A 122,802-nucleotide genomic window follows, 5' to 3' on the forward strand; every position below is an offset into this window, starting at 1 on the left:
ACCCCAATTGATTTAATCATAAAAGAATAACAGGAAAACTACATTGATTTCCAAATCCCTAATGTGAACATCAGAATATATTGACTAAGTAGCATGTAAAAAGGTTTTATCCATTTGTATGAACTGAAGAAATATCAATATTTGATCATTACTCTAACAAAAAATTACGACAATTTGCAGCCATCTCAAAATGGACTGAAGTTGCATTATGCAGTGCTATGGTTCAGTCTGCAGGGTGAAAGTGATAATGCACCATTGTATTCACGGGCCAAGAAGAGACAAATCCATATTTCAGGCAAATGCACCTCCTATTTATTGTTATAGGCTACTTACATAAACCTATAGAGCCGGTAAATAATATAGAATTGTTTTTATTAAAGAAACCAGCTGGCAATAGAAGATATTAGTTCTATAACTGTGCTCACCACAACAAATGATCAGTGCTACTCAAACCACCCTATGTCAAACCAGCAAAATAAGAATGTAAGAGTTTTTTAAAAAAATACATTGCTTTCCTTGTGGAGATGCCAAAAATATTTTGGCTCATGTAATAACCTTAAATTGATCTTAATTTGCAGTGGAAGACTGAGGACCAAAATTTGCTTAAAATTTCTAATGAAGTGATACTACCTTGACAAAGCTAACCAGTCCACTTAATTTGTTCTGTTGGCTTTTTTAGGTTTTGGTTTTACATTTAGGGTGGATGTCAGGGTTGTAGTGGTCTTTAGTGCAGGTGGTCACATGGAAGGGAGAGCAGAAAGAGCTCTTTGGCCAGTCAGTTCTTTGCAAACAACTGCTGGGGAAAGAAAAATCCTAAACTGCACGAACAGTGGCATCCTACCCCATTGAAATTTTCTTCATGCTGTCAAAGACAAGTTTCACATGGACTGAAAATCCTACAATTTAACATCGGCTTTTTTTCTGGAAGATCGGATGGGCACAGCTACCCCAGTGACACAGTGAGCTGGTGGAGGATCTCTTCGGCGGAAATTTACTTTGTATCTCCAGGAATCTGGTGACACATGTTTGAACGTGCCACTGATGCTTTTCCCCTTGGTGGAAGTGGGGTTGAAGTCCCACGCATGGGCACCATGCAGAGGAACCTCCCTGAGCGGCAGAGCCAGCCTCCTCCAGCAGCAAGCACTCTAGGCAGGCACAGGGCACACCTGGGACCAGTGGCCAAAGCAAACTTCATTGCCTGTAAAACCATGAGCATCACAAGATCCTAGAATCAAAGTGGCTTGTAGCAAATCAAGCTCCTTCCCTCTGTGCACTTCACCATTTAGTAGTTTAGGCATTCCTACATCCCATCCTCATGATCAATTACAGCATCGCCAGGGAATTTTGAAGATCACTTAAGAGCCCAAGAAGATTCAGGAATATTCAGGTGTAGCTAGAACAAGCGAAAAGCACATCTGAGAACACAAAATACCCAGTAGAGATTATTCCAAACTCAAAAATTTATATCCTTTAGGAACCATCAGAGAATGTGTTCCTCTACTACCAGAATGACCAGCTTGATCTGAAAACAGACAAATTTCAGGAGCAGGTTGACAATACAGCTAATCTAAGATGAAAACCTCTTGGAAGGAGCTTGTGATATAGGAAAAAAAAATGGAGAAAATAGTAATCAACCTATTTGGCACATCAAAACAAAGGCAGGAGAGGTAAGAGAAACTGAGAAATTAGGCGAGTAAAGTCCTGTGAAGTGGCTGAATATGTACATGAGTTGACACATCAGAAAAATTACAAGTTCAGTTAGAACTCAGATTTGAAGCCCTTGAAGTCATAGGAAAGGTTATAATTCTTTTCATTTACTTTGAATTAAATTTTAAAGTCACTGCTCAAGAGAAAAAACATTGCAGCATTAATTAGGAACTTCAGGATGTTTGGTACTTTTTAGCTGGACCATTGAAAGTACCTATCATATTCTCAATCATTTTTAGAACAGTTGAGATGCATGGTATTTCACAGAGATGTGCAAAATGTCAGGACTTTATAAATTTTTTCAAGTATAAGGCTATAGGTCTATTCAGAAACAAGAGACAGGTTTTTATTATGGCTCTGTTAGGAGAAAAAAATGAGCATTACTTCAGTCAGCAATATCAAACTGCAGTTTTATTTGTGATGTGGGTGCATGTGCAATGTCTAGAGAAAGGTAAACTGATTACACTTTAATTGTCAGCAACTTTTAATGCAGTAGACACTTGAGGAGCTGAAAAAACAAGAAATCTCTGTTATTCTGTGTAGGTAAGAAAAAAAATCTTGTTTTGGTGCTGCTTAATAATCTAAATGTAGTTAATCTAGACCAATACATAATTATTATATTAATATTTGATGGCAAAATAGTAGCTTGAAAGAAACACTGTATATGCTAACCTGTCATCTTTGGATATAGTAACTAAATGGAGTATATAATTGATGGTTGATAAGTATTGAAAGTTAAATAATAATAGCCTTAATAATTCTTTGTCGTATGGCTATACAGACTTTAACAAGCCAAAGTCTTTGCTGTTTTAGCTAATTCCTTGAGAGGAACCATTCATCCAGTTTTGGTCCTTCATCTGTGAAATTAATTTCAGTTTGGAGTGAGTCTTATGATGGGCAAGTCATGACAATTCTCCATTGATCATTGAGAAGTAACAGCTTTCTGTGTTACTTTCTCTGTGACTTCAAATATAGCTTTGTTTATTGTGGGTTGAGATGGTTACATGCTCAATTGCATGTAGGAAGCAAAGATTACAGAATTTAATTGCTACAGACTGTAGAAATTTCAGCTCTCATTTAAATATTTCCTTTTAAAAGGATAATAAAGCCAGATTTCTGAAAAGTATGGAATGAAGAAAACTTTTCAATCTCTAATAGTGAAAGTGAAAACTCATATATTGGAGCTACTTTCTGAGTTCTTTGTGGTGAATCAAGTGGCAGAGATGGAGAATTTAGAATGAAAAAGACCCACTGACTAATTATTTCTTGTCCTGAAAGTAGGACTCTCCAGAAGAGCAGCAAAATGCTTTGTCCAGCTGGGATCCAAGCTGGGATGAAGCGCAAAAATTACAGATTAAGGTGATGCAGTTAACAGCTCTGCCATATTTTTGAGAACCACAGTAGCTATAGCATGACCCTTAACGTGATTGTGCAGTTGAACTATTTGGAGATGGTTGTGCAGTTACTTACTCTCCATATTTCCTAGTGTACTTCTGCCTGGAAATACATTATCTTCTCTGCATGCATCACTGCAAAAGAACACCAGTCCAGCTGAAATCACTTAGGGTGATTTCAGAGTGAGTCAGAGCTGATGGTTTTCACAGCCAGCATAAGGACTGAACAAGGGCCCACATTGGGCCCACAAGAACAAATCATGGGTGTTTCCATGGTCAATGCCATGGTGAAAAAGGATGCCATTTCAGATGCCCAGTTACAAGAACCATGAAGTCACACTGTAAATTAATTATCCACTGAAGGGGCAAATGCTCTCTATTGAAGCAGATTTTTTTTTCTTTTTTAATCCCTTGCAAAGAAACCCAGAATAAGTAAATAAAATTCTGATGTCATCTCTGACCACTACCACGGGACCACCACTGATTTAATGTTCAAATCTTCTTTGAAAAAAATGAAGCATTGTGAAAGAATTTATCACAGCCCTATTTTAACTTGTCCATCATACAGTGTATCAATTGGTATATTATTACATATGAACTTTTGGAAGTTGTGTTTTTGTAGCTCAGTTTCTAATCTGTTGAATATTAGGTAACAGGTACTCTGTAATTCTTTGAGATTTCTATATTAAAAATCCTTGGCAATGAGGTTTCATTGATCCATCACCAGATCCAAATAAAAATTCTTACTAAAAAAGTCTCTACTTAGGTACATCTAGGTGATACAAAGCTATTATACTTTTTGCTAAATAAGAGTAATAAAGCATGCTAAAAGATTCTTACACTAATTTCCATGTTTGCTACACTTAGTACTGTCATAAAGCTGTTAGAGCTTTAACAGAAATACAATCTGCTGCAGCATATTTTATTCCCAGTGTTAAAATAGAAAAGGCAAAATAGGAAGAACAGGGTAAGTCTTCAGTTTTTTTCTCATTAGCTATTCTGAAATATCAGATCATTAATGCATTTCACATTTTCCTTTTTTTTTTACAGAAACTGTTTTGGCAGCTGGAACACCTCACATTTATTCTTGGACTCTGGGTATGGGAGCTAGAGCAGCAGACTGCCGACAGGACTCATTGCTGTGTCTGAGCCAGTCTTTCCCACATCCTGATGTTCGGCTTTATCCAAATGAGAATTTGCTTTTTAATTAACAGGCAAACAAACAAAGAAGGAGGCTGTTTGTTCTAGGACAAGAAGCACCTGTTTGTCAGCATCCTAGGACAGCTGGTGGAGGGTGGAGAAGAAGGAATTTAATATGGAATTGAGTTGGTTTGCAGATACTGATCTCATGGTGAGACCCTCGGCAGAGCCTGCGGTCTGGCCTCAGGGAGCCCTTGCACTGTCTCAGGCTTTGAGCATTTCCCACAGTGACACGGAAGCTGCAAGGTGTCCAGTGATCTCTGCTCTGCCGGGCAGGACATTTTCCTTCTGCCCTGCTACAGAGTGCCATCTTCCCTGCTGAAGCGACCCCAGCAGGCTCTGCGTCAGCACAATCTAGAGCAGCTATTTGCAATCCAGCCTGAGAGCAGCAGAACTCCTTGGAAGACCGTCAGCAGATGTAATTCTGCAGGTGGTTATTGATCTACACGAGACCTGCAGCACTGAAGCAATGTGGAGCCCCCCACCCAGGAACTGCAATATGCAAAAATGAACAAAACAGTGGAGTTAAACTACCTCTCCCATCAGCTGATTATAAAAATCCTCTAGAGATGTGCCAAAAGCAGAAATCTTCCCAGGATAATTACACTGCCTTATATTGTGCCAGCAGAAAATTGTGGTTTTCATCCTATTCAGAATTTCAGTATTCTGGGCTCTATCAGCAAAAAAATTCACTCTAGGACCTCCACCTTCACTTTAGGATTTTTCCTCTGAAGCATTTAGGTGTGGCTCAAGCTCTCTCTTGGAAGTGGTCATTTATGTGGAGTAAAATACCAGTTTACCTGAAGAATCACCACATATTTTAATTACGTTTGAACATGACTCACTATGCACAAGTTTAAAACAGTTAAACTGACTAATAGTTATCCTAAGTATTTATTCCTAAATGCAATCTTGTGCTTCTGTTGCCTCTCTGAGAACATTATATTGCCCAGAAAACAGAGGTGTAATTTTCACCAGATCTGTTTAATAGCTACTCTAGTTACCACACAGGTGATAAATGGGCCATGTGTCCTACAGTAGCACGTCAACTATGAAGCAGCACATCACCAACCTGATGCAGTGACAAAACACCCACAAAGAATGCACCATTTCAGACTGGAAAGGACTACAGAGGGTTTTTCTCAGCTCTGACCCCCTCTTACCTCCATCACAGCCATGTCAATGTAATGTGATGTCAATGTAACCTCGAGGTTTAAAAGTTTAAGCACAGTGTCACACTTATAGTGTTACATATTAAGTGCTAAAGCTAAAGCACTTACATTGCCATAAAAAACTGTTAGTCTGGAATAAATACTCCCAAGTGTCAAATAAACCAAACCAATACAAAATATCTTGCCTCTAGCATAACTGCATTTGTTATAAAATTTAAAAAAAAATTGTTTATGTTGGCACAATGTCCCACACCTTATTTTTCTTGAATTCATGACTTTGAGGGCAAGATACTCTTTGAAAAACTGCAATGCACTGATAAAAAAGCAAGTTCAAAACAGGAGAGTGGAGACAAATAAACAAAAAATGTGTATGTTTCTTCCATAAGCGGTAGCAGTCTGCAGAGCCAATCTTTAGCAGACTTATTATTAGCTGGTACACTGTTGAATAGCATCCCCTTATGCAAGCCATTTCAATGACACTTTAAGTGAAAAACCTAAAAAAGAGTGAAGAAACCCGCATTTCACAAGGCTTCTAAGGGCAGATTTTCATTTTACTAGTCATAATCACATGTAACTGTAAATTCAAGAAAATTCATACAGATAACCTTTCTTTGGGAAAAAAGTGCTGGTCTGAGTAAATGCAATTTGAAAATGTTTTCCCTCACTTTGCTTCTAGCCTGCATTCTATCCTGCTATAGGCAACACAACATAAAATCTTGTCTAGTAGCACTATTTATTTTAAAATAACTCAGATCAAATAGGATCTCTCTAATTTGAGAGACAAGTGACAGGATCCCTTGTTGTTTACTTGATGTGTGCTGCTTTTCATCCTACCTGCTGTTTTCACTCGTTGTAAAAATTCATTCACAGCAGGGAAGCCATTGGCCTTACCTGTCTTTAATTTTTGCGCCATTTCAAATTGTGCCATCATTGCAGGTGTGGTCAGGCTTTGTTGAGGCTTCTTTTAAAAAAAAGAAAAAAAATTAAAAATTCTGAGCTACCTGCTTGAGTCTGTCAAGACCCCATTTGTATGCATGCAGCTAATGTGCTAGAAATAAAAGCCACAACCTGTCAAACAAACTCCTGCACCTGTATGAAGCAGTTAAATTGTTCCATCTACCATTATTCTCGGAGATCAAAGGGCCCTCACTGTGAGGGGCTCTGAAGAAATAAAGAAAATGATAGACCTACTTGTCCTTGAGCTAAAAAAGAAGGGGTGGGGGAAAGAAAGAAAAGTGGACCAGTTCAACTACCTGAAGGAGCTTTTGTTTGGCATGGGCACAACATGAACGCATTCTTTCACATTAAGACCCAAGAGGAAGAAATTCATTCACCCTTATTATAGTGACGTAGCTCTGGCATTGATGTGTTTTTAACCTTGAATAATTGTTGTCTCTAAAGCTCCAAACAAGTTTTATCCTGTCCACAGGTCAGTTTTGTTACAAAGGCCAATTAGTGGTGCTACCTTAGCCTGCAGCAAAAAGCCAAGTAATGGTGGGGCATGCCCCATCCAGAGGTGATGAATAGCCTGTAGAGCTATAATTTGAGAAGGGAGGGGGGGGCTTTGAAGCATTTACCTTACATGGAACTCCATTGTCACTGCAGGCTGTTTGATCTTTAAATAATTTACTTAATGATCTCACCATGGGAGCAATTGGCAGAGCAAGATTAGGTTGTAAGGGCCTAATGGACATGGGAAAACTTAAAATTACTAGAAGAGAGGTATGTACAGAATAGATTTTTTTTTTTCCCTGTGTGGATTCATGATTCATAAGGGGGGTAAGCTATAAATTATAGTATTTGCTTGGTGTGTTCTGGCAGAGGAAACAAGAAGAAATTCTGTGTTTGGTGAATGTTTCGGGGACTTTTAATCCTTATTCTTTTAATCTTTGTGGTTTTATTTTGCTTCTCCTTAAAAAAAAAAAAAGGCTACCCAGGGAAATTATTGTTTTATAATAGGTTAATAGGTCAGCAATAAAAACCTTTGGCCACTGTGAATAGGCTGTTGTTAAAAGGTCATGGTTAGCATAATATTTCATTTTTGATAAATAAAGGGTTGGAAAGTCTGGGTCCAGAGCTTGTGAATGGGAAAAGTGTAGCATGACCCCTTTTATGCAGTAAATATTGTAAAATATGAATTATTAACTCACTTTGTGATCCCACTTTAAAAGTATGCACCATTTTGTGGATACAGGATTTGGGATATCCTACAGTATCCTGAAAATAAAGCATTAGCCACTGAAGCCCCCTTTAATTACTTGCAGATAACAATTGTTGCATTCCCGTGATATTGCACTCATTTACACATAGAATACTAAAAATACAAAAGGAAAGTTAATTATACCTATGGAAGAATAGTAGAAATTGTTATAGAGATCACTGTTCAATCATTTAATATCTGCCTTTGTAGATGGATAGCTTCATGTGAAACTAAAAATAGCCTTATGACGTGTTTGAGACATACTTGCCTATTATATGCAATTTCTAGGCCTCTCTATTTTAGGTAATCAAGAGTAAGCATCTAAAATGTCTGTATAAATACAACTTAAATATCAATAGAAATGTAAATAAAAAGGGCAACATTCTTATTTGAATTGTACATATTAGAATCTTTTTGAAAACTTCTTACAAGATGAGCAGCTCCTGACCCTGAGTCAGGAAGCAAATGACAGTGTCTCTCATTGGCTAGGATTTATGTGTGACTTTATAACTCAAGCTGATCCCACATCCTCTGACAAATTTTGAATCTTCATTTCATCAAAGTTCCTGCACTTTCAAGTGTTCTTTCTCATTTTATTTATTTTTTTTTTTTTATTTTTTAGTCCTCTCTTTCCCCTTCCAAGCCATACACTGAAAACAGAGACGATTATGGCTCAGTAAATTTCACTGAACTACATGGAAAAAAGGTAACCTGTGAGGAGGGCTGAAAATAGAAAAACCCTCACCATCCTCCAGTTTTACAAAAATACTTCAAAGAAGCAGCATTGTCTGCAATAAGTTCTGCAGTAGAAGAGTTCTACTGGGACAGAGTTGAAGTAATTAAAGCTGTTCCCTTATGCAGTTTGCTGACAAGTGCCTTCGCTGAAGATCTAAGCTCTGCTCTTACCAGTGGTTGATTAAAAGTGGGGTCTTTGTGGAAGTAACTCTTGAAGCATGTTATTGAAAAAATGTTAAAAGCTCAAAGCGTCAGATGCCAACGACAACCATGAAAGTCCCTTTCCATCTGCTACTAACATGAGAGCTTTGACCTTATGGACTTGTTGTAGGTTGTGTTATAGGTTGACCCTTCGTTTTTCTTGAATTTTTGATGAACAGCAGTCTGACAAAGAGTTTGATGTTTGTTGGGAACACCTTGACAACTGTAAAAGTATAGGAGCTAGAAGAGGTCCTGAAACAGCTCTGTCAGTATAGTCCTCCCCCAAATTTGACACATTCCAAGAGGATTTGAAAGAAAAGAAACATCAGAACTGGTGCCACAGCTGTGTAAGTGAAAAAACTACTCCTGGTTACTTAAAAAACCTGAAATTACAGCATTGGTGGAAATGCAGTGTAGAATGTTGATTTCATTCATTAACATTTGAAAACAATTGATATTTAGGTTTGAAAGGTTTACTTTTTTTTTCATTGCAGACACAGTTGTTAATATAAACATGTCAGTTTTACAGTCCCCTCTTCTATTTAATTCATTGCCTATTTGATAAATGATACACATCCCAACCTAGAGGCAGAACCTCAGGGAAGATTTAGTTTGGTGATCGGAAAAATGTTCATCACCCAGAGGGAGGCTGAGCACTGGAACAGGTTCCCCAGGGAGGTGGTCACAGCACCAACCTGACAGAGCTCAAGAAGTGTTTGGACAACACTTTTAGGCACATGGTGTGATTCTTGGCATGTCCTGTGCAGGGCCAGGAGCTGGTCTTCCATGACTTGTTCGTCCCTTTCAAGTCAGGTTATGCTATAATTCCATAAAAAAATAAATCCATAATTGAAAAATATTTTAAAGTAATATTAGTAATATTTAATGGTTAGTATTAATTAATTGTTCTAAAACTGGAATTATGTGTTTAGCAAGTACAATCATGCATTTTTAGATTTTTTAATATACATTTCTAACATATTTCAATTATGTATGGTGTTATGTCCTACTCTCCCTAGTACACCACTAAACCTTTTCCTGTCAAATGGGCTAAATAAACTTGAAATAATTATGAAATTTTTTGAGCGGTAATGGGTAGGTCTACTGAGTTGAAATCAATACTGAGGGAGAAAAAAGAATCTGTAACTTAAAAAAAAGTAGTGGTTAAAGAAGCAATTCCTGCCCCATAAGAGGGCAGGAGAAAAGTTATAATTTGTATTGGCAAAAATGATAGAGATGTTACCATTTAGCGCTTTATACATAAAGTCATGAATACAAACCAAATATCTTCTTGCATTACCAGAAATAAAAGCAGAAGGAGAATAAAAGGGAGAGAGCACATGGGTAAAGTGCCCAAAGCACAGTCAAACACTGAGAAAGAATGAGTGGAGGGAGTAGAGGAGGATGGAGGCCGACTGCTGTGGTTGTAAGAGGGAGAAGGTTCCACAAAGCAAAGCAAATATAATACCCAGCCTTCAAAGCTGGCACAGTTCACCTGCAGATTTCTATTTTGGAAATAGCTGGAGCAAACAGAAATCTGCTCCAAACAGAATCTTGTTTTGCTGCCTGACTCATAAAACATAAAAGCTGCTTGGGAAGAACAGGTACCTTGCAGCAGAGTGCACCACAGAATTGTCCATGGAGTATCCCAACTTGGGGGAGATATCCAAAAGCAGGATACATCAGACAACATGTGCATCTAAAGCTCTCTGTGCTTCACTGGCAACATGACTGATTTCTGGTGGTAAATCTCTTCCTGAAATCTTCCCTGGAAAAGGCAGAAGAGGCTGGTAGGCATGGCTTAAACAGCACCTCTGATGTCTCTCTTCCATGTTAGTCTGGCATCTTTCCCTCTGGTTGTTTCAGTTACTTTGTGATATTAATGGAGGAAAAAAAAAGTTTAAAAGGATCATCAAAAATCAAAAAGATTATTTTAAAAAATATGCTTTTTAGCTGTTCATTCACTGACATACCAAGAATTTCCAATTAATATGTGCAGAGACAGACTTTTGTTTTTTTCCTCCAAGAAGTATTGAATGTACTGATATTACATACCTATATATATATAAAATACAAAATATGTACACATATCCTGGAATGTACAAATGAAAGGCTGAAGGATTACAATATAAGAGAACTTTGGGTAAATACAAACACTTGTTGATACAAGAATGGGACATAAACTTAGACATTCATAAACTGATAAACTCTCTTTGAAGCAAGTAGGAGTTTTGCAAACTTATGTAGCTGCCAAGCTTTGTATAGCAGTAGGTGACATTTTATTCAGTTGAGCTAATGAAATGTTTGCCTATGTGCAAAAAATGTATTCACGGCAACTTTAAATAGTTGTGTGGTTTTAGTAATAATGAGAGACCTCACCAGACATCCTTCATGACGGATATCCTCTGGATTTGGTAAAAAGGCAGTCTGGTAAGCTTAACAAACACTAACAAACCATGACAGCATACCTGAGGTGGAAGATTTCCTCCAGGGGCAAAAAGGGTAGATCAGACTCAATAGATCAGCCAACATTTGGCCTCTTCACTGAATCTGCCAATTAGTGCAGAGCATTATGGCATGTTTGTGTTGTGGCAGCTAGAGAAAGAGACCTGCCAAACTCATTCTATACAGAACCCCAAACATCCATTAGATGCAAGATGCTTTTCATCCTGATGAGTTGGCTTCAGTTCAAGCTAATGGCCAACTGATGAGAAAGTTCATTAACTCTGAAGCATTCAGTCCCTCAGGAGGTGTAAACTAAAAAGTGGGGTCCTACAGATATACACAACATAACAAAAATTATGTTAAAATATTGAAATTACAAAGCCAAACACTTTAATGGTTGGGAATGGGAGAATTCAATTCACTCCTCAAATTTTCATGTTGTCTGCTTTTTCACATGCACTAAAGCAGTCTTTAATTACAGTCTGTCATTTCTATTTTCCCATGTGTATTGGAAGGCCACAAATCCTCCGTAACAACCTCTTCCATCGAAGGTGATAAGTGAGATGTTGCTCTTTCAAGACCCATGTTCTTTCATTGCTGCACATCTGGTTTATTATATCAGTCCAATAGACACTGTAAGAAAGCTGAAGATGTGAAGATATTCAGGTAACAGTGTGACTCCACTAAAACTAACAACATTTACTGAAGGCATTCACACAGAGAAAGACTATGATGTTTTTCTCCTTCCCTTCACATCTAGCCGTGTGTTTTCAGATACTGAGGAGCACTTGATTAATTCCACTTGCTTTTCAGCTGTGTTTCTCCAGAGCTGTATGCCCACTTATTTTGCAGGATAGCTGTTAGATGGGCTCAAGAAAAGATAGGGAAACCATAATCCTAAAAGCAACCATGTCTTTTGGAAATCCTTTTCTTTAACTGCTATGTGTCATAAGGTAGTACTAGTCCAAAGTCTAAAACCCTGGGATGTTGCTGTCTTGCACATGGAGTCTAGAGATGATTAAAAGATCTCTGAAATTGCTTCCATAGCCAATGGAGTTAAAGCACTAAGGGTGGGAACTTGTGGAAATTAATTCCTTGGGAGACACAGAGGTATAGAAATAAACATTTGGCTAATCTAGGAAAAAAAAAAAAAAGGTGGTGCAACAATTCCTCATTTTTATTTACATTTTTTCTTCACCTTAGAAGTGCATTTGTGTGATCAAAGGTATGTATATATAAGGATGTGCAGATGTGTAGAGCTAGACAGCACTATGTAGAGGTAACAAAACTCTTGGATTTTACCAAGAGTGAAATACAGTGGTTTTAAATTCAGGCTTATTTATTTTTTCCAATTGTCTACCAAGTAATTAGTAATCCTGGAGTTAAGTTCCCAAAATTAATTTTTATATTTAAAAATAAATTCTAAAGATATTTTCACTAGATTACATAATTAAGGCAAATACTCAGTGATATATGTGCTTGTGGATGGACACCAGTAGGCATAATAGGGTCCTGACCTGTAAAAAGTATGATGATGATGATGTTCTGTTTTATTCTCTTCATTCTGATCCAATTTTAGTCTATATGAGTTTAATTTTGTTGAGTTCAGTGGTTTTTATATCTTCCTGTCTTTTCTTGTCTCTAGAAACTCCACACAATGATTTTTTTCCTTTTATCTAGTTCAGTGTAAGAGGAAGCACCTAAAGTGTGACCAGTTTTGCACCACATTTATTGACCTTTTAAACTGAATTTTTATCCTGACCTAAAATTGTCACAGTATGGGATGCACCCTCTTGTGGGCAAAGAGAATTTTATAGTCATCCCTGTCTTGTGCAGACAGTGCTTGGTTTCATTTGGCCTCTCTTCATGATAAAAGCATCACGTCAATATTCAGGGCTTAAGACAGCATTTTCAAGCTTTGGTTTCTAAAACTGTTCCCATTGAGCAACACTGAAGGAATCCATACAAGATCTTAAGAGTGATAACACACCTCAGTGCAAGAGCTTATGGATCTACCAGGTTACTGGCCAAAAGCTTTTAGAGAGCTCTTTTCTGGGACAGCATAGTGGGTACATTATATGTGTAACTGCGTAGTATAGTAGGGGGTGTTTTACTGGGCGTTAGCCAGAGAGATGAAGCTGCTGAGGAACCTTCAGCTTCCCTGATAGTCCTGTCCTCCAACTGCAATGCCCAGCTGGGACTCTAGCTCCACAGCCCATCATGGGAACAGAGTTCCAGTCTCAGTGTGTAGAGCCCGCAGCCCCTTTCATGGAGCCCCAATCCCAGCAGGAAACACTGAGCAGGAAGGTGCTTTTTGTTCTGTGCTCCAGCGCTGTGAGATGCTCCTCTGCCCCTCAGTGGGTGGGAGGTGGTGCAGCTCCCATGTGGGTCCTACGGGATCTCTGCCATCACCTGGACAGGGAGAGGATAGGCAAGTCCTTCTGTGCCCTACCTGTTCATTCAGATGTCTGCCTCGAACTACAGAACCTTCAATTCTTGTGCATTATGCTCCAATGTATACTTACTGTAAGATATATTGTATTATAAGTAGTTTGCATTTTTCACTCTCCTATGTTACAAAAAGAAGTAATTTGAACATAGATAGTTAGGTTTTCCAAATTCTAATAACCTGCTTCCCTAGATTAAAGCGTGCAATTCATGCTGTTTCCATAAATCATCTTTAATTTGCGCTGCAACTGATTATAATTTTATTTTTAAGCTGCTAAATTTCATGATCTTAAATGAGTCATCTCTCCTTCATTGAAGGTACCTTTTAAAATATGAAAATATTTAGATTCATATCACAACATTTGTACTAAATCTAAGAAAAATAGATATGGACTGTTAATCAAGTTTGATTAAACACGTCTATATATTTTTTCATTAATTTAAATTTATGCTGACATTATCTTGATTGAACTGAAACATCAGACTAAATGAAAACAACTCCAGTGTAAGATTTTCATGAATTTGAGATAAGCATAAATATGATCTGTATTTTCTATCTCCTTTCTTATAAATGTTTTCAGCTGACCTAAATAAAATCTCACAGAAGCCCAAAATCACAGAGTAGATGAGGCTGGACAGCAGCTCTGGGGATTGTCTAGTCCAATCCCCTGCTCCGAGTAGGGTCAGCCAAAGAACATTACCCAGGATCTTGATAATTTGGGTTTTGGATATCACATTTGGAGGATTAAAAATGCAAAACCTCTTTGGGAAACCTGTTTCAGTGTTCAACCATACTAGCAGTGAAAAATTTTTGTCTTGTGGTTAAGTGTAATACTAATTAGTTTTATTTGTAAACAGTGGGAATAGGACTTTAACATCAATTTCAGAAAGTGTTGGCAATACCCAAATATTGATGTGTTAGGAAATACATGCACTTAAATAATGCAGACTTTTCCAAAATTATAAAGACAACATTTGTGAAAAATCAGAACTATGGGGATCTTAGTTTGGGCTCAGTATCAGAGCCTTATCCTGCATAAGTACCTATTTCTCATTTGTAACACAGAAAAAAGTTAATTTGCCTCACAGGAGCTCTGAGATAAATTCAATATTGCTTGTGATGCGGTCAAATATTGCAGTGAGGAGTACAACAAAGGGAGAAAAACAAGAGAGTATTAACAGTTTGGCATTCAGAACAAGGAATACAATAAACATGTCATAAGGCCACATGCTGAATAGAGATGAAATTTAATGCTGAATAGAGATGAAATGTAGTGCTGAATAGTGTTTTGTTAAGTGAGCATTGTCCAGCCTGAGTCTTGAAAGAGGCAGAAGGTTGGTGACAGATACAGTGTATGATCATGTAAATAATGATTGGGTTTTTTAACAGAGATATTAAAATTATCCAAAAAAAGGATTCCATGGGAACTGTCTAACTTTTAAGCTTATGGTCTTAACATATAGATCATTATTTATCCTGTATACATTAGCATATTTAAGCATAACATCATTCTCAAAAAGACTACCATTAATAAAAAACCCCCACAACAGGATCCTGTTAATAAATCCTAATCTCTCTGTGTGTCTGTGATTTTTAGGAAATGTTAGGTTTAGAGGCGTTTTATTTTCTGCTCTACATTGTGAGTCTGATGTCATTTAAATACATAAGAGCCCTATTGTTCTGTCATTTATGCCCTGTGCACTTCTGCTTTTAGCATGATTAAACAAAAGAGACGCATACCAAAGCTTTCTCTTTTGAATAATGCAACATCAATATTTTACATCTTGGGCTGCATTTCAATTTTTTCCTCAGCAAGGTGAACACTTGAAAAGGAAGCAACCATTGCTTGCAAAAGTGTCAATTAAGTTGCATTCTCTTCTTTTCCAAAAGAGATTTGCATCTCAAAAAATACACGGTATTGAGTAGTTGTCATTCTGTTGTAAACCAGTTCCCCAACTGATGGGGTTTTATTCTCCAGTAGCATAAGAAAAGCAATAATGTATTTACATAGCAATTCTATTTTTCATATTTCCAGTATCTTTTTTCAATTTTTCTTTCACCTCTATCAGTTTCTCGCGGAAGGCCCTTGAGACAGTATTTCATGTTCAGACTCAGGTGTTTATTATTTCTTATCAGTGAAACAGCCTCACAACTATGAGTTCAGCAGCCTTTCATTAGCAAGACACAAAATGGCTAACTATCTCTTGTTACAAGGTCTTTTAAGACTAAACTATCCAATTAAAAAAGGACACCTAGATTATTTTCCCTTTTAAACCAATATCTGATCCCTCAAAGCCCACAATGTGGACTTTTCTGTCCAATTACAAAACATCACACAAACCCATGAAGAAGAAGGAAGAAGGTAAGGAAGAACAACCTGCCTCTGCCATAAACCCTCCATTTCGTTTCATATTTATGTCTATATTCAAGAATCCTAAACTTTAAGTTTTCCACCCTGGGATATTACACACTTCTAACCAACTACACACCCATAACCTCAATACTATCAATTAATTTTGGAAGCCTGGTCCACAGCCTCAGGTCAAATGCAGTGTTCTCTTGTGGGTCTGTGCCTTTAAGCACAGAAAGTTTAAAATTCTTAGCATCCAGGAGTCCAACAACCTGCAGTAAGGAGAAGCAACACTTATGATAGATGCACCTGAGTGCACTGCACAACATAGGGAGTAGAAAGGCTCAGATCCGTCTTGTGCAAATCACAGATGTTCATGTTCGGGTTGGATTCAGCTGAGGAGATTTTCAGTTTTGGTTCTTCAGTCTAGAGGAGTTAACACACTTTGGATCTTCAATTACAGCAGCATTTGGGATTGGCTCCTCTGTATGTATAAAAGCGTTGTTATTGCAAAGATACATTCTACAGTCATTTCACTAAGTGACCAAGCCTTGCTCTTCAGCAGGAGATATCTACTGAGGTGCACACAGCCCCACTGTTACTAGCCTTTGGAGGAGATGATTCCATGAATTTGTCTGGCTTTCCCCAAAGAAAGCACCTCCAGCTGGGTCTGCAGCTGCAACTTCACCACTTCCATGAGGTGCACCCTTCCATAACGCCTTCTCTGCCCCCAGGCATAGTGTTGAGAGCTGCATATTTATTTCTCTTTTGCATTGCAATTAACGGATTGTTATATTCAAGCTCATGGGTTTGTGGATATTTACCAATAAGCCAAAAGGCAGAAAAACCTGCTGAGATATACTTCCCAAATACTGGGCCAATCTCAAGCATGCAATGAGACACAATTGGTTTCCTTTTGAGAAATTCCATTAATTCCCATCACATACATAATTTTATGCACACATAACAGTACCTGACAAGATAAGCCCTATAATATAACAACATTCTGCCACTGTTTTGCCTCAAAAGCCTGCAAACCCACAGATTAAGGTGCTCACACATTAGGTGACTTCTCACATTTTTGCAGTTTGACTTGAAAATAAGTATTTGCTTTGTTAAGTTTCCCCTCCATCAGCATAATTTTTTACATGACAATGTCATAGTTCTTTTTCAGAATAATGAAATAATGCTTGTTATAGATGTTCATTTCTTCAAATCATTTTTTCAAGTTACTTTAGTACTTTTCACAGAAAGTTCATTGTGTTTTCTAATACTGTCTGAAAAGTGCAGGCTATGACAAGCCACCTGAGTGATAAGTTGGTGCTTGTTTGTCAAAGCTGAGAAATAATAAAACAAAAGCTGCAGAATTCCAATATGGTTTATAGGGACAAAAACTGGATATGATCTAACTTTGTAATAGGCAATTTAGTCCATTTCATTAATAACATGGTATTTGCAATGACTCATTCTTGCCTCTGTCATAAAGCAGCTAAAATGTTGGAACTGAGCAGGCTCATTATGCAGTATCTAATATTTCATACTTAGAATCCAATCTTTACTATTTAATTTTGGGTTCGTTATTCATGCGCACTTGTTCTTTGTGCTGAAGAGGATAAAACTGATTTCTGAAATATATACATATAAAATAACTCTCATTTACCTCAGCAGAGTTTGCTTTTACAAGAATTCATGGGCATAATTTAGTGAAAGTTACAAAGGATCCAAAAGAAAAAGAAATTACACTACAGACTTTTTACACATTCAAAGCATTTCAGTTTATCTCAGGACCATTCAGTGGCTTTATTGAATACATATGATGACCTCTTAGGTTCATGGAATACCATCAAGTCCCATGAAATTTCCTTTCATTGTCCAGGGTCTGAGCTTTTTTTCTTTTCTCCCCTTCACCTCTTTCTTTCTGTGTGCAGTTACAGTAAAACAGAAACAAATGCAGAGTATATATGTAACTACAACTTGTCAAATATGGCTGTCCCTTACTGCCTAGCTGTCACGAGGCATTATGTATATATACTAGAGACTATACTTTATTTTGGTTGGTTCTATTGTCAGTCTTTCACATTACACAGCCAGAAATCCTTGAAGTTAAATGTCCAGTCTTTTGAAACATAGAATAAAAGATGTTTAAATACTTTTCCTTTTATTGAAGTGCTTTAACACCTCTCATATTACTCAGAGAAATTAATTGCTTGGGAATGAGGTTAATGCTCCACAAAACCTGCTTTTAAAAACCCTATAAGAGGGGTCAAAGACCAGGAAATGCTCTCACTATAATTCTCATTTTCAGCTGAATTGGCCATGGCAACTGCACTAAGAATGCAAGTTTGAATTTCATTATGTTCCAGAAACCTGTAACTTTGCATTAGAATGATTCATGCAATAACAGAAGGGAATTGCAAGCATTTTTGATGCAGCATACATTAATTTATAATTTAATAAATTAGTACTTTAAGTTAAGTAGCTACTTTCAAGTACAACAAAAAAATGTTCATTTGATAGCTACTAAATGCATCCCTTTGCATTTTACCTATAAAATTCTCTGTGTTTGGTGACAGGTTAAATGTATATTATACACTACACACAGGGAGCCAACATGTGTCTTTGTAATACCACAGCAGCCGTAGCAATTTTAGCAGCTTTCTTATTATTTTAAGCCATTCCCATTGTCTTCTAAAAAACAGAAGTAGAAGCTGAAAACTTAAGGCAACAAAACTCAATAAACTCTCATTATAAACAAAATATTGCATTGTTGCTTAAACAAGTGACCATGTCACCCAACATTATAATGCCTTTGTTCCTTAATTATGTCTTTGGAGATCCAATATTAAGTCATTTCTCAAACAAAACTTTCATTAATTGCAATGGAAGTTTATGATGTTACAGCACTTGCCTTTTAGGTATTTCCTTTTGTTTAGCCATAACAATTCTCTAAATCAGTAAGTAATTTTTTATTATGAGAACTTTTGAGAATACACTTGATTTTTTGAGGAATGTCAAGGGTTCACCTCTTTTCTTAACATTGTTGCATTACAAGCAGCTTAAGGAACACACCGCTGAGCAGTAAGGCAATGCTCAGGAGTGGGAAGATGAGAAGATACCTTACAATTTTGGGAAACAAAATTTCATGGTTCTGCAGTGCTTGAGGTGCTGATACTTCTCAAGCATATCCATACTATTGCTAGTATTATGGGTGGACCCATGTGCGCTGCTACTTTTAGCAAAATTGTGGTTTAAGATACCCAACAAGTTTCTAAGTACACTGCAGGGAATTTCAAAGCCTGAGAAAGCTGTGAAATCATTGCCATGCAGCTGCTCCTCTGCCTGCAAGCTTGGAGGAGCCTTCTGCTTTATCCAGCTCAGTGTGATGTTCAGAAGACTTCCTCCTGCTGGAATACACCCAGGTTTTTGAGGCTGGTCTTCAGCAACCTATTGTCTCAGCCAGACAAATGACAGTGAGAGAAGCAGAACATATCACCTTGAAATTCTGCAAACAAGTGATGTGTTTACTAAGGTTAACTGGGGTTTGTAGGAGTCGTATTGTGCAAGCACTAGAAAGCAGCTTAGGTTGGATCTGCAGCAGGCAGATGGGATGCAGAGATATGCCAAACTATGATATCCATCCCACATACCCAGGAGTGCTTTTAGTTTCCAGCCACACCACCACCAGTCACAAGTTTTGCTGAGAATATATATCTTATTATATCCTATTATCCCTCTAGTATTCTGTTTCCAGCCTAATGTTATACCAACTGTCTGAATGGCCAGGGCTGGAGGCAAATGTGGTTGATTTCCCTGTGGAAGGTGGCCTCTATCTGGGACACACCAGCTAGAAGTGACAAATTCGGCTCCGTCTAATACTCCTGGCCAAATGCTCTCTGTTAGGTACCCACTATTCCCTCTTGGAAATGTGGGCTCAGAAAAGTTCCAGATGCTAAGTAGCAAAAATGGCCCATTTAAATAGGACATGTGCAGCCTGTTCTACTGGTGAGAGCCAGTGAGATTTGTAAGCAGAAGACAGACCAGACATGCAGTATCCTCAGTTTCCTAGGTACAAATCACATACACTACCTGATAATAATAAAGAGCCAACTTAGCTGCGCCATTTTGAAGTTGTTAAAATAGCCTGGAGTACATTATTAGACCCACTGAACTGCCTCTGGAAGCAGACATAGATAAAGAGAAGTAAGGATTGTGTTGGAAATGTTTTCTTTTGGGGAGTCTAGTTTATACAATTTATGGCTGTTTAGCAGAAATTATATCTAGGGAATCAAGTGGTCTGAAACCAACCTTCTCTCTCCCCAAGGGGCATTTATGCAGTCCAAGAGATGTTTTCTTGGGAGAGATGATTACATGCTAGATGCTCTTCAGAAGAGCCTCACATCACTGGAATAGGCTTCTGCTGTGGCACAGCACTTTCTCTCCTGTGTTCAATGTACACTGGCAGCAGCATTTATTTGTTAAACTCTGAGGCCATTAGCCTAATGGCCAATGCAGGGAAAAACTTATTTGTATAAAGAATAGTGTCTGGCATGGAGAATTAGCTAAACTTTATATGTGGTCTGGTAACACTGAAAATGAGTTAGTGCTTCAGAGATTTTGAATGGTATTTCTATTAGGATAAATTAAGGATATAAATATCAATATTACTTAAAATTATATTAACACAGCATACCAATTCTCAGAGATTTGTAGAAAAAGAAGGCAATTTGAGCCAATCTAGGACAATCTGGTTCTCATTTATGGAAACACATTCAACTCCTGTGCTTTCAATTTCTCATTGTGATGATTTTGCACAAGATCAAAGAATATCTTCCTTTCAATTTTCCTTTCAGACTACTTTAGTCCTTAGAAATAGAACAGAAAGAGAAGTAGCAAACACTGATGTTAGTGTTTTTCTCTTTTACCTGATCTCTGCAAAAGTCAGAAAGACGATAAGGAATTATGAATGCACGTGGAACATTGAGAGGCCTCAAGCACAGTGTCTTAGCATTTTCCATGGAAATTCTAAGCAGATGTATCTAGTGGATTTCTGATTTGCAGCCATCCCCTGCTCTTTTTGTGTTTGATAAGTGGTGGGGGAAAAAATTGCTGAAAAATCAAAGGCAGAAAGATATTCTGTAAAGTGGCAATATCTAAAAGCCTGACGTTGTAAATGTTCCGTTTGGAGTGGCCTTTGAAGTGGCATGGAATGCACAGGATACCTGCCTATTCATTTAGCCACTGATAAGGTCCTAATTAGCACAGCACTCAGAACCTCCCATATAGTGAAGTATAGAAATAACTATGGCTTTTACTTCCTTCCTTTGCAGCTGTAAGTGAAACAGCTTTTAAGGGTTTTGCTTTTTACCAATGTGTGCATGTGGTGTACTTGTAAATACCTCACTAAGTGGGAAAAAAAAAAAAAGATCAACAATCACAGAAGGAAAACCTGTTTTTATTGCTGGGAAATAGTGGATTCAGCACTCATCTGAGTCATGCGAGAGAATTTCTGTGGGTTTAGGTCAAGCTTCACTTACAAACTCTGGCCTGCAGGCTAACACTCTCTTCAGCTCAGTGCAACACAGCTGGCAGAGTGGGTAGTGGTTGCTTCTCTGTCCAGGACTGGGCCATCAGACCCTTAAATCCGAAAGTTTATTCTGGTGGAAATGTTCCAGTGCACTGAAGTGCCTCCTGAAAGAAAAACTGCAGGATCAGGCCTTTCAATTTAAAAAAATGACATTTAATATGGACAGACAAAGGCACTGGAGAAGAACACAGTGACTCTCTGTATACCTGGAGGAGGGATAGTAGTACAAAACAAGCTTTTCTTTAACCACAACCGCAATCTTCTAACAGCAGCACCCACTCAAAAGCATAGAACTCAGAGGCTGATAATCATCTTTCAGTTCAGGTTATTGCATGCAATTTTTCACATTCATTCAGTTTTCTTCATACAGCTCTTAGTAAAGTAACTCCTTTAACAATAAAAGCTTTTATGGCAGCCCATTACACAGGAGAACTAACCACTCCTAGTTTTTTTTATTGGCTTCTTGGAATATTTATAGCAGTCTTTGTTCTCTTTGCAAGCTTATGCATTTGGGTGTGTATGAAGATTTTTCTATTTTTTTTTTACTTTGCCAATTGGTTTTGACGGCAAAATACATATATTTTTACATCTGTAAGGTTTTAAAGCTTTATATTTGTTTTCCTTTATATATTATTATTGGCATCAAAGCCAACATTCAGTCTGCTCCTCATTGTTTAACATTTGAACATTCACTGCTGTAAAATTTCAAGCTGCCATCATGCTACCTCTTCTTGATAAACTGGTTACACTCTGCACACAAAGAAATTATGAATTTGACTCCATACTAACAAATCAAAGAATTTACTTGGTGTCTAAAGGAACAGATTCAATTTCTACTTCAATAATTTGAGAGAAAAACCTCCCATTAAAACAAAAGATTTGTGTTCTTGAAGGAATCACCTCAGTAACTGAAGCTGCCACATGACTTATTTCTGCATGGCATTTTGGACTCAGGATGAGTACAAAACTTTCAATAATGCTTACATAGAACTAAAAATGGTCCCAAATAGAATTTGGCTTTAAATACCTCTATCCGGTTTTCAAAGATTCTTAAATTTAATTTTATATTCTTTTTTGTAAACAACAATATTTTATTGTTTACACCACTTCATGAAAATCACATTGAATATTGTAGTCAATGGAGGAAATATATATATGTATGTGTGTGTGTGTATATATATATATATATATATATATATGGCTTTTCTTTATTTTCCAATATAAGGAAAGAAGAAATTGTACTAACAAAACTGATGGGACTGTTGAAATTAGAAGGAGAATTATTTTCTCATTTGTCATTTCCAGTTCAGAAAATAATAATTGTACCAAAAGCTAAAGCAATGCAAGTAATAAATAGTAGTCTTAATCATCTAGTAAACACCTTCTTGAATTTATTATACACATACTTATTGAATAAATAATAAATAATCAAAATACCTTTCTTTTGGATCATATTTTTTTAAAGAAATTATTATAAAGAGAAATAAAGGTTCAAATCACTGATATTAAGTGAGGTTTTTGTATTGTTCTTAATAAATGCAAAAATATTGTAATAAACATATTTTCCACAGTATCTTTCATAGAGACTTATTTCCCTGGAGCTTTGTTGCAGCTGGAATGCTACTAGGTAGGTGGAGTCTTAATTTTCTTCTTATTATTTATTAGCTCATTATTAGCTTATTATCTAATAATACCAAGCAAGTTTTTTGGATCTTGATAATGTATAAACAATGTTTTACTGTGTTGACTTAGGGAAATGGCTTTATTAGGTGGGTATATCCCCCCACTCTGGAGCTATAAAAATACCACATTGCACTGTAGAGACTGGTGGGGTTTTTATGGGGGAATAGCGATTGTGCTGTTGTCCCTAAATTCAGATTTGGGAAGGCCTCACAGGCTCACTCAGTGCAGTCCTCATCCTTTGTACAGATGAAGGTTTCAGGTCTTGAACTTCTTGAGCTCCTCCCCTTCCTCTCATTTGCTATTCCCTGGGGAGGCACATCAGGCTTTGAAGCGACAATCTTCATCTCCTACCACCCCAGAGAGAGCCCTGGCTCTGCAGGCTCGTGGGTCAGGTCCAGCAGCTGCTCCCTGCCGTAGGGCTGAGCCTGGGAAAGACCTCAAGTGACCCCTGAGCTAGTCCCACTACTTGCAAAGGGATGGAGTCCAAAGAAGAGTCAGCAAGGACTACCCATCTTCATGAGCCTGTTTCACCTCCCAGAAGGTCACAGCTCCTGTGGAATGCTTTTTGTCTGTGTTTTGAGACACATCTCTCAGTCTTCAACCGAACCTGGTCATCACAAGACAGCGGCTGCCCCTCAGGTATAGGAAAGAGTGGAAGTAACTTTGGTGATGTAAGTGACTTCTGTGGTGGCCTACCTCATCACCTCAGGCTTTGCTTGCAAACGACCATTGGCTTCTGTCTTCAAGGCCATTGGAGTACCTGACACACCACATCTGTTTCACCACATCTAAATGGAGAGAAAAAGTACAATGTGTGAAAAAAAAACCCTGAAAACCCCACGGGAACCTCTTCTGTAGGTGTGAATCTTGTCCCTGCCCTGCTCCACTGAACGTGGGAGACCAACCACCGTAGTACAGAGAGGTGACAGACCTCACTACAGCAATCTGCCACCTGGGTGTGAAAGGATCCTCGTAATGAGACACGTTGTGTATGAGGAGCCAGCACCCTTGTGAGCAAATAGGAAATGCGACAAATCAGCAAAACTGTCGCATTCCTAGCTGATCCTGGGGAAAACAGAGTTTGTCAAGTTGTTTCTTCTCTGCATAGAATACCATGCTAGGTCCTTCACCCTATGGTTTAAGGTCTTTAACTAGTCAGGCTCCAGCTGTATTTGTCCAGGACAATGCAGTTCAGAGCTCACAGATGAAGCCCTTTTGCAACACTACAGGACAAAATGTTGCAAGTTACAGTGTGACTTTTGGTGAAAATGAAACAGTGGAGACTTATTGCCACAAGTGAAATGGGGAGTGATAGTGAAAAACAAAATGAAAAATAAAGCAATGTCTTACTCGGGTTTTCCTATTAGCAGAACTCCGTGATAATGACCTTTGTGAAGGACTCACAGGGACTCTATGAATTGCCTCAGCATCACTCATTTTATGATGCAGTTTATGCAAAAAGTATCTGTATCCTATGATAATAATAGTTGTAAAGAATAGCTGTGATACCCATGCCAGACAGCAGATCAGACAAATTGGCTTTGGAGGGAATAATCAGCATCCCTTAACTCAACATATCTTTCAGCAGTCTGAAAGAAGGATATAAACAAAACCTTAGCTTGGATATCAGTATACTGATTAACCACAGGCATTTTCATTCTCCCATTACACTATGCTTTATGAATTCAGCCAAACATTTCTAAAAGGATTGTAACTCCTCCTTGTCTAAATTCAAATTCTTAGAAATTCAAACTGGTAATGCAAGGTAAAATTCAATAAGCTTTGCAAACTGCTTAACATTATACTATAAATATTATTTAGACATATTTGTGGGCTTATGCATGATAAGTCTGTGAAAACAATAGCAAAACACTATTTTTATTCCTTCAAACATTTTTAATTTTCATCATACCATTACATTATTTCACTTGAAGTGAAACATAAAGACATTAGAAGAAAGCATAATTGGGCTTGTTTGAAATTATTTCTGTGAGACTTGAAAGAAAGAAAAGTCAAAAAATGCATTAGAAGCCAGAGTTAGAAAGAAGTCAGGGAATTTATTACCTTTCAAGGTTTTTAAAATGTAAGGCATAAATAATGTTTGTTTCTCGGTAAATAGCAATCATACGCAAAAAATGGGAATGAGCTGTAGAAAGAAATAAATCAGAGAAAGTCTATTCAACTGAAATCCTAGGAACTTTAATGTTGTGGAACACTGTTGGACTGCTACAGTTTTGCAAGCGCTTTATCTCAGCTGAAAGGTGAAATTAGCAGCTTTCTCAAAACCCTGGGAAGCTATTGTGTCAATGCTACACACTGGAGACCACTGTTTGATGCCAGTGCCACTAGTTTAGATGAGCACTGCAATCAGGAGTATTAGAAGTGAGTTGGTGAATTGTGTTGCATGAAGCAATGGAGCTGCTTACAGACAAAAGAGCTGAATGGGTTTTATATATGTCCAAAGGAATATAATGAAGTCAAACCTACAAAACACGCAGCTGAATTCAGCAATGTTAAAGTAACCAACCTAGAAAAGAAGTTGGGGAGAGAGGTGAGATGAGGAGAAAACATCTGAATAAAAGAGCTAGTTAATAAATTAATTGTAAATTCAGACACAGCTGGACCACTCCCTTAAATATTAATACTGTGAGGAATGTAATATTGAATATGTCTCTCAGAAGCTATTGCTCATAGTTTTCTGAACTTAAAGAGGTCACATAATCTGTGCATTTAGTTTGAGGAGGACATTACCTCACTTCACCAGCAATTTACCCAATTTCCTTCCTTCCTTCTTTCTTCTTCTTTCTTTCTTTCTTTCTTTCTTTCTTTCTTTCTTTCTTTCTTTCTTTCTTTCTTTCTTTCTTTCTTTCTTTCTTTCTTTCTTTCTTTCTTTCTTTTCTTTCTTTCTTTCTTTCTTTCTTTCTTTCTTTCTTTCTTTCTTTCTTTCTTTCTTTCTTTCTTTTCTTTCTTTCTTTCTTTCTTTCTTTCTTTTCTTTCTTTCTTTCTTTCTTTCTTTCTTTCTTTCTTTCTTTCTTTCTTTCTTTCTTTCTTTCTTTCTTTCTTTCTTTCTTTCTTTCTTTCTTTCTTTCTTTCTTTCTTCTCTCTCTTTCTCTCTTTCTCTCTCTTTCTCTCTTTCTCTCTTTCTCTCTTTCTCTCTTTCTCTCTTTCTTTCTCTCTCTCTTTCTCTCTCTCTTTCTCTCTCTCTTTCTCTCTCTCTTTCTCCCTCTCTTTCTCCCTCCCTCCCTTCCTTCCTTCCGCCACTTCCGCCACTTCCGCCACTTCCTTCCGCCACTTCCGCCACTTCCTTCCGCCACTTCCTTCCTTCCTTCCTTCCTTCCTTCCTTCCTTCCTTCCGCCACTTCCGCCACTTCCGCCACTTCCGCCACTTCGCCACTTCCGCCACTTCCTTCCGCCACTTCCTTCCGCCACTTCCTTCCGCCACTTCCTTCCTTCCGCCACTTCCTTCCTTCCGCCACTTCCTTCCTTCCGCCACTTCCTTCCTTCCGCCACTTCCTTCTTCCGCCACTTCCTTCCGCCACTTCCTTCCGCCACTTCCTTCCGCCCTTCCTTCCGCCACTTCCTTCCTTCCGCCACTTCCTTCCTTCCGCCACTTCCTTCCTTCCGCCACTTCCTTCCGCCACTTCCTTCCGCCACTTCCTTCCTTCCTTCCTTCCTTCCTTCCGCCACTTCCTTCCGCCACTTCCTTCCGCCACTTCCTTCCGCCACTTCCTTCCGCCACTTCCTTCCGCCACTTCCTTCCTTCCTTCCGCCACTTCCTTCCTTCCGCCACTTCCTTCCTTCCGCCACTTCCTTCCTTCCGCCACTTCCTTCCGCCACTTCCTTCCGCCACTTCCTTCCTTCCTTCCTTCCGCCACTTCCTTCCTTCCACCACTTCCTTCCGCCACTTCCTTCCGCCACTTCCTTCCTTCCTTCTGCCACTTCATTCCTTCCTTCTGTCACTTCCTTCCTTCCTTCCTGGTTTTGTTTTTTGCCTTAGTTTGTTTTGTCTTGTTTTCTTTTTTTCATGTATGTACAACAAACATTCTGTGAAAAAAGCTGAAAAACCTGTGTATATTTACTCATGTATGAAAGCATAGAGGTATTGTATTCTAAAGATCATTATCAGAAATTATGAGAAATAAAACAATCTTTCTGTTATGTGATGAGGTTTATGAGAATCTCCCTAGACAATTAATTAGTTTTAAACTGACATGGAAATCAATTAATTTTAATAGGGAATAACAGATTATGTGTTTAATAATTCATCTAATTTCATGAGGCAAAGTGAATTAGACAATGCAATGTAAATCTAATAGCAGTTGTAACCACATAATTTGACTGTTTGTCAAGAGCAAAGCATAGTGAAATGATCAAGAATTACACAGAGTGAAAAACATTAATTGTGTGTAAACTGAGTGACAGTTTCTTGTAACCCTGAAAGCCTTTGAGTTCAGTGTAATTATTTCTATTAGATCTTTCCCTAAAATCATTCTGTATCATTAATTATGTATTCATATTAAGCAGGCAAATTAATAAATAATACGAAATAACTTTTCCATGAATTTTTTCAATTCAGAAACGCTATGCAATTGATGGAGATTTTATAGACTGAAACTACATGAAAATTGTTTTATAGTCTGCATTAATTAATCAATAATGGCCCTGAGAGCTGGCATTTCTGCCTGTTAATGACCAGCTGAAAGAGTTGAGGACCCAGTGTCAAGCAGGGGGCCCTTAACCCATGCGGTCATTCATGCTAGAGAAATGCCCGACCCCCAGGTCACTGCTGCTGTTAATCGAAGCCATAATGATTGTTATGGTTATCTCTCCATGCACACAGAGCAGTCATGTGCTTTCCATCTGAGTGGTATTTATTTCACGTTAAGGAGAAAAACAAAACAGGAAAGAACAAACGCGAGGCCTTGACAAGCAAAATGGCCGCTTCGGGGGGCTGTGTGCGACAGATGGAGCGTGGAGCACCAGCAGGGAGATCACGGCCATCTCAGCTGATGTGTCACAGGACACACGACTATGTTGAAGCAAATATTATATAAAGGGGCTTCCTTTCATATGTTTGAAAATATACATGTTGAAATGCATGTTGCCATGGATACGGGTCTGCCTTTAGAGTAATAGTCTCCTTCACTTGGTAGTGACACTGTAGTAACCTATAGAATCAAGGAACATCACACCTCCTTGTGTTAACATGAGAAAAAAAAAAAAAAAAACACTTCAGAAACACTCAAAGTGCTTTTCTCTTTATAACAAAATACAAAGGAATCAAGGCCAGGTTGAATGGGCTTTGAGCAACCTGGTCTAGTGGAAGGTGCCCTTTCCTATGGCAGGAGGGTTGGAAATAGATGGTCCTTAAGGTCCCCCAATCCAAACTATTCTATGATCCTATGAATCACAACTTTGTGGGTGAATTTTCTTGTTTATAGTCTGAAAAAAATTCTTGCTAGTGTAATTGAAGCCAGAAAGTATGGTCTGGCCTATAGCACATGGGTTCCTGTTCCTCTCTTCTTTACCAGCAGTTGGGGTTTGAGGCACACAGGCCAGCACAGGAGATGAAGAAGCTGACAGGGCAAGATGTGAAAATCCACCAGCCTTCTATGCCAAAAGGATAGAAGATAGTGATTCTCCACACATTCCACCAAAAGCAGGAAAAAAACCTCATCTCCCCTTTGAAGAGCAAACAGGAGTTTTGGCACATGGACCACTAAGATGGAAGAAGCAGATTCTGGAAATCACTTGGAATTACAGATCTGTACAGGAGAGAGCAGTATTCACTTTCTGGGCTGAAAAGACTTCCTAGCAGTCCTAGTCTCCATCTTTTGTGAATCCTTTCCTCTACACCCGCATTTGTCATCCAAGCAGCACTGTCTACTGCATGTGAAGGAAAGAGAGACATTTACACTGTAGTTGGCTCTTGGAGACACTCAGTCAGAAACCCTTATTTTTATACCTTGAATTAAGGTGAGGAAAGAAAACCTTAAGTTCCCAGCCTTCTGTTTATTCCTTCAGATTTGGAGAAAGGAGAGGAGCAGAAACAAAAAGAGGAGCCTCCTTGGCTGCACATGCCTCACAATACACTGTTTTTAGGGTCTCAGCTCTATCAATTCTACAGGAGGAAGCACAACAGAAAAGCCAAAATAGGAAAGAGATACATACATAGGCTGAATAAAGAAGAGAAAAACAGATATCCCAAAAAGAAAACAGATCATCATCAAAACAGATAATGCATTGGTCTTCTCTAGCACATCTGTCTGTTTTCCATACATCTGCCAAAGAGCCTAAAAGAATTGAGTGCTTCAGAACTTCAATCAAGGCTCATCAACATGTGTGTGCAGCTTATGTGTAGTTCCTTGTATGCTGCTGCTTAAAATGGTGCATGTAGATGTAGTAACCTAAGGCTGGTCAGAGAATTTCTATGAGAGTTGTAATGAAATCTAAGTTTCACAATAACTTTCATATCCAGTTGTTAAAAAGTAGCTTGATATTCCTGGCACACCTATTACCTCTCATATGCTTACCAACCAATTGATGGTTTTCGTTCAAGAAATCCCTTCAAAACCGTGAAGACTTTCAGATTTTGTAGGACCTTCAGCATAAAAACCTGTTTAGGCTGATCACACTTCTGTCAGCTTCTAGTCCTGATGCACTCCATGCCAGGAATAAAGCATCCTGGCTGATAGAAAGAACAAATTTTTTATTTCTATAGCTATGAATTCTGGGAGATTTCAATAAAAATCAACATTGGCAAAAAAACCGCAGGAGTGCATGTTATTAAAAAAGTTTCACTGTCTAATCACTCCTACTGTTTTTGAAAATAAATGCTATTTACTGATCTATCTTTTAATGCAGTGAGCTAACCAAAAATACAGACTATGCCTGGCACTGTCTCAGAAACAATTTTTCTTAGCTAACTGAATGCACCTAAGCAACTTATTTGTTAAATGCTAGGCATTTGCATGCTTAAAGTATGCTTTCCCATGTCTGTTAGTAAAACACAAATTTGCTAAAAAGAAAATTGTTAATATTTAGACTGACAGTGATAAAAGCAGACGTAGGAAATATGAAAAATAGAAATACTTTCCATTTCAAGAAGCCATAAATTCAAGCACAAATATTTTCACAAAAACTTGGTAATTAGTGTTATGATTCAGTCCTTGTAGTTCTTACGCCTTTAATCATTCTAAAACTTGGCACTAGGATACACACAGAAAATCTGAGCAAACTGTCTGAAAGTCCTTAAGGAATTTAAAATAAATGCTTAAATGAATCTCTCACTACTGGCATGCAACAAATGCCCAGATGTATTCATAGTGATGCGCCCAATTAAGTTTAGAAGAATTGCATGAGTTCAGTTTCAGCAGATCCCTATTGATTCCCCTAGTTAATAAACAGTTAAAGGATGAAGTGAGTTTTTAAAAAATATAAGTGCTTTAAAGGTGCTAGAGAGGGAAAGCATAGTACTAAGTGGTCATGTGGCTAGTGCCATTCATCTTGGTAGTGACTATCTGTCAAAAGTGGCAAGAGCCCTGTTAACAGCCATGACCTGTGCTGTAATGAAGGGAGAGTGCACAGCAAAGTGTCCATTATCAGGCAGTTGGGAGCAGTAAATTGGTGCAGTTTGCCTCAATCTTGCTGCAAGTTGAGATGTAAGATAGGTGGGGATCAGCAAGCAGCAATTTTATCCTATGATCATTTTTGTCAGATTGCATCAGAGTAGAAACTTACTCAGATTCATTATTTCAATTAAATAAGTTCCCTCATTAAGTGACCACTGCCATGAACATTTTCTGTGGTCCTGTATTTATAATTGTGCAAACACACCTGCTAATATTTGGACAGGGAGCAGTGATGGAGAAGCAGTAAGGTAAACGACACATTAAGATGATAGTCAGGTACAATCAAACAAATCTTGTACCCTCTCAACAGGGCTAACAGCTTGCAATAAAATAGGCAACCTCTGTTACCTATAGACTAACCCAGTTCTAACCACAAAAATTCATTTCAGACTCTTTGCAAAACAACAAAACACGCAAGTAAAATTCCACCTCTGTTCAATCCCATGCAAAAGAATTGATGCTATTACAACTTTCCTGGGGAATCAGCTCAAAATTCCAGGTGGCACCCAATGTCTGCTCTTGGGCGCGTGGAGATGAAGAATTCTGGATGAACTCCTAAACTATCAGGCAGACTTAACCCTTAGGGACCTTCCAGGAAACTAGACAAGCAAACAGGAGACAAATGTACTTGTCACCACCGCTCACTCACCACTTTGCAACAGCAAAAGCCTTTCTGATCAGCCCATCTTCTTTCCAGACACTGGATGTATTTCCTTAATCACATATTGTCCCTATTCCTATCCCATAACCTAAATGAGGAATATTAAAACTTCTGTAATTCTGTAATTCCTGTAATTCTGTACAGCACTTCATTTTATATTTCTGCCAAATTCTTCCCCTATTGTGAGAGGCATGTGCTTTCCCTGCCAGCCACACAGGTAATTTGGATGATGGGCAGAGAGGAAAAGCTCATGTCCAAACAGCATTATATTGCAAATGGTCACAGCTTAACCCTGTTCCCCAAAGACCCCACACCATCACCTTTCACATGTGGGTCAGTTCTACAAAATTGAATAGAAAATGTGGGTTTTGTTCTTTCCATAGGTATATTAAATCAACAGATTAATACCTTTTTATTTCTCTATGTCAGCTGTGCAACATCCAACTCTAAAGGAATGACTCAGCTTCTGTTACATGTTAATAGAGACCAACAGCAAAAAACCCAACTTTTGCAACCTTTAAGAAGTTGCACTTTTACCTTGCCTACCTCAGCAGGTTTTTAATTGGATAAGGGACCAGGGAAAATGTGCCTCGACTCTCCTTTTGTTGACAGTTTTATATTTTTCATTTCAGTAGCAGAGGAAGATTTCAGAGCTGGAAAGAAGGGGAATATTTTGGCCCTTTGAAGTCCTCACCAGCAAGTGAGCTGTGAGGACCAGCTACAAGGATGGGCAAGCTGCAGCCACCTGAGCTGGTAAATGCAGGGCAATGGTAAAAAATAGAGATGATGGCAATAGATTAAAAATGTGCTGCTGAGATAAACTAGAGGCTGGGGTACATTGTATAATGTGGATCTCTCCCATATCCCTGAAATGTCCTCTCAGTTCTTCCCTGTACTTAGGGTACAAGTTGAAAAGACTGCTGATAGCCCTAAAACAAGTAAGGGAAATATAGTAAGGAATTCAGAAGAGGCTTAATAATATTAACAGTTCTCTGGATGTTTTGATGGATTTTAATATGCCTGTTAAGAACAGAGGCTGTTTATCCAGTTTAGACCTTTACCTCAAGTTAAGGGTAAAAGAGTATTAAAAAAAAAGGAACAAAAAAACCCAAGAAAACAAGGAAGGTCAGTGACAAACAGTGCTGAACTATTCCAGGGTATGATACAGGTTCAATCAGATAACAACGAGATGAAAAACATAGACTGAAATGCAGGTCTAATCTGCCCAAAAGTAGGGTGAAAAATAATTTCCCTGCACATATTAGTACAAGCATAGCCATGCACTGAACTCACGTTGATGCTGGGATCCCCACTTGCAGATGCACTGAGATTGCTTCTTCATTTCTACTTTGCTGCAAAGCTGTCAGCATTTCTTACACAACTTCCATGTGCTAATTATGAGGGCTACCCAAGCAATAACCAGGATCTTTATGTCATAAGTATTTGGGTTGTATAAGGCCTGCAGAAGAGGAGTTGTCTTGTCAGGTGGGGCTGGTCTTTCTCACAGGTTGCAGGGTGCTACCAGAAACATGGAGCTAGAGGCACAATGGAGAAATACAAGGGATGAGATCACCACTGTTCACATAGCACGTAAAAATTCATTTTGGAGGGGCTGGAACCATCTGTTACTACCTGTATAATGGCACTTCTACAACTTGGCAGCTAAAACCAGGCCGCAAAGGGGGAGTAGAAGCTGCAACTTTCTGTGTCTTTGCAGGGTGGTGGGAAGTGAAGGGAAATAAAATTGTCCACATTAGTTGATACACAGGCAAAACTGTAATTTTGGAGGGGGGGATTGTTTACCTTAAAAGCTGTGTAAATCAGCTTGAAACTGAATTAAACAGGTGGCTGACCACCTGTACATAATGATTAACTGTGCTTACACAATAATTTATGTGAAAATACTGTCAAAGCCTGATAACATCACATCTGCTACTACTGTACTATTGTGCAGAATGTTTGTATTTATTATTTCTTTGAAAAAACAGTTAGGTGTTGCTGACCTTTCTTCCCTGTGTTTTGCATTGAGGTAAAGTGTTTGCACCGGAAAGTTTAGTATTTTTCCTACTGTTATAAATTTTGAAGTATCATATTTGTGCATATTTGGCAATTTGAACAAAAATTATGTGATTTAAGTACTGTAAGTACTGAAAAGTACCTGAATTAGTCTGATAAACCATTGCATTTTTTAGCATTAAAATTGTTATTGAACACCAAACTGCTTATAAGATATTTAAAATTGCTGCTCTGGTTATATTTAGACATGCTGGAGTTTTCTTTACCTTTAAGAAGATTATAAACAACATGCTTTGGTCTTTATTCAAATTTTAATTTATGCAAGTAGAATCATATTCTTGCCAGACACTATTTTTAGCAAGGAGTACCTTCAGGTCTGGTAATTTGCACTGTCAGAAAGAAAATCAGAATGTGACTGCATGGCGTGTGTTCCCATTGAAGGAAGTTAAATCTGCCTGTGAAAGTACAGTGTTAACCCAGCTCTGGTGAGTTTTGGCTGATGCCATCACCCCACCACTCATCCATCCAACTACTCAAGTGAAAGGCTATGAAAGAGCTCCAGAGTCCACGCAGGTTTACAAAGGAGAAGGTGAAATTCCTATCAGTTTATTACATATAGAGCTGAAGACAAATGATTTAGGACTTGTTTGATGAACTTTTCATCCAACCCTGTTTTGAAAGGGCTTCAGGTTCCCTCAGTGAGATGTGGCAGCTCCCAGCCATTCACTGGAAGTGTCCAGTTGTATCCAATGTCCATCACAGTGGGAGAATTCAAGTTTGATGACATTCTTACATCGAACACTTGGGTTCCTACACAATTGAGGGTACTGTAAAATGCTTGGGAATGGCAAATCAGATTCAATGGATTAGAAAAAATACTAACAACCATACATTTTTAAAAAACTGTTAGTATTATTCCATTTATATAGTAGCAGCATGTTCAATTCATTGTACGTTTGCATGTCTGAAGGAAATCAATCCAGAAGTTTTCAAATTCTTCATTAGTTATCTTAAATTCAAACCCTGAAAGTACATACAAAACTGCTTTTTGCTTATTTCATGTCTTCATTGTAAAAAATCTCCAATTGCAGCCACATTTATTTTCCTAGAAAAATATAAAAGAGAGTAATAAAATTCTTCTGCTATAGCATAAAGAATTATGTAATTTTCCTAAATTAGTCCTAGTAACTAATATTAGAATACCAACAGACATATTCTTATATGCCAGTACCCCCAGAGAGACCGCTCAGGGCAATTAGAAAAAGGAAATATAAGGTTCATGAGAATGTTGCTTGTAAACTCTGGGTTATCAGAACAGGTCCAGGATTCCCCTTGACACCAGCATCCCCAAAAAGAGGACACATATGTACCACTTCATCAGAAACTTCTCACAGAGTTGCCTGCATGCCACTGTGCCTGTCCCGTTATCCGCAGCTCCAGTTTCTGTGTCGCTGGTTCTCTGCATTCACAGTAGAACAAATAGCATAACTATCAGTTAGGAGAGCTTCAAACACCAATTGCAGTGGCAACATTTCTAGTACGATTAAAATTCTAGCCTAACTCACATTTGATTTGGGGAGTCACTACTTCTTAACAGGATAAATGGAAGAATCCATTGAAAAAATACATAACATGTATTTTCTGTCTCCAGCTGAGTCTATATAGTCAGTTGGCCTCTGGACCCTGGATTTTATATCTATCCCATCACTTTCCAAGCTATAATTCACTCCTTGTCTTTCAGCACTATGCTAACATGAACAGGCTTTTTTTACCACACAAAATCCTCTGACAAATACATTTGATGACTCATAATTGTTCTGCTTTGTTTCTTGCAGGGATGCCAAGAGCATTATGTCCATTGCACAGGAGCTGACTGAATTTATTAACACTTACCATTAATATTAACCATATCCTTTCATTGAAAAATAACTAAAACACCATCACCATTGTAAAGGATTTATTTTTTATAAAAATATAGAAAGGATGTAAATCTAAAATAATTCACTCAAACAATTGTTCAGAAAAAGACTAGAGGGAGAGGCCTATCATCTTTAGTAAAACCCTGATTTGAAAGCCATGTTTGCCCACAATCACAGCTCTGTCCCTTCTCTTTTCAGATGCCTCCATCTGTTCAAATTTTGGAGTGAAGATTCCCTGAGCATGGACTGCAAGTTAAGTAATTTCTGAGGTAATTTCTATCTATTATTATTATTTCTGGCGGGTAGAAAAAGTCCTGCTACCCTGGCACTACACTGTTGTTTTTAATTCACACACATTGCATGAATTTTGCTCTTCCCACAGTGAAAGAAGCAGTTAATGTCTGGAGCATCCAGCACACATACCACTCCTATGCCCCGCTTTCCCATAGAGATCCACCTTTTCTCTTGAAACTGGCATGCCAAATCATTATTGGGCTGCAACACAAAAAGTACAGCAAAAAAAAAGTGCTTGTAGTGTAGCAGTTCTGCCTGGATTGAAATGTATTTATTTCATTTAAATCTCCCCAATTCTAGTACACCGTCTTTTATATGAAAAAAGTGCTTTTATTTCCTCTCTTTCTGTGTTATTATTGTCCCACTTGATGTCAGACATCATGCCAACAGGGAATATTGGCAATTCTGCTTTTAGTAATAAAGATGTCTTCATTGTTATTAATACAAAGAAGTAATTACAGTGCTTGTTTTGGTTATGTAACTGATAACAAACACTCCTAAGCTGCAAGAACTTGAAGCAGGAGAGAATTCAGGACACAGATGTAGGCATCACCTTTTTCCACTTTACAAAGCTGTCTGTATGTTCAACTGTGTGTGCTTGTGGGGGCATTCATCCCATCATCTCTGTCCTGGCCATGATCTGCAGAAGCCGAAATAAAATCAATTTAGTTCAGATTTTGACTAGGGTTCCCCTTTTTAAACAGCTTTGTTATTTCTGTTTATGTTTTGTATCTGGGCTCATCCCTTACCACAGTTTCTCGTTGCCATAAGGGCTGATGCAGAGAAAACAAACACAGGCTGGTGTAGCTGCTCTGTGCACAATCCCTTTCCCAGCAATCTCTGGTGGGCAGGTGGCCTGCATCAAAGTAGACAATGATTCAAATACAAATATTACAATACAAACATTAGGAACCAGTGGTTTTTTTCTTGTTCCTAGTTATTTTTTTCCAGACACCACCACGTCCCCAAAGCAGTACATTGTGTAGTAACCTCAGCTGGCTCTGGGACAAATATATCTCTTGCAAGCTAATATTCATCTCATCTGGCTGCAGACAACCCAGAGACAGATGCTGAAGTCTACACCAATTGTTCCTGGTTCTCTAAAGCTGGAGAAGATAAAGAGGAGCAGTGCCCACAGAAGGAATTTATTTCACACAACTTAAGCATTTTCATTAAGGTGGAGAAAAATCCCCATTGGAATCGCCTTTTACTCCTGCTTAACTGTAGAAAAAGCTACAGATGACAAAAGCAGACTTAGATATCCAACTTTAGAGATGCTAAAGAGAGAAAAATAAATCCCCAACCGAAAATCCCCAATCTACTCTTTAGAGATTACAGAGGACTTCTGGGAACCTGCTGAATGATGAAAAGTTGGACGCAAACCACAAATAAGTCTTCAGTCATCTTCATGAGCCTTGGGGGTCTTATGAAGAATTTCTTTGAAAATACATTAAAAGAGAGGTCTAGAATGAAGGTTGATATGAACAGCCACCAGTCTTTGACAGCTAGGAGAATTACTCTGCCTTTCACTGGATATTTTCCAGTATTTGCTCATTTTAAATTAGTGATTTCTTGATAGCACACATAAAGATGCTTTTTTTCTAAAATGACCTCTTTAGCTAATGATTTAGATGAGACATTTGTTTGCATTTGCTGCACTCATTTTCTTTCATATTCAGTGACTAAGTTCCTGCTGCCAGCAGGTGAGTTCCTATCTGCATGTCCCTAACAAAGAGATTTAAAAACAGATAGTTTTTATCAGATTTTTTCAATTCTGCCTTTATCATACAGTTATTCAATATTTAAATTTGGGTATTGAATGGTGTTAAAATACAACAGTGCTTTTTTTCTGGCTCTTCATATATAAAAATTTTGGGACCATCTGCCTCACAAGCCTCTTGAACCAAAGACATTTGGTTTTGGTTAGTCTTTAAGTTTTTTGTTATTGGGTTCCAGTAAGCACTGGATTTATGAAATCAATGAGAAACTGAAAAATGTTGCCATATACTGGTTAGGACAGTATGAATCTATGACTTTATATTTTGATCAAGTTCTGCATTTCTAAAAATATTTTTATTTAGTTTTTTTGTATGGAATAGGTCTTGGTGAACCTGACAGACTGAAGGGCAACATTGCCGTAACCTGGTTTGTTTCTGATAGTCTAACCAGGGCCACTCAGTTAGTTATTCTACATTTTGTGCCTGTTATTTCTCATTTGGATCCCACTGCCCAAGGCTACACTGAGGACCAAGGAGATGGTCCTGAGGATCTTTCCCATTACTCTGTACTTTATTTACAATAAATGGCTATATGTATGCTGAATACATCCACTTCATACTACCTTCAGTCACCCTGAACAGGAGTTTATTGCTCCAAACTCCTTTGACATGAATATTAGACTTCAGCTAATGCTACTTGAACCTACCAGCATTGCCAACAAGACAAAGCTTCAAAGAAAATATTTGATGCAGACATCACGCCTCCCTTTACAAATATTTCCTTTGCATCCTCAAACCAGTGTTATTTTCTACGCGGTCTTTTATTTTTTTTAAAGTTCTGTCCTTTATGTGCAAAGTAGGACTGATTCTTGCAATCACATTTGCTCTAAGCAGAGACTCCTCATTTGTGCTTTCCTTCCTCCTTTGTCACAAACATGATAATAAATTAGCACCACGGGTTTCTCACCTATACTTTTTGGCATCTTTAACATGGGAATTCAAACAGGCACTGATCACCCATGTATTTCATATGGGAAAGAATACTTATCCAGCTAAATACTGACTACAGGGGAGATTGTCCTGAAAAAGTTAAACTGTTTTGTGAAAAAGATTGGAAATCATTGTTTTGTGACAGTGTAGTCACAAAACACTTGACCTTATGCTTTATCAATTCAAAAGACTAGCAAATGTCTACAGGAGGGATGCTCACTAATGCAATGAAATTTCTAAGAGTTAGAGTCTGCTTTGCTGTCTCAAAATTTTGCCTCATAGGAGGTTTTAATTGTGTTAAGGATATCAAGGTCCAATATTTTCAGAAGATGAGTTTTTAAAATATTTCTTAGGAGGCTGGCCTCCACCTTCCCATTTTCAACATCACAGAATCACAGAAGTTCTAGGTTGGAAGAGACCTTTAAGATCATTGAGTCCAACCCATGTTCTAACACCTCAACTAGATCATGGCACCAAGTGCCACATCCAGTCTTTTTTTAAACTCTTCGAGAGATGGTGACTCTACCACCTCCCTGGGTAGATGATTCCAGTATTTGACCACTCTTTCTGTAAAATACTTCCTCCTTAATTCTAGCCTGTATCTCCCTTGGCGCAGCTTGAGACTGTGTCCTCTTGTTCTGTCTGTTGTTGCCCGGAGAAAGAGACCAACCCCCAGCTCACCACAGCCACCCTTCAGGAAGTTGAAGAGAGTGATAAGGTCACCTCTGAGTCTCCTTTTCTCCAGGCTGAACAACCCCAGCTCCCTCAGTCGTTCTTCATATGGCTTGTGTTCCAAGCCCCTCACCAGCCTTGTTGCTCTCCTTTGAACACTCTCAAGCATCTCAACATCCCTCCTAAAGTGAGGGGCCCAGAACTGGACGCAATACTCCAGGTGAGGCCTCACCAGTGCCGAGTACAGGGGAAGAATGACCTCCCTGCTCCTGCTGGCCACACCGTTCCTGATACTGGCCAGGATGCCATTGGCCTTCTTGGCCACCTGGGCACACTGCTGGCTCATGTTCAGCCGACTGTCAACCAGCACCCCCAGGTCCCTTTCCACCTGAGCACTGTCCAGCCACACCGTCCCTAACTTGTATCATTGCAGGGGGTTATTGTGGCCAAAGTGCAGGACTCGGCACTTGGACTTATTGAACCTCATCCCATTAGATTCTGCCCATCCATCCAACCGTTCCAAGTCCCTCTGCAAAGCCCTCTGTCCCTCTAACAGATCAACACAAGTTCCCAGCTTAGTGTCATCTGCAAATTTGCTAATAAAGGACTCTAAACCCCCATCGATGTCATCAATAAAAATATTAAACAGAACTGGCCCCAGCACAGACCCCTGAGGGACACCACTGGTGACTGGTCGCCAGCTGGATGCAGCACCATTCACCACCACTCTCTGGGCCCAGCCATGCAGCCAGTTCTGAACCCAGCAAAGAGTGCTCCTGTCCAAGCCACGGGCTGCCAGTTTGTCTAGGAGTATGCTATGGGAGACAGTGTCAAAGGCCTTGCTGAAATCCAAGTAAACAACATCTACAGCCTTCCCTGCATCCATTAGGCGGGTTACCTGGTCATCAAGCTCACAGAGAGGGAATTTTTGGGCTTTTATTAAAAAATGCATGATTTTGGAGTATGGGGGAAGGTGAGCCCTAGGCAAGGATATGTGTTGCAGAGTTCCCCATGAAGGCACTGGCCAGGCTATCTCAATCTAGAAGGCTGCTTGTGTAGACCTGTGGTTGGAGTCAGTAGGCTCTGTTGCAGACAGGTTTGAGTAAATCAAATGATTGAGCACAGATAAGTCAAGCAGTTTGTTGCTGCCTTGAGAATTACTCTGTTGCCTATTCTGCTTATGCCAGAGACAAAAAAAAACCCAAGCTGGCTGATACTTCTGAAAAGGCATCAAAGAGGTGCTTCATCCCTGCAGTCCCCCCACTCCTGCTATGCCTTTGTTCCTCCAGCAGCAGCAGCAGCAAAGTTCCCATTATTCAGAGCTCTCCTCTTCCCAGGCCAGGAGCAGTCTGGCTCCCAGCCCCTGGCTGCAGGTTTTGCCTGTGCTGATGCAGTGATCTGAGCCCACCTTTCCAGAGTGACTCTCTCCACACAGTGTTACTCTGAGCCCTGTGCATGGCCCACACCTGTCTGGAAGAAGCTTTACTGTGCAATGCACAGATGTGCCCTCAAAGACACAAAGAGTTAACACAGTGTAATTTTCCAAATAAAACTAAAGGCAGTGCATCATTTTTTTTTATAAGCTATGGCAGGCTCTGTGACACCATGTAATTTTTGAGGAATTTTATACTTTGCAAGAAAACAACAATAGCCTGTGTCTTTTTAAGACTGTTTTTTACCTGCCAAAAGTACCCATTTGCTTTGTTCTGATTGCAGTATAAATATTGTGGTGAAGGCATTTAATGATGGCTACAAAGATTCTTTTATTTTACCTTGCAAAGGGACATTTCAGAAGTTTATCAGACATATTCATCTCAATTGAATGAAAAATATTATGCCTGCTAGATTTGCTGAAGTAGACCCTACAGGAATAAATGCAACAGTAAAACATTAGTGAGCATTAACACATGCAGAATACCCCAAACCCTTCTATGGCCTATTTGGTAAATCAGTAGCTTAGATAAACAAAGGTAGGAACTCTAAGTGTCATCATTCCAGAGATGGTTTGAGCAGCTCAAGCACCAGCTCTCCCTTGCTGACTGGCTGCATGTGTTGAGAACCTCAAGCAGCATCACTGAGTCTGATACAGGAGAGGCACCTGCCTTGCAGACACTCAGGAAAAGGACCCCTCCAAAGAAATCCTGCATCTGCTTGGAAGTACCATCCCACTGTGACCTCCCAGCTGCAATAATGAGCTTATGCTTCAGCATTTGTGCCGAGTCACATGTAAAATTGGGCTCAGCATGATTAAAAGACAAACTCAGGACTGAAATTCATGGTGATTGACCAAAACCAGCTTCTCTTCAGATTCTCACTTGAAAATGTAACATAACTCAGTCCCTGCTGCTTAGGTCAGGAAGTTGAAACAAATTTCCTTTTTAGTAGGTCAGTTTTCCTCATTTGATTTAAATAAGAAAACTGGTCCCAGGTGTAGGGTCCCCTTTAGCAATGAGAGAACCAGGAATAATGCCCCCTGATCCCAGGGCTATAGCCTGATAATTACTGCCAAGTGTTGCAACCTATTCTCTAGCCATGGTTTCTCCACATGCTAGGAATGACTTATTTGCAGATTCTCTGCATGGCCACTTCCCCCTCTGAAGGATCACCACAGCCTTGTTGCTCTGTAGCACCCACATAACCTTCCTACGAGGGGAGAACATCTTACTCTAGTTTATTTTCAGATCAGCATCTCATTAATCATTCTGAATTACTCTTCTATTAAACCTATTTATTTTTTCCACTGCTGTCTCAGAAGCATAAACCTATTTTCTGTCTCTGTGTAACGGATTTAAATGCTTGCTTTTCTGAAGTACCCTACACCAATTTAGTGAAATTCTTGACTACTGCATCTGCTAGTTATTGTTATTGCTACATTGTACTTAACTAGATTTTTAAACTATTTTCTTATTGATGGCTCTTTCAACCCATTCTTTACATCTATAAAGGAGGCAGTCAATTGTAATAGTAGTTATGTAAGTTTCATCTTTTGAGGAACAAGACAAGAAAGCACATTGCTATGTACGCTCAGATTTTGAAATTACAGAATATAAAAATTGAAGTCTCATGAACCTTAATATTACTAACAGAAAGACAATTTGGTTTTTCATGTCATATTTTTCAAGATGGTATTGAAAGCGCAGTAAGCAGAAGGCATAGCCAGTGCTAGACACTTGGGAGCAATGTGTAAGTGTACATAAAACTGCTTTGATGGTTAAACAGAGATATATGTTGCATGTGGTTTTAAAAAAAATCTGAAGTAGATTAAACGTGATTTCCTTACATTTTGGTGACACTGAGTCATGTCTGTAGATCCCAATGGTTACCTAATAACATCTTTAAACATCTAAAGACATTCAGACAGCTATGATGGAGGAGTCCTGCTAAATGGCAACAGAGAACTTTCAAGCCTCTTCTCACCCCTTGCTGGGAGATACCAAAGGACTGAATTAATAATGGAGAGTTTGAAATTACATAGACAGAAAAGCTGGGAATACAATAAAGATGAGGAATTCATGCTTGTGTACATATATCTATATTTAGGCCCACACATATACAGACCTAAAGTTGGGGCAGTGTTTGAGTTAGTATGAAACCAGAATAGGAATAGGAGGTGTTTTATCTGACTGCATGTTTGACTGCCAGAATTATTATAAATGAGCCCTCAGGAGCTCACAGCTGAAAGGATGATCCATTTGCTACTTGTGATGCTATCTCTGCTAAGAGGTGTAAATGAATATGAAATTCACTTCTGCATGACTCCTGAAAATGACAAAGCATTTCTTATCCAACCATGGAATAAGAAAGACAGTCCAGAGTTACTAATGGTACTGATGTGTAATCTTGTCTGACATTCCTCCTACAAGCATTTATTAGTAATTTGCTGAAGAGAGGACATATGACTAACAGGGGTCAGTTAGTCATTGAGTTTGGCTGAATTTCATGTTTGGATTCTGTGAAAGGCTGATCTCTGACTATCTTTGAAACATTTAAAGTAATCACCAGTGGCAACACAGGAAGAACCAGCTCTTGTTTATCACATTTATTTCTTAGTGTATATAAGCACTGCTACAGCCCAACCCCAAAATGATTAATTTGTTTTCAAAACTTCTTTCAAACTTGTCCTATAGTTGTGGGTTGTTTTTTTTTTTTTTTTTTGAGGGGGAGAGTGGGGTGGAAGACAGGGAATGCTGAGTGATGGGACAGTTTGCCATCCATTTCCCTTCCCCCCATTTTAATTGCATATTAATTGTCAGAGAAAAAAACCCCACACATTTCCCTTTTGGTCTCCTGAAAGCACAAGGATTAAATTGACACTAAGCATTTTTCAAAAACAAATCCTCAGAATAAATGGCATCTGGAGCACTGTGCTATTCCTAAGCTTTCTCATCCGCTGGGGTGACAGCTGAAGTGGTGGGAAAAGTAGAAAGTCTACCTTCAAGGACTTTGACTTAATTCTTGTTCTGGTTCTTTGCAGCAGCTCAAAGAGGAGATGCAAGAAATTATTGTAACATAAATCATCTTAACTCATTCCTTCTTGGAAACAGTATTAGTGGAGATAGTACCTGTCAGCTGTACCCACAATGACGAGTGTGGGGACAAGAGTGGCTACTTGGAGCGAAGTAGTTGGTGCAGAAGATGTGAAGATCTCATTATTTATAGTTCAGGGGTTTTCCCATCTCTGACATGCTCTAGTCTGATCCTGTGGTCTGCATGCTCTCTCTCCAAAGGCATTTGCTGCGGAGAGACTAGCAAGTCTCTCTTAATGTCTCACTCACTCTCTTAAAGTCTCACTTAATGAAGACAGTGAGGAAATCTACTATAGAAGCACAAACCCCAGCTGAAGTGTTGATGTAACACACCTCAACTGCACAGCCTTGGAAAGTCCTCATGCTTATCACCCCAATTCTGAGAACGTTTATAGTGAGTGGCGTTTGAAACACCAGGATTTTTTCTTTGTTTTTCTTGCATTTCTTGGGAGCTGACACTTAAACATTGGCATTACATGCCTGAAGTCTCTTCTGAAGTTGATGTATGTAACCTTAAATGTTGGTGATCTTGGCACAGATGATCTTCAAAGACCTCTTCCAACATCGACTACTTCATGATTCTCTCACAGTTCCACCATTTTTCTGTTTCACTCACCAGCTTTATAGCTTTGAAAGAAAAAGTGATAAAAATCTAACAATACTTTATTTGGTGTTTTTTAGAGTTAAAAATACCATGCAACACTTCTCAGTGATATGCTGAGGTTTTAGCCTTAGACTCTTGAAAGTCTCACACACACACAAAGAATTTGTCTTCCTATGGGTCCTGGACTCACTGCCCTATAGGAAATAAGTGTGCTTATGAACACACTTAAATGCTGCAGGGCCAAGACATCCTTCCTAATCTGTCAAGATCTGAGATCTCAGACCTGCTTCAACTGACATGGATGAGGAGATCAGATGCTAAAGCAGGCAGGAGAAATAGATGTTTTGCTCTATTTGTCACCATTCTGAACTCAGATGTCATGTGGTTAAATCAAAATAAAGTGAGAAATCTTTATGACTGCTGAAGGATATCCGTGAGACAGAGACTGTCATGCACAGTCAGGTACTACCTTGGTTTCTTCAAAGATTATATTTATTTTATATAGTATTTTCCTTTTGGTTTAGAGAGCAATCTTTTTAAATTGTGCCTGGAAGAAAGGTTTACAAAAGGAATTTTTTTGGTCTACATTTTATTACTTCATAATCTGATTTAAATCTACTAGGTCTTATTAATGCCTGTTACATCCTGTATGTTACCAACAATTAGTACAATCTAATAGATTTAAAAACCTTCTGAGTTACCATTTACATTACGTGGTAGCTCATGCTCTGGATAAGTTTGAGTTCTAGTTTGAATAATCTTTTTAAAATTATTATTATTATTATTATCAGTATTTTAATTATTATTGCAATAAAGAACAACTATACCTACTTGGAAGAAAAATGAGTCCTTTCAACTAATGAAGACAAACTAAGTAAGTCAGAAATTAAGCAAAAACATGTGACAATGTTGTATTCATGTTCCTTCCATTTAATTTGGAAGAATGCCCCTTTTGTGCTGATACTGAGGTTTACAACCAACATAATTAAATGTTTCATTAACATGAGACTAACCCACTACAGTAAACACTACCTTAGTAGGAGGTTTTTGCAGAGTTAATCAGTTCTGTGGTATTCCTTCTAACTCTGTTTATCCTTTTCATATCAGTTATTTAATGCTTTCACATATTTATCTATTACAGAGTTTTGAGAGAAAATGTCATTTTTGGATTGCATTATCTAATTCTCTCTCAACTACGTGGGGTTTCTTACTGGCATCAGTACCTCTGCCATGTTTTTCAAAATTCATGGTCTAACTGATTCTTGTTAGCAAAGAATTGCACCTTACTTTTTGTAAGAAAGGAACAAATTTTGATACTGACAAAATACTTCACATTTTTTTTATGTTAGAGAACTTTGAGAGAAAGGAAATGAATTTGCTCTCATGAAAAAAATAAGACAACACTCCAAAAAATGGAGTGTTGGAGCATTTGCAAGGCAGTGACTAGATGGAGCTCCATGTGATGTAGCTACAAATGGAAGGTCAGACTAAGAGCTGAGATGCATGACTCAGGGTCCAACTCTCCTTCCACATAAGAAATGACAGAAATTCAGGACTAAATGAAATAACTCTAATAGTGTCTCAGTCAAATGAGTTTTCAAAGCTCTTACTCTGGCAATACTTAAGAGGTGACAATCATTAGAAATGGCAAAAAAAAATGTCTATTGCAACAGCAAGGCACTAAAAATAATTTTCTTCTTAGGAGGTTGTTGCCTAAATAAATCCAGACAACATAATCCAGCAAGATTAGGATACATGAATTTTAGTGCTTCTAGAAAATGAAGACCCCCAAACTCTAGAAATAGAAAAGACAGAGTGAAAGGCTTGTTCACATTAGGGAACTGCATTCAGGGCTTGCTTGCCCTTAACCTTCCTGAAAAACTCCCTAATGGGCACCTAAACACCTTTGGCTGCACTCTCTGAAGCAGGGCATCACCCTACAAAGTAGCCATTGTGAGAGATTTGCTACTCAAGAAGTTGTAAATCAAATACTGTGGATTTTTTCTAAAGATCATATTTCCTCAGCCTTTCTGCATTCAAAAACAAAATGTCTTTCATACTGAAATTTAAAAGATTTTGTGAGTTCTAAGCAGAAACCTTGAACCTCAGTATGCTCTAAATATCATATACTTGTTGTCTCACTATTAATATAGTACAGAATATTGGGATTCTACTTCTACTTAGTACATAACACATTTTACTAATGAAAATCATAGTTACTCATTGAAGAACAGCAGACTACTATTCTAGCTGCAGTTTGCAGTGCAGTGGGATAAAAAATAAAGCACAGCCTCAATCTTAAATTTCATAGATGTTATGGTGGCTCTGGGGAAGTCAATTCAGATTTTGCCATTGATTTCCAATGGTGAAAGTGTTCCACAATACATGTTTGGACTGTAAAAGAAATCAATACTATTTTGAGACATTTACTGGCTGAATTCTGTTTCGTTTTAGTTCCCTCAATTTCTTTATGTAGGCCAAGAGAAATTCATTCAGAGAACTTTGTGGACTGATAGATTAATGAATATGGTTAAGCTATCAGTCCCCAAACTGGTGGCAACAGCTGAAATCATATGAAATTTCTTTTAGTTTTCAAACGTCCATTTTATTATCAAGGTGGGCTTTAACACAGCAAAATGAAAAATTGACACACAAGTCAAGGAATATCAAACAAGATAAAACACACATCCCAAATACTTTGTCAATAATGATCTGGTTTTGTGTGAGCACATAGTGTACACATATACTTTACATAAATCTGCCCTCTCCATCATTTGAAAATGAGCAAAAGTGAGTAATTTTGAAAGAACTTTCAAGAAATTGTAGCAGGGAAAATCAGCTTATAAGCTGAGCCATTACTTGCCCTAGTTTTTGCCTAGAATAATTTTCTTCAACAAAGTTAATCATCCCTGAAAATATTAGTTTAAAGGATGCATTGAAATCATGTAGCTGTATCTGTACTAAGTTGCTATGAAATGGAGTTTGTATTTTTATAGTGTTCTGATTTTCCAATTTACAATGTACTTTAAAAAAGCATTACAATTTTATGCTTATTTTCAATTAAAGGAGATTATTTAGTTGAAAATATCTTTGCAGCAACAAGGTTGGTTAAACTCATACATGGCATTTGATACTATACTAAATACTATACTATTCAGCTGCTGTATATCAATACGGATATATGAGCTATGGTTTTGTAAAATTAAAAGGAGGGCATTTTTTTAAATTTAAAGATATTCCTTTTATAGCTTTTCTTTTAAGTTCTTGAAAAGCAGCTTGGCTATTTTCATATTTTATAAAGTGGAAATGTGTTTATGAGTACTAAATGCAGTGCAATATACTCTACATAGTGAAATACAGAACACGCATGTGTGTATTGCATGTTAGATAATATTATTCTTTCATACTTTATCTACATGGTGCATGCAATTTTCCTCAGGGAGGGAATATATCCAACATGTTCACAAGATCTGAGATGCTAAAGGAGTTATGTCCTGAGACAGATCACACGCTCTTGTTTCTCTGCAAAAATTAGGTGGTACCTTAATTAATGCTGAATTACAGCAGAATTCCATGTGAGCACTTAAAACACTCACAAGGCTACAGAATGAGTTAATTATGATCAGTGTTATTACAGTGAATACCAAATGAATTAATAATGCTGGCACACTTAAAATGAAGTGTTAGCCAGGACTGCGGCAGAACAACGCGTCAGGTTAAACATTATGTGATGAAAGGCATTGCGTGATCAGCGGGAAGAAGCAAACTCGGTCTCTGCAGCTCCACACTCCCAAAGCACAGTGCCTGCCAGCATCACACACACTTCATATTTGACCAAGTCAGATGCCCATTTTCCTGCAGGAACAATTGTTCAGCAATGCTAGGCACGGTTTAAATTTCCAGAGGGAGAAAACACACCCAGTAGAGAATCAGCATTTTTTAGCAGCACTCTGAAGGTCTCCTTCTCCTGTAGACAGAATTTTTCTAGGTATCTATAACATTAAAAGAGTTCACTTAAATGAAACTGAACACAGGAGAGCACCTGAGTCTTTTAGAGTGTGCTGCTGCCCCAAGTTGTGCTGTCACTTAGCAGACACTGCTTGCTTTAGCTAGAATGAAACTGTGAAATACCATACCTAATAAATTATTGCCTCATAACCTTCTGAAGATAACCTGCCTGGAAGTCATCATGAAATTTTTGTTTAGATAGAATATATTGCAACAATTCATATCTACTATACATTTGAAAGGTGTGAAAGCATAAATGGATTTAATCAGATGTAATTATTTTTATGCCTAGTACTCAAAAATATGCAGAAATGAATTTATGGTAATTTGGCAGCCAGTGGGAATTGTGTTTATAAATGTTGAAACAGCTGTTGGCAAATGTAAGTGTGAAAGCAAGGAAAACAGCTTTTAACTTCCTCGCGTCAGGTTTGCGGTAAAGGAATCCTCGCTCCTTGTGAGAGCTGGGCTCTGATTGACACACGCTCCCAGCTGCTTCCCTCAATTCATCCCACACACATAGGCATGGAAAAGAGATAAGGATTTGCCCTCTAAACTTTGACTAGTTCTTCAATGGCTCTCCTACTCCCTGTAACTACAAGCACAGGTTACACAGTAAAACACAGTACAGCAGCTCTCGGGAGAAGGGTTACTAGAGGAGGAATGGATAACATGAGGACTTACTGCACTTCTCTCTGCTTTAACTTCTAGCATCTTCCCTCTAGCTGGAGATGCCTGTACTGCCCCACCTTTACACACAGATCACATGCTTGAAGGTTTGTTACTGAGAAACATGCAACTACTTAAAGCTGTGCCAGTGCTTAACTCCTGTGCTCTCCAGGGTGGGCTTGTTAACATTGCTTTCCCAGTTTTAGTTTTAGGGTTTTATGCAGAAGTAGTCTACTTTATAGAAATACATGCATGTTACCTTAATGTATGACAGCTCTGCATGCAGTACTCCTGCCCAGCTCTCATAGCTTGGCTTCTGTATAAAAATCTCAGTTAAAGTAATTTCTGAAGTTTTACATAGTATCAATGACTCATTTTGTTCTATATCTTTATTGCTTTATTTCCATCTATTCTAGACAGACAGGCTAAAAATACCTAGCTTGCTCTAAAATTCCCCTTCATGTTCTAATCCTAAATGAAATTATTTTATTTGAAAATAAGTGAAGAACAGAACTAAAAGTGGTCACTAAAGTCAACAGCACAAGGTAGGCTAATGTCAGGAAAGTAACCTGTTTATGAACTGGAAGAAATAACCTGTATGAACAGCAGTGGGGACTGACCTGTCAACATTTACGATATTCAAAGCCATCACTTTTAAACAAACAGCAAGAGTAAAACACATCATTACTGGCTAAGTACACTTATAACTCAGAGTATGTTACAACTTTTCGCATAATTTCCGATTTTGAAGATGTAACTAAGAGCTGGCTGTGTACATCACAGCCTTAATCCTAGTATCTGACTTTATCAAATGATGGGGTTCTCTTTCATTCCTGTTCTCTATGTTATTGTGGAAATCAGTAGCATTTCCAATAAATTATAGATTGACCAGTACTAAAGGCTCTTTGAAAACCACACTCAGTCATTTCCTACTGAACCTTTTAAAGCTTCTGTTAGGCTCCTTTGAAAACCGTAGAGTGCCCTCTGTTGACCAAAACATATTCCTTTAACATATCAAATATTTCATACAGAAAATGTTACATTTTCACATTTTCTTATGTTTCACTTTAAAAACCCACAATTTTGCAAAAGTGAATGCATCCCCTCAAAGACTGCTATTAGAATGAAGAAGTATAAAAAACCACCAAAACTGCAATTGACTGCATTACTAAATATTTACACATAATAGTGATGATTGGAAGGATACATACCTGGCAACGCTAGCTGAGAGCAATCTCCTTCCCTGCTTATGCACAGGTATGCACATGTCTGTTCAATGGTGTCCTGAACATGCACACTTCTATCAATACAATGAAAAAAAAATAGACTTTGTAAAAACTCAGAGCAGACACAGATACTGCATGACAGAGCACACAGTGAGCAACAGAAAATGTGTGGTAAATGGTGATTGCTTAATCCCACCATGTTCTCCCAAAAAGCAAAACAGCTGAGTGCAGATTTCAGCTCCCATGTTGTCTCCATATGACACAGAAAAATTGATGGCTTGGCTTGCTGGTGACTTCAGAAATAAGTTCCAGCAAGCCTTGATAAAACAGTAAATTTTATTGCAATTTCTGAGCAGGAATTCATAGGAGGGTGAGAATAGTTCTGGGTTTTTTCCCATCATTTTTCCTTTCTCATCTGTTGGCCGAGAGAAAGCATTGTTATATGCAAGACTATTTCACATATAATTGATTGAGGATGTTAACACTGACAGTGATTGACTTGCATTTAAAATATCTTCTAAAATAACATATAAAATAACATCTGATATTCTTTATTTAAATGTTGATAAATGACTCACACTTCATAATGAGCATTGAGATAAATATTAATCTATTTAATGTAACCAGTTAAGGAAATCGTTCCATTTATCCTGTGTTGTACAGATAATGATTCATTTTTGGAAGTGAGTTTTTTGTGGTATTTTGTTACAAAGGAAGACCAATTTCCATTATTTTGTTTGTGTCCATTTGAATGTGTAGAAAAAAAAATAAATAGTTGTGTAGTTTGATTTCTCTTACTGTATAAGGATTTTGGTTCCAGCTGCTGAAAAAATGGATCCTAATGCTGAATGTCTGTGTACTCAAAAATATGCTGGCAACTATAAAAACACATGGACAATTCACCTGTTGAATCATGTTAAATCACTACTGAATTGAGTAAATTAACACTAACCTCCTAATGTAAACCATACAGACTTAAACCAGATGTCTGGAAATTAAAGAAGAAACATACAGACACACAGTTCTTCACTGATCTGGGCTCTTTCCTGCATTGTATTTTTTGCAAATTTTATTTTTTCCCTAATCCTATGAATAAACCATATATTAATGAAATCGAAGTTTTATTAAGTTGGGAATATGGCAATATAATTATTTTAAACTACATTCATCATTATAATTTTTCCGTAAGATCTTCATTTTTCCAGGTCCATAGATTAAATTCAGTTGTGCAATGAAACAGAGCAAATACATTTTTGCGGAGAGAAAAAAAAAAAAAGTAAATGTCAAAAGGAAAACACAAGAGTGTTTTGGAAAATTTGCAACATAGTTAACTAAATTTAAAAAATAAAATTTAGTAGCATGAATAAAGAAATAAAATAAAATTTAAAAAAAAAAGAAAGAGTAACTAGACTAATAGTCCTTACATTTTTTAAAGGAAGTTCTCACAGCCATGAAAAATAATATAATGTAGTACTGCCAAACTGGAAGGCAGTAAAACGCTTTGGAGTGTGTGCATATAAAATAAATTTTCTTGGGCTTATGCGAACAGCTGTTATAAATTCCCTTAGAAATGACGGAATTAATAAATGGGAATCTCTTCCCGGGCAAAGACCCCAGTGCAGAACATTCCCGTGCCGAGGCGCAGTCCCGGCAGAGCCACACGAGGGCGCTCTGCTTTTGTGTGTGACGCGCTCCAGCCGCTCCGGGGCCCAGGGATCGGCCGTCCCGCAAGGAGCCGTCTTTCTCCTTTTTTCCCCTTTTTCCATCGCATTTCCAAGACTGCACATTTTACCGCTTTATATAAGGAGGTGATGAAATGACGGAGCCAAAATTCCTTGATTGGTCACTACACTTCACAACCGCTCGCTCAAGTTGTGTCTCCCTGCTGCCACTGCGCTGCTCGAGCGCTCCAAACTGTTTCGTTCTGTTGAGTGTATGGGATACGCCCAAACCATCACTGAAGAGATTTGTTTCACCGACAGACTGAACTCTTGGGCATCGCTAAAGAGAAGCAGAACTCACTTTTCTGAGTCACATCAGAAGTGGGCGCAGAGCTCCTGTAGCACCTGAGAAGAGGGACCACACCAAAGGAACATGGTGTGGGTGTAAACACACCTCCATGAAATCTGGATTTCTATCAGGCTGTGCCTTAAATGCAACATATTATAGAGCCAGCAGATAGTTGTAAGCTGTACTCCTTGTACCTGACCCTGAAATATCTACTCCATTTGTTATTTTAAATGTGAAACACAGCAGCATGAACATAGATTTTTTTTCAATATGTCATTTCTATTGGAATAAATAATATTTTCCACTGTACACAATAATTAAGGAGCATTAACAAAAGTTTACAGGTATATTTATAAATTAGACACAAAAGGCTACCTTGTTTTTCTCTGTATCCTAGACCATATATAGCTTTAGACTAAGCAAGACTAATCTTCTAAGTAGATTTACAGGGAAGCTTTCCAAGAAGAAATTTGTCCAGGAAAAGCATAGGACAGTCCTTTTTGTGCCCATGCATCACTCCTTTTTAGAAGCACAGGGTGCTTTTCCTTGACAGCTGCATCACAGTGAAGGGAGGGATGCTGATGTTTTCCAGTCTTTTAGACTTGTGACAGTCCATCTCCATCTGGAAGGTTTTTCTCTGCACATCATCATTAACGAACCACAAGCAAGCTTGGTCCCTTTACCTGGGCCTTTATGAGGCCATCCTGGCTATTGGTACACAGCGACACCCAGGCTCCCTCAGTAGTTGTGGATTGTCTGAGGCATGTTTTAGAAATTAATCCCCTTTCCACATTCAAATTTTAGTTTTCTTTCCTTCACCTTGACCACAGAAAACGCAAAAAGTGGAGGGAAGTTTAATTTCCTTCATTGCAATTCTCATCCTCTGTGCTTTTTGAACAAAGAAGAATTTCCCCTGTTCTACTACCTCTGCATGTTTTTGTACAATTGTGCATTCTTTGATAAAATCATCAGGAAAGGGCACACTCTCAGCAACAGCTACTGCATTGGTGGCAACTGCTGGAAGTATGCTGAATTAGATGGGCCAATCTGTTATTCTCACAGATAAATCTTTTCTCTTGTTTGAAACTGGAAAACACACAGTTGAATATTGCTCCTGGCTCTAAGTAATGAAAACACAATATATTCTCTTCATGCAGAATCCATCATAAGGTAAAAGTATATTAAGTCTCAAGTCAAATGACTTCCCAATTAGCCAGCCAGGTTTGTATCCATGAAAAATGCAAATTACAGATGAGTGATGAGATCTTGTATGTGTTACTATTTTGCAGTCTCAGACTTTTTAGCTGCAACGGTAGTAATAAATAATGATTCTGAGTGCTCATGCTGTGAAATTGCTTGCTGTTGTGAATACATCTCTTCACTACCTGCAGGTGCAGCAGTGAAAGTACAGGCATTGTTAATCACCCTCAAAGCAATGAAAGGGAAAAAGGTAAAGACTCTTCCTGGTAATGTCTTTCATGTAAATCCAATGAATCTAGATAATATGTTATCTTCAGGAACTCAGCAGTGCACCTGGTTAGAGATATCCTTTCCTCTGCTCTAATCCCTTCCCTCTCCTCCTGCCTCTTAGGAAGGTCCTTATTTCATACAGGAAAGAGCTCTGACCATTTTCAGAGTGAGCAGGCAAAGATGTTATCATGTAATAACCCATGAAAGGACCAGTCCTGCAAGTTCTAGACAGCCCTTCCCTGCAGGCAGGCGTTGGTGGTGGTCACCACATGGCTCAGCAGTACCTCCTTTCCTCAAGGGTGCTGAAATGGGAGCCTTGAAGGGTAAGGCAGTTTACTCCCTCCTTCAAAGAGAGGGTATCATGCAGAAGTTAGAGTTAATACAATATTTGATGTTGATATTTCTTGTGCAGCACATGAAATATTGTAAAGATATCTCATCTATAAAGACAATAATTTTACATTATAAATATCCATCTTTAATCCCCTCTGATGATGATCTCTTGCTGACTCTCCAGTTAATTTTATGCCATTGTCTAAACCATGCCCTTCTATGTTGTGCCTGCTCTTAGAGGTTTCAAATGGAATGTTGTATTATGTCAGAATAATAGGGGCAAAGATGTTTGGTATTTTTGCAAAGGGACAATGCAACTTGTAAAATGTCTGAGAGTGGCAACCTGAGCATTTCCCTCTCTATTTTCCAGTTTTGCAAGGCAAATTTGTGTATTCTCTGCACAACTGAGGAAACTGCCTGAAAAACACAGGACAGTTGGTAAAATACACAATTAAGTTGAAACAGATGTCGGTCCTTCTGGGTTTCTTGTGTTCTACTTGGTAGTTTTTTTCCATAGTTTCCCTAGCTGTAATACAGGAATGAAAATATTATGAGCTTAACACATTGGTCTGATGAGTTTTATTTCACTCAGCCTTGCAAAGTGCTTTAAGAACCTAGCTAAGTCAGCAAAATACGGGAGAGGCTTTTTGTCCTCACTCTTTCATTTTTATTGTACCTGGAAATCATAATGTTATTAAAAAAAATTATATTCATGTTTTCTTTGAAAATAAAGAAAGGGATGGAATATTTTGCAATTAAGATAATTTCCATTTGTGAAATTCACCAGCAATCAATCGTCACACACAGAAAAAAAGATCACGTGATGCATCTGTGACAGTTACACAAAGAAAAATAATTTAATTTATCTTGCACATAGTTATTGTTCTCCATTTGAAACACTTCTGTCAGCTGTATGTGATAACACCTCCTGTCTGTGTATATTGTGATAAAAGAAAAACCAGACTAAAACAGCTACAATTCTATTACCTCAAGAACTGATTTTTTTCAGCTTTTCCATTAAAAATAACAGGTCTGACTTTGCAGAAGGATTAGGTACCTCCATCAAAACACTTGTTGCTGCAGTAGCACATGCTCTGCTGTGCACTGCATGCTCTTTCCTTTCCTATTTTTCAAGGGGCACCACAATAGTGCTACCCAGATTATGTACTTGAGGTGCATTTTTTTGTAAATCTGCAGAACTGAAATATTAGCATCACTTCTGGGCATTTATAAACACCTAGAGAATTCCTAAAATTTTAAAAATACACTAGAACATTAGAAGTATACGAAACTAGAAGTGGGATTGACAAGAAATATTTGTGAGGAAGCATGAAGCTGCTAACAGATTGCCATTACCTCCAAAAGCAGAAATGTTAAATCTTACAAAAACCCATCAAATTCAGTTATTGATAGTTGAGTTTAAAAGAAGTCCAAGCTTGTTGAATTAGGAGATAGCAGTCAAGCTACTTGGGGTCTGCTCTACTGTGGCTTTAGAGGAAGATTTTCATAGCCTGGAAAATGTTTTCTGATGCTGTTTCTGCCAGACCACATCTATATTGCTATATTAAGACTTTTCACTGCATGAAAAACAGTCTCTTGACCACATCCACTCTGTTTTCAAAGGTGTTTTTTCAGAACTTGAGGTAGGTGGCCAGTAAAACTAAGTTACTGAGGAAAGCAAAGTCAGAAAGATGTTAAAAGGTATTTTCTTTTAGAGGATTTCTTTGGCTAATTTTAAAAACATCTGAGGAAAGTAAAGTGATTTTATTTTTAGTGATTTATTTCAACAAAAATGTTTCCACACTTACAGAAACCATTTGGGAGCAAGAGAAATAGGACAGGAAATCTGTAGATAACGCCAGAATTCTGTTCTAAAGATGTGAAGAAATTAAAAGGAAATAATGATATCTTCACTCAAATTATTTTTTTAACATTAATTACAAGTTTCACCACCATGAAGAACTTCAGGAAGTTTAGCTCATTACCTACATTTCAAAGATAGCAAAAGTTTTCGGAGGACATATAAAAGAGAGGGTTCTGCCAGTTTTATCAGGAAGATGTGGAGGCTGAAAAGATGCGTGTTACAGACATGACTGTGCTCCCTTTGATACATAAATCAAAGTCTCTTACTCAGACCTTTCAGAATTTCTCTTCTTTGCATGCAGGTAAGGAAATATTGGTAGAAGAGAGGGCAGGGGAAGGAGGAATACAAGTAAAGGCTGATAATTATCAGCCAAACTCCCTCTTTCCTCATAGGCTGTGTATAGGATTTATACTCCTTCAGATGGCTGCCTTCTGTATCTCACTGCTGAGAAAGTAAGTCTCAGTCAATATTTAGATAGATTAGATAGAATAGATTTTTAATTTTTTAAATTATTTTAATTCATCTTGCTCAAGGCCTGTCTGAATGGCATGGTTAAAAAGAAACGTGCAGGGCTTGGTTTTTCAACTGGAATATATAGTCTGCTTATAGAAACTCTCATTTGTCTTTGATATTTTTTCACAGGATTAAAAATATTTCTTGGAACTAGGTCATGCTGAACTTTAAAATATCAGTGAGGCTGTATCAAAATTTTATCATATGCAAGACACAAATTCTCACTGATCACTCTCTAAACTGACCCAAAATCAGATGGCTGTGGTGAAGTACTGTCAAATCAAAATTAATGCAGCCTGTTGCTCTGCTCCACACAGGGGTACAACTGCAGGATGTTATGTTCACACTCTGCATGCTGGGAATGAAATCCCATAGTCAGTCTCATTATTGAAAGGTTATCTGAAGGTTGTGAGTGGCAGCTGGATTAGATGATCATTGAAGGGCCCTTCCAATTGAAACCTTCTATTCTAATTCTTCCCTTCCCTTCCCTTCCCTTCCCTTCCCTTCCCTTCCCTTCCCTTCCCTTCCCTTCCCTTCCCTTCCCTTCCCTTCCCTTCCCTCCCCTCCCCTCCCCTCCCCTCCCCTCGCCTCGCCTCGCCTTCCCTTCCCTTCCCTTCCCTTCCCTTCCCTTCCCTTCCCTTCCCTTCCCTTCCCTTCCCTTCCCTTCCCTTCCCTTCCCTTCCCTTCCCTTCCCTTCCCTTCCCTTCCCTTCCCTTCCCTTCCCTTCCCTTCCCTTCCCTTCCCTTCCCTTCCCTTCCCTTCCCTTCCCTTCCCTTCCCTTCCCTTCCCTTCCCTTCCCTTCCCTTCCCTTCCCTTCCCTTCCCTTCCCTTCCCTTCCCTTCCCTTCCCTTCCCTTCCCTTCCCTCAGTTGATTACCCAGAACATTTAGATCACTCATTTCTAAGACAGGAATCTTCTTCAGAATCATTGTTAACTCTTCAAATTAAAAACATTGCATTTCCAGAAATTGATGATGAAAATTCAGGTGTATAGTAGAACCAATGAAATGCAGTTCTTAATAAGGAAGTTTCCTTCAATACCTGTCAGTATTTTTTCCATGATTTAAAACATGGAAACATTTTAAACATGTTCAGTTCATATGAAAGGTTAAGCATGATGGAATCTTATGTGTTCTAAGTTCTTGCTTTCTGGAGAAAAATAAATTCAAAGTATCTGGATGTGAGAAATACACAGGAATCAAAACATGTGAACCAATCATGACAAAACCTGACACAGAGCAAAATTTGCTATCCAGATGCTGAAAAAAAAAGATACATCCTTTCAGATCTTGAAAACTGAAACATTAACTCATTAACTACTTATTGAAAATACAAATAAAGAGGTCTGAGTCTTTAACTGCCTAATATCAACCTCTTCAGTTCATACTTTTCTCCCTTTTACACTACATATTTCAATAAACTGATTCATATAAAAGTCATATACACCACCAGTATTGCTCATGATACTTGCTGTCAAGAGCATGAAAAACTCATGCTTGACCAACTCCTATCCTTTTTTGATAAGGGGATCTACTTGGTGGATGAGGGGAAGCTTGCAGATGTGCCTACCTGGACTTCAGTAACACCTTTGTCACTATTTCCCATGTTATTCTGCTGGAAAAGCTACAGCTCATGGCTTGGACAGGTAAAAAAATATGCTTCATGGGTAAAAAATATGACTGAATGTAACTCCAGTCACCACCACCCCCAGTTTCAGGGTGGTGGTGACTGGAGTTATATCCAGCTGGTGGCCAGCTGCAAGTGCTGTTCAACAGGGCTCAGTATTGGGACCAGTCCTGTTTCAGATTTTTATCAGTGATGTGGGTGAGGGGAACAGGGGCCCCTTATCTCAGATTGCAAACAGCACTGAGTTGGGCAGGAATGTTGATCTGCTGGAGCATAAGAAGGGTTTACAAGGGGTCTGGAGATGCTGGATTGATGGCATGAGGTCATTTGTATGAGGTTCAAGAAGGCCAAGTGATGGGTCACAACAAGCCTACAGGCTGGGGGCAGAGTGGCTGGAAACCTGCCTGGTGGAAGAGAACATGGGGGTGCTGGTCAACAGCAGCTGAACATGAGCCAGGAGGGAGCCCAGGTGGCCAAGAAGGCACCAATGCCTTCCTGGCTTGGATCAAGGACAGTGTGGCCAGCAGGACCAGGGCAGTGATTGTTCTGCAGTGCTCAGCACTGGTGAGGCCACACCTCGAATCTTGTGTCCAGCTCAGGGGCCCTCAGTGCAAGAAAGACATTGAGGTGCTGGAGTGTGCATACATGGAGTGTGTCCAGAGAAGGCAATGGAGCTGGGGAAGGGCCTGAATCACATGCAGAGTGACTTATGGGGAGTGGCAGAGGGAGCTGGTCTGTTCAAGTGAAGAAAAGGAGGCTCAGGAGGGACCGTTTTACTCTCTACTTGAAAGGAGGGTGCAGCCAGGTGGGGGTCGGTCTCTTCTCCCAGTTAACAAGAAACAGCACAAGAGGATGTGGCCTCAAGTCATGCCAGGGAAGGTTTAGACTGGATATTAGGAAGAATTTATTCTCTGAGAGGGCTGCTAGGCACTGGAACAGGTTTTCCAGGGAAGTGGTGGGATCATCATCACCAGAGGTATTTAAGAGACAGGTAGATGCTACTCTTAGGGCCATGGTTTAATAGTGGACTTGTCAATGTTGGGTCAGCAGCTGGATTCCATGGCCTTAGGGGTCTTGTTCAATCCTAACAATTCTATGATTCTATGAAAAGTCGACAAATTTTAGACAGTTTTTCCTTTCCCTTACAGAATCATTTTTGGTAGACAGTGATATCAGATAATGTATGTTCATTAACATTTATTTAAATTATCATCTATCTAACATGGTAATTCTTATTCCAAATTTTAATATTTTTATCTCTTTACATAGTAAGGGATGACATAATTTTAATATGGCTTGAATCAACTGTGCTTGAATGAAAATTAGGTTTCATTTAAAAATGACCCAAAGCAGAACCTGAGATTGTTGTGTGAAGATATGCATATGCAGGAGGAGAGGAGAAAATGTTCAGTACAACATATTGTTCTCTGATTTACCAAATCAAGCATCATGTCATTGAGAAGTGCCTTTTTCAGTGTGTCCTTCAGGATTTCAATATTAGTACGTTCTCTTTTTTTAGCCAAGGACAGGCTAGGTAGAAAGAGGACAATGACGTTATTCCTGCTTGCTCTGTCAGATTTTCAGCTTTGCTGAAATTAAACAGATCCAGTACAATATTCCCTCTGTTTCCCTGGGAGAAGCACTGTGGCTGTGCACAGCCAGCTGGGTGTCTCTGCAGAGGAGCAGCTCCCTGTGCTCACCCAAGGCCTCTGAGAGGGGCTCTTGTCACAGAACTCTGGGCCCCTGCTGTCAACTCTGGAATGAGTGACCTGAGAGACAAACAGAGCTGTCACACACATAGCAATGTAAATGTCACATCCATAGCTACAATTCCCCATCAGAAAAGATTTTCCAGGAGAACAAATGTTTATTATCTGACAGCTACTTCTGCAACTCTACCTGAAAGTGATCTTCCAGTAAATCTGAAAGGGATCCCAAAGATCAGTTTCAGGCCAGGGATAAACAAAATACAAAGAATTCCAGGGGACCCAAATATGGTTTTACAATTTTAAAATTTCCCACAGCTTTCTTTCTGGAGTCAAAGATTTGAATTGCAATCTATACAAGACATAAAATACTTAATACGTGATCTGTTCTTTTTTTTTTTTTTTTTTTTAAGGCAGCTCATAAATTTATTGCAGTCTTATGGCATACCATTCAGATTGATTTATGGGACACAGCTCAGATTTCTTATAGCTGAATTACCAAGTACAAACCAGGTACACCATCCCATTAAAAATGAATTTACTATGGGAACTGCACATTGAAAGTTAAATAATGGCTTGATTTTCAAGCTGAAACTGAAATATTTGCTTTTCTGCCAGCTAATCCAAAACAGTCTATGAATAATTGCCTTACCTTTGCTTTCAAAATGTTGTTTATTTTCACTGAAGGTCATAGTCTTTGGGGAAAAAATTCAGAATAATGTGCCTTACTTTACATACTCTGACCTGTAGCGTCACCACTGTCACACGTGTGCACTGAAGGGTATGTTTATCTTGGCAAAAACTTAATTATGCTGAAGGGTATTTTAACAGATATTTTAATTTTATTTTAAGGGAAATACATGTGCTTATATGTACTTATACAAACACAGAAGCACCTTCAATTCATGGGAATGGCAAAATCATGAATGAGTTCCAAATCAACAAAATCTGAAAGAAAATGTTCTTAATCCCTGACAGAATATCATTACGACTTAACTCACATTTCATAGGAAGTAATATTTAAGCTAATGTCCTGAAGAGTAAGCAAAAAACAAACAAACAAAAAAAGCCAACTGTGAGGTTCTCCTTGCGATATTCTTTCTTCCACCAGTCTGATCATAACAGAATCTATGATGTTAGAAGGATGATTAAGTGTAGATATTTCCCAATGTTTCCATTCTGCACTCTATAAGGATAAAAGTGAAAATGCAGGTCCCAGCCTGAGCTGCAGACGCACTCCTCATTTTCATTTCTAACATTTTCTGAATGTCAACCTCATGATGTTCTTAGGACTGAAGAGAAGATTCACTTTGAAAAGAAATCCTCTATAGAATCTTTCATCAGATGGTATAGAAACCTTGCCCTAATATATCAGATGAAATAGAAACCACCAGATTTTGATGTATAATGTCTCCTAAAATAAATTAAAATTAAAGAGAAAAAAGAGAAAGAATTTTTAAAAAATAAAGAAAAAAGAGAAAAATAAAGAAAAAGAGAAAAAAGGAAAATTTTAAAAAGAGAACAAGAGAGAGAGTAAAGGTAAATAATTTTCTATCCTTACCATTTGCAGTTTTATTTGCTTGGGGAGCCATTTGAACTTGTAAGAAAGTTATGACAGTAACTAAGAATTTGAACTGCTGCCCATGCTGCTAGGTGAGATGAGCAGTTTACTCAGGTCAGCTGGGTTTAATCTTGCCCAACATACTTACTCATAATGAAGTCTCTGGTGAGCTGACAGGGTCTTTTCAGACTCCACCTAGAACCTCATTTTGGTCGTGGTCACGAGGGCTTGGGAGACCAGAGGAAATCATTATGTGGTTATACTTAAACACACAGGAAGTTCATGTGTAATTTTGGGTTTCCCTGCTAGACTGCCTCATCTATGCCATCTCTTAAGCACAGAGGTTCATTTATGCACATGTGTCCTGCAGTCCCAAGCACGCATGTCAAGCACACAGTGCCCACTGGCACACAAGGTGGAGCAGGTGCTGACTGAATGCAAAAAAAAGAAGTTGCCTTTCCAGATGGGCACAATAGAACTGAACTGAAACACTGCAGCACACATAACAAAGAGAGTGACATCTTTACCCCTGCTGTGTACTGCTGGCCTTTGGAGGAAGTGCTTGTGCGTCACAGAAGGACTGGTTTGATCCAACTTTTTCCCTGGCATACACTCATGGAAGATTTAAGTCAACTGCTCAAGAATATGGTCTGTGCAGAGAGTAATCAGCACATTATATGCAGAAAGAACAATTAATTTTATGTGGGGTTTGCCTAATTTGTAAGAATCATAGTGAAAAAATGTAAAGTCAGCATTGCCTGATCAAGTCATGGTTCCTACATCCACATTTTCCTCACTGCTGGTGTGGAGTGGTTCAGTTGTGCATTTGGAAAGCATTCTGGATTCCCCCATGTCTATGGCAAATGCTCTGCAGTCCCATTGCCTGGCACTGTATTGCCAGAAGGAAATTCACTCCAAACTTCCTAATGCAGGGCATGGAATACAATTTATGTTAGGCTACCTACATATTGTGTTGAAAGGGGACCATGAGAACAAGGGCCAAAAGCTGATAGATTTTTGTGATAAAGGACTAGGACCAAGGCAGCTGCTAGAAAATGAACAGCATGAAGAGGCACATCTGTATTTGTCTACGAATTTTACAGTGTACAAAAGAACATTTATAAAATGTGCAAGTGTGATGTGTATGCAGAGCACTGAGTGCTTCTAACACATTGATTTATTATACCATTTGACAGTAGTTTCCAAGTAATGAATCCTAACTGTTAGTGATGATTTCAGAATTCAACTGGAATGAAAACAAGCCTTTGTCTTCTCATTCTCTTATGATTTACACACCACGTTGGAAATGATCACCTGTGTTGTGGTATTCTGCAGCTGGCCAGTGGCACAGCGAGGTCTATACAAAGAATGCACAGACCAAAGTTATTTCATACTCTCCATCTTTCCAACTATGTTCACAAATCTTACATTTATGTGTACGTATTCTTTTTAGAGGTACTAATTTCCTGAGCAATTAATGCCATTAATTAAGCACAAAAAAAAACTTTATCCAGCACATTCATAATTAATGACAGTTTAGGTAACTTTAAAAATATTGCCCTACATTTTTTCTAGTTAAAAACTACTTCACACAGACAGAAGTTGCAAATGAGTCTCTCATAATGTTTAATAACAGACATCTGAGTCATCTACTCAGTGAATGGGGTGCAGTTCTTAGGGAATTTGGGGCTTTCAGATGAAGATACTGTCAGTTGTTAGCTCCAAGCAAATGTTGTTGGAGACAAAGGTCAGGAACCACTCACTGGACAAACAGAGGATTAGTTGTATTTTCTCAACTTCTATCTCCAAATGTTGCACAAATGTTGAGGAGGAAATCCTAGAATCATAGACTTGTTAGGGTTGGAAAAGACCTATGAAAACTTTAAGTTCAGCCATTAATCCAGCACTGCCAAGCCTGACACTAAGTTATACACCTAAGCACCTCATATACACATTTTTAAGTACCTCCAGGGACAGTCACTTCACCAATTCCCTGGGCAGTCCATTCCACTGTTTGGCACCCTTTCAGTGAAGAATTTTTTCCTAATATCCAGTTCAAACCTTCCCTGGTGCAACTCCTCTTATCTGGTCTCTTGCTACATGGGAGAATGCACAGACCCCCACCTGGCCACAGCCTCCTCCTATATGCAGTTGAGGAGACCAATAGGGTCTCCTCTAAATGCCCCTTGCTCCAGGCTAAAAACTCTCAGTTCCCTCAGCCTCTCCTCATAGGACTTTTGCTCTAGATCCTTACCCAGTCTCTGTTGCCCTTCTCTGGACTCATTCCAGCTCCTCAATGTCTTTCTTGAAGTGAGGGGCCCAAAACTGAACACAGGATTTGAGGTGTAGTCTCATCAGCGCTGAGTACAGGGAGAAGTACACTGCCCTGGTCCTGCTGGCCACACTGTTGCTGATACAGGCCCAACTGGCATTGGCCTTCTTGGCCACCTGGGCACACTGGGAACGCATATTCCTCAAAGAACCACTGATGGGAGTGAAGAGAGGATAATGTTTTTAGGAAAACCAGATTCCAAGTTCTAAATTCCTTTTTTTATTATTATTTCCAATGTTAGAAAGGGCTTTCAGACATTTAAATTTGTCTTTCTTGCCACAACACAAGCCCTAGAGGAAGCTGGAGAATTCACATTGTAAAAAAGGTAGTAAGGTCTATAAGGGTAGAGTTATATACATAAATATTCATCCCAAAACTCAGCTTCACCTACTTTCCATCATCAACCTATAAAATTCATACTTTAAAAACATTCCTTACCATGAAAACAAAGATCAACTTAAGCCAAGTTGATGGCAGCAGAGATCAGCAGAAGACGAGATGGGGCACAGTATACTGGACACAGAATTTTATTCAGAAAATGAGAAAAGGTATTGCCTTTGGGAATTAACATGGCACACAACCACATTGCAATAGAAAGAAAGTATCTCATCCACTCACATTCTTTCCTGGCATCATTTTGGTAGCTATTTTGTTAAATAGGTCCAACTCTTCTTTTGCAGGCTTTAGCTCATTTTCAGAGCAGAAGCCAATGATTTCTCTGCAACTCAATTTTACACCCACAGTCATCAGTTACATGAGAAAGAGCTCATCTGCCTCGGGATATGCCAGGTGTTAGTTCTTCTAGTTATATTATTTTGTTGAATAAAGAAGAAATATGTTAAAGTGAAAGTCTCCCATATGATGTGCAGGGGTAAACATTAGTACATTACACCCAAATCTCTGCTGACTTCCTCATTCAGAAAGAGGGTGACCTTCTTTTCTTTGTTAAGTTGCCCGATTGTAGTTTGATCTCCTATTTCACACATTTGCAGAGCAGATCCAGAGCTTTGTCTGTTCTCATTTGTTTCAGTTTCTTTAGCTAGTTTTCCTTATGTGTAATTCATATCTCATAAAGCATTTTTTTTTGGGGCGAGACAACCCATTCCCAAGTGCTAATGTACAACTGATTAGAAATGAGCCATATGGTCCCCTAAATTACTAATTCTGCTCACTAAAGAGAAAAGCAGAAGCAGTGCTGAGGACTCTGGGTGAAAGCCCCTTACCTTCTGCCGTCGTCTATGTAGAAGTCAGAGCGATGTTCCTGTTCCACGGCCCTGACCCAGCCGCGCTGCCGAGCCTTCAGTGCAGGACCCTGGAGAGCGCCACCCCCGTCCCCGCGGGACCGCCCGCTGCTCCCGGGGCTTGGGGGAAAAGACTGCGAGAAAACATGTCTTCTCAGAGGAGGGGAAAAGTGTATGGTTTCAGCTATCCATCCTGTTAAGCGGGAGACAAGGCAGATATGCGTGCTGGTGATTTATGTGAGAAATTTCCCTCAGGGAATGTTTTCTTTGTTCACTATACATTCCACGCTTCCTGCCTGTTCTTTGCCTGAATGGGAAAATAGTTTGTTGAAGGAGATTTTGTATAGACAGTCCTTTTTTTTTTTTTTTTTTTTTAAGTTGTATGTTGAAATAGGACTTCTAAATCTTTTGATAGCATAGAAATATCTCTGAGTCCTTCCTTCCTCCCTCTGAGGACCGCACAGAGACATTTTACCTGTCACTTACCTTTGCTTGCATTGTTTACATCCCTCAACCACGGTCACACAACTTTCTTGTGACAACAATAACAGCTGCACACATGGGCAGAGTTTTACAGAAGGTACAATGGCAGCTACACTGGAGAAGGTGTTTTTACAGAACTACAGTTACTACAGAAGCTGTTTTTACCTGGCAGCTACACTGGAGAACGCTCCTCTCTGAGGATTGTTTGCCACACTCTGCAGATAACAGTGTGAATGAAACTTTGAAATTGAGTTTAATTGTCTCTGAAGATGTACTCTAGACCCTATTCTGGTTTTGGAGTTTCTTTCCCTGAACGATTTTCCTCATAGGGATTTTACTAAAAATCTCATCTTTGGAATGACTTGATAGAATCCTAAAAATAGGTGACTGAGTGAATGTTAGCATACATGTTTGAAAATATGTGCTCAGTTTTTAAATTGAAAAGCATAATTCAGATCACTTTGCATCTCACAGTTTCATTGTGATGATCAGCTGGGAGAACTAAAGTGTCTCCTGCTTTTTAATGTCTTAGGAGAATAAACTACACAGAGAAAAGAATGCACAATGGGATTCCTTTTGTTACTTAATCAGAAAACAAACCCACACTATTCCCTACGAGAGGTGTTATTCTTCACCAGCACAAAGCACAGAAATTGCTTTAGGCATTCTCATAAAAGCAATTTCAGTTATAAAGAGAAACACAAGGTAAGGAGGAAATGTTCAAGAGCTAATGTTTTCTCTTATTTAACTGACAAGTTTCTTGAATACTTGGCTGGCTTTTTATTTCATATCTGTCAGAAAATTTATATTCCAGCAGGTAAGATTCCCAAATAAAAAGAACTTTGAGCAGAATATTTGTTTATTAATTAGGTACCAAATGGCTGACTCTTTATTCTTGCACATGAATTACATACACCAATACAGTGCACATGAAAACACACATATTATACATATCAGTAATCATGTGGGTGGAGGATCAGGTGATCATTTTACATCAGTTCCAACATTCTTTTTTTGTGACTCTGTCTGTGAGAGTGCACACATGCACGCATAAAACTCTTGTGGATGAAGGATAGGACATGACAGGCATTTAGTTACAGGTTATTAGTGATTTGAAAGAGTAGGTGTAAAATAGGGCTCTAAGAACAGCTGCAGAAAAGATTTTTTATTTTTGTAGAGAAAAAAGAGAATGCTTCATAGTACTAGGAAACAACAGATTTGAAAAACTTCCAAAAGAATATCTGAAATTCCAGATCCTTTTCTAAAACCTTGAGCAAAAACCTCTTTGTGGTTGCTGGCATTAAAGACATGCTATACAGCTTGAGCAAACCTAATGCTTCTATTCAAGACTGTCTCAAAGGAATGAAGCCAACTAAAAGATTAGATGGAATCTGAGTTTTAGACCAGAGATTCATTTGTAACAGGATTCCCTTTAATAGCAAACGCTATTTAATATTATTGATGTGGGCGTTACGGTCCCCAGAAGCATGTCATCTCCTTGAAGAGCTCTGTAATTCCTTTGGTAAGATGACTGTACAGAAGTCCCCTTCCCTTTTGATAACTGACCCAGAGGGCATTTACTGAGTTCAAAGAAAAGGCATATTTTTTTTGCCTTGCAAAGGCAATCTATATAGAAGAGAGAGCACAAAGAATATAACATTTTCCCCTCCTATAGACATTTTATTTAATATGTATATTCATGAATAATGTTTCTTTTCTATGCAAGTGATGACATAACCTTTTATATTATATAGGCTTACCCCAAATAACATTCTTTTTGAGTCAACTGTCCAAGACAACAATAATAATGGCAAAACAAAAGATGCAGATGATATGGGTGCTGATTTGAAGGCAAAAATAAATTAATACAACACTGCATGAAACTCAATACAGCAATTTTTTGTGATTCTGTGATTTTAGCCCCAAGAAAAACACAGGACAAAACCCTGGAAAATCAGAATGAATCTGTGATATTTTTATTTCTTTTCCTTGATTCCTGAATATTGGTTAAATCTCTGATGGGTTCAGATGTCCTGCTTTCCACAGGGATAAGGCTGATTTTTTTCCTAATAGCTAGCACAGTGTTGTGGTTTTGATTTAGCTTGAGAATAATGTTGATAGCATTGATGTTTAGCTATTTCTGGATTTAGCACGAGAATAAAGTTGATAACACACTGATGTTTAGCTGTTTCTGGATTTAGCATGAGAATAATGTGGATAACACACTAGTGTTTAGCTGTTTCTCAGCAGTGCTCCTACTTCTTCAAGGACTTTTCAGTTTCCAGTGCTCTGCCTGAGAGGAGGTGCAAAAGAAGCTGGGAGGGAAAGAAGCCAGGACAGCTGGACCAACCTGGCTGAAGCGATATTCCACACCAAGCCCGGGATATAAACTGGGCAGAAGCTGGGCTGGAGGTTTAATGAATGCTTAGGACTGCGTTGGGCAGCAGTCAGCTGCAGTGGTGAGCAATTGTATGATGCATTATTTATCTTCCTTGAGTTTTATTCCTGTTTCTCTTTTTGTTGTCTTCTTTTTTGATTTCAATCATTATTAATATTATATTTTACTTTATTTCAAATATTACACTCTTTTAAAACTTTATTTCATTTTTTAAAAATAATTTAAAATTAAGTAAAAGTATATTGTGATTATTTCTTTTTGAAGGGAAATCTAAACTTTATCCCTTAGTAATAATCACAGAATCACAGAATTTTCAAGACTGGAAGAGACCTATAAGATCATCTAGTCCAGCCGATGTTCTAACTGTTCAGCTAGATCATGGCAGCAAGTGCCACATCCAGTCTTTTTTTAAATTCTTCAAGGGATGATGCCTCTACCACCTCACTGGGTAAATGATTCCAGTTTCTGACCACTCTTTCTGTGAAGTATTTCCTTCTTACTTCTAACTTACATCTAGCTTGACGCAACTTGAGACTGTGTCCTCTTGTTCTATCCGTTGTCGCCCGGAGAAAGAGGCTGACCCCCAGCTCCCCCCCATGCCTAATGTTTTTACAGCAAATCTAACATTGTGTGGCAAGAACTGCAGCATGTGTTAATCTATTTATTTTTTCCTAATGCTGTCCTGTGGCACATTCATCACATATGCAAGCATAATTTGAATGGAATTAATTAAATTTAAAGGTGCAAAATTTCTACTTACTATTCAAGAAGAGTACTCAATTTCAGAGTATTAATCTTATATTTCAGGTTTTCATGTTTAAATTTTCACAGATCTCGTTCAAGATTTATGCCAGAGATTAATTGCAAAAAGACAGCATAAGTAATTTTCAGTTAGTTATTAATATATCTTGTTTCTTATCCTCTTCATAAATACTATATTCAACATATGTAACCCATGAAGGTACACAGGCAGTAAATTTTCCTGGGTCAAAATGTGTTAAAACTCTTACTGTATACCTTTTTTTTACAGGCAAATTAATAAGACTTTTTACTACTAGACTGTCAGATCAAGCACTAAAGCCACTTCAGGAAGAAGACATTGTTTCAAAAAGTAATATTTGCCATTTTGCTAAATACTACAGATTTTATGGGCATTATGTTACCATTCATGAATTTACTATTCATCTGCTTTAAGAGGGACAATTCTCATCTGAGAGATCTCGGCTGCCACTGTGGTTGTGTCAGATTTAATGGGAACTGGTGGTGCTCATCACCATCCTGGGGTAGGATTTCGAGAGAACAAAACACAAACCACTGCATTTTACTATAAACTCTGTAGGGTTTTGAATCAGATCCCACATAATCTAAGGTAGGAAAATATCTTCATTATCTTTAAAAAGTAGGTTCTAAACAAAGAACCAAGCAAAAAGGTCACAGTAGTCTCAGTTTCTAAAAGGAGTCTGATGCTCAGCTCCTGGTCTGTGCTTAAGAATGTACTGAAATGGATCAGCATCTTCCTAGTGTAGAATTTCCTGGAGTAAAATAATCACCTTCTAGAGGTGTTAAATGAGTCTGTACAAGTCTGCAGCTGCACCTTCCCCAGTGCAAACAGAAACATCAAGTACTAAAGAGCAGAGAGCTGTACAGTTAACATAGTTCCTTATCACCTGTCTATCCATAGGTGGAGACATAGATCTTCAGGAATCTCTATGACTTTGCTGCTGTAACTTGGTTTTTGAAAAGCAGAGGTCACACATGCCCTCAGTAAAGCTCATCTTCTACCCTGATGGTCCTTTCCCTGAAGCAATGACAGATCAGGTAAAATGGGGAGCACTGACTAACTTCCCCTGCTTCTTCAGAGAATTCAGGCAGATAAGGAAAGTGCTGGTGCTCAGACATGCCTATCACTATCCTGGTCCTGTTTCCCATCCACTATGTGAATTCTCTAGAAAAGAAAAAGGCAATAGATTTTTATCATATCCCTTTCATATCTTCTTCACCTTTGAAAGACTTTCTATGGTTTTCCCAGCCTTACTTCACGCTCCTACCCCTTTTTTGCTGTCCCACCTTGACATCAGTGAGCTATTTTCTCAGCAAGATGATATTTATTTCAATATTGGAGTCAAATGCCTTAATACAAATTAAGCAAAGAGAGTCAAGTTAAAGAGGCATGCTGAAGACAGAAAAAATTTAGATGACTAAACTGAAAGTAATACATGTGGGTGGTTCATGAGTGATATGCCCTCAGACTATGAGGGCAGTTGTTGGAAAGAGCTGTCATTCTCTCCTGCTACAGCCTGAAGCAAGCCAGCTCATTCTTCTGCCTTCAGAGCTTGATTCAGTGACTAAAAGGATGCAGAAAAAGCAACGAGTTTGGGATTCAACGAGGAAACCAATAGTTTATATTTTCCCAATTTTACAGTCAAATGTAGACTCTTTGATCTAGGCCACTAGAAGATAGTAACACTTTGAAGAAGACATTAGAAATTTATAAAGTATCTCAGAGATTTGATGTCAAATAACAGATAGCATTTATGTAGCAATTTTAAAACAAATAATCTTTCATTTCCTTACAAGCTTCCTATAGAAATTAACCCCATTGCTACTAGATTTTTAAAGCGCATTTGTGTAGCTTGTGTACCTTCTTGTACATCCATGTTTTCACATTATTCAAATGAAATGTTTGATAAATATTTATCACATAGTAAATACTAGCCAAAAAAAGCCCAAGTAACCTTTCAGTTTTATATATTATGTTTATATATTTATATATATTTATATATATATATATATATATATAAATATTATATTCAACCTTCTAGCTTTATATATAGTTGTGCTGTGCTAAGGTTGACATAGATATGAGGCCTATAAAACCATCATCTTTATAACTGATTTTAGCCAAGTTTGCTCTGTTAGGATGAAAATAATGGTAACTGTTAAAAAGAAAATTGTTAAAAGAGAGATCATTATTTCTCTGTTTTTTTTTTTTTCTTTTTTTGCATTTTGAAGGGTAAAAATTGAGCTAAAACCTAGTGAAATGTATGCAGAGGTGTCTGTGGCAGACCGTCAGGTATAACACAGCATGCAAACCGAGATATTTAATAATTCTAATCAATTTAGAATAAAATTCTTGCAATGCTTATGCTGCTAACACACGTGAAAAATACAGAAAACGGCAAGATTGCTTCTACAGAAGCAACAAATAGTTGTAGTAATATTAGCAATCATCTTTCATGTATACATCAGCTGTTTGCGACATACAGTTCTCCAGTTGCACCCATGTTAAAATATACATTTATGAAGACCAAACGTTTTGTGTTTTGCCATGAGCTCTTTAGTTCCTCTTTCTGCTGAGACAATTTGTTGCAAAATTTGATTGGGAAGGAGATGTTTTCCTCTGTGGCCTCATGGTGCCTGTGACCATGGAAATTCCAAAGAGTTTCTGATATTCTCTGCTACAAAATGGTTATAGAAGAATAATGTATTGTTCATCTGTCTTCAATATATTTTCCTCATCTCCCTGGAGTATACTGTAGAAGACACATGTTTTTATTCTCTGAAATAGATGGGAATGCTAAGGCACATACTTCCAAGGGGATGCTGTCCTGGTTCTAGGTACTTAAAGGGGTAGAATTAGGTTTTCTTTCACAGAAACACAGAATCACATAATGGGAAAGGTTGGAAGGGTCATCCTAGAGCACACCACACAGAATTGCATCCAGACAGCGCTTGAATATCTCCAGTGAGAGAGGCTCCACAACAGGTCTGGGCAATCTGTTTCAGTGCTTAGTCACTGCACAGTAAAGAAGTTCTTCCTCATGTTCAGGTGGAATTTCCTGTGCAGCAGTTTCTGCCCATCACCTCTTGTCCTATTGCTCAGCACCCCTGAGAACAGCCTGGCTCCATCCTCTCAGCACCCTCCCTTCAGACACTGACAGACATTGGTGAGTGTCTCAGTCGTCACTTCCCAAGGCTGAAGCGGCCCAGCTCCCACAGCCTTTCCTCACAGCAGAGATGCTCCAGTCCCTTAATGATCTTTGTAGCCCTCTGCTGGACCTGCTCCAGGAGCTCCATGTGTCCCTTGTGGCCCAGAAGCCCAGACCTGGATATATTATCACAGATGCAGCCTCACCAGGGCTGAGAAGAAGGGCAGGACCACCTCTCTCAGCCTGCTGGAAATCCTCTTCCTGATGCCCCCCAGGATCCTTTGGGCTTCTGGGCCACAAGGGCACACTGCTGTCCTTGCAGTGGCAACAGATGCAGAGCTGTGGCTAAGGAAAGGCTGGATAGATCACCTTGCTGGGGGAAAGCTGGAGAGCCCAAGGGCACACTGTGGTTACTAAGAGCCCTGTGATGCATTTGCCTCAATGGGAGTTTTGTAGGGCCACATCATTACATGACTCATTCTCTCCTGACCACTTCCTCATCTTTCAGCTTCTGCCACCTCCATCTCCTCACTCAAGACTACAATTACAACAAATGACTATGACTTCTGATGCTCCTTTGCATTTGGCCTGAGACAGATTACTAAAGGAAGCTACAAGAAAGCTGTACATACCTACTGACTCTGAACAGGTTTTACTTAAGCAGCAAATCAGAGCCTATCCCAGCATCCAGGCTGTGATTAGAACTAGCTTAAACCTAGGCTACTTTGGAAAGTATATCCCAGCTTGAATAAAGCAGGGAAGCACTAACAAAACTAAGAATTATTCTACATAAAAAGTCTTCATATTTGCCTTATGCAAAGAGTACAATCTGAAACTAAACATAACTCAAGATTGTGGTTTTTTAACATGGTTAGCTCAATCTCTCTGTGATTAGATGTTGCTTTTATAGCCACTGAAGAAGTGGCTAGAACTGAAAGTGTTTTTGATATTCTCTGGAAGCATCTTCCACATAAAATTAAAACATAATGTTTCCAGAAAACATTGGTAAGTTGGCTTTGCTATCTGTCATTAGAGGATAATCTTTTGTGTTATTTGCAATCTGATATACTTGTAACTTTCCTCTTCTTCATAATAATTGCTCTTCTTTCCACCTGAGTAAGCTAACAGAAGGATCTGGGGTTTGAACTTGTCATTCTCCCTTCATTCACTCTTCCTTTCAACCAGGCACACAGAAAAATACCTCTTGTTCAGTGCCAAAGTACTGGATCCTATCTTTTCAGTGCTGAAAACAAAAACCACTGACTTTTTTCTTTTAAAAAGCCACACTTGTCATTCCTCCTGTTCAAGCTTCATCACAGATATTTAAGGCTTCTGACAGCCACAAGTGATATTGCTTACAGTCTCTTGAAACATGCACTTCTTAGCTTTAATATCCTTTCAAATAACTGTTACTTGTTACTTTCATTTAAAAGAGAAAAGTGCTCATTTTTCAACAGTACTGCATTAATGCAAAACATTTTTTTTTAATCTGGATGAGATATCTATTTATAAACCTAGCCCCTTCTTGTGCCTTCTGTGCAATTGGCAGGGAAGCTAGCTGGAAGGGGCAGAGCAGGTCACCTTTCCACAGCCCGTTGTACAAGGACCCAGTCACACAGATGAGAACCAGATGACCAGCTGTTCCAAACTGGTGCTTTGTTGCATTTATTTTCTACTTCAGTGGGAAAGCACCTACAAAGATCATTTTGTCCAATGGCCTGACCACTTCAGGGCTGACCAAAACTTAGAATATATCATTAATGGCATTGTTTAGATGCCTCATAAACACTGATAGGAATGGGTGATCCACCATGATCTACCACTTCCCCAGGAGGCAATAGAAATAGAAATAGAAATAATAGGAATAGAAATAGAAATAGAAATAGAAATAGAAATAGAAATAGAAATAGAAATAGAAATAGAAATAGAAATAGAAATGGTTTGTGTTGGAAGGGACCTAAAAGATCATGTAATTCCAAACACTCTTCCACGGGCAGGGACACCTTTCACCGGATCAGATTGCTCAGAGGTCCATCCAACCTGGCCTTAAACACTTCCAAAGACAGGGCCTCCTTAACTATCTGGGCAACATTTTCCTGTATCTCATCACTCTCACGGGAAAGATTTCTTTCTCATCTCTAATCTAAACCTGCTCCCTTTCAGTTTGATTCCATTCCCCCTTGTCCTGTCACTATATGTTTTTGTAAATAGTCCCTCTCCATCTCTCGTCTGTTCCCTTCAGGTCCTAGGAGGCTGTAATTAGGCCACTATGAAACGCCTTTTCCAGGCTGAATGAAGCAAAACTTTGGCTCTGCTTTAGCATGTTTCCATGCCTTCACTGATGTATAGCTAACATTTATCACTGCCTGAGGTTACAAACACCTTATCATTCTGAGCAGCGACGAGAGGCTAGTTTGGGAGGAGATGAAGGAGCTGCTGTTTCTAGCACATGGGTTGGAAGGAACAAGCCATGGCATTCTATGTGGAATGGAAGCTAAAGACACTGAAAAATATCTCTGCTTTCTTACAATTTCAATTTCCCAATTGCTGTGAGCACCAGCTATGTAATTAGCTCAGTATTATCCACGGACTAGGGATACAACCTGGTAGGTGCTCACTGTGCTTTGAAGACTACCCTTTGAATAGGTAGTGAGACTACTGGGAGAAGACTTGCTTAATCTTCAAAACTTTGTTAGGCTACTGTGAAAAGCTGATGTTGTCTGTGTGTACATTAACAGAATCCCAGAGAGCTAAATATCACTTCTGTTAGGAAGTGTGGGACAGCCTAATTAAAAAGACAAAAAAAAAAAAAAAAGGTGTGACTTGTAAAAAATTCTTCACTAGAGTATCTCCAGCTAAATAATTTCAGAATAAAGCTGATCAAACAATTTCTGAAATTTCTTATTGGGTAATTCAGTACCATATTAAATTCCAAATCAACACAATGCCTTAGTTATTAACAACCAATACCATGGTCGTTATTCCCCCTGGAGTCACTCAGAGGCTACAGTCCCTCTAGGGGTTTCCCTATCTGTCTTCACAATAATTGACCTAGCAAAAAAACCTTTCCTTTTTCAATAAATGAACTTGAAGTTACATTAAGCAGGGTGAGCTGATGAAACCACTACTCACCACGGAAAAGGGAATAACTCTGTAGGAGCCAACAGTGCTTGCAATGAGGCCCTGTGAGCACAGGAAGAGCAAAACCTCCCCTTCTCAAGAGGCAGTGAAATTTTTGAAAAAAGGGATTATGGAAATACATCCCAGAAAATTTTACCCTCAGTTTCTTTCTCAAACATCTCAGTGTTTATTTGTGTGAGTCTTATCAGGAATACTGGTCAGGGAAAGGAAGAAAGATGAAATGCAGTGGAAACAGATAGTTATATGTAAAATCACTGGAACAGCATTCATGTGGACAATATAAGAATAAAAAACTCACTGAATAATTCCAGTATGGTTTTCCTTTTTTAAAATATATGGCTGCTTTCTGACAATTTTCATGTATTCAATAATTTTGTTGTTTCAAGTTGATCTAATAATATCTGTCTTTAATTCTAGCATTTAAAACTAGTTTTCAGTCATTAAATCAAATACTACGAACATCCTGAATAGAATAATTTATTATTATAAAACATATAAATAGCACATTTATATAGACAATAGAAGAAAATATTGTGAACAGAAAATACATTACTTGTGGAACTGCTAAAATGACAACACTTGAATACTCATTTTTCTCCATACAACTGTATAAAATCAGTTTTATTAATAAAATATCATAAAATTAAAACAAAATTAAATTTGAATACTACAGTATGAAAATATTAAAAGTTCATTGAGTGAAACTATATTCTGGAAATTAAGACTAGTCTGACTAGGTCATGCACAGACCTAAAGTCCAGTCCTGTTACCAATGATACTTAAATCTCCCAGAACAAGGCAGGTCATAATAAAGTATACTCTGTCTATGTCACCTGTTGAGAATTCACCTTCTTTTCTTCCTTTAGGCTGGTCTCTTATATCAAGCATACGAGATTAAAGGTCCCCAAAAGAATTTCTTTCATGTCAGGGCAAGTTCCCTTGGAAAATGTTTGTTCCTTATTTTATGCACTTAAATTTTAAATTTGCTTTCTAAGCCATAAAAACTGCATGCAGGTCCACTAATAATATCTCAACAAAAATGACTTCATATAAAATAGAGGTACAAAATTTAGACACATGATTATACTCATAAATGATCTTAAACACTGAGAAGTAATTTACCATCAATACACCAAAGCAACCCTATTACACAAATGCAGCATCTTATTTCTTCACATTTAAGACATACACTTAAAATTGATTATTTTATATTTTTTTCCTATACATTCTGAGTAGGCACACAGGCTATCAGCACAGTGGCTTTCTAAATAACAACATCTTGTTCTAGAGCAATGCAAAATTCTAGTTAATCTATGGAGTACCTCCTTTATTTTTCCAGTGGGATGACTATTCTCTACAGACTTCAATCCCTTGGGGCTTCAGTACAACCCAGTATTCCTTAACTTAAGCTTGGTTTTCATATCATGGATAAAGTTGGGTTTTTTCCCAAAAACATTACAGCTTTCATTTTCCTTGCCCATAAAAGCCACCATGTGCATGAGCAGCTATTTTGTATCCTTTCTGCCCTCCTGTGACCTACATTCAAAACTTACCTTAAAAGAAAATCTTTCTTCCCACTCAACAAAGTACTCTAAACCCAGCTTTAAAGAACCCTTTATTGCAACCTTAGTGAGACAGTAAAGTCCAGTAGTAAGGAAGATCCTCTTGGATTTGGCAGATGTAAGTTCAGTGCTTGTTCCACAAAAGCTTTTCTTTGCATTCTAGGCAGGTCATCAAGTGGGATCCATATCTTAAATAACTTTTTGAGTACAGACTTTAACATCTCCATGCTTTGAAATCCCAGCTGTAGTGGGAGAAATAAAACTCCCTGTTTTTACCTGAGAGTTGTAAACATAAGTAAAAATTAGAGGGCTCTTACACATCCTGGAATAAACATTTAGTGATAAGATCCTCTTTATGAGCCTTGCAGTGATCTCATATATTACAGACTCAAGCAATTTTTCAGAATGTGTGTATACTGCAATGTACTAATTTTTTGCAAACAGCAGGAAGATCTTGATTAAATACTGGTGCAAAATGGGAACTGCTCAGAAAAAAGTGCTACACAAAAACACACTCTTGCATTATTAATTAAGAAATAGAAGTAATAACTAAATTAAATAGAAAAATGAATACTACTACAATCAGTGCACTTGGTACTATTAAATTATTAAATACCATAAATAGCTCAAGCTTTCCTTAGTGTTCCAATTAAGTTTCAGCTGCATATTACTCCATTATCAGTGGTATACCTGCAGCAAAGACAGGCTTGAAGAGCATTACCTTCCAGTTTTTGCCTTCATTAGTAATTTTAGCAATATTATTAACCAGAGTTTATAGAACCTTACTAGTTGCAAGACAGACTGTTCATCTTCAAGGGGTTCCACAGCTTTAGGAAGCCGACTCAAAACTCTTCCACAGCTGATGCACTAACTGCTACCTGCCCTTCCCACCCTTCCTTTCTGCCCCTTTTTGACCACTCACTCCTGGTGCTTGCACTACGCCAGTTCCACAGCTAATGATGTCTTTTTGGGAACAACTTTCAATCAGCAGTGGGTCATGTCAATTCACAACAAAGCCTGTTATAACCTGAACAAGGAAGGATGGGTGCTTGAGAGAAGAACATGTGGATCAGGAAGGAAGGAAGCAAGGACATGGGGAGCAAAGCCTTCTTGGCCACTGAGATAATTTACAGTCACTGCTGACTCTTGCATTCCTTCACATATAGGCTAAAAATTTCAAGTAGGTAGAGCAGGTTTGTTCATACTAAAGTGGTACTTTCAGTGCTTCTTTTCTGGATCGCATTTGGTGTCTGCTGAAGAGTCATATCCCGGGTACATTCTTCAGATGTTTGAGTCTTCTGCTGAAATTAGAAGAAATTAGAAGATCAGACACTTGAGCTAACACCAACAAGTTCTTCCCAAACTACGGCACAGCTACACAACTTTTAGCATATGAATCCTCTTCCCGGAAGCCAAATAGCAGAATTGGCAACAATGGTCATTAACTTGTGACTGGGAGATACTGAGCTGATCAAGAATCTTTTTTTTTTTTTTTTTTTAAGTTAAAAAATGCCTACAATGAAGAACAATTATAAACCAAAAAAGGTTGACGTAGTTCACACCTGAAATTCTTTAAGCATATGAAATGTCCAGCCGAGGAGCTTCTCCGGATTATAGAGTACTGTGAGACTTGTAAACCCAGTGAAATGATAGCACCTGATCACTCAGTTCAGCTTTTGTCTTAAGAGAAATGTCCAGGAGCAAGGCCAAAGAGGATACTAGTGCAACCTGTGTCACATGCCATAGTAGCTCTCCAGAGAGTGTTAATGTATTGCATCAGTTAAAGTAGCATTAGCCTCTCTTTGTAAATATCTGCATCAGCAGCATGATAGACAGGGGATCAACTTTCACAATTGCTTTGAGAATGGTAACTGTTTCATCCTTCCTGCTTATTTTTAAGCTCATCCACATATTCTATGAAACTTTAATTATATGCTTTAAAATCACTGCAAGGGCACCACATGTCCTGATACTGCTCATATACCATATCTCATGCTGAGTCCTTGTGAGACATTCCTCATTCTGGGCTTATTTGTTCACTTATTATAACTTAAGGTAACTCTGCCCCATGTGTCCTAAGGTCAGACTAATTTCTCCTGCTTGCATTTCCTACTTATGTTTTCCCTCCTAGTACATCAGTCAACTTGTCCCTGTACACAGGTTGAAGCTGAAAACCACTGTGGGTAATTGTGGAGTCTGGGCTTGAAAGCTGAGCTAAGTAACAGCTATAAGGTGTTCATGTGGGCCATGCTGCCAGCAGAGGCAGCTCAGGAGTACAAATAGCATGCCTCTCTTTCCAGCTATGACACAAGCACAGCCTCAGAGCATCACTGAGCCTCTTACAAAGGAGAGAAAGAAGAAGGGGCCTCATGAAAGCAAAGAGAATAGGTGTAGATGTGTTCTGCTAACCCCACAGTGAAGAAAAGGTGTCACACCTCTTGTAGCTGATCTTCACTTCTGCTGAAAGGGTGCAATTCTAGTTTGTGCCTGGCCACATCTTCTCACCTTCCCCTTGTATCGGGGGTGTGCTGCTTCATCACCACCATCAGCTGAAACAGCTTAGCTGAGAAAATATCTTTTGTGTGAGTGTTTTTTCCAGTTGGATTAAGTGAGTTTCTCTGAGTTGCTACATGGCCACACTGGTACAACCACAAGGAAATCGATGGTAATGCACACCTGGGCAAGAAGAGGAAGAAGAATCATTCTTTTTGGAAGAGCACCTTCTCAAACTGGCAAACGGCAGTTGTGAAGACACACAGCTGCATATGAACCCGGCACAAGTAAGTACATAGCTGTGAATCAGCACACAAACTAAATGCCAAAACCAGAAGACTTTAATTAGTTAGCGTAGAATTGTGTTTGCTAATGGCTAGTGCTGCAATGACCAGTGAGATCAGTATAGACCACCATGATTTGAAAGATCATGGCTTTTCTGAGACAAGCATTGTCAAGAACAAGAAAACTGAGAGAAAGAACAGATGTTAAATGTTTCTGTAACTAAAAATGGTAAATTACAAACTCTGTCAAAAGAAAAATAATTTTTAAATAAAAGTAGAAAATAAAGAATCTACAATACGTCCTCTAATACAGAATAGCAGAAGGGATCAAACTAGCATAAGCTCCAGCGTGCCAGTTTTTTGCTTCCAGAGCTGCTACCTGCTTTGCTGTGCCAGCTATCTCAGCTTTACAAAGGGACTGCAAGAACTTTGCACAAAATATTCCCTGATCACATGAAACAGAAGGTTTGACTTTGGTTATCCCAGTTGTTTCCCTTCTCACTCTCTGTTTGAACCAGGAAAAACAGCTACTGTCAGCACTTGGATGTGGACCAGGGAATTCTACTTAGAATAAAATTTATTGCCGAACTGACAAAATAGTTTAGTTGTTCATAGCCAAATATTTCACCTGCACCGCTGTATGGTTTCAGCAGCCACTGTCTGGCTGTTTTCCCTCCCTAGTGATTGAATGCATACTTTCCCAAAGAGGGAGAGTTAATGGTACCCAAGGAGTTTGGCACTTCATTCATGCTCTTTAGTCATCTCAGATAAGCACCAATGGAGAGCTTACCCGAGAGCTGTGAAGTGCTCTTGTGAAGCTTCGGGACGGATATTACTTAATTGAAAATATCTCCCATTTTTAAATATGTAAAATATACATATTAAATCAGAAATCTCTCTCTCTTAATTATGTTTTAGTTATTATTTTTCAGATAAGTAAAGAGAGAAGCCATTTGCATATTATATTTTATGTTTACCTTTAGTCATTTGTTTGGCAAGTTTAATGTTTCATCGTAGGGGAAAAAACAAAAACAAAAACAAAAACAAAAACACAGAAGATATCTTTCACTATCTAGCAACTGAATTTAGCAGGACTCATACGTTTGTTATTGCCAGCATATATTTCATCAGGAAACCACATGAGATGAATTAGATTTCCTGTTCAGCTTAGAGAGCAGCAGAAGGCATCTAGCCAGTGCAGAGTTGTTATCCACTGTTACAAGAGACATAACTCCGACATTACAACTCTTTAGTAGCTCTTCATGAGAACACTAATATGAACAGGCTGCATGATGTCAGATTAGTTCTGTCCACTTCTGTGAGCTACTTATTTCAATGTATGGTAAATTTGCTGCCTAGGAAAGCTGTCTTTCATGCCAGGCAACTTTGTCTGTGTTCTAAAATATAAATTTAACTATATAGCTATAAATGAAGGTGTTCCTCTAAGGCACATGGAGAGCTGCTCATGGCCATATTCTTCTGCTAAGAAGAAAAACTTGAACTCTGAATTTCTTAGCAACAGCTTCTTTGAACACCATGTAATTCCAAGGAGTATCCAAAAGCAACTCTCTTTTTTAACTCTCTCTTAAACTCACATAATAACTGAAGCTTGACGAAAAGGGAAGAATTTTGTTATGATTTAGAATGTGACTTTCAGCTCTTTGGAAGTGAGTCTTGGCAATCTACATGAAGCTCTTTACAAAAAAGAAATAACTTCTTTTCTTTCCATCATCACCAAAAACAAGGTAAAAAGAAAACACTAAAGAAACCATAAAAGTATGACCAATGTAAAATGGCACATTTTCTTCATTGTTTTCTTCACTGTTTTCCTGATTTTTTTTCCTTATTAGTGAAGAAGGAATAGATTCCAGTAATCACATCCCACAAGGCATAGCATCAAATATGTGTACTTACAAGACCAAAAGCAAATGGGTGCTTTCCTCCAGAGGGGTTTAAATTTCACCAACAAAAATCAGTTACAATTGAAAGGTTACATCTATTTGGTGGAAGAAGGGTGGTTTGGGTTTTTTGTTGGTTTTTCCTTCTTATTATTATCTTGAGTGCTATCTGTGTCAGAAGAACTATTCAGTTGTGTGACAAAGCTCACCAGCACACCCACAAGGATGCTCAGAGAGACAGTGGAAGGATGGGGAATTAAATTCTACCCTGTTGGGCTGCCCTCAGACCCATCACAGAAGCCATCAGACCACTGAGGACCAATCTCCACAAGTCCAGAGGAGTACAGGGAAGGCAGAGTAGCAGGCAGGAACCTAGACTCATACAATCAAAGAAATCATTTACACTGGAAAAAATCTGTAAAATCATTGCATTCAATTGTTAATCCAGCACTGACAAGTCCACCACTAAACCATGTCCTTAACTGTCACATGTACATGCCTTTTAAACACCTCCACAGATGGTGATCCACTACTTCCTTGGGCAGCCTGTTTAAAGTCCTAGCAATCTTGTCAGCAAAGAAATTTTTCTTCATATTCAACTAAACCTTCCCTGGTGCAACCTGAGGCCTTTTCGTCGTGTCCTATCTCAGATTAGCTGGGAAAAGAGGCTGAACTCCATCTGGCTACAGTCTCCTCTCAGGCAGCTGTAGAGAGCAGTAAGGTTCCTCCTGAGTTTCCTTTTCTCCAGCATAAACAGCCCCAGCTCCCACATAAGACATGTACTCCAGACCCTTCCCCAGCTCCGTTGCCCTTCTCTGGACACTCTCCAGCACCTCAGTGTCTTTCTTGTTGTGAGGAGCCCAAAACTGAACAGATTCAAGGTGTGGCCTCACTGGTGCCGAGTACGAGGGGACAATCACTGCCTTGGTCATGCTGGCCATAGCACAACCTGAACCAAGGACCACCAAGAAACAAACACTTCATTTGGGCCCCTCCCTGGACTGTCCCAGGAGGGACCCAGTGTCCACGTGGAAAAGCCATCATGACAAAGTGCTGCAAGCAAACAGCTCTCTAGATCCCCTTTCAGACCAAGCAAAGGTGCTGCCTAGGGCTGGGATACATCATTCAATGCAGGAGAAAAGCATTCTCAAGTTGTGCGGGATTTACTACATAATGTTTAGGGGAGGATCCAGAGGCAGGAAAAGGGAGATGTTTAGGTGATTTGGGGAGGAGCAAGAGTGGGAAAATTGAGGGGTAAGGGGATAAACATGGCCAGTTGTGTGTAAATACAATATATCTCAATATTTCTATGTCTTACTACCTCTATTTTTCTTTTGTTCATGTTTTAATTCTTTTTGCCACTGACTTATTTCAAAGAAGCAATTCGGCAACCAGTAATTTATTAGAATGTAGTTTGGATAGAGAAAATTAGTAAGTATTTAACTAGCTTCTTCTAATAAACTTCAGCAATATTTAGAAGGAAAAGTCTCTTAAAGCTACAAAGAACAGTAATAAAGTAATTATACAACTTTTCTTCTGAAAAGTTATTTTACCTTATTTTATGTCTTGCAAATTTTGTCTTTTAAAGTGTTTACATAATTTTCTCCTCTTGAAGCAAGTGTCAAATATTAATAGCAAGAACAGAGACACAATTTTTATGTCCACACAGTATCTAAATATTTACCTCAGATATTTTCTGTGAAGTGGTCCTAGAATTAAAACATTTAAAACACTGCATTGCCATCGCTGTTTTCAAGAATTCTTGAACAACGGGTAGTCTGAATAGGGAAGAATAAAATATCATCTTCAGAAAGGAAAAATCAGCAGTCAACATCATTTCAACATCAAGAACAATAATCTAATAAATTATTAAATTGACACTTTTAAAGCACCTGGAGGGTCAGTGAAAAACAAACAGGCAGAAAAGATTTGTTGCAAAAAAATGTTTGATAAACTGCTGTGTTTTCTTCCTTTAACAGATTATCTGTCTCATAGCAAAAAAGGCAGTAGCAGAGATGTATATTGACTTATGGGAATCTTTGGGCACTACCTTATTTGGCCTTCTCATTAACAGGGCACAGAAATATTTTGTCCTGGGCTAACTTGCTGTACACAATATGTGCATAATTGCTTGCAGAAAATACTCCTAGACTTATTCATATTTTGTTTTCAAATAGAAAGGATATATGATATATCTGATTATAAGTCTGATAAGGTCTGGCCAAAATCTGATCCAACACAAAATTTTCACTTAAGACTTGGATGATGGAATGGAGAGCACACTCAAAAAACGCCAAAGAAAAGGGGTGCAAGGAAGCTGAAAGATTAGAATTCAAAATTACTTTGATAAATGGGAGAAGTGGTCTGTAATCAATAAGACAAAACTCAATAAATACAGTGACCAAGTACCATATTGAAGTTAGAAGAAAATCAAACACATAAATACAAAATTGAGAACACTAACAGCTCTGTAGAAAGAGACCTGGCTGTTACATTAAACCACATATTTAATAGAATCAATGATACCACACTGATGGGAAAACAGAAAAACTCGTCCTGGGACATTCTAATAGATATGTCATATGTAAGGCAGAATTAGTAACTGTTTTTCTTTACTCACCTTTCAGAAGCCTCTCTTTGGAGTAGTCTAATACAACATTACATAAAGAAGAATACTTTAAAATGGTTTAAAATATGGAAAATTATTGAAAAAGGGAGAGGTAATATTTGCTGTAAAAAATAGAGGCTGATGGAGGTGGGGAGGTGATATCTCAACCTTCCAATATGTAGAAAATTCTGAAAAGCAGGGATCCCTTTTCATGATTGTGCTTCATGACACTGAAGGCATGGCAGAACCTTGCTGGATTTAATGACAGCTGGAAAGGTTTAGGGTAAAACAGGAAAACCTTCTGACTCTATGGATAGCTACAGACAGAAATAGGTCACCAAAAAGATCAGGTATAATCTCCACCATTCAACTTTCTAAGAAGAGGTTAGAAAAATACTCCTCAGAGTTTCTCCATTCCTTTGAGGAAGAGGCAAACAAGTGGATCCTGCTGGATTTTCATTCTTGCTACTTTTATTACAGTCTCAAAGAAACAGAAAGTTGTAACTTAAATTAGCAATTCTTTTAGTACTAAATATTTTCATGACAGTTTCTGACAGTGACTTGCCTTTCAGAAATTCATGCCCTGGTGGTCTGCTAGTTTTAAATAGCAACATCTCAGAGGTTAGATCTCTTGCTGACTTTGATCCATTCTCTCAAGACAGCTTAATGCATCTCTTGATGCCTGCAGGTCTTTGATTCCAAATATTTATCTTCTTTCAGATTTATTTCTCACCACTTGAATCTTACATTTCCTCACAGAACCTCTCTGACACATTCATCAGCTGCAGAATTCAGATGACACTGTTCTTGATGCTTCCCCCTGGCATCATGGGGGCTGCTTTTAACTCTTTATAGGCTTATTTATTACTCAAATAAACTATCTAATGCAGTATGTTAGTTCTTTCAATCATTGTGCTATAGTGCAGTTAAATATCAGGTTGATTTTAAGGATTTTATTTTCTAAAGTACTTTGTCTTTGATTTCATCGTTTTATGCCTGTGGACACCCATTCTACAGTTAAGATTACTACACTAATCTTCACTATCTTGCAGCTACTGTGACAGAGAGAGTCAGCTATAATTACTTCTTAAATCAGATCTCATTTGTTACTTAGCACTAAATCTCTTGCACACCAGCAAAGCCACCTACTGCTTAAAGCACTCCTTTGTGGGAACAAGAATTTCCTACTCTTAGCTATATCCTTCAGTAGTATTTGAGCCATTAATCCTGGGTACTTGAAATTATCTATTAATACAAGTTTACTCCTATCTGGACGCTTGTCAATGCAATTCTTTTGCAAGGGATATTCTTCTACGATAAAATGCACTGAGACTTGGAGCTAGGTAAAAATTGAGTCTATGGCTCATGTTCTTGGTTCCCTCTCCTCAGAAATTTCATACAGTAAAACTGTATCCTATTGAAGAGTCAAGGTTAGAAAATATATTTGAGACTATGGAACGTGCTTGTTTCATCTGTTTTCTTTTTGATTAGAGTTCAGTGAGGAAAAAAATATTTCTCCCATTCCCCCCTCCATCTGCTGTACCTGCAGACTTGAATTTCCAGGTACATTCATTGATTTCTCAAACAAGAACTGACACATGTCCCTCATGCAGCTTTCATCTACATTTATTGATACCAGACCTCTGCAGAACTGGGTCACTTTTACCACATAAAAAATTTAGATTACAAACTGCAAATAACACAGAACATAGGGTATCCTGTTTATGCCTACATTTATTACAGGCATGTTAACTAGTATCCTGGTTGAACTTCATCCCACTTTCCCATCTTCTGGTACTTTGTAAACTGACAGCCTGGTTTCACTGCAAGGAATAGGTAAGAGAGGTCATGAGTCCATGAGTTGGACTCAATGATCCTGATGGGTCCCCTTTAACTCAGCATATTCTGTGATTCTGTCCTTGAACTGTTTAAGTTGAACAACTTTAAACAATTAATATTACATGCCCTGGACCTATCACCACACCTGCTATCACAGTGTCTCCATTTTTGGAAGATGAACTGAGCAAAAAACATGTGTGTGGGCAAAAAACTGTGTGCAGCAGTGCTTTCGGTGGCAGCACAGATGCAGGCAGACTTCCTGAGCCAGAAGGGTTTCCTGCACACAATGGGCCACATAAAATGAGACTGCAAACTTGGTTACATCAGACACAACTTTCTCTGTTGTCATATATTGTCAATGATGACAAAGACAGGATCTTTTTGAGCATCACATCTGGCTCCATGAGAAGAGTTCTGCAAATGCAGGTGGGGGCAGCTCAGCAGCAAAAAGAGATTTCTAGAATGAGAAGTACAAGATTAATGATAATAAGTTCAGCCCTTTTTTGGTGAGAAGACTAGTGTGTAGGCATGTTGTTGAGCAAGTCAAGGAAATAACTAGTCATGCAGAGACCCAAAGTAGAGTTCCCCTATCTCAGTGCTCTGGCAGCATTTTGGGCTGGGAAAATCAATAGCAGGTGAGATTATTTAGGAAATTAAAATAACCATTTTGATAGGAAGTGGTAGTAGACTTGGATACACACTCAACTGCATCTGATGGGGTCACTGATGGGGAAAACATGCTCTCTGCTATCCTGGCTGAGATAATTTTTCTTTTTCCTAGTAGCTGGTATAATACTGTGGGGTTGGCATTTAGTATAAGAATAATGTTGATAACACATTGATGTTTTAGGTGCTGCTGAGAAATAATTGCTCTAAATCAAGGACTTTCCAGTTTCCCAAGCTTTGCTAGTGAACAGGTGCACAAGCAGCCAGAAAGGATCATAGCCAGGACAGCTGACCCAAACTAGACACAGCGATTTCCATACCACAGAATACCGTGCCCAATACATAAATGGGTGGAGTTGACAGGAGGAGACAATTGCTGCTCAGGCTTGGACTGAATGTCAGCAGGTGATGAGCAAATGTATTGTGCATCATTTGTCTTTCTTGGGTTTTATTTTTATTTCTCTCTCTCTTTGTTGCCTACATTTTCATTGTTATTATTATTAATAATAATAATTTATTTCAGTGTTTAGTGTTTTATGTTTTATTTTAGTTATTAAAACTGTTCTTATGTAAACCCAGATGTTTCTCCACTCTATCCCACTGGAGGCAGGAGGCAGCCAGCCTCAGTGAGCTGAGCGTTCCTTACTTGCTGGCTGGGGTTAAACCACCACATCCACCTCCAGGCTCGAGATCAAAAGGAAGGAGTCACTGTGTTGCAAGCTTTTGTAAGAACCATGGAAGACAACGCTAGGGTTAGGTGATTCATGGAGGTGTGTGGTATCTGCGCATCCTGCTGCTCTCTCCTGGCCACGCTGACACAAGAAGACTATGATCCCTCAAGCTCCCAGCACACTGAGATCAACAGACTGACCCATCAGGGCCCTCTGGGCCCTGGCAGTCAAGCTCATGAGCTCATCCATTGGCAATCTTCACTAAGGCCTTTTCAGTTACTGATTTAATTACTTTCAAGTGGTCACTGGCTATGTGAACTTGTCTACCTGAAAGAAAAGTCCTTGATTTTCTGTCAGACTTTATTCTACACATGGCTTTCCCACATTTTTTTTTTTTTTTTTTTACATATTTAAGAGTATCTATCTCCTCATCAGAAGGAACTACATCTCTAGGTTTTTCCTTCCCTACTTAATCTAGGATTGATGATGGTAGGGTATGTCACACACTTAGCCAACAGGGGCTCTCTGGCTTGGGAGAAAGGAGAAGGCAAGTTATCTGCAGAGACTTACACTTGACAGAAGCCTGGGACAGGAGGAGAGAAGCCAAAAATACTTCATAGCAATGACAAGTAGAATCAAGTAACTCCCTGAGTTCAAACATACTTCAAGCAAGACTTGATTTTAGTTTTTAAACTTGTGATAGATTGGGCATAGAAAAGGATACAGAAAACAATTATCACTCCCTTAAGGTAAGCAGATCATCTCTGTGCTGGATGACATGGTCCTGGGTGTTGGAAAAACACATTTTTGACCTGCTGGGGAAGCTTCTCAGTGAATGTCCTGAAGTCAATTTCTACACTGTGTCCTTGGATATGCTGAAGTCCTGGATTGCAGCTGTCACCTGCTACCGTGACAAGAAACAAAGTCTGATGTCTTGAGCAACATCAGGTAGATTTCACTTCTCTTCCTAAACTAAAAGCTCACTTTCACAATATCTGACACAATGTCATCCAATAGTCAGAGCTGATACAGTAGCAGAGTCAGAGTGCATGGGGCCTGTCTAGAGCCACATAAACCCTGTTCAGAATAAGTGTTTGATTCAGTGCCTGAGACATACCTGCTTTATCATAGTAACTGCAACACAGTAATGACATGAGAAAATCCTAGGAGAACATCAGGCGAGCGAGAAGCAGGTACAATTGAATGCAGTACAAAGAAGGGAAGCTTTGTGTTTCAGGCCTGGAGAAGTTAGGGCCATGGCATTCAGAACTGAAGCATTCATTTTTGCTACTTGTCTTCCTGAAGGCAGGATTCTAAATCCAGTCCTGTGCTGTCTGAGATTCCCCACGCTGATGCATTTGCAAAGAGAAGATGCTACAAAAGAAATCACTGCTCAAGTTCCCCTGGTGTTGTCAATAGATATTTTACACAGATTCCAAGCAGGTCAAATACCTCTTGCTCGGTTCACTTGGGATCATGTGGAACAATGCCGAAGGGGCTTGCTTGCCAAGTACACGATTTCCACTGTGGCTCCGGTCCAGGCTCTGTCTGATCAGTAATGCTACGCCATCACCAAAATCTTCAAAGTTGCTGTTGATGGAGTTGAGACAGTTTACAACAAACCCACCAGAAGCATAAGAGTAAATATGCACCCAAACCTGCATATTTATTTCTTCGGAAACATTTGAGTTCCATGGCAAAGCAAGAGCAAGAGCACAAAGGGAGCATGAAAGAACTGGCAAAGGAGCCTTTGGGCTGGCAAATAAGCTCCATTCAGAAATATGGTTATCTGATACTTGATCTTACGCAATCCTGGCAGACAAAAATTACTCCTTCATATGTTTATATAAATATTGTCACCACACCCCCAGCTTCAGTCAAACAATGTGGTCTTATAGTAGTTCAGCACCTTGTGTCTAAGGGCTGCAGCATTTTTAAGCTAATACAAGCTCCCCTACAACTGGACTTACAGTTTTGTGAAGCCACCATGTCATTACTGTCTCTGCTGTTTGCAGCTGCCGGCCTCTCGTCTCTCTCTGTCCAAACGCAACCTATGCAAGGGCTGGCAGAGTAGGGAAGGGAACCAATGAAACTGGAGCATGCAGACAGCTGTCTTTCCTTCCCCCTTCACGCCCCCTCTTTTTTTTTCCCCTTTGTAAAGATATTTGATGTTGTTCTGTTCAGCATTACAAGCCCCACCGTGCTCTAGAGAGTCATGCCTAAGAGGGTCAAAAATATCAGTCAGTGTGTTAGGTGAAAAATCAATGAATGCTAAAGACAGCTTAAAGAGCAAGCCAGAAGTGATAAAGAAGAGAGTTTGGGAGCTTAAAAAGGGGGAGAAAAAAAGAAAAAAAAAATGCAACATACAGGTGCGGATTTAGGGTGAGAGAATATTTTTGAGGTGGAGAAATGGGTGGCTATTAGAACAAGGAAAGAAAGTAGCAAAAAATAATGGGAAAAGCAAGACACAGGGAATTAAAGTCACACAGGAAAAAGTCGGAGAAAATAAAGAAAATTAAAAGATAAGAAAAACGGAAACAAAACATAGAAGAACTAACAAACAAGAGAGACAGAAAACTGTACATATGGGTAGAGAGAAAAGATAATTAAAGTATCAAAAACAAGGAGCTAAGCTCTTTGTAGTTAAAATATATACACACTGTGAGAGACACAAAGCAATAGAGACTCTGCATTAAGTGGATTTTCTTAGTTTGGGCTGTTGTGCAAACCAGCCACCCTCATGTGATACTATGCCTGAGCTACATCTTGCCAGGAACCTCATATTTCAGTAGGTCTCTGCTCGCCCACACATTTCCATGTTGTGCTCTTTTCCTGGGTGACAACACATTTCTAAAGTTCTGAGCCTGAAAGAAAGTGGTAATGAAAGCCGTTTGCTTATTTTTTTCCTCTTTCTGATGTTTTACTTTCATAGATCCCCATTAGCAGTCGGAACCCCTGTGCCAACAGAAATACATCCTCAGACCTGATTGTTCTTTCATGTAACTCAACAGGTGACTGCTGCTGACTTCAATCAAAACCCACAGAGAACAACCATGTCAGAGTGCAAAGGGAAGGTGTTGGTTCATGTGGGAACAATGCTGAAAGGGGCAGACTCAGAAAGCTTAAGCTGGCAGAAAGAATTTGAGCAAGAGTGACATTTGGAATTTGGGAAAGAGTAGGTGGTATAGGAGTAACTATGGATGGTAAAAATAAAAAATTAAAATCATGGTGCCCCTACTGAAACCACCTACACCACCACCATCTTTTATCTGTCACTTCAATCACTTGCTGAGTTGAGATAGATTTTACTCTTTGCACCCTAGAGCAAACTTTTCAAAAACACTGTACCTACAGCCTCAGATGGAAATCTAGTGAAAGTTTAAAAGATTGCATAGGACTTAAAACTTCCATCTCTCAAAAAAAGAAAAAAAAAAAAAAAAAAAGGAGAGTGACCTCGATAGCACATTTGCCTGTTCTTCATTTATCCCTTCCTTCAGGAGGCGCCCCATACTCTGCTTCCTGACCATACACTCCCACACACTGTCCAGGGGCTGGAGCTCTCATGGAGCTCAGCCCCAGGGCTGAGCCCTATGAGCTGGAGGTGGCCCTGTCTCTGGCCCTGTGCTGGAAGTGGCCCAGTCTCCTGCTCTTCTGATAACCACTGGATCACCAGCAGGTCCTGTCACTGCCTCAAAGCTGCTTGGATGTGAAGGGTGCTGCCCCGACCAGGAGGGCACTGCCCTGCCTTGGCAGTGGACTCTCTAAGGAGGAAGCCCTAGTCTTGCTGCTCCCTGGCACTGACTAGGAGGCACTGGGATTTGGCTGAGCTGTAAACTGTGAACTACTACCACTTGCTTGTCTGAACACAAATAATTCAGCATTTGTGGGGTCATGATCCCTTACCAACTGTTGTTGCCGTGAAACAAAAAGAAAAATTGCCATGAAGATAGAGCAGGAATTCAAGCAGTTTTGGGGAATAAATAGATGAAAGAAGGGAGCTTTAATTACATTCTTTAAAAGTACAATAGTGGGATGTCCTTAGAATCTCAGTTCACAATAACTGTGTTGGACAGCTTGGGGGAGCAAGAAGTGAATATTCATTTTCACTGTCGAAAACAGAGAAGAAGCAATCTTAACTAATTATGTGTGATACTTTTTTGTGTACTTTTCTTTGGCACATTGTTAGGAAATGGGTGAATTTCAGGAATGTAGTTTTTAATTTTCACTACTACAGTGGGTAAGCCTTTCAAAAGTATGGAGCTATGCTCTGGGAATAAAACCACACCACAGTGACTGACACACAAGAAAATTGTCTCTTTATAAAACAGAAACCTTTGTAACTACAGAATTGTGAAGGAGTTCAGAAAATTACTCTGTCCAACCCTGCACTGAGGTGGAATCAAATACTTGCAGAGCAGCCTGGTACATGCACATCCTAGCTTCTCAAAAACTTCCTGTGAAGGAAGTTCCTTTGCCCAACAGTTGGTCTGCTCTGGTGCCTTGCCACTACAATACAACATACAGAGCAGAGATTCAGAGCATGGCAATGTTATGCTCATAGTAGGGACAAACATCGTTCATTCACTGACAATGTAACACTTGAGTTGGATTCAATGATCCTTGTGGGTCACTCCAACCCAGACTGTTCTGTCCTGTAGTTTTCTACTTGTGACCTGTGTTTTCTGTCTGTACAATGGCTGGAAACAGCCTGTATCATGTTTATGTCTATCACTTTCTTACTTTACAATGGTATTTCTACATTTCCTCTCTGGTTCCAAAGGGTTTATTGGAGGCCTGGAATAGGGACTGAGGGGAGGACGGCCTCCTCCCTTTGAAGGATGAAACTGTTGAACAGCTGGTAAAGACCTGCTTTGGTACTTTCATCTTTGACTTATCCTAGAATCATAGAATGGTCGGCATAGGGAGGGAATTTAAAGATCCATCTAGTTCCAAATCTTCTGCCATGTGAGATTCATTTCACTAGGCCAGGTTGCTCAGAATTCCATCCAGCCTAGCCTGGAACACTTCCAGGGATGGACCATCCACAACTCCTCTGGGCAACCTGTTTCAATGTCCCAGACCTCCAAAGTAAAGAATTTTTTCCTAGTATCTAACCTAAACCTACTCTCAGACTGAAGCCATACCCCCATTGTCCTATAAATAGTTCTTGCAAAGAGTCTCTCTCCATCTTTCTTGTAGGCTCCCTTTAGGTACTGGAAGGCTGCAAAAAAGGTTAACCCTTAAGCCTCCTCTTTTCACTACTGAAAAATCCCAAATCTCTCAGCTTTCCGTTGTAGGAGGGGTGTTCTGTGCCATTAATCATTATGGAGGCTGATGATTTTGCACTTGACAAACAGCTTGGGCATATGGCATAGAAAATTTTAACGGACAAAATTTGCACCCGTGCACCATTTTTTTTTTCAAAATCTGAGTAACAATAAGAGGCTTTGCCATGGAGGTGGTTATTGTAGATCCACCATAGCTGCCACGACCAGCTTCGGACCAGCCAGGCTGAGCGGGGCCGAAGCCGCAGGGAACAGCGGCACAAGCATCGGGGAAAACAACAGCACCACGGTAATTCATCTGGTTTTAATCCAGCAACAACGCGCCTAGTCCAGCACAGCGCGCCGGGGAGCGCCTCCCGCTTTGTGAAGCTGCAGCGAGGCTGAGCCCGGGTGCCTCAGGGCTGACCCGCCCCGAAGGCACCTGCCGGGCACCGCCGCCACGCATGCGCGCTCGTCGCCACCACGAGCCCAGAACTACATATCCCGGCGTGCCGCGTGCGCCCACCACTGCGGCCGAGCCAATGGCGAGGGAGAAAGCAGCTCCCGCCTCCACACAGCAGGTGCGGATGCAATCCCCGAGCCACCCTTCCCCCGCCCTCAGGCGGAGGGCTGGCGCGGTAGGCAGTTACAAAGGAGAGCAGAGGCGGCCGAGCGAACGGGCCCCGGCTGCCGTGTGGAAGCCGCAGGGGCGTCTCCTCCCCGCTCCCTGCGCGGCCGGGGAAGCGGGTGCAGGGGCCGCGCCTCAGGGCAGGCGGCGGCTCGGGGGCTTCCCGCGCGCTGTCAGTTACGAGCGCGCGAGGCGGGCGGGCGCCACCGGGTTGGCCGGCGGCCGCGCGCGGCCCCGCCCGCCCCCTCGCCGGATTCGCTGGCGACCGGGGCGCGCGCGCCGTCCATCATCGGGCCCAGCCACGGCGGGACCTGGGGCTGAGGGCTCGGCCGGACCCCGCCCCGCCCCGCCCGAGGCTCCGCCCCCCGCCCGCCCCTCCGCACGGCGCTGTCAAGCGAGCGGAGCGAGCGCGGAAGCCCGGGCCTCCCGCACGCCCCCGCGGAGCGCGCGCGCCTCGGCGGCCACGCCCCCTCCCGCGCGGCGCGGACGGCAGAGGGCCGGGAGGAGGAGGAGGCCGAGGGCTCCGGGCCGCGGCCCGCCCCCGGCCCGCCCCCTGTGCCTGCGGCGTGGGGAGCCGGGCTGAGGCGGAGCGGGGCGACCGAGGGGCCGGCGGCTGGGCTCGGTTTCCTGCTCAGTGGGCGTCGTTGGGGCCCCGGCGGGCCCCGCCCCCGCGCCTCCCACCCCGGGCCCCAGCTGTCACTCAAGGCGGCGGGCTGAGGCCGGCGGCAGCGGCGGGCGGAGAGAGAGGCAGCTACGCCACAGCCCAGCGGCGGCCATTCGTGGAAAAATAGGCCGTCCCGCTCCTCCCAGCTCCGGCTGCGACCGGCCTTCTCCCCGCTACCCCCACCCCACCCTCCGCCTCCTCCTCCTCCTTCTCCTCCCCCCTAGAGCGGCGCCTCAGCGGGGCATTAATGCGGGATGAGCGGTATGTAACCCCCTCCCTCTCTCCCTCCTGTGCACACCCCTCCCTCCCTCTGCTCCTCCCTCCACCCTTCATCCCCCCTCTATCCCGCCCTCCCGGGTTCCCCCTTTTCTTCCCTCTGTTCTCCCCCTTCTTACCCCGATCTTCTGTCGCTGCCCCTCCGCCCATCCGTGCTGCTTCCTCTTATGCCCCCTTTCTTCTCCTCCTCTCCCGCCTGCCCCTCCGGCTTGCCTCCTCCGTACCTCCCTCCTCCATTCCCCCTTTCTTCGCTAACCCTCCCTCCTGAGCACATCCTTCCCTCCTTCATTCCTCTTTTCCTCCCTCTTTCCCTCCCATGCACAACCCTCCTCCTGCCCCCTAAAGCATCGGCGGCCACTCAGTGGCCGTCGATGCTTTAGGGGGCAGGAGGAGGAGGAGGGTTGTGGGTGGTTTTTTCCTGCTGTCTCTGGGAGAGGAAACCAAACCTCCCCTTTCTGGGTGTTAACTCTCCAGCCCCCATGGGTTGGGTTTCAAACCACGTTTCTTAGGACTCGTTCTTTTGTAATAATGATTTGTACTGTTGTTTTTATAAAGAGGCAAAAGCGACAAGCTGGGAACCGAAAAGGATATGCTCGTAGGTTTTGTTATTGTATAAATGAAGGTGAATAATTAACCTGTTACGCTTGATATTTTTGCAGATCAAAAGAAGGAGGAAGCTATGCCCACAGAGGGAGAGAAATCTCCCGAGGCAGAGAATAACAACAATAATAATAAAAAAGGGAAAACTGGAGGCTCACAGGTAAAGAACACACACCCGAATAGGGAAGTGCCCAAACTATTAGCATTTAAAATGAAATGTTCAGCTAACAGCATTTCCTGCTCAGGGCATCTTTCTTTGGGTTGGATGAAGCACAGTTGGTTGGGTGCAGTGTTTTTACTGCCTGGACATGTTTGTTTGGTTGCATTTTGCAGTGATCAGCTGCTTTCCATGAAGCATTTTTAATTTTTTTTCTTTATTTTGAGGGGGAAAAAAGACTGAATTGATGATGCAGTTGAGGTCTTGGCTGTCACATAATCATTGATAATTAAAGACTTTTAAGAGCATTATGTTTAAAGATTATTTACAGCAATTCATACTTCCTTATTCAGAGCTGTATCATTGGTCTCTGTGCAGAAGCGCCTTGTTGGGGTTTTTTTTGGCTTCCTGTGCAAACCTTAATGCTCACTTTTGATGCTTGATACTTGCACTCTTGTCCTGAATCCTTTCTGTTTTCTCTTTTTATGGATAGGATTCTCAACCTTCACCTCTCGCTTTGCTAGCAGCCACTTGCAGCAAAATAGGAACTCCTGGTGAGAATCAAGGAACTGGACAGCAGCAGATTATTATAGACCCAAATCAAGGTTTGGTGCAGCTTCAGAATCAGCCACAGCAGTTGGAATTGGTAACAACTCAGCTAGCTGGAAATGCTTGGCAGCTCGTTGCCGCTGCTCCTTCTGCTTCAAAAGAAAATAATGTTGCTCAGCAAGGCTCTTCTGTTGCCTCAAGTGCAGCAAGTCCCTCCAGCAGTAACAATGGAAGTACATCTCCTTCAAAAACCAAATCAGGCAATTCTACAACGACCCCTGGACAATTCCAAGTCATTCAAGTGCAGAATCCAAGCGGTAGTGTCCAGTACCAAGTGATTCCACAGATTCAGACAACGGAAGGTCAAATCAATCCATCCAACGCTACTGGCATACAAGACATACAGGGTCAAATTCAGCTTATTCCTGCAGGGAATAATCAAGCTATCCTCACAACTGCAAACAGGACAGCTTCGGGAAATGTTATTGCTCAAAACCTAGCAAATCAGACAGTTCCAGTCCAAATTAGGCCCGGTGTTTCCATACCGCTGCAACTGCAAACTATTCCTGGTACTCAGGCACAAGTTGTAACAACGCTACCTATAAACATTGGTGGGGTAACCCTGGCTTTGCCTGTGATTAACAACGTTGCCACTGGAGGAAGTTCCGGGCAAGTTGGCCAGTCTACAGAGAGTGGAGTTTCCAATGGAAATCAGCTGGCGTCTACACCTGTCACTTCTGCCTCTGGTAGTACCATGCCAGAGTCTCCTTCCTCATCTTCCACTGCTACAACCACTGCCTCAACATCTCTGACTAGCAGTGACACACTGGTCAGCTCTGCAGAAACAGGCCAATACACAAGCACAGCAGGCAGCAGTTCAGAGCAGGCGGCTGAAGAACCTCAAACAACTGCTACAGACTCTGAAGCCCAGAGCTCCAGTCAGCTTCAGTCCAATGGACTACAGAACGTCCAGGATCAGTCAGGTTCCCTTCAACAGGTCCAGATCGTAGGTCAGCCTATTCTGCAGCAGATACAGATCCAGCAGCCTCAACAGCAGATTATTCAGGCCATTCCTCCACAGTCATTTCAGCTCCAGTCAGGGCAGACTATACAGACCATCCAGCAGCAGCCTTTGCAGAATGTTCAACTGCAGGCAGTGAGCCCAACTCAGGTGCTCATCAGGGCTCCAACTTTAACACCATCAGGACAGATCAGCTGGCAAACCGTGCAGGTTCAGAATCTGCAAAGCCTTTCAAATCTGCAAGTTCAAAATGCTGGGTTACCCCAACAACTAACCATTACTCCTGTGTCTTCAAGTGGTGGCACAACCATTGCCCAGATTGCTCCAGTGGCTGTTGCTGGTACCCCCATCACTCTGAACGCTGCCCAGCTTGCTTCAGTACCTAATCTTCAAACAGTAAGTGTTGCCAACCTGAGTGCTGCAGGTGTTCAAGTTCAAGGAGTTCCTGTTACCATTACCAGCGTTGCGGGTGAGTGGTCTGACAAAGGTTTGGAGTTTTGCTTGTTTGTATGCTTGTTTTGTTTTGTTTGTGATAGTTGTTTGTGGCTTTGGTTTGATTTCTTTTTTTTTTTACTATTACAAGAATACCAGATGATTTTAGATTAGCACTCTTTCTTCAGAATTTTCTGTAATGAACGTTAAACCCTTAACTGTGAGCAATTATCTCACACTTTATTACTAAAATTCAGATTTTAAAATAGCTGACATTTTTGCTAAATATTGAATTAATATTACCAGTGGTATCAGTTGAAATGGAACTGTTTGTATTTGATAAACTACTTAAATATTTCTGTCCTCTGTCTTACTAAAGACTTGTAGACTCCTGAAGTGAACATGGGACTTTACTGATAGAGCTTTGATATGTTTAAAAGCCAGCAAAAAAAAAGCTTTTTCCAACCAGGCAGTATTCCAAATCTTCTTTTGGGGACATAGAATGACAAGTGGCAATATGTCAGCTGGGATAACTTGTGTCCTGGCATGTATTCATATGAAACTACTCATTGCATTCTGCACTAGCTCATAAAGTTGTTCCCTTAAAAGTTTGAGTCCTGCAAAGAGATTGAGTGGAATAATGTGTGCTTGCACATGGTTTCTGTGGCTTGCTTTAAAATAAAAAGATAAAGCCAACTGGTGACTGTACTTCAGTACTTGCTGCTGAACTTTTGATATGTACTATGAAATGTCTGTTTGGTTGTGCTGGTCTAATGGTTGGGAAAGGAGCTATTAAAAGGTTCTAGAATGGATAACTGAAGTTAGTTTTACAGTAAACTCTGTGCAAGGTCTCTGCAGTGTCCCACAAGGACACCTCTTTATGTAAAATTTGCTGACTTTTAGTGTTTTAGATAAAACTTGATTTAGGCAGGAGTTATCTTTGTCAGCTTGATAACTACTTACCAAAACTTGGGTTTCTGTCATAGAAGTAAAAGTCTTCTATTGTAGTGGTTACAATAAACTCTTCCCAACAACAGCCTGACTATAGGCACAGTTTTTTACTATAAAATTGTTAGAAAAAACACATCATGTTTGACTGCTGTCAAGTCTGCATAAGCAAACATTAGTACCATATAGACTTTTAAATGGTTTGGGTTTTGGTTTTTATAATCATATGCTAAGATGAAAAATGTTTAACTGGGCAAATAATTGTTCTTTTTGATTGAAATGTTTTTGAGGAGACATAACTACTAACATAGTTTAGTAGTAAGAAATTAGCTATTGGGAGAATTTTGTCTGCTGTGGTACTTCTCAGCATGGAATGGCATGCTGGAATACTAAGAGCTGAGTTAGATGGCACTAAACCCGGCTTGTTTGAGGAGTGTCACACAAGCATTCATCTGGGTAATTAGAATTAAAATCTTGACCTTGTGTTTAGCTGTAATGGTTCAAAGAGAAGTTTGGTTATCTGTAGCTGAGCAGCTGTAGTCCTATTTACCTTGGAACAATTTTTTCTTGATAGGAAGGTGCTGGTTGATGGTTTTCTTAGACACAAGTCTCTACTTTGGTAGGGGACTCCATAGGAAGCCTGCTTTGGGAACAGCCTAGATTTGGGGGTGCATGTAGGTTTTTTCTCTGCTTACTATTGGTGTACTATTATTCAGTACACACTAGCAGGTATTAGAGCAACAGATTCTGAATATTATATTTGTTCGTTATATTGACCCTACCTGTGCTTGCATATGAAGTCTTTTGGAAAATAAAAGGATTGAGATTGGTAACTTGAGGACGAAAAAAGGGCAATGAATCACAAGTATGGTCCTGGTCAAGCCAAGCCTTAGTCATACAGTGTTTGTATGCTAAGTAGGTTACATTTTGTGACCATTGAATTCTTCTTCATTGTACCCACTCTCTCATGTCCTGCTCCCAGTAGGCCTTACAGGTGTTTCCATAATTTTTTGGCAGCAGTGAATCATAGAAACAGAATAATTTGGATTGAAAGGGACCTTTAAAGGTCATGTAGTTCAGTCCCTCTGCTATGATTAGGGACATCTTCAACTAGATTAGGTTGCTCAGAGCCCCATCCAACCTGGCTTTGAATGTTTCCAGGGATGGGGCATCCTCCACCTCTCTGGGCAATCTGTTCCAGTATTTTGCTACCCTCATTGTAAAAAACCCTCTTTCTTATGTCTAATCTACACCTACCCTCTTTCATATTAAGGCCATTCCCCACTGTCCTATCACTACATGCCCTTGTAGAAAGTTCCTCTTCAAGTCTCTTGTATCCCCTTTAGGTACTGGAAGGTGTTATAAGGTCTCCCAGAGCCTTCTTTTCTTCAGACTGAAAAACCCCATTTCTGTCAGCCTTTCCTCATAGAAGAGGTGCTCCACCCCTATAAGTATTCTGACATTTTTTCCTTTTCTTTTTCAATAAGGTACTATTTCTCCCCCAGGACCTGATGTTATGGATAAAGAACAAGCTTTTTGAATACAAGAGATTAGTTGTAATTTCCTTCTCTTATTTATCTCTGCTTCTGTCCTATGAAACTTCCTGATTCTACACTCTGGGAATGGGAGACATGGTAGAATGGAAAGGAAAGGGAAGAACATGATGTGCAGTCCTTAATGCTAAATGTATTAAGATTCCAAGGAAGGAATAGTTATGAAATAGAAAATTGCAAACGTGCTAAGATCTAAACTTTGCTTGCCACCTAAATAGAATAAGCTGACTTGATCAAGGCTGTTAACTTCCTTGGGTTTGCTGGTTTTTATTTGAAATGTTGTTGTTTTGTGTGTGTGGTTTTTTTTTTTTTTTTATTATTCCCAGGCATCATTACAGGAAACCTTTTGAAAAACAAACAGCTCAGCTGCCTCAATATCTGCAGACTGGTATTTCTTTTCTGCAGTACCTGAGCTTGCCAGTGTGGAGTGTCTTGAAAACAAGCTGAACTCTCTACAAGTAGTTCATTTGCCACAAATGAGCAGTCGAAGTAGGTGTTAGAAGTGAGCTGTGTAGAGGATGTCCAGAAAATTTTAAGAAGGCTGAGTGAAGAACTCATCCCATGCATTGATTCAGGTGCTCTAACTTTGTTAGAGAAAAGAAGTTACGTTGTCCTTCAATCAAGCCAGTTGAGTTTCTAGAAAAAAAACTTTTAAAATCACAATAAAAAAATCACAATAAATAACTTCTTTTGTATTTGTGTCATATTTCTGTTCAATGAACAGGGGTTTTCCTAGTTATTTCCACAGTGAGATATTTAAGCACAATTTTTTCTTTAGTTTTTCAGTAGTAAATGAAGCAGTAAAGCAGGAAAATACTTAATTTAAAATTATAACACTTTGTTGATTTATAGAAAATTTTGAGAAATGGAGGAGTTGTGTGTTTTGTTGTTTGGTTTTGGGTTTATTTTATTTTATATTTTATTTTTGTTTTGCCAAATAGATTCTAAATTCCAAAAGAGAAAAATTTCACATTGGGAAGAAAAACCATAAGATCTTCTGGTAAATACTATATTTTGGTCTACCTTTCATAACTTCCTAGGTTTACTCTGCTGTAAACCTAGGAAGATGTACAAGTGTGTTTGGGGTTTCTTGTTGTGTTTTTTCAGTTAAAAGTTCAAAAACTGATCCTGGTAAGTACCATACTTAGGGTTATATGTTGCACGTGGTCAAAAACGCAGGGCAAAGCAGAGACGTTCTCACAATCTTTCACTTTCTGGCCTGAGAGAAAACTTCAATGTCAGTGATGAAAATTATTTTTTTACTGTAGAGCTACTGAGTGCTCACACAGGTTGCTCAGAGATGTTGCAGACTCTCCATCTTCAGAGATATTCAGAAACTGTCTGGACATGGTCCTGGACAGCTTTCTGTAGGTGGCCCTGCCTGAGCAGAGTGATGGGACCAGATGCTCTCCAGAGGTCCCTCAAAGTCTATGCCATCTGTGATTCCATAAAATTTTATTAAGGTGTACAGAGTGTCAGTCAAAGGCATAATTAAATGTACAGAAGAAAGCTTTATTCTCATCCAGTTCAGTTTCTGAGCATTAAAACCAGATCTTTAATCAATTGTTTAATTAAGAGGAAGACAAACAACAGGCTGCATAGAAACCACTGTGATTGCTTGAACATTCAGGGATCTACTAATACCTGCCTTGCTGTGAGGTCAGTACCTGTCTTAGCCTTTTACCAAGCTACTTCTGCACTAAGTATTTCTTCTCTGCTGTCAGTTGTTGTTTTGCACATGGTTCCCTGTGGATGGGAATAGCCTGGAATGTTATAGATTGCAACTTCCTGAATTTTGCCCCTATGGTCTTGGGGAAAAGTAGATACTGCAAAATACCCTTGCCCTTTTTCAAGGCTTCTGCTGTGAGAGTTGCAGATGGAAGTTCAAAGGATTCCTGTCCCCAGTCCCTTTTTAAATTAAGGTAGATTTGTGTAGATGAGTTGATTGACACTGTAAGAGACTAAGTGAAAGGAACTGCTTTTAGTACTAGTTGAGTCTAAGAAAAAGGTACAATTTGTAAAATGGTTTCCTTTTGGTAAGTGGAGTTGTTTTGTTTGGTTGGTTCATTTTGATGTTTTTCTCTTATTCTTGGAGGGTTTTTCTTACTGGGCTTTTTGTGAGGTTTTCTGGTTGGGTTTTTTGGGGGTTTTTTGTGCTTCAGAAAAATTCCCTCTTTATGAGAAAAAAATTAATAGACCAAACTTATATCTACCTTAATGATACTTCTTAGAGTACTTTTGTTACATGATGATGGAGGTGTTTGCCCCATACAAAAGTGAATTAGATGATTTTGTTTTAAAATAATGAAAAATATTTTTTCTATTTTATGTATACTTGTTCCAAAATCACTTTTTTTAAGCAAAAGTAGTCAGATTCCATCACCTTGCAACACAAGTTTAAGCCTTTTTCTTGAACATGAGTGGTGACATGGTCTGAATTATGGGGAATTTTGAGTTCATCCACCCAAAATAACGTGGGGCAATGACTTCTGTTCAGTGGAACAGGCTGTTGCCTGGCAATAGTAAAGCTGGAGAGTTTTAAGTCTTTTGTAGGGGTGTGCGATGGGCTCCAAAATAGTTCTTAATGACAATGAAATCCCATGCCAAGTGTTCTTACTGAGATACTTAAAAATATGTAATGAGCCTTGCCATTCTGTTTCATACTCTATAGTAATGTGAGCTACTAAGGCATTTCTCTCTTTGGCCAGATGCTTTCACATCACTGTGACATAGTTATGCAATTTGTCAGTACCTTGAGGTCTCCTGACTTCTTGTGCATTTTTCACACTTGTCTGCATCCAGCTTTAGCCTTTCTTCAAGGCTTTCTCTTCCCTTTCCCTCTTTATTAAGTCTTCTTGTTTGACAGGCACTAGTTTTAGGACTTGCAATTCAAAGACTCAATATATTGTTTAGACATGACTGTCTGGGTCAAAGTTTGATGAGGACTTTGAAGCATTCTATCCAATTCTTTAAACAGGAAAAAGAGAAAAGGATTAGATTAACTCTGTGTTGCTCAGTGACTGGAAAAAGGGAAACATCACACCATTTTTTAAAAAGGTAATAATTAGGCTCCTGAGAATTAATAAGCAGTCAACCTCATCTCTGTGTCTGGTACAACCATGGAACACACCTTGTGCCAGCTATGTCCAGGCATGTGTGTACAGAGGTGGTTAGAGACAGCCAACATGTCATCCCAAATGTATGCCAAACATGGCTTCACAGAGGGCAAATTGTGCCTGACTAATCCAATGGCCTTCTGTGCCAGAGTGACTGTATGGGTAGGTAAAGGAAGAGCTGCTGACAATCTGCTTCATCTGCTGTGACTTTTTGTGAGGGTTTTTGACAGTCCCTCGCAGTAGCCTTGCAGAGATACGGATTTTAGGGATGATAGGGAAGTGGCTGGATGGCCACATTCAGAGTTGCCATCAGTGATTCAATCTCCAAATGTAGATCAGTAATCAATGATGTCACCATACTGGGACCAGTACTGTCAGTATCTTTACTAATGATGTGGGATTCTGTGCACCCTTGGCAAATTTGCAGATGGCACCAAGATGAGCGGTGCAGTTGATGTGCTTGAGGGAAAGGATGGCATCCAGAAGGGTCTTGGCAGGCTTGAGAAGTGGGCAATGTGACCCTCATTGTACTTCAGCAAGGCCGAATAAAGGTCCCCCACCTGTGATGGAGCAATCCCCAATCTCAGTATAGATTGTGTGATAAAGTCATGGATTGAGAGCAGTTCTGTGGAGAAAGACTTGGGGATATTAGTAGATGAAAAATGGGATGTGTGCTGGCAATGCACACTTGCAGCCCAGGAAGTCTATGGTATCCTGGGCTACATAAAAACAAACAAGGCCAGCAGTTCAAGGGATGTGATTCTTTTTCTCTTTGCCACTGCTGTGGGACCTTGTCCATAGGAGTGTGCTGGGAAACACCACTAGAAGATAGACATGGATCTGTTACAGCTGGTCCAGAAGAGAGCCATGAACATGATCAGAGAGCTGCAAGACATCTTGTATGAAGATGGGCTGCAAGAGTTGGGTTATCCAAACTGGTGAAGAGAAAGCTCTGGGAGCCTTCCAGATATATAACAGGATCTTGTCAGAAAGACAGACTTTTTACCAAGACCTATTGACAGTAACAGGACAAGGGACAGCAGTTTTAAGCTGAAAAAGGGTAGGTTTAGATGGGACATGAGGAAGAAATGCTTTACTCTGAGTGTGGTGAGACACTGGAACAGGTTTTCCAGAGAGGTTGTAGATGCCCTGTCCCTAGAAGTGTTCAAGGTGAGGTTGGGTAGGTCTTTGAGCAATGTGATCCAGCTGAAGATGTCCCTGCCTATCGCAGGGGGATCAGAGCTGCATGATCTTTAAAGGTGCCTTGTGATCCTTGTATGATTCTATGAATATAAAATTCAGAAGTGTTTCTGACCCTCTCTCATGCTGACTGCAGGTGATGCATACAAAGAGCAGTGCTCAGATTCTCTTCCCTCATTCAGTCACCTGCATATTCCTGAGCCAAAAGTGGGATTTTTTTAAAAACAAGTTTAATAGTTATAGATGGATTTTTTTCTCTGAATTTGTCTTTTCTGAGTCATTTTTTATGCATTCAGTATTTGTCTGCAATATATTGTGTTTTAATTGTTGCATAAGACATGTTTTTATTTAAAGTTCTTAAGTTCCTCTATTATGAAAATTTAAAATACCTGATTCATCTTCATGCTATTCGCAGTCTTCTCTTACTCTCTATTATGTATGCTAGATTTTGAGGGAGGGGAAGGTGTTTAGTCTGAAGTCCTAGAATATTACACTTGCATTGTTTAACGAATGAAAATGCATTTTTGTGACGGCATATCCTGTGGGGCTCCTCTCGTGTTAATGTAATAGTGTCTAGAAACAGAACTTGGTGAGTGGTATAGCTAATCAAGAAGGGATTCCTGTAGGTGGCTAAGTTGAAAAGGGTTTAAAATAGCCACATTACATACAAGAAAACTGGCAAGTATAAACACCAAAGGTGGAAGTCAAAGGAGCTGAAGGATAGGGGTTGCATGATTTATTTTTTTTTAAATAACATGCAGTGTTTTCCTGGATGTTCATTGACAAGCAAGATGCAGCAAATATCTTGAAAGAAACAAGCTGCAAGCTGTGGAATCTGTAGTAAGAAGATAAGTATAAAGTACTGAGCTGTATTAAAAAAAAACAAGCAAAAAAAGGAATCTGTCTTGGTTTTTTACTTCATACTATGTGACTTGGCATTCTGAGAGTGTAGATGGGAGGAGTATAGAAATGTAGCATACTTTTTCCAAGTCATGAAAGGTCACAACTGTTCTCAGGCTGCCTTGAGCTGAGAATTGTTGCAGAACCACAGTGTTCTAAATATTATAGTACTGGCATCCTTTTCAGATATTTCAAAGTAATTACAGGAGAAGCATTTAGTCTCCTAATGAAAAAATTGCTTTGGTTATGGGATTTTCTTAAACTGAAATTCAATACAGTGGCAGAAACAGTTTGACAACAAACTGTAGTTGAAAACAAACATTAGCCATGGTGATGTTAGCATAAAAATAAAAGTGTCAATATAGTGGTTCTGAACTTGATCCCTAAGAAATGTGCAATCTGCCTGTTCAGATAAATTGCCAGTATGCCTCAGTAAAACTAGTCTTTTCTGCCTGACCTGTGAGTAGCAAGGCATGACTTCATCATTTCTTCTAATATACGGTGTGAAGGGGAAGCATTTCAAGTACCAACTTCACTTATAATTGCAAGGTAAAATACTTCTATAATGAGCTATTTTTATGCTATAAACTTCAAGAACAAAATGTAAGCCTTAAATGTAAGCCCTGTCTTGAGAATTTTGCTATCCCCTCTCTCAATCCCTGTAGTCAGAAATTGGAGCATGTAGAACAGGAAAAGAATTGGCTGAGCTTTCTTGTTCATAAAATGCAAGGAAGTGAATTGAGTGATAAGGCACATCTTCAACAGCTAGTTAGTATTTTTTTCTTTGTTAAAGCATACTTAGATCTGCATTAAGCCAATCTTCTTGTTCTTCCATTGCCACCTGGTGTGAGGGAAAGACAAGAAGCATATTCAAAATTTCATTTCAACAGCTTCCTCGCTGTAACTAAAATTTTGGAGTTCTAAGTCTCTAAGTCTCATATAATTTTGGAGCTGGTAGATGAAATAAATAATTTCTTACTATTTTAATATATTAAAAACATTTTAATAGCAGTGATGATTCTTGAAAAAAGCTAACTGTATATATGGAATGGGATGCTATATTCTGAGAGGAGTATTAATTTCAAGTGAAACAGTGTTATTATTGGGGGTTGCCGTGTGGAGAGCCAGGAGCTGGACTTGGTGATGCTTGTGGGTCCTGCTCAACTCAGGTTGTTCTATGATTGTTGAAAAACAACTCTTTTTTAATGGTCAATGATTTTAATGGATAATTTAGTTAATAAAAGTAGCTTGATTTATGTGCTGTAGCTTTAGAAGTAGTCAGGAGTGCATAATGAAGTATAATTTTTTTAATTAATATTTTACTCTGGTTATGACATATAGCAAAACAGTAGCTCTGGACATCTGTAGCCTCTTGAGAAATGTAGCATCAGAGCACATGCTTAGTTTATTTTGGGGTAGGGTTACAGTTGTATTGATTTCTGTATGCCTCTGTTCCTGACAGTGCAGTCTCCAGTGCTGCTGAAGTTGATAACAGTTATACACCTTGATCAGTTGGTCCTTGGAAAAACTGTATCACCCCAACATGCATATTTAATGCACATTTAATCTTCATAGATTGGAAGTCTAGTATTATTTTGTTGTAAAGAGAGAATTATCAGTTAATATCTTCCTGCTGAAAAAACCCTTGGGATGCACGTTAAGTACAAGCCTGAGTTTCCTTAATTATAGTTTCAAGTCATGATATGACCGCTTTTCCCTGGAGAAAAATACTGAAGTTTAAGAAAAATGGGCCTTGATTTTCTTATTTCTTTGATCAGGGGGAAGTAACTGACAAAAGCATGAAGTTTTCAGTTTGTTCTGATCCAAAAAACAAGACTAAGTAAACAGTTTTGTAGGGTTAACAGTGTTAGAGAAAATGTCAGAACTTTTATGGTTTGGATCTTACAGATTTATGTGGCCCTTCTTTTGTAATTCTATAATATGTATTTTTGTTGGTCCTTGCCTGATAAAGGCTATAACAAAGTTTCAGGTTTTACATCTTTAATGAACAAGTTAGTTTTAATATTGGTCAGCCTATTCATCCATAGACTGTTAATAAAAACAAAGCTCAATGCTCATGTTTAGTCTTGCTGAATAAGATTTTTAAAAATGTTTTATGAATCTTGGGGGTTTTTTCCTTTAAATTTCTTTTTATCTCTTTACCTTTTGCCTTTTTTTAAATATTTACTTTTATCTTGATCAACATAATATTTCATACAGCCAAAATATTTACTTCAAGGAAATTCATGAACCTTCTAGTCAAGTGTAAAATATGTAAGCCAGCTAAAGCATAGACAAAATCCCATAATACCCACCCAGAAAAGCTCCCAGCTACCTCCCAAACTCCAAATAGAGTACTGGAACCTTGGCTTATATTTTTTCATGTTAGCCTACTTCTGTCCTTTCAAGATTCAGTTATTACTACTTCATGGCATTACCCATAACTTGAATGGAGGTGCAGAAAATGACACTTTCTGAGTGTGTGTTTTTGTTACCGTATGACAGAAGTGTGTTAGATAGCATTTGATTTTTGTTTTGGGATTTTTGGTTTTTTTCAGTTTCTTAGTTATTGACCTCCTCTAGGCAGACTGTGGAGACAGACAGTCCACAGGCTTCTTCCTAGTCCTACCCCTGTTTAAGAGGTAGGGGGAAGAGTTGAAGGAAAGAACTGGGCCAGATTCTGCTGTGGCTATAAGGTGTAGAATAATCTGAGAGTTGGGGCAAGGGGATGGGGGAGAGGGAGATGTTCCATAAAAGTAAATCTAAGAATCTCAATTTCTTACATCTGCTGCTACTTTCCGTGCAATGTGTTTGGTACTTTGCAGCACAGCTGGTACTTGGGTTTTCAGCTGTTGCTCTAAGTTTCAGCATGCAGGAAACTACTTGTGTTCATCTGCAGAGAAGTGTTCTTGGACACTCACTCTAAGTATACTTTTTGACTATTTATTCAATAATGATGAAAATCAAGGTTATTTTGGAAGAGTCTCTTTTCATTAGTATAACAAGTTACTTTTCTGATTCCATCTCCTTCTTTAGAATACTTAATAAATTGACCATATTTTTTTTTCATTTGAAGTCACAGTATCCAAAACAACCAGAGACATTGCCTTGCTTTGACTGAAATCACCAGTTAATTGTTCAAGATTAAATTTTGTGAAATTGTACCTCCGTGTTTGATTTTTATATTGGTTTTGTGTGGGTCTTTCTGTGTTGTATTTGTAGTAGCTCTTTCCTATGTTTATTAAAGTAATAAAAAGTAAAATTGTTTCCAGTTTAATGAAAGGTCTTACCAGCTGGGAAAACCTATTTTCTGGCTCAAAGTGCCCTCAGGTTGTCCCTAAAGCCCTTGAGTAAATCCTTACATTTTTGAAAAATCATTAAAGTAACTTGGTGAAACTTTTGGGACGTTGGTTTGATTTTGTTTTGGTTACCAATATAATTCTTGCACTAAAGGAAAAAAACTTCATCTTTTTAAAAATACTTAAACCCCTCTAACTTTATTGCCGCCTTCACTCTTGAAGCGGTAATTTCAACAGAAAGTGTAGTTATTATGCGGTTCAGTAATTTTTTAATACAATGAGATTAAAAAATCTCTTGAAGAAGAGTATAGCAAGTTCTTACAAATCTTGACAAAGTTAGTCACGGACATAAGATAGAAACTTGCTGCAGTGCCCCTGTAGGGGGTAGAAAAGACAGATGTCTATTTGATGCTGCAATTTGCACTGGAGACTTTCTGCTTGTAGTAGCATCTGGACACAAAGCTGTGATTTGTGATGACCTTTGCAGTAGCTGGATGAATCCAGTTCCTCTCCTTACTCCAAACTGATCTCTACAGAATGTGTGGGTCCCTTGTATCAGTGCTTGCAGTTTCAGTTCTAGGGAATTCTTCTTTTGTCGCATATTGTTTCTTCATAAATCTTTATTAACCACTGCTTAGAGAAGAGAGCAGAATTGTCAGCACACTGTATCATCTTCTCTGTAAATATTTAAATTCAGTGTTGTCTTTACATATATGTAATTTTAAAATGTCATTTGTGCTTCTTTTTTCAGCATGAACCTCTTTCATAGTAGTTTTAAAAAAAAGAGGATCTCTATCTATATTGACACATACTTTTAAACAATATTTAAAACTTGACTATACCTTAATCAAAGCATTATATTCTATTATACAATATAGACATGTTATTATAAGTATATTGTATTATCAATATATATATATAAAGTATATAGATATTATCTTAGTGTAAATTACATTTATGTCTTTGTGGAAAAAGACTATTAAAGGATGTTTTCAGTCTTAGAGTATCTGGTGTATGCAGGGCAAGGGAAGATGAGAATTTTTTCCCATTGCTTTCTATTAGTGAGTTGTTAATGGATGAGTTGCTGCATCAGCTCTGATGCCTGTAGGGCTTTGGAACTCTGCAGGCTGTCTTGTAGTAATATGCATTGAAATACAGATTCTAACTGCAGCGTTTTCTTTGCTTTTTAGAATACATAGTTGAACAAATTTTCTTCTTTGCAGCATTAGCCACTGTAGCTCTAGGTACATTTTGCCAAGTGTTTCTCAGATTTTGCACCCAACTAAGGTAACTTTGTCATTGCTGCTCTCATCTTTTGACTGCTAAACATTGGTTGCAGAATAGCAACAGGAAATATATACATTTTTTTCTGAGGAACTATGTACCAGAACTGAGAAGTATCCTTTTCTTAGTCTTAAATTTCTCTTCTTTCCAACATCCAATTCTCTAATGCTTTACTCTCATGATTTCTATAGATCAATAAATTTAAGTCCTTTTCTCTCCCTTCTGCTCTATTAGCCTCAGAGAGTAATCTGAGTTTGGGTGTGCTTCTTCAGGTGAACAAGTGTAGGGAAGCAGGTGTAGTGTGTGGTAAAAGGAAGTTTGGTTTGACTTATAATGGATGGCCAAGCCTAATGACCGGTGATCAGTCACTCTGTAGAAGTGTTTTAGGTACCATGCATTAGCTTTCTGAAATCATTAAAGTGCTGTTATGGTTTAACAAATTAATTTTTAACTGAAAATGTGACTGGGGTGTGTGCATATGTATTATTTGCTTTCATAGTAGTTTACTTAAAGTTGCTAAATTTTCTTGCATGAATGTGTTAAAACTCGTGTAACTTGAGTACATGAGTAAAGTACATGTGGGAAAGTATATTTGAGTTTTACCTGCTAAGATGCAATTTTACTGCAGAATTGGAAAGCTGAGCAACTGATGAAGAATAAAGGATGTGCAAGCATTTATCTTGATAATCCTGTATGTCATGTTAATAAGTAATGCAGTTACTTAATGACTTAAATGGGAAAGATTAGTGACTAAACCCCTTGATAAAAGACCATGCAGGCTCTTTTATTTGAGAAGCTTAAAAATTTCTATTCAGTCATAATCATATTTGTAATATTGCAATAAGTGAGACTTCTGTTGCACTTGATTTGTAATTAAATACTATAACAGGTTTCCTTACTGTATTCATTTTGTCCTATGGTCAAATAAATAGTTACTATTCAATAGCAGGATAGAACTTAGGCCTGAGAGGAAATGAAATGCAATTTAGTATCAATGTTATTTTGTATCAATGTTATTTTGTAACATTGGTTGTAAGTTACCATTATATCCTGACAGTTTGTACAATAAAGCTCAGATATATGCAAGTTCAGCGTTAATTTTTTTTATCAAGCTATTTCACAATTTCAGGAATCATTATTAAAGAAATCATGGGAACTTGAGAAAACTTTCTCTATTCCAAAAGCAGGGGTCAGTGTACAGTGACTGCTTTCACAGCTCATACAGAATAACATACATGAACTGACGTGTGACTTTGTTCCTTCACATAGTGACTTGTTTTAGGCCTCTTTCTCAAATGGGTGCTGAAACATGAGAGCTGTTGTTACTGAAGGGTTTGATTATGAATGGTGAAGTGTAGTGATATCAGGTCTTGTGGTTTGGAGTGTGTCAGGAAGAAGCAATTTCAAGTGATCTCCTGATTGTAGCAGCATTTCTGGAAGGCTTTAAATAGCATTTAATGCCTCTAGTAAGACTTTGAAAGGAATACTTTTAATAAGCCTTTTTTTCTCCATCTAGATAGTGTCAAGAGATCATTCTCTTCCTGTGTAGATAACATTATCTCAACTACCTGTTTTTAGACTAAGCAGGTTTGTTTGCTGGGTTTGGTTTTTTTGTTTCCTCCAAATAAGAAGCCAGTTTAGACCTAGATCCTCTCAACTGAAAAATCCTCTCTGTTTTAAACTTCTAGAAGTTGTCTTCATTTAATTTAGTAGGCTGCAAACACATAGCAACATTAAGTTTTCTCAGTTTCTTTTCTTTGGCAGAGGCGATTTAAGAAATAATTAAATTCTTTTATTTTCCCTTCATATTCCCTTTGTTTTCCTTCCCCTTTAATAAGTGCAAGCAATGTAAAAGTTAAAGCTCGTAGTGATCCATAGGATTCTAGTATATAGTTTACAAAAAAATCCCATACAACTCAAGACTATAGCAGACTCACTTTGAGATTTTGAGCAGGTTCTGTCAGTGTTGTGAAAAAATTCTGATTTTTCTTCAGGAGAAAAGATATTTCAACTGGTCTAAAATACACTCCTGTTATTCTCAAAGAACAAAGACTTTTATGTAAAACAGCTTTAAAATGAGAATAGATGCATTTCTACCCTGTGCATTACTAGTGTGCTAGCTTGTTGGGGTGCTCTCTCAGGAGTTCAAAACAAAAATTAGGTCCAGTAATTACATTACTGAACTTTCCAGTGTTTTTTCATAGCTGTGTAAAGCTCTGACAAAGAATGTTAATCATATATGTGTGCTTTCTTCAGTTAGTCTTTTACCTCAAAAAACTAGATTTGCTTATTGAATGTTGTGGCTTGGTTCTTCAAATAAGGCAATTTGCATGATATTTTGAGAGCTTCAGAACCTTCTGTTCTGAATTTAGTAAGTGGAATTCAAGGGAAGGGAGTTTAAAATAGTGACTCTATGAGATTAATTTAAAGAAGAAAAATCAATATGCACATTAGAAAATGTTATAACTAATTAATGCTAGCTAAAGAGCAGGTCACTTATTACTGTTTAACTGAAATCATGTGGGGAATGTAATTGTCTGTCTGAGCAACCTTACTGGGCATTGTCCCTTTTGTATTTTTATTGTCATTTTTCTGGTTATTGTCAATCATTTCTACTCAAATGTGTCACTGTATTATGTTTAATAAATATACTAATTGTTGTAGCTCAGTAGTGTGTATCCTGTATTCCAAGATATGCCCTGTCCTTACATGGGAGAAGGAAAGTTCAGAAAGGTAAAGTGTGTGTCAGCAGTGGTATTTAATATTCTGAAGAAGTGTCAGAAGACCCTTGTGGAGTTGGTCATCTCATTACTTGGACAGTGAAAGTTGGTTCATATGGAATCAGCAAAATATATTGGATTTTTAGAAATGCTGAACAGGCTTCTCTATAAATGTCTATTTGTCATATGCTAGAATTATGTCCTGAATATTAACCAGTAATCATGGGATGAGAAAAGGAGTGATCCTTCTCAGGGTTCAAGTGTCACAATTCACATCTTACTTGAAAAGCCTTGGTTTGACAGCTGTCTTGGTTTAGGGAAGGAATTTTTTGAAGGGGTCTCTTTAGAAAGCAGATTTAAGTGATCCTTCCCCCAGCTGGTTCAGGAGGTAAATTTTCTCTGAGAGAAGTGGAAGAAACTGTTTATTTAATGAGCAAAGTACTCACAAACATGAAAAGAATGAATAATATTAAGCAATAAAACCTCTCTTTGCTCTGAAAAGATGGTAGATTCAGATTCAGAGTCTAAAGTTTGTTTTGTAGGCATGGCTTTTTTTGGGTTGGGAGCTGCTAAGGCAGTCTCCAAGGGGGACATGATGTGGCAGTGTTGGTCTTCTGGACAGGAGCAGCAGAGTTGAGCAGTTCCTCTGAAGAAGCCACAGTCTAGAGAAGAACCTTTTGTCTCAGCTAATGAACTGGAAGCTAGTTTAAAAGTAAAGACTCTCAGTTTTCTCTTCCTGGCTACATGGCTGCAAACTCCCAGAGCACTCTGAGAGCTTTATTTTTCTCTTGCTGTCCGTGCTAGGCAGCTCAGTCAGTGAGAAAAGGAAGTTGAGGGGAGTAAAAATGAAGCTTCTGCAGATAAATGGTGTGCATCTTTTCCCTCTGCCCTTTGCTCTCTCTGGCCCTCTAGGCCTAGTTTAGAGCTACAGGGCCCATTTCTGAGCAAAAAAACAGACTATGAGGATACCACATCATACAGTCATCTCAGGACAGCCCAGGGAAAGGTTGCATCAAAGCTTTAATACCAATTCAAGAAAATCAGAGAGCGAGATAAATTACCTCTTCAACTGATTTCTGACCACAGACTGATTAGGTCTCAGGACTTCTTTGCTCCAATAGGACTTTGTGGCATAAATGGAGTAGTCCTTCTAACAGACTGTAATAAAAAAGTAGACTTCTTAACAATGTACTGTGACTGATAATGAAAATAGAATAGGAGGCTGCAATAGGTCACAATATCTGTTATATATTTAACTTTTGTAGTGACCATTGGGGGTGCTTCATTTTTAGTGCTGCTCTGTGGATTAAAGGAGTTTGCACCTTGGGTATGTTTAACAGATGGGGAGTGGATTGTGCTCTGTAGAAGACTGCACATTAAGCAAGTTCTTCCTTTTCATTTACCTTTGGCTCACCAGAAAGTGTGCCTGGTTTTTATCACAAGCAGTCACAATTATCATATTAATATTATCATATTAGGATAAGCATTAAATATTTTAAAAAATTGCCTTTTTTTGACTCTGGCTGTTTATAGCACTCAGTATTCCAACAGCTTAACAGCCTGACCAGGAGTTGCCCCAGGACTAGCACTTTCTTTGGAAGCTCTAGTATCCTCTTCAGCCACTGTTAGACCAAAGTACTTGATATTACTATTTGCATTTATATCATGATGTTCTTCTTACCCTATCATATTCTCCCTCAAGGATTATCATGAGTGCTTTTCTTTCCTATTAAAGTATGGGAAATAAATATATTTCCACTACATTGCTATTCTGAAAATAAAGAGTTGGTTCTATCCTAAACATATGGGGATTGCACTCAAGGTTAAGCCTGTAATTATTTTTCCTTTGCTGCTGATACCAGAATCCTTTTAGATTTTTTGTTTGTTTGTTTTCACTATATGTCCAATCGCAAGTGGGGTTCAAACGCTATCTCTTAGGGGCTTGTCCTTGTTCTTTTCAGAGAACTGAAAACATTCAGTGTCTCTCACTATTTCTGGCCTTCTTAAGAAGACAAGGAATTCGTGTTTATTCACATCTAGGCAGGTCAGATGCAACTTCCAGTCATAAACTAAGAGAAATAACTGTGTAAATTTGATCAGTGCTTCAGGTGAAAATAACCTGGTACTGACATAGGCAGAAACCAGATTTATTCAATTTCCTGTAGCCAGCAGTAGCCTTTAGATGACAAATCAAGTCACTTTGGGAGGTTCTCTGTATATCGTGTTCTTCAGTACTAACCTATGTGCATGTATGTGGTGTTGTTAGGTGGTGTGTGTTAGATTTCACCTCTGGCTGTTACACAAGATATTCTGTGCAAGCATCTCTTGCCCCTCAGTAGTCATGTGAACCAAGTAGTCATTGTCCCATGCTGGGCTGTGTGTCAACTCACTCAGTAGCTGGGTACTTGAGGCTTCAGAGAGAGTGTTCTTCCTATCCTCATTGGTGGTGCCTGTTATGTTATGGATGCTACAGAAATCATTAAAACCCATTCAAATATCTCTGAACCATGTTATCCCTGATGAATTTCTTAATTTTAAGTGAATGCTTCAATACTGAGGACTAGTATTTATACAATCTTAAATATTGTATTCTGCTCTAAAGAATTCTGGTTGACTGTTACACTCTCTAAATAAGGTGAAAAAAAAGGGTATTTCCTTTAATTTCACAGTTGTATGAAGACAGTGAATTTTTGAAAATGGCAGCATCTGATTATATTTTGTCCCATTCCTGTTACTAAGAGGGCTGGCATTCAGTCATATTGTCATATTGTGGCTGGAAGTCATCTCTGTGTCAGATTCAGTTTATTATATGTATTTTCTAAGTCTGTATACTACTAATTTTTAAAACAAACATAATATGACTTTGTTGTTCAAGAAACTGCACTTCTTACCTATGTTGGAATAGTTTCTTTTGCTTTAATATCAAGCCAGTAATCCAGATTTCCTTAGATCAAGAAAGCCAATGAGATAATGGACTTACGCTGTCAAGCTGAATTCTTTGTTCATTGATTCAGTCTTGGAATTGTTTGATCCCTTCCCTGGTGATTCTGTTCTGGTGATCAACTACCTTCTCAGTGAAGAGTCTTTTCCTAATGTCCTACCTGAACTTTCCCTGGTGCAGATTCATGCCATTCCCTCATGTCCTATCACCAGTCACCAGAAAGAGGAGAGGGGAGATCAGCACCTCTCCCTCGACTGCCTCCCTTGAGGAAGGTGTAGACTTTGTGGAGGTCACCCTTCTCTTCTCCGAGCTGAACAAACCAAGTGACCTCAGCTGTTCCTTGTACATCTTGCCCTTGAGACCTTTCACCATCTTGGTCCCCTCCTCTGGACACACTCTGACAGTTTGATGTGCTTCTTCCACTAAGGCGCCCAAACCAGCTCAGAGCGCTCGAGGTGAGGCTGCACCAGGGCAGAGCAGGGCAGGAGTCACTTCCCAGTCACTTCCCTCACCTGGCTCACTGTGCTCTGCTGAGGCACCCCAGGGTACAGCTGACCCTTTCAGCTGCCAGGGCACACTGTTGACTCATCTTCAGCTTGCCATCAACCCAAACACCAGACCTCTTTCCCCAGGGTGGCTCTTTCTTCTTTTCCCCCCATTTATACTTTTAACCAGGGTGACCCCATCCTGAGCAGAGAATCATGCAAAACAACAATCTCAAAAAAGCTTTGGGATGTTAGTTTGTTCAAGTCTAGTCCTAAGTTTCTTTTTCATTCAAAAGTTCCTTCCTGGCTTGATGTTGATTCTAGTCAGATTGTAAGAGAAGTGACAATTCTGTAAGTGCCATAGAACAACTTCTTAATTAGCTAATTGTAGTTTTCTGAATGCTGATATAGTTCAAAGTTATTAGGGAGACATTAATTGGCAATTGACTGAACTATATTTCTGTGTAAGATTTTGCCTATTTCAGCTTTTAAGAAAAAGAATACATTTGCTAAACTAGGTAATTTTTCTTAGTATCAGTCAGTAATTTGGAGTCTTCTGCTGTTTTAATAACAAATTGCATTAAAATAGCAGGTAGGTAATACTTCAGAAAAATTACTGGATTTAATATTTTGTTTGTGGCTTCTCTTAACAATAGGTGGATTTTTGTCCACCTAGTGTAAATGTGTAAAGTTTATTTGTGCATTTCACTTATTGAAATGACTAATAAAAGGTACAAACAATTTTTATTTTACAGGTCAACAGCAAGGACAGGATGGAGTAAAAGTACAGCAAGCCACAATAGCTCCTGTAACCGTAGCAGTAGGTGGCATTGCTAATGCAGCAATTGGTGCTGTTAGTCCCGATCAGATAACACAAGTGCAGCTTCAACAAGCTCAACAAGCTTCTGACCAGGAAGTGCAGCCTGGCAAGAGACTGAGAAGAGTTGCCTGCTCATGTCCTAACTGCAGAGAGGGAGAAGGAAGGTAAGTGTAACTTTTATCAGTATATATTTAAGCATCTTATCACAGCTTGCCTCATTTGGGAATGAGATTGTCCTATGTTGCCTAGATTTTGAATGCTTTGTGTGGGCTTTTTTAGACGGGGATTAAAATTGCCGCTATTAGCATGAAATGTTTCTCCTAATAGCTGGTAATGTTTTAGAATATAACTACTTAGCTGTTTAAATATGATCTTTTCAGAGGCAGCAATGAGCCAGGAAAAAAGAAACAGCATATCTGCCATATTGAAGGCTGTGGAAAAGTTTATGGCAAGACATCTCATCTTCGGGCACATCTGCGCTGGCACACCGGTGAAAGACCATTTGTGTGCAACTGGATCTTTTGTGGCAAGCGATTCACAAGGAGTGATGAGTTACAAAGGCATAGAAGAACCCACACAGGTTGGTCATCACTCTGTGTAGCCATAGTACAGCAAGTCTGATTTGTAGTGACCATAGTTAAACAATGGTATCAAGGTTCTCACTAAGTTAGCTGAAAATTACCCTTAAATGTGAAAAAAGTAACTTTAAAATAAGGAAGTGGTAGATTCAAGTTTTCATAAATTTAGGCTGACTGTGAAATCATATAAATAAAAAGGGATCTGTTCCAGTTGTTCTTTTGTATGTAGGCTAGAAAGTGAGGACTATTTCATCATAGATAGCTGATGTACATTAGCTAGTGCCTTATCTAAATGTAACAAATTTAGGTCAGGCACATAGGATTGGCCATGGACCAGGGTTATTGTTTCCTCACTTGGATTAGCTCAGACCTTAAGAAATTTATTAACCTAGTCCGTACACTGGATTTGGTCTTCTTGGGAAATTTCCTAGTTTCAAGTGGGAACTGATAAAGCAAAGTCTCTTAACAGTTCAGAATGGAAGAGCTGGTGTTTTAAAAGCTGAAAAATTTTATCAGCCTTCATATTTTTATCCCCAGGAGAGTATCTCCCCCTCCTGTCCCTTCTCCCCAAACTTAGAGCACCTCATGTCTAAGTACTAATTACATTTGAACAGTAACAGTACCTTTTGGTAAACTGAATTTGTCTCTCTTGGTGTAGATTTCATACATCTTCTTGGAGCATTGGAATTCGTGTTTCTGAATTTGTTTCCCATTGGTGTAATCTAAATTTAAAAAGCATTATAATAAAGTTGTTCTTTGAGTGCTTTTACCTCCCTTGCTCTGGTAGATTTATAGAAGTTTATGAAAATTCTCTGGTGTCCTGAAATTCAAACTTCTCGTCAGATGATCACAGCATAGCAAATACTTGTTGAGAACATTTCAGTAGTGGGGAGTAGGTGGCCAAAAGCCTATGACTGAACAGAACACACCTGGAAATGAGACAGGTGGAAAAGGTGTCCTTATAAAGACACTTTGAGTGTTGAATAGAATAGGGTGAGATTCAGATGATCAAGCAGTGTTCAGTGCTCTCTTTCAGTAACATGTTGGTTTTCTTTTTCTTTTTGAAAAGGTGAAAAGAGATTTGAATGCCCAGAATGTTCTAAAAGGTTTATGCGAAGTGACCATCTCTCGAAACATGTCAAAACTCATCAAAACAAGAAGGGTGGTGGAACAGCCCTTGCTATTGTTACCTCAGGAGAACTGGACTCTTCAGTTACTGAGGTTCTTGGTTCTCCAAGAATTGTCACTGTTGCTGCCATTTCTCAAGATTCAAACCCAGCAACCCCTAATGTTTCAACAAACATGGAAGAATTCTGAAAGGATCATTTATATGGACACCTAGTGCTGCACTTAAGTTTACATACCTTTCAGGATATGGAAGTGGGCTGGTAAAGTGGATTACAGAGCAGGAAATCTTTTTTTCAGTCATGACTTCTGTAAGTGTTCCAGGTTGGAAGGTCAGCAAGGGAAGTGTACACCGGTGCAACAAGACAAAAATTTCAAAAATACAAACAGCGCAAATTGATGACTGGATAAACAGATAGAGGAATAATATTTCCATACTGTACTTTTTTAGTTATATATCTGTATATTCTGTAATGATTTTAAGTGAACTTTACCCCCCTATTTTACCACTGTATGTTAATGTGTTTATAAAATCTGATAGTATCAATGTAAAACTGGGTGGACCTTGACTAGGATTAATACCATTTGATGAAGGCACTTTGTTTTTAACATAAATTTGTAGTATTTTAATGAGAGCATCCTTTTCCCATAAGACGCAGCAAAACAGAACACAGGATGAACAACAGTGGACATATTTTGGGATTTTGCTCAGTCCATACAACACATCAGTTAATTTTGGCCATCTTTTCTCAAATTTTGGAATTACTCAAATAGCAGCTGAATGATGCATGCTGCAAAGTGATTCTGAGGTGGGCCTCAGATTAATTTCAACTACTACATTATAGTAGTGTGTATAAATGACAATCAGTGAGTTCTAATTCCTCTCTTCATGTGGAGAGCTAGGCTATGTAGAATTAGTGTAAACAGTAGGAAAGATAAAACCATAGAAAGATATTAACATATGATTTACAAAAGTAATGGTATCTTTATGTAGAACAAAAGAAAATTGTGTCAATTTTTGGTAAATAGTTTCATTTTATATTTCCCTGCCCATCTGCCCATGGCAAGGAGGTTGGAACTAGATCTTTAAGGTCCGTTCCAACCCAAACCATTCTGTGGTTCTATGATTCTGTATTTTAAAACATCTGTGGCCCATTTCTAACTCATAGATAACTTGAATCTTAAAAACTCGAACTTAGGTGTTTGATTGTTTTAATTTTGTTAGAATTCATGGAAATCAATCTGACAACTGAGTGTTATCCAGTATCTCCTCTGTAAATACTAGTTTGTTATGTTGTGGTTAATGTGCTGAGTTCTTTGTGCTTTGACTTAATAGCCAAAGAAAAAAAATTATCACATTTTAATAAGGAAAGAAGTAAGTAAACATTTTCTCTTTCCCCTCAAATATTACCACCACTTTTCAAGGATAGTATGTAGGCTGGTAATAAATATCTGTTACCTATCTAGTCTTATATTGATCCTCCAACCAAAAAACAAACTGGGAAAAGAGAAATATTATAATCTTTTTGGGACATGACTTTTGGTTTCAAAGGTTTGGTTAAATTTTCAGATGTGACAGTGAATATAGAGGAAATATTTAAAAAAAAAGAAAAAAAAAAAAAACAAAAATTGCATTTTCTGTGTGAAAATTAATAGTAGGTACAAGGAGGAAAGATGGCCAAATATTTCATACTCAGGATTTTTAATTACTTCCCTTAGGCATAAATACAGCCTTTTACATCTACAGTCACTTGTTAATAAATTCTCATGACCAGTTTTTAAGGAGATTTATATACCAAAATATTTTAATGTAACTGAAGGAAGTACAGTGCAAGAAGAATAAGATGTTCTTCTTTCCCCTACAAATTATGAAAGGAAGAATGTACGTGGTAGCTGTTGGTTTGTAAGACGTAACAGGTACCCTGTGCATTCCCTAAAGATCATATACTTCTCATCTGAACAATTTATCAATCTTGTGGTGTTTTCTGTATTTTTGAAGCAAAAGAAATGCCATTGTTTACACTGTGTACACTTTAGGCCAGCCCTTTGTAGCAAAATACTAAGCTGAGGGTATTTTATACTTTCAGTTTACATAAAAAGCTTTGAGATTAAAGAAAAACAATTTTACACTGTGGTTATAAATTTCAAGTTTCTTAAAGCTTTTTTAGACTTGTAACAGAGTCTTTAAATTTTAGTTGGGTTTTGTACATTATTTTGTATATTTTATTTAAAGTACTCTTAACTGATGTATCTGGATTTAAAACATCAGAAGCAATTAGGTGTTACATTTAATACAGATGAACATTAGGTAGTATTAACTGTTAATTTTATTATAAAGGAAATGAATCGTCAAAGATATATTTTATCATTATGCTTCACAATCAGTGCTCTACATTACTTTATGCAAAGAAGAACTTTCCTAATGTTAATATCATATTTCCTAAAAGTTAACAGTTTTGTAAACTGAAGTTACAAGCATTCTGCACAACCATTTCATACGTAATTTTTTCATGCATACTTATGTATGCAGATAGGAAACTGAAGTAATTTTTAATCTGCAATGAATCCCTGTTATAGATGTATCCAAATCTAAATCTGGTTGGCTTCATAGCATCTCAAATACATTAACTTGTGTTAGCAGGTGCACATTTTACCGCTGGAATTAGAAACATTCTGCCAGTCTGTTCTGCATACCATTCTGAATCCACTTTTCTGTCTTAAAAGGATCGTAAATTTCAATGTCCTTTATTTGACTCAGTGGGATATAGCTGTTGTAAGTAATAGGGCACAGATGTGCAGTAGTATCTTGTTTAATGGCATTTCACTGTTCATTCCCTTTGCCACCATTAAAAATTTTGCTTTATTGTAATTATCAGTGCAAAGTGTATTTACCATGGTAGAACTCCAGTGTTAGAATAGTTTTTTTCTTACAATATACTTTCTTTGGTTAGGTTTGTGTATGTGTTGCCGATTACATTAGCAATTGGTGTTAAGTCATTATTTATCACATTCTTTCACGAGAGCAGTAATAAAAGTGTGTAATCTAGGAGAAAAAGTTAATTTGTCAAAGTTAAGTAAGCATGATGTTTAGGTCCTATTTTTCAATTTTATAACTGTTTTATTGCAACAATATTTGTATTTAAGTCTTCATTTTAATGCCTTGTGGTGTTTTTTTATGCATGTCACTGAATTGTCATCCCGCAAGAATTGATGTGCAGCATAGGGTATTAAATCTACATAATGATTTTGAAACAGAAAAATAGTTGATGGTAAAAATGTAAATGTTTTGCAAAAATTCCTTATAAAAAAAAAAGTTTTGTAGTAATATTTCACTTGTAAATTTTTCTAAAAAAAATGGAAAAGGAAAAAAATGAGAGTAATGTTTCCCCACATCTAGAATTTAGAAATTAATTCTGCCAGCAAAGCCTGTAAGGCATTAATCTGACACTTTTACAATGCTGATTTGTATAATTTTTTGGTGGGTTTGGAACTAAAATCATGTACAAGTTGTTGCCTGCAATAACATTTTGCAAGTAACCTATTAAAATTCCCTTGAGTTTAAAAGGTTTCTTCATTTAATTGCTTACAATATAAAGCAGCAATAAATAATGTTTGTATGATAATCTGTTCATCAAGAAGAACACTAGAAAACAAATGCTTCTCAATGGGGAAAGGTTGGCAGCAGCTTCTGGATTTGTGTAATTAAGACCTGTACTTGCTGGTCAGCGTTTCCCAACTGGCAGACTCCCAGCAGGGAATTAAACCAGCAGATTCTAGCTCAGCATGAATTCTGTGGGGTTTGTTCAGCTCTTGCGAATGGAAGCTGCGGTTGTTCCTGAACACACCAAAGGAATAACCACAGGGAAAAATTTCCTAATGTAAGGAATATGTGCATACACACACACACACACACACACAGATAAAACACAAATTTAGAAAATTGAAGATAATTCAGTTTGATAGAGATAAATAATCAAAGTGTCACTGTGTTGCACACAGGGAATGAATATAACAAATAGGTGGAAACCTGAAAGTACTGACTTCAACTCATAGAAAATATATTGAGCTTTTCTTAGTGAAATGTCATCAGGCTTCTGCATTGTGTTATACTAAAATAACTTTCATGGTATGCCAAATTGCTAATGATAATGTTATACTCATTTTTTTAATGCTAAAAATTTTAATGTACTTTACTGTACTTTTGCAGTAAATAAGTAATGCTGTTTCACAAAGGAAGAAATACATAGAGAATCACAGGATCATTTAGGTTGGAAAAGACCTTTAACACCATTGAGCTCAAATGAAAAGCTAACACTGCAAATCCCACCACTAAAACAAGTCCCTGACCACCACATACACACAAAAGAGGGCCACTTCCTTCCATTTTCCAAAAGATGAATTTATAATTTGAGACTTCTAACCTTGTACTGCAAAACAGAATAATCTTTCCCGAGATAAAAAATATATTATCTTTATTATATGTTGGATTAAATACCTGTTAAAGTCTCAGTAACTTCTATTTGAATGTCAAACTTCTGAAGTCAATCTATGTTGTAATTCAAAGTAAATGGACATCTGATCAACTAATATGTCTTTATTGACCAATTTTTTAGTATTGTGGCAGTGGTATGTTTTGAAGCAAATTCTACATTACTGGTGAGAGTAGTCCTCTGCTTACACCATTTCAAATATACCGTATCAGAAAATAACAAACTCTTACATAAGGATGAATGTGCATGTTACATTTTACCCTTTTAGTCCTTCAAATGTGATCGTTCTACTCTGGGAATCATGAGGTGTGATACCAAACTGAGTATTTCTGTCCACAACTGTAAATTCTCTACCATTGCTAAAATTATCTAAAGTTACATTTTATATTTTTTCCATTAGCTTTATTTTCTGTCCAGCTAGGTAGGAAATATCAGGATTAATTCATATTGAACTTCCTAATGCCTTCTGTGTCCCTGCTTCCCGTTCCTTTTCCTTTCCCCAAAGCTATTTGCATCATTTCCTGATATCCTGAGATTTGACAATGAAAATGGAGGTGCTGTGGGGACCTAGAGCTGGCATGTGCTATCTTTGCTTGCTAGAATACCTTCCATGGAGACAGGCAGCGAGATACCTTTTCTAGAACAGCCTCACTAAAAATGACCAGAAGTTATCACAAGCAGGTGGATTGGTGCTGTGCCCAACTACTGTTGATATAGTGATGGGCATTTTTCTGTTCAGTTTAATATGGTTTGTTGGATGGTTTTCATAGCAAGTACCAAAAATTGCCTACTTCTACATTTCCAGGTCAAGAAACATAGACATTTATTGACTTACATGAGCAGCAGTGTGCAATATAAGATTCATAATATACAAATTCAAAGTTCTGTCTATAATTTCTACTTCTGTATATGGATAATACCTAGCCTTGAGCATTTAATAATTTCTTACAACAATATTTTAGCACAACCCTTTAAAAAATAAAAAAAATGTTTCAACCTTTATAGTTTTTCCTGGGAAGGAGAAACTGTTCTTAACTGAAGCGTAATGGAGACTATAAATATTCAGAGATTTCT

The 122,802-nt window shown here is 38.8% G+C and overlaps 1 protein-coding gene and 1 long non-coding RNA gene across 2 annotated transcripts; one reads left to right on the forward strand and one right to left on the reverse strand.

Annotated features, from left to right (window-relative positions):
• Positions 1-78,673: 78,673 nt before the first annotated feature.
• On the reverse strand, positions 78,674-93,713 carry LOC131561828 (uncharacterized). The gene is made up of 5 exons (XR_009275109.1): positions 93,630-93,713; positions 88,649-88,740; positions 88,131-88,268; positions 82,579-82,672; positions 78,674-78,895 (listed from the first exon to the last, which is right to left on the reverse strand). It is a non-coding gene; the product is annotated as an uncharacterized LOC131561828 (long non-coding RNA).
• SP4 (Sp4 transcription factor) lies at positions 93,369-120,828 on the forward strand. Its single transcript, XM_058811266.1, has 6 exons — positions 93,369-93,495; positions 94,170-94,270; positions 94,761-96,306; positions 115,471-115,699; positions 115,916-116,115; positions 117,183-120,828. Exons 1-6 carry the CDS (start codon positions 93,489-93,491, stop codon positions 117,428-117,430), a joined length of 2,331 nt encoding a protein of 776 aa, XP_058667249.1. The 5' UTR covers positions 93,369-93,488; the 3' UTR covers positions 117,431-120,828.
• Positions 120,829-122,802: the final 1,974 nt, after the last annotated feature.

The sequence above is a fragment of the Ammospiza caudacuta genome, chromosome 1 (genome assembly GCF_027887145.1).
Source record: "Ammospiza caudacuta isolate bAmmCau1 chromosome 1, bAmmCau1.pri, whole genome shotgun sequence".
NCBI classification, from domain to species: Eukaryota; Metazoa; Chordata; class Aves; order Passeriformes; family Passerellidae; genus Ammospiza; species Ammospiza caudacuta.

Coding starts and splice junctions, on each gene's coding strand:
- SP4 (XM_058811266.1), top strand. Junction 94,271..94,760: donor GGAAAACTGGAGGCTCACAG/GTAAAGAACACA, acceptor TTTTATGGATAG/GATTCTCAACCTTCACCTCT. Junction 96,307..115,470: donor TACCATTACCAGCGTTGCGG/GTGAGTGGTCTG, acceptor TTTATTTTACAG/GTCAACAGCAAGGACAGGAT.